Raw genomic sequence first — 144,179 nt, forward strand, 5'->3', positions numbered from 1 at the left:
TTATTGTTTTTTCATCTTCATAATTTTTGCTTTTTGTTTTTAGATTTCCAATCTCTTTGGTGAAGTACTCCTTCTGTTCATTAATTTTATTCCTGCACTCATTGAATTGAGTTCCTTCATGACAGCTGTTTTGAATTCACTGTCAGACTGTAATTGTCTGTGACATTGTTTGATTTCTGGAGAGTCTTCATTTTCACTTTGTGCTACCATGCTACCAAGTTACTGTAGCTCTTCATAATGCTTGATGAGTTGTTCCTCTTCCAGTACATTTATAGTATCAAACACCTTTCTTATTTTGGCACAGCTTAGTTTACTTTGATTTTGAGCTGCTTCTGATTGTAACTGAGAGCCTGTGCTTTCTGTCCTCCACTACCTCTGCCAGAGGTGTCATCAGTGCCCTCCTTGTGTTGCTTGTGCCATTGAGACTGTTGGCTCCTTGCTGCTTACCATGTTGCTGCAGTCACAGGTTTTGCCACTGGGGTCACCGGGGTGTGAGCATCTCTCCTGCTTCTGGGGTCACCTAGGTTGCATGTTCCCCTCCTGGCTCTCCACAGGCTCTCCATGGGTTGGGGCATTGCTGCCATCATATGCTACCTGTGCTGCTGCTCCCAGGTTATCTTGGGATTCAGGCAACTCCACTGCTGGGGGGCATTGGTTTTACAGGCGTCACTGCCACTGCCACTGTATGCAGCCCTTGGTGCTGGTAAGACCTGTGTTGAGGGTGTCACCACTTGAGGCTGGGTTTCAGTCCCTGCTGTGGCTCTTGAAAACTTAAGTAGCAGGCAGGTACCACCTTCCACTGGTCAAGGAGGGTTAGAGGCTGAGCTTTGAGTTGTACTGTGACTTCTACAGTCTCTGGTCTCACATGCTCACCCACTTCCTGGAATTTCAGATCACAGGCACCACTGCTATCAGCGGATTGGGGTCTTGAATGCAGCTCCCACTGCTTGAAGGGCCAGTGTTGAAGGTGCTGCTGCCAGGAGAGGGAAGGGGGCTGGTTCATGGGCACCACTGCCTTTCCTGAAGCCTCAGGTTACAGGCCCCACCTGCCACTGCTTGGGGAGGGATGGGGTCTGAGCTACAGGAACTGTTGCTGCTCTTGAGGCCTCTGGTCTCCAGCACTGGTGTGCTTTTGAAACCTCAGGTCATTGGCACCACCACTGCTGCCAAGGGGTATCTACACCTTGGATGCAGCCCCTCCTGATAGAAGGGCTGTTGTTTGGGGCACCACTGCTAGGGAAGGGTAAAAGGGGTGGTTCACAGGTATCTTGTGGTTCCAAGAGTCTCCCATCACTGGCCTGCAGTGATTTATGGCACCTCCTGGAGCATGGACTACTTGGATTCCTGGGGCCTGTGTTCACAGATGTTACCTCAGTTCCTGGGGCCTCTAGTCTTAGGCCCTGCAGATCCTGGAACCTTCAGTCTCAGATCCTGGAACCTTCAGTCTCAGGAGCTGCTGCCTTTGGTCGCCTAGTTACACAGCCTCCAGGAGGTCCAGTCCACTTACCTTCAGATGTATAGATCTCACAGGTGTGCTATGCAGAAAGTTCTTTGTTGGTCAATAGATTTCCTATTGGTTGTAACTTAGAGGGGAGAGACAAAGGAATAACTCACTCTGCTGTGGTGCTGACATCAATTCTCATTGATACATTTAGTGTGAGGAATATAAAACCAATCAATAGCTTTCTTACTTGAAGATATTTTATCATTTGTAATACAACATATATTTCTTTAAGTCAAATCATTTCAGTCCTACTCAAACCTGTGCTGCACAAAAGCAATGAAATTGTCTAAAGCTATAATTCAACTTCATTATACTGCCCTTATATTGTCCATTTGTCCTTAATCATCTGCAGAAAAATAGATTCTAGGAAGGTATTTGAAAAAGAATTGTCTTTCACAGATAATTTTAAAAATCTTCTAAATACTGTTCTTTACTTCAGAAGATATTTGTGTAAACGTAATTCATCTATCTCAATGATTTTTAGAGAACTTTGAAATAAAAGGTATTAAAATAATTAACACCTAGGAAATTTTAAAAAGGTTTAAACCTGGAGGATTTCAAGTAAGTTTTAGTGAAAGCAAAATGTTATAAAAATATAACCACATATTAATTAATTTTCCTAGTGACATTTAATAAGAGAAGCTTTCTATCCCCTATACCCTCTAGCCAGTGTGCTTCTAAAAGAATTAGGTTGAAAGATTGTTGAGAATTCCAACTTTGCTCTCTTCTAGCTATAGTCATAATGTAGAATGTTGAAAACCAGTTATTTTCTGGTTGAGTAGAAAAAGAAATTCAATTCAGCAGTAGCTTATTCTTACCAAAATTTTGACTTCTGAACCCAATGCCAGTCCAAATAACGGGAACAGAGTTTTGAGTGGGCAAGGAAAGGCTTTATTTTCTTTGCTGGGTAAAGAGAGCAAAGCAAGGGCTTGTGCCTGAAACATTACTGGCTCCCCATTAAGAAACGGGTCAGGGTTTTTATGTGGGGTTTTCAGCAGAGGAGGGGGGCTGTGGCCTTCTTGGTCAGCATTTTCCCATTGGCCTGTGTCTGGGGCTGCTTCCAGTGGAGGGGACAAAGGATTTCTCAGATGAGTGCCCTCGGCTGTTTATGTCCATGGTGGAAGGTAGACTGTGACATCAGGAAGCTGAGGAGTTGGGCCTGGGAAACTTCATTTTCTTGATATTCTCTGGACTTCAAGTTTCTGTGATCAGCCACAACTTTAGTGGGAGCCCATCTTGAGGCTATCTGGGCTTTAACAATTTGTAACTTCTATTTTGTTGTAAAGCTCAGTAAGTCAGAGGTTAAGGAAACAAACATTAACTAAAGAAGAAGGGATCTGGGAATGCGTGCTTTTGTTTTTAACCCCGTATATGCTGGGTTCACTATAAGTGAACCAATATCAGGGCTGATATTAACTAAGAGCTGGTAACATTATTGCTACTAGTTGTCTCTCAACAAATAAATATTATATAACATTCAAAAAGTGTAATGTTCACTTGTGATGCTGCTAAGGGATGAAATAGTTGTAGCAGACAAGTGACTAAGGAAACTGGAGAATATAAAATTAAAGATATGAGTCATATTGCTGATAAAATATCACAATGAAACTTTGCTCTCTTTGATTCTTCTGTTGAGTGATCAAGGGGATAATAATTTGAGAGCAGTCACAGATGAATGAAAAGAGTATGTGGGGAGATTACCTGTTAAACCTCAGGTGGTTGCAGTTTTCATGAACTGCCCCTTTGGAATAGATAAAGGTGTGGGTAGGGGCAGGGAGCGGAGTGTGAGTACACTGGGAATGGCACAGCTGTGACTCTCTCACCTTCAGAAAATAGAATAGTCACACCAAAATGAAGCAACGTAGACCGTAGGATGATCATAAATCAGCTATGCCAAATGATATGCCTTTGATTCCAAACACATAGATGTCTTAATACAAGGAGTGTGGCTACTTCATTTAACTTTCCAAATATTTGGAGGATAAAAGGCCATAGAGGAAACTGTAACCTACTTGCTTTTGCGGCTGCCATATATAAATTTTAATGATGAACAAAATCTCTGAGCCATTCAACCAAAAGGAGAAAATCCAATAGCATATGGAATGACTGCTGAGTAAAACGGGTCAGGTAGCAAGTAAAAATGGGGTAAAAAAGAAGATGGGATTGCTTCAAAGACCTGGTAGCACAATACTGCATGCTGGAAAGAAGGGAATATAGCCTGACTCAAGTGACTGCTTCATAAAGGGTTTTGTCAAATCCTCTGCATTTATCCCAGCTTGGATAAATTAAAATGCAACGATGCTGAAGGAGATTAACAAAAGAGGCATAGGAGCAGGATGCTGAATTAACTCCATCTTTGAAGGTGGTGAAAATTTGAAAATGTAGAGCTTAGTGTGACGAATGACACTTGGCAATGCTTTATTCATTGTTGTTAGTAGCGCCAATACAATTTATAGATATATCTGCTGCATTTACATGGCAAACTTATTGCATGGTGAATTCATCATTAAAGTTAGAAACATATCAATTGATTTTTCTAGAAATCCCTTACAAAAATGAAAATAAACTAAATCATTCTCTAATTTGCTCTGAAATAGCCAACATACTTCTGTGCTGATCATTAAATCTCATTGTGTAAAGTGCTAATCTTTTATCTGAAATTCATGAATATAGTCATAAATACCAGATGTGTATAGGGTTTCAAATTATCCTACAGCTAAGTCTATCTATCACTCTCTAGCTATCTAGCTAGCTATAGTTAGTGTCCCAAATTTAGGTTTTTCCTAGTTTCAGGTAATATACTTAAAAATAAATTCTAATTAACCTATTACTCAAACTTACTAGGCTATGAAATATTCATTTTAATTTTCAGCTTATGTTGTCATATCTATTTTTAATAAAAGTTTAAAACATTTAAAGAGATGAAAGGTAACAAAATGCAGAGCATCATTATTGCTATGTTTTTCATTTAAAATGATAACTATTTGTTTAACCAATATTAATCTTTAGAATTTGTCTTATAGCTTCCTGTTCAAAAAAAAAGATTCTAAAGATGCATGCTCCATTTCTAAACCCCTGATACAGGGAGAAAGGAACACAATCTAATTATTATATGACTTTATTTTAGTATCTCTGTATTTTATTAAAGTAATAATACTTTTTAATTATTATTTTAATTACATGAATCCGTGCTCCTCTGCAGAGTTTATGTGCTATAGGTTTTCCTATAGGTCAGGGAAAAATGTCCATATTAATAATGATATTTCCTTTTAATAGTTTCCTTTTTTAACTACAATTAAGAAGGTTTGTCATCAATATGATCATTCTAAAAACACCTATGAGAGGTAGAGAAAAATATTTATTCATTATTAAATATAGGATTTACTGTTTTGTCCATAAATAAGCACATACTTAATAAAGAATTGTCAAAATGTCAACTTGATTATTGACCAAGTTTTTGGAGATATTGTCTTTGGTGTACAATAACAAAAAATTTAGCCACTCAGTCAGTGACATTGCTGAGAACTATATTCCTTAGCCCTGATGCCAATTGGGCGCCTCATACAGAAAGCTAGCTCCTTAAAAAGAAACAAAGCAACAAGGACTGAGTGAATGTGCTCAATCGCTTCACTCAAACTCATCTTCCAAAAAGGTCACTTCTTATATCCAATGGAGTGAGTGAGAGCCCGGAATTGTTACTCTAGTGGAAGATTCTTCCACATGAAAAGAAGCATCAAGAATATGAAATACACGTTCTGCTCCTGTAGTTTAAGGTCTAAAATAATTAATGAACACAAATTTAATGTGATGTTTCTTCACGAAACATCAATTTTATTACTGGAATTAAAGTCTTCATTTTCCCTGATTTTTGTCCATTTCATAGGATCTTACTTGCTTTTAGAGAGAATTTTGGGCATGTAAAAATTGTGATATCTCATATGGAATTTCTTTTTGCCAGAACAAATGAATGACATTTTTCAGTGCAATTGTATTTTAGGAACTTAAAAAAAAAACAAAGAATTTATTAGTCTTTTTTGTAAAAGCGTAAGGTTCTAAAAGTAGGTTATTTACTATTTTTGAAGGAAGTTCTTAAAGCATCATGTTTTTGTATTTTTAAGTGCTTTGTGAAGAATTCATGATTATGGTCGTAAAAAGCTAATAACATCTGATTTAACCATTTCCAGATTCCTGATAGACAACTGGTGAAAGTAAATAACAAACTAAAATAATGCAAAGTTTCACCAGGCCTGGAAACTTAAAGAATATTTCTGGGTTATAGTACATGATAATAGTTCCTAGGATGTGTTTGAAGCAAGTTATAAAGCACTAGATGTATAGTTCTTTAGTCCTTTACTTGTCATGGAAATAAACGTGGACCTAAAGAAGCTATATGAAAAGTTAAGTTGAGATCCTTGACTTTATGAACTATTTCCTGAAATGCAATTCAGATGAAAGATATTCGCATACTCTGAGCTTACAAAAGTTAAAAATAAGCATTTTTTCTAAAATATGTTATGTTTATCTTTTTAAATAAGTATAGTTCACATTTAATTATTTATGATTCCTCCTAGTATGTTAAAATGCTCGCTGCATTATTTCCATATGCATCTTTGAAAGAGTTTGTATGTACAGTTTTACCAGTAAAAAAATAGCTGTGGCCACAGTGATGTAAAACATCTGTGCTTAGTGGTATCTTGATTACTGTTTTTAATCAAAGATTCTCTGCCAGTATCATCAAGAGACATAAACAAAGATACTGAATATAATCTTGCCACTCTTTTCTTTATGGTATGCATTAAAAACCAGTGAGACATCAACTAATATAAAATAATTTGAAACATTTCTCTGAATTGTCCTAGAAATATCACAACACTCATTCTCATTGGTTTCTTTTTTAATTTGCAAATTATTCATAAATTCCATGTGGGGGTGGTGTACAGCCTTATTTTTGCAAGTTAGCCAGTAATGATTAGTCCTCATTCTGCTTGTCTTTTTCCTTCTCCATGGTGCTTAATGATTGCGGTCTGTTTCATCATATTGTAGCCTGGCATTTTACTACCTTATGTTGTCATTTTTGAAAAGTGTGAATTCTCACATTTATTTTACTTCCTTTTTAAAATAATTCAAGCAATGTGGTTAGAAATCTATTAAATATTTATACAAAATATTAATTATTAATTCATATGAAGCAAAGCCAATTTAATAGTTCCTTTCTCCTCTTGCCTGAAATGTTGGTTTTGCTACAGAAAGCTCTTCCCACTCTATCCTCTCTCAACTGGGCATGCTCTTCCCAATGATGCTTCTAGCTAAACTAGTTACTATGCATCATGAACTCTACGTCAAACCTATCAGGAGAACTTCACAATCATATTTAAAACTGCCCAACATGCATCCCTCCGCATATCTCACAGGGACCTCAAACTCAGCATATCTACAAATAAACTCATCATTTTCCTATCTCCTCAAACTTGCACTCCCTGCAATCTTTTTAGTCTTATCTGTATTTCTCATATCCATACTCAAAAATCTAGGAATCTCAGAATCATTTTAATAACTTCCTCTCAACCCACATCCAATTGGTCATTAAGCCCTATTAATTCTACCTCGTTAGCCTATTTATATTGCCAATACCATAATTATATTTCAGAACCTCTTATTTCTCACTGTGATGGCAAAAATAGCCTCCTATATTGACAGCTTCTCTATATCTGCATGATGGTACTTTGCAGGCCTCTTTGTGATGACGTTTTTATAGGTGAAAGATCACTTGCTTTCTAATAAAAGATAGAAACATGGATGCTAGATGGGTTTGTTGTGATCTGAGGACATTTCTGGAGATTGTGTTTCTGTGGAAATTATGGAGGTGTCAGCCCAGGTACAGTGGTTGGTACCGCACTAAAGGGCTCATTCTTTCAGCGCCTTCCAGTTCTCGTTCCCCAGCAGGGACAGATCTGAAAGAAGGGAAGAAGTCACACTGATGTGTGGTCCTTTCACTTCACCCCTACAAAGAAGCAGTATATCCTGCTGGTTTCAGAAGGAGATGGTTTTTAAGGAAAATAAAGCTTCAAAAAAAATCCAGAACATTTTAGGTGATTTTGTTGTTTTCTAGCCTTCTGATTTTCTGCCGTCTAGTATTTCCTGGAGAGAGAGATCATGATAGGCATCTGGTTCCAATGAAGCCCACGTGGTTAGTTAGGCTTTGCTACATGGAAGGAATAAAAAGGGACCTATTAGGAAGAGGAGTCCACAGGGAGATAGAGCTTGGAAAGCATTTGCATAATAAAACTACCTTATCCATTTCTTCTACCCTCTGGATGGCAGGGTGGGGGATAGTAATCCTCATTTCCTCTGAAGCTTGTGTTGTCTGCAAGAAGCAAAGTCTAGCATCATTATTTGCTGACTGCCAATATCTATAGACCCACGTGGAAGCCAGCAGTGCAAGGGAAAAGAGCACTGAAACATTGAGAGATTATGGTGAGTAGGAAAGGAAAATAGTGTTCTCTTTGGTTACTCCTAGGCAGGTGAGGCAGCCATTTATAGACTGGACTCTGGAAAAATAGATGTAGGTAAGAGTCAGATGGTCACTCCAAGATAGCTCTAGTCTGAGCAAGGTGTCAGTATTAGTGACACTGATTAAGGATATGGGGGACAAAACTGTACTTCCCTCAGTAAGGCCTCTGAAGGGGAACCAGCTGAATACCTGAAGTCTACATCTAATGTGCTGTATGAAAGCACCACCGTGTTTACAGTACACTGACTCAGAAACCACCTGGTGTTCGGGAGAGTAGAAGCACAGCAAAGGAGTCACAAGCTGCCCACTGATGTATGGCACCTGGACGACTGTGGGCATATGTAAAGGGGAAGATGGGAAAATAGAGGGAGCACACCACACTCCTCTCAAAACTCTACTAGTGCTTTCGAGGAGAGGGCTACTCAACATTTCACTCATTAGCCCTTACCTGACTTATGATTTAGGGTGTTTCTCAGAATACTTGATTTCTAAAACAGAAAGCCCATGGATTTTGGTAAATCAGGCATTCTGTGAGCTTGAGAGAAGATCTCATAGAGGTTACTGACAGGGATGACTTCTCCAGAAAATCATTAGACCTCACTCTGTGGAAGAAATTGTATTGTGTAAAATTGAATTTTCCAAGAAGTGTGGCAGGTGAGGGAGCAAAAGAGACATTGTGGCTGTATTTCAACCAACGATTTTAAATTATCCTCTTTACGCTCTACTTAACAACAGGATTCTTCACCTCCTCTTTCAGACAAGTTCAGTCATACTTTTTTTGCTCTTTTAGGGTGGCTACAGCTAGCTTCCTTTTTGAATCACGGTAACTAAGAAGTTGACTGAAGGTCGCCATCATTATCCCCCTTGTGGCAGTGTTTTTAAACTGTGAGGTATTAACCAAACAATTCAGGAATGCACTGCAGGGAGATATGTAAGGATAGAGAGGGCCTACTTATTTTCTGATTATGACCTTTGTATCATCTCTTTCTAGAGAGAAGCAAGATAGAACTTTGGGAAATGAAAGGTCCCCAAATCTAAGTGGATCCAATTCTGCACTCCTAGGTGATATTGATGGGACTAATGACTTTATTTTTTGAGTTTATTATTTAGAGAAACTGTACTAAGGGAGGTATCTGTCCCCTTGTAGGAATGAATTACACTATCAAAATTTAATTTTCATAAAACTCATTCCTTATTTGGATATAATATTTCCTCTTGTCCTATGTGGAATGAAAGAGTAAACATGTCAGCCACTTTGTCTCCTTCTACCACCTCTCTTATCACATGATTATGCTTGAAACCCTCCACTGTCAAACCTTGAGAACACACTACATTGCCCCTAGGCTCTGTTCCTCTCCCTTTATCCTCCTGGAGAAAGATCAGCTGAATCTAGTTGCAAATTCTCCATTTACGTCTGTCTTATGGACTATGCTGTTGGCCTCCAAGTAACTTAGACATCAAATGGTTGCATGCCTTTGTTAGGTGTGTAGATTATTATATATAGTAAGGATTTATGGTTATAGTCCTAACTCTGCATGCTGACCTTGTTTGTTTTTTACATTAATCACACTTTTAACTTACACTATCCATCATAACTTACATACTTTTGTATTCTGTCTGAAATCTCTGGAATAATAAGCAGAATAAATCAAAATAAATGAAAGTGCATTTTTTCCCCAAAAGAGGTTCATTATTTTTCCTGCCTTTGAATTAAACTAATTGTTTGACTAAATTGACCAGTTTTGTGAATGATGAAAAGAGCTGTTTCATTATTCCCACACCAAAGTCCAACTAGTAATAACCAAAGGTGTAATCATAAGATATCAACAGATCCTGTCTTCAGAGCTTGTCTTTGAGTGTAACCAATATTAACATTAAGGCATTTAAATTTAAATTTTAGATATTGGGTCTCCTAAGGGCGGGGAATGCCTACCAGCTTAAACATACCAATATGATTCCTGCTTTTAAGCAACCTTGAATGCTGGAATTATTTCTGAGATTTAAAGAGGTAGCTATTCTGAGTTCTGTTGCTTTTAAAGAGAGTTTAAAAAAACTGCACTTTTAAAAATATGCAAAATATGGTGTCTATGAAAAAGCCAGTGATTAACTGAAATAAACTTAATTGGTTTCTTTAGTTCTTTTGATAAAAATAAGTGATGCTTTTAAGTCAGTTATGTGCATTGATTATGAGAGATAATAACAAAATCATTCCTTACTTTGAACATTTTGCTATCATTGTTATTGTTTTTATTTGCTGTCTCTGAAGCGTCTGAAAATAATTAGTTCTGCCAGAAGAAATTCCTCTTTATATTTTTCCATCCCACATCTGATGTATAAAGGCAGATAGGGGTTAAAGGAGAGAACCAGCTCTGATCTCTCTTTCTCACATATTTTTGCTTCATTTCTTCTCCGAGGTAGTCATCTGGGTCCGCCTGTAGGTAGTCAACCCCCAAAAGAACGTACTTTATGCCTGTGATAACAGCAGGACAAAATCACTCACTTTTACTTCTTTTTTGTTTTAACTTATTTTGGGATTTTCCTACACCCTCCACACATATGGATAATATATTTCATTGGGCATATGTAATTTACTGTGCTTTGTTATTCCTATGAAACCCAATTATGGTGGAAAAGAAAGATTGCTCCCATAACTACTCTTGTGTTAATCTTGTTTCAACTAGCATTACAGGTATGATGCCAGGCATAAGGTGTGCTTGGTAGGTGCAAGGAAGGAGAGAATGTTGTCTGATGTCAGAGAGATGTTTATAGAACCAAGGAAATGTGAGAAGCAGATTGTGGCAATTTTTATTGTTTGCTGTTTGTTTAAATTTGTCTTGTTAATGACAGAGTAGTGAATACATAATGAAAAGTTCACAGTAATGTGAATAGCTGCATATTTATTAAATAAGAAGAACAGGTGTGGTGGTTTAGAAAAAGTATTTTAAATATTAGTTTTCTGAATCCAATAATTTGAAAAGCTATTCAACTAAGAAGAGTTGAAGTTTAAAGTTAGATTCATAAACAGAGATTGAAATATGTTTATATTTAGAAGTATCTTAATCAAAATTTCTAAATGTGCTCTATAAATTCTTTATTTTTTTGCCTATTTTGTTACCAAAAAGGATGGCTGTATAGAATATTGTATCTTCCTTGAAATTTTCAAATGACTTGCTTTTTTAGTCTTACTTGCAGCAATTTAAGTGTGTATTTTTATGTATAGCTGTTATCTAATGATATATATTAATTGCAGCAATCTAAGAGTAAATATCTCTGTAGGATTTAGAATATACCAAATAGATATGTTTGAATACACGAAGGAAACTTAGAATCTTATATTTCTTCCTGCTTCTTGTAAAGTAAAACTTCAATTGAAGCAGTACCCATTGCACTGAGGTTATCCCTCTGAAATTTCTTCCAATAGCTAGTTTTTTTTAAGATAAAGTATTCTGAGTATATGATGAAATTTATTCCATTATACATTTTTTACTGTATTCCTCCCCACTATCTCAAAGCAGATAGATTATGCTCTAAGTACCTTATATTTGTGGATATATGTATGTCTTACGACTTCTGCAATTTTTCTAGGAAAACAGGTGGACATTTCTTCTAACACCACTCAAGCAGAGTTGGAAGCAAGTGATACCAATTTAAAGAAAGAACTAAGAATGGAATTTTATCTCTTCCCAATAAAAGAGAGAGAGGGAAGTGGGGGAAAACTATAAGATTTCTGAGAGTAGAAACCATATATCTATCTACTCAACTACTTACCAATTTGTTCAGAATAATATACGGAGAGTTAGACTCATTCCATGTTGTAGAATAATCCTAAATAATGAGAGGTGGTTTTGTAGACCTCTATTGTCAAATTATCAACCATGGCTTTGAGGCTGGAACATTCTTCATTCCAAAGGCCGTATTAGGCAGATTTTGTCTTAGAAATAATGATATATTTTTGTTAGAGGGAGAAAAGGGGCTAGTTAACCTCCACACTAAGGTAGCATATGGGTATAATTAGCCCAAAATGAAAATTTGCTTTTAAAAAAAAAAAAAGGTGACTTTTTTCTCTGAGAGTGGTAGGCCCATTATTATTTGGTTTGCAAGAATAAAGCTTGAACTGTTAAGAATCCTTGGTCTTAGCAGCCACAGCTCCAGGAGCCATGCCTGAGGAAACCCATGAGAGCCTACATTTAGCTGGACCACACTGGGCAGGACATGGGTGTCTAGTACAGAGATCATGATGTGCTTAAGACTAGAAGTGGTTCCTCCAACTTCTGGGCTGCATTGTTTTCCTTCCCAAAATTTAGAGTGTATTTAATACTCATACATGATTGAGACTGCATTTTTCACTAAAGTGGGACCTTGCAACTAGAATTACTTTGACTTAGAAAGGAAATTCATGTACTATTTTTAGCTCCTTAATATTTGGCAGGGTAAAATAAACATTAATTATAAACTCTCTTAGGGTTTGATCAGGGGTGTCTTATTCTATGAATGATATAAAATAAGCTGTTTATTATAAGGATTAGACCTTATGCAATTGTGGGCTGACTTTCACATCTATGCAAAGCTGTTGACTTTGCATCTGATGTAGGGCCTGAAGTTGATGTAAGTAAGCCAAGTTGGCAGTGAGCACATGCAGTGGGGCTGAAAAAATGTAAATTAGAGCTTATAATGATGAATTGGAACCTATAAGGACAAATTGGAACCTACATTTTTCTTTCCGTCTCTAACCTAGATGGTGTGGGTGACCTGCAGAAGAAACTGATTAAATGAAGCTGATTAAAAGAGATTAAATGATTCTTTTATCCATCTTGGGTTATGATCATTCCTCTACCAGCTGACTCACACTCCCATTCTGATATCTTGTATCTTAAATGTTGAGATATAAGTTTAAATATTATTAGAAAATTTAGAATTTCAAAGTAGGGAATAAGATAGAGGAAGAAAATAATTGGTTAATCTATTGATCAATAATTGGTCAATCTATGAAAATATTTCTATCAAAGTAAGGATGAAGTATTCATAACTATTATAGTCCTCATTTCTACATCTCATTATGTATGTAGTCCTAACTTGTATTTATAACTATCTTTTTACACACCCATTCAATTTACCTTTGCCCTAAGCAAGCACCTCAATGATTTGTGGTTCTTTATCTGGTGGGGTAACCCAAACCTTCATAGCTGAGGAATCTGGGTCATTCTCAGTCTTACCTATATTGGGATTTTATAGCTTTACATTGACTTTTATTATAGGACATGAGTATATTAAGAGTTACCTGAAGATGTTTCTTGCCTTTTAGATATACTCCTCATTGTTTAGTTGCAACCAAATTTCCCTTTGAAGATCAGGATCAATAACTCCAGAAAACGGAGTACTCTTTCCTTTGCCTGCTGACTCATTGATATGAGGATCTCAGGTGTCAGTCCAGACTTCCAGTTTAATTGAGCTATTGCTGTGTTTCCTGGTGAAAGTATTCCTCCTTTGGAAACAAAGACTGCTTGGCCAACAGATCCCTGATCAAAATTTTTGCTAACAGACCACTAGAAGTGATAGAGGAAAGGAACGCTTGCTGTTTCTACCCCATTGATTCCTAGATCCATGAATCTTGGCTATGAAAGAAATAGCATCATATATTTCTTGCTGATTTAGAGCATATGCCACATCTTAAAGGACGTTATTCCTGGATCACAAAGTGTTGCCTCTAGCAGGCATGATAAGCAAATCTTTAGAAGTCCATTACATGTCAACTGCTTTGGGGTGACTTGATTGGAAACATGATAAGACCAATGAATTAGATGAGGAAAAGCCCATTATTTAACTTCATTTTCTGTAAAGTTAGTTCCTTTGTCAGAAGCAATGCTGTGTGGAATACCATGGTAGAAACATTCTACAATTCCATGGATGTTGGTTTTGGCAGGAACATGGTTGACAGAGTTGCCAAATCCACATCCAGGGAAAGTGTCTATGCTAGTGAGAGCAAAGATCTGTCCCTTTCATGATCAAAATGTTCCAATATAATCAACTTGCTACCATGAGCTGGCAGACCTCCAAGGAAATGTTGCATGTTGGGGCTCAGTGTTGATCTCTCTTGTTGGCAAGTTAGGCTCTCAACAGTGACAGTAACTAGACTGGCTGATGAGGTGGGGCCGGTGAGCCAAGGAGTCGAAAGAAAGATTTCTTGGACTCTCAAGGTCTGGCAGTAGTGCTCTTTTATTTAGAGAATAGTGTGGAATAGCATGGGGACAGGACCTATGGGCAGTAAAGAGCTGCTGCAAACATGGGTTGAGGGTAGGGCTGAATTTAAGGCATAGGAATGTGAGTTATCTCTTTACAAGACAAAGGAAAGAATATGTAAAAAAAGTTGTTAAAATGGTATCAGTGCAGGTGGGGTCTGGTTATTGGGTGGTCCTATAACTTTTAGGTAAGAATCAAACCAGATTAAGTAAATGGCAGAAGCCACCTCTTAAATATTATCTTCAGCTAAAGACAAAGGAGGATGTTGGGGCGGGGGCGGGGGGGGGGGGGGGTAGTCAGTTACATGAGGTTGCCAGACAGTAAACAACTTAAATTCTTGCCTTTGGCATTGATTAAGAGTTTCTAGAGATAAGCTCGTCCCCCTTCTTCCTGGCACAGAGAGGAGGCATCTTTACAGATGGAGGTTTCCCTTACAAATGTAAATGTTTCCCAACAAAGGGCAAGCAAACCCTGCTCCTCAGAGTTTCTTTTATTAAAGGTAACCAGCCCCCTTCTCATTTGCAGTGTTAAAAGTAACCAGCCTAAAATAATCCTCATCAGCTGAGTTAGTGGAAGTCCATGTTGCTGAGTCCATGCATAACTTCTATACCTATTGCAATTGCCACTTTTCCCATGGCCACATTGGGCAAAGATGGGAGTGACTAGGAAAAAAAAAGTATGAAAAGAATGGATCATCTGGTCCACCTGATTATTATTGTGCTTCTCTGCTAAGATTTCTCTTTTGTGAGTATTTGCATGGGGCACATATGTATTCACATTCTCTTTCAATTCAGAGAGTTCTATTCCCATCCCTCTTCTGTGGGCTTTCTTGTCACCAATTTTCTAATAATGATTCTTGAATTCCCTTTCCATCCACTACCAAACTATTAGCCATTGCACAAAAATACATCTAGATTGTTACTCTGGCTATACCTTCCTCCAGGCAAAGTAAGGAACCAGATGCACTGCTCAAAGCTGTGTCCATTGGGAAATGTTTTATTTACCCTTGTTTTGAGCGCTGCCTGGAGAGGGGTTGTAGCGCTCCTGCACTCCACTTCCAGGTACTGTCAGCACATCATGCAGAATTTTCTGTAAAATGGGCTCATATGTTTTTCTTCTTCTGTAAACTGTTCATATAGTTTTAACTTATAGATTTTATCAGGAGTCAGAAGCATGGGATTTCAGCCATTTACTCATGCAACTTACTTGTGCCTTTAGCACTTGCTAGAGTTGGATCTGGCATATTTTACTTCCATTTGATAGAGATATGGGGTCTTTCTGCAGGTAACTGCAACACACCCAGCCAACACTCAGAATTTGAGTGGTGAGATAAAGTGAGTATTGGAGCTATGGCTCTGGGTGCTGCCCATTCCAACAAGGTGAGCTAGCAGATCAGTGACAATGGCATGAGCCACCACAGTGCCTGGTACCCTATGTAGACTTTCACAGCATAAAAATTTAGTTTCTATGTTTATTATGTTTTATTCCTTTGACAAATGACCTCTAAGTTCCTCCTTTAATAGTTTCTTTCAAAAGATACTCTCCATGTTCTCCATAAAACTGTTCCACTATCCAAGAGGCCAATAATATAGGTAATATAGACCCCAGCTTCCATTCTCAGTTATACTGATAGATTCCAGGCCCAGAATGCTATAGAATGTTATAACAGCAAAACACCACACAATATCTCCCAAAATATCAATGCTAGTCTTCTTCTAGCTTAAAGCAAAGAGGAGGGGTTAGATCGCCAGAAATAACATCCCGAGTCTTGAACAGAATAAATTTCTCCAAGGCAATAAATATTGTAATACATTTCAACCATGCTGAATACCAAAATGTGTTATCTTCCAGGGACCGTAAAGTATGTGAAACTGCCCGTCAGATTGTTGTCAACAACAAATAGGTCCTCACTACACTTTCATACATATTCAATATGACAAGATGGTCAGCCAAACTCCTGCTTGCTATCCCCAAAGAATTTCAGCGCTGGAAAGAATGGTAGGAATTTTCAACCTCAAACCTCTCATTTTACAGTTGGAAAAGGGAGGCTCATCAAAGTGAAGTATTTGCTCAACATTTGCTAGGGAAAGAACTAAGCCAAGAAATGAGATGCTCTGGCTCCTAGCCCAAGTTCAACATCAGTACTTCTTTATGTTTCACCAAGTGAGTCTTGCCCTGTTACATCAACTATATTGGCACATTTAGAAACAAGGTAGAAAACAATCTTTTATTGGGAGGATAGAAATTACTAGTAATCATTTTCCTGTCTTTTCTCAGGGCAGAAAATTGTGCTCTCTCGATCCTTTGAAGTTAGGCAGGGTCACAGGGTTGGTTCTGGCTGATGGATTGTGAAGGAAGTGACATGTGTTACCTTCAGATGGAACAGTAAAGGTCTTCTCCAGCTTTTCTCTCCCCTTGTCACAGTGAACGGGGAAGCATCCTGTTGAGGTTATGTAATTATAATGATTAAATCCATATGGATCACTGAGCTTTCATCTGGAAAAGTCACCCAATCTACAGGAGACATTGTGTGAGTGAGAAATGAATTTTGCTGTTTTTTGTTAAACCACAGAGATTTGAGGGTTTGGTCATTTATTATAGCACTATAGCCTATCCTACCTTGACTAACATATTTGGAAGTATACTTATTTAGAAGTAATTTAAGTAATATGTAGAGATTTGGAAGAATAACTAATGCAGAGTTACCAGTTGTTCCAATTTGTTGAATGATCACCTTTTTTTGATGCATTAAGTACTCTGGACATAAAGAATATATGACCAATTACAGCATATGAAGGAAGTAACATATTTATGTATTGAATATTTATTTAGAATATGCTGGGGGTTTTATTGAAAAATGAATATGAATGATGGTAATTTAGATTTTATAAATGCTGAATAGTGTAACTTTTTTTTTTAAAGATTGGCACCTGGGCTAACAACTGTTGCCAATCTTCCTTTTTTTCTTTAAGGATTGGCACCTGGGCTAACAACTGTTTCCAATCTTTTTTTTTTTTTTTTTCTGCTTTATCTTCCCAAACACCCCCCTGTACACAGTTGTATATCTTAGTTGCATGTCTTTCTAGTTGTGGGATGTAGGACGCCGCCTCAATGTGGCCTGACGAGCGGTGCCATGTCCACGCCAAGGATCCAGACCCTGGGCCGCCACAGAGGAGCGTGCGAACTTAACCACTCGGCCATGGAGCCGGCCCCTGAATAGTGTAACTTTAATTCTAGTTATCACACTTAGCACTCCCACAAGTGGGATTAGATTGCATATCTTCTGCTGCTCCTAGACAGCACTCAGCCCAAGGATCCCATTTCCTTTTCCAGACTGCGGCATAAAATAACTCTGCTACCATGGAATCTTAAATTTTGAGATGGGCCTGCTGCTAGTCTCATAGATAAATTCTCTAATAAAATAATGGTGACAAACTACAGGGAATAATCTACTTGATTGACAATCACTAAAGCCTATCGATATGCAATTATTATTTTCAGTCATTAAGGGAAACAACTCAATAAATATAAACTTTGTAGTTGACATAGTATAAATCTGAAAAAGTTTTTCGTCTATTTTAATACTAAGTTAGGCAGAGTATTTTATTTTCAAAGATATATTTTAGTCTGAATTGTGAATTCTGAATCAGAATGAGGTGAAACATGTGGCTCATAAAATATCTCAAACCTCAAACCACTTTATGTGTCTGAAAATCATCTTCTTTACACATTTCTCATAAAACATACAGAAACCCAAGGAATGCCTCTCTATTTTAAAGATCACAAGTGTCGTTGACATCAAATTTCTGGATTTCTTTTGTGTACTTGTATAACTGTAGTGGGCTAGTATATGGTTTATAATGTTTTTGGTCATTTTCTAAATTTGAAATTTGACAGTTCAGCCTATAATAATTTCCCATAAATTCCCAAGTCTAAAGGTGGTCAGTCACCATCCTTTTGTCTTTCTGCACAGCCATGGTTAGCAGGTCTCCAAGTGTCACACTATGGTGCTCCAGTGCCAGCATCTCAGTTGTGTTCTAGGCAGGAAGAATGACAACGGCAGAAACGCAGTCAGCAGAGCATGCTTACTTTTAAAGGGCTCCCCCAAAGCCTACCCAGGGCTTTGTTACGCATCTTTTTAACGGTAGATCACATTTGTATGGGTTTCCCTAGTCGCAGCACAAGCTACCATCTTCTCTCTATCGTTCTCTGTATACATATATGATATATACATATAGTATATATATAGTATTGATGACCTCAATGATATCTATTGATAAGAAAGCAGGAGAGTGTAGAGTGTGGACATCTATAGGCAGCGAGTCAACCTTATCAGCTGAGTCTGGAATGCCTAAAAGTTATCAGTACAATTTTTATTCCAAGAGAGTAGGCCCCATGTCTTTGTTACTATATCTCAAAACACCTAGGAGAATATCTGGCTTATAGCAGGTTGATGGCTAGAAGCATGAAAAAAAAAAAAAAGTTTTTTTTTCGTTTTACCTGGAATATTTTGTTTATTGCTTTTGAAGTAGCTTGATTATTCATATGTAAAGAGTCCTGTTGGCATGGCGTAATGTGCTCACTCTACTCAAAAAGGGCCTGCCAGTATTTACAGAATCGTGCAGAAATGCAAGGATAATTTGGGTCTTCCAAAAGTTGGTCTAGCGTTCCTCCCTCTCTAGGGTATTAACTCTATAAAGTGAGTGCTTCTTAAAATGACTACGAACGAAATTCACATTGGGAATTTGTTTAAAATTCCAGGTTTTTGGAGCACACTTCCCTGAGAATCTGACTCAGTGTTGGAAGGGGCTCAGGATATGGCATTTTTAACAAGACTTCTGAATGATTCTGATGCAGGTGGTACACAATCACAAAATGAAAAACACTAAAATAAATGAAATGAGACTTACATTTTACAGCTCCTAAAAGAGCTCATGAAATTCTTAGCAAGTAGAAACCTAGAAAAAACATTACTACATGAAGCTACAGACAAGTGTTTTCCTGGTTAAAAAACTCAAAAACATGGTGTTTAAATATGAATAATCCCACCAATCGTCACTATGATAGTGCATATGCCTGACGTGCTTCATTAAAACATGCATTTTGTAAACTCTGTACCACTTGCATAGATAATTTATGTAATCTAATTGCACTGGAACTGGAGTTTTCACTGCAGCATAGCAGCTGTGGCTGCTGTCCACAGGAGAACTCTGCTCTAAGAGCTCAACCTTTGCTGCCTTATTTCATGTAGCATTTAATTGGCTGCTCAAGAATATATTGCATGACACATTAATCAGCCTTTAAATGTTTGCCTTAAATTATAATTCATTCTGAATTTTTACTTTGATGCAAAAGATAAAATGGAAGAAATAGTTGAAAAATAGAGAAATTTTGATTTATTTAAAAGTAACAAAAATATGCTGTCACGAGTCATGCTAGTTGCTTTAGGTGTATTTTCTTTAATTTTTAGGCTAACCTCATGGGAGATATTATCTTCATTTCGTAGGACAGAAAATTGAGACTCAGGGAGATAAAATAATAAATCTGTGTCTCATTGAAAGTAAGAATTGAAAACTAAGACTACCTATTCCAAAATGTGATCTTCTTAACATATTGTAGTCTCTCTTAATCTCTCTGTCTCTCTCTCTAACCTATTACTCCCTCCACCCATCCTGTTTGTTTGTTTGTTTTTTGAATCTCTATCTACCTCTTTAATTCTCTACTTTTCTACTACTCACCTAACTAGCATCATCTTTTAATGGAAAATAGAGTTGTTAGTAGGTGTCTTGAAATTTTACTTATAAGTTCTATCCTAACTAGAAGTCCTATCCTACAGAGTCATAGATTTTTTAATTGGGATTGTTATTTTGATGAACCATCAAAATCTCTCCTGTTATACATGAAGGAGCTCAGGCACAGGGAAATTAAGCAACTTCTTTACACTGACGTAAGTTATTGGCAGAGCTTGAATATAATTAAGTCTTTGACTCATTATGCACTTTTCATCTGAAACTATACGTTAAAGATTACTACATATTGAATGAGCTCAATATAACACTTCCAGGTAACTAAAAGAAGGGGAAAAATCTATTCACAGAGTTCGTTTGTTTCATATTAAGTGGAAAGACTAATTTTACAAATCATGTACACTTGCAAATTCCAGAATTAATTTGGTGCTTTCTAAAAATTGACGCTGTTATATAGTACAAACAGGGTGCATTTCTGAATGAAAATGGCCCAGTTATAGGGTATGTCTCCAACAGATTCTGCTAAGACTGTGTTTTCTCCAGTGTTAGATTTGACTGAACCAATTCAAATTACGTTTAGCAGTTTTGAAGAGGTGTAAAAATAGCTTAACCATTTCTAGGGTGTATTATGGGCCAGTCTAAAATTTTCAAATGTCAGTACTAAATGGTATGGAATAGAAATAATATTTATTTCTATTTTCAGTGTACATACTATTGCCAGTTAACATGAAAGATGCTTTACATATGATATTAATGTCAATCCTAAAATTAAATATATATTTTAGTAATTATCAACACATTTTGTTGCTTATTTGATACTAGTGTCTTCATTTTACCAATTTCTAAACTAAGATTGAGAAGGAGTAACTTCCTCAAGAACATGTAGAGAGGATCACACGAAATATGTTGCCTGAATAACCAAAATATATTTCATTCTAGTATGCATCACAATACAGTGGAATACTCTATTCCACTATAGTGGAATAAGAAACACATATTTGTCACAAAAACACAGTATCAAAAAACAATAAATTTAATGGTTCAAGTTTCAGTTAATAATTGACTTAGACTAGTTTTATCATTATTAAAATGGTTACATTAACCATTTGAAAATGGTGGATATGTGATGGTTTCTTCCAGAAAATACTACTTACCTTTTGTTAAAATATTAAACTTTACACAAAATTCAAATATTTACTAAATCTATAAAAGATCCCATTGTTTTTAGCAGTATAACAACTGATGTGGATTTTAAAAAAAAGATCATAAAGCCCAGATGTTTAGATCAAGAAGTTTGCAAAATCATTGGGATCATCTCTCCTAATCTTTTGAAAACTTTTATGAAAATGATTTTATATTGCTATATTTAAAACACCGTCTGTATTAGTTATGGTTCTCCACAGTAACAGAACCAGTAATATTTTATATATATATACATATACACACACATATTTTGGGGACTTCTTTCTGTATGGAAGGGGAAGATTTGAGGGAGATTTGAGTAAAAATGGTAAGGACACTTTCCCTTTTATTCTTGTGACAATGTATAATCTTTTCCTAATTAAAATGAAAGTTTATCACACTCACTTGACACACTTGCAGTAATAAACGAGGGCTGAGTGATGTAGGAAAGTTAACTTGCTTCTGGTAATATTCTCAACCCGGAAATGTGTACAACACTGGAGGCTAGAGAGCCCTAGAGACCATCTCCCCACCTTGGTACAGGCCTCACCTAAACCTAAAAGGGTCTGCGACAGGGCTTACCATTCTAGGTGCGGGGATTCCATCACCTCCTCTAGTAACTTACTCCGGCATTGAATCTTTCTCACTGTGGGAGTCAAAAATTCAATTTAGAAACAGAAATTTAATTTAACTTTATGAAAAAGAAATACACATTTCTGCCTGAAACTCTTAGCAATAATGAGATAAATGTTTTATAAATGGAGGATCTTAATTTATACTTCCAACAAGTAAGGTTAAAGTAGGATGGTATTATCAATATTTGATGTATTGTTTCATTTTACTACATTCACTCCTTTAATATAGAAAATATTTAGTAAATATCTACTATTTGTCAAGAATCGTAGTGCCCTTTCCACACCTTGTCATTCACCTGAGGCCACAACTTTTGTCATTTCTTTTTTAACCTCTTCTGATGATAAGTTCTATAAATATTAATATGTTTATAGCACTATATGTTAAATACTAACTTAAGATAGCGTATATTGATTTGCCGTCATGAAATATAAGAATTTAACTCAATTAACTGAGAAAAGGAGATGGTTCTTTCTTGTCAGATGATTAGCGCTTTGGGCATTATTTGACATTAGAATTTACATTTTAATTTAGATATAAAATATTATGCAGTCTTTTAATGATTAAAATAATCTAGTCTGTGTATTCCTGTGCTATGGAAATAAATGACATACTGTTGAATCAAAAGCGATATTCAAATATTTGAACAAATTTGCCTCCTGTCTCAACTCCCTTGCAATTTTGTGGGAACATATTTGTGCTATTCACTTTCCTTCTGATTTCCTCATTGCATTTTAGTCTACTTGTTCTCACAAAGTTCTTCTGATTGAAACCAAGTTTTCCTGCTACTTTTGGGGGGAGGGTGAAGAGAGATTGCAAATCAGTAGCTTGATTTACCTGATATAAAAATGTAGTAAGCATCTCACTATAAGAGTTATATTATTGGTCCTTGCTGCTTTATTTTTTGTTTTGATGCTATAGGTGGATATTATATTTTTCTCTTCCACTTTTGAGCAATTGTTCTTAACAATGCAACAAATGTTTGTCAAACCCCCACCATTCACTTGTGCTTTAGGTCAGTGGCTGAGAAATACTGGCCTCTAGATTAGTGCTATCCTGGGCTTGCAGGACCATGGGGTACTGTAGTAAAAGTACAGATTAGATTTTCAATCACCACAACCACTACTGGTATTCAATATGTCTGGGGTGGGACCATGATAGGGTATTGCTGAGTTAGGTTTAAAAACAATAAACACAATTGATAAAAGTAAATAAAAGTCAAGAAGACTTTCTGGTGGAAAGCAACTATCCCCTGGCATCAGCTCTATGCATGCTTTGCCTTATTTACCAGACACCACCAATTATTGTCATTTTGGCTTTTTACTTCTCCTAGTGATTAACTCCACAATTATTAAAACTATATCTATATCACTATTTGTTACATTGTTAACGTAAGATATTACCCGTTGATTTGATATCATGAAATATCTGTGAGATAGTATTTGATACAAGAATGATTTTACTCCCTGATAACTGTACCCTTCATTTCTTTTGGAAATCCATCTCCAACCAGTTTTTACACGTGGTTGGAATGGTATTTCCTCCAATCCAAACTCCAGGGAACTACTACAACTATTTTTTTGTGGCATGGTTAGATACTCCAGCCTGAGAATGAAGACAATTCTGTGGAAAGCAGAGTTGAGGTACAGAAAGAAAATAACCTGTTGTGGTATAATTTGAGCCAAATAATCATATCTCACTTAATCTGAAGCTCTACTTTCAGACTTATTTTTACAAGACAGTAAATCATATTTATTTTTCGATTTGAATTGGCTTTCTGTAATTGGCAGCTAGTTATGAATCGATTGAATTGGCTCATTCAATATTGAAGATAATACTTATTTCCAAAGGAGTTTATGAATTTAATCAGATAAAAATAAAACAGTTCTTTTTGAGAAAGCCTTATTAAACAGAATTACATTTGAAAATAAATATATTGGAATATTTAGGAAATTTTTTAAAAGGAGGAGGATCAAAATGTACAAGATATTAAGCATTTTTAAAAGATAAAATAATCCAATATGACTGATGTCTTTAAAAGAAGAAAAGAGAGGGGCCAGCTTCATGGCCAAGTGGTTAAAAAGTTCCATTCCTAAAAAAAAAGAAAAAAAATTCCATTCTGCTTCAGTGGCTGGGTTTGCAGGTTCGGATCCCAGGCGCGGACATACTCTACTCATCAGCCATGCTGTGGAGGCATCCCACATCCAAAACAGAGGAAGATTGACACAGATGCTAGCTCGAGACAAATCTTCCTCAATGAAAAAAAAAGGAGGGAGATTGACAACAGATATTAGCTCGTGTAGAAACTTCCACACACACACACACAAAAAAAGAAGGAAGAGAGAAGCCAGAAACACAGGCACGGAGAGATTTCTTAAAGAAGTCATCAAAACCACAATCTAAAGAAGAAATTTTGTTAAATTGAACTTCTTGAAACTTGAAACTGTCTTCCTTCCGAAAGACTCTGTTAACATATTGATAAGATGAGCAGAAAAACTGATACGATTTTAAATTGCCATCTCACACATCAAGGTATTTGGCATTCCACACTCACATCAAACGTGATGTAATGAAAGATGATTGTATACAGTCTCACACTGTAAACAGCATTTGGACGAGTGGTGAATAATCCAAACTATGTGAATTTTATTTCTGTCCTTCGTATTACTCCAATGTATTGAGTTTGTTGAAATTTTAAGAAGAAAGAATGAACTTTTATTAAGGGGACTTGGTCATCCACGTGGCCTCCATACTTAAAGCAAACACTGATGTGATCCTTTCCCCTGAGTGTCATTTTTTAGAATTTTTGTTACTCTTACAGAAATAATGTTGAATAAATAGGCTACACATTGACATTAATGTGACTGGCACACTCACGACTCAATCCTTAATTTTTCTTTTTATGCCTCTAGTTCTATTGCTTAAGACCAATAGAAGATATAAATCCTGCCCTCAGCCACTCTTACTGTGTTAGTTCTCTTGTCTCCTTAAAAGGTAACATGTATTCCATTTTTTCTGATATATTTGTTCTTTGTAACTCATGTTAATTATTCTGGTTCCACATCAAGATGGCTTGTATTCGTAAACTTGAATTTTTCCCCTCACTGATTCAAACACTAAGAGCAAGTTGTCATCATAAAGACATCGTTTTTCTTTTTTTTCTGGGTTAATTTTTTTGTCTGTTGAAACTTATGCGTCTTTTATTTCTCTGAGTCCCTGGTTTTATTGTTGGCCCATCTCATTCGATACCGTCACTTTACAATGCCTCTTTATTTTCACAGTATGATCTGCAAAACATAAACACATGACAGATGTTGTAAATTTGCCTGATTTGATTTGAGAAAAGATATTGAGTCATTCATCATACTGAATTCAAAATATGGTTTCAGTTAAATTTGTTTTTTTTCTGTAAACATTAAAAATTGAGACAAGCTCTGGTGGCCTAGCTGTCTAAAATGTCCCACATGCCTCTACTATCGCATCATTAGGGAGGCTGTCTGCAGTCAACATTGCCGTTCATATTATCAGTATGGATTTAAATTGATTATTAAGGCTTTGTGATATCTCACAATCACAGAAACGGGGAAGTTATAAGGCCAATAAAGTGCACTGATATTCTTTTACAAGTTTTGCATTGTTTCAACGCCTTTCTAAAGTGCTAGTCGCTTAAAATCCATTGTAGCTCAATATTTATTATTTTCCATAAATATGTATTGATTTGAATGGGGAGGATGTCAGAGATGTGGCATTAAGCAAGAAGCTGTGTCTAAATTTCCCAAAAGATAATCAGTACCTAGAAAAGCTGTTTGGAATTGAATCCCTCACCAAAATCTTCTTACAGTCTTCAGATATTTTTATGAATTATACAGAAAGTAACCACAATCAGTAACGAAGGCCAAGAATACAAGGCACAAAGCATTAGAAGATGCTGGTCTAAGTTTAGGCCTTTGTAATTTGTCATCACCTTGCCAGATGTAGGATAATGCCAGGGAGACATTATAGTTTTGGTGAGAATGCTCCCTTTGACCAAAATCAATTCCCCAGGAGATGGCAGAGGTGTAAGAGGTCAGAGCCAATGCTCCTGGCTAACCAGGAATGAGGTTTTGAGTTCTGAACAGGGAATCAGCTAGTGCACCGGATCATGTACCAGAATTATCACACCAGCATGGGCTCTCTCGTCCCTAGGCCTGACCTAGAATCTTTTGTCTGGGTCTTCACTGAACACTTAGCTGCAGGACTTAAAATTATCTTCAGTGTAATTCTTCCAGCTCTGGGGCAGTGGAAAAAATTCTTAGAACCTCATGTATTTCCTCTATTAGAATTTTTAATAGACAGTTAAATTAAATGTGGAAGAAGAAAGAACAATCAAGATCATTACCTCAAGCCTTTATTAAAGCATTGCAACATGAGAAGAGTTCAGGATGACTGTTTCTTGTGGAGCAAGCAGATTAAATGTTTCATAAAATAGGATTGCGGAAGATTAGTCATGGCTTAGTTTTGTTTCAAGAATCACTCACTGTTCAAATTCTTGGTAACTATGAAGAAACAGAGGTTGTGATATTCATGGGATAAGATGCAGAGACAGCAGGATCTGGGCCCTAGTTAAGCAGCTGTTGGTTGGTCAATTTGGATTTAGCAAAAGAGGTGAAATGGAACAGCTGAAGCTAAGATCTTGCAAAGGTCAGTGCAGTGTTTTAAGTCCTTCAGGTCTTCCTTTAGGCCAAGCATTGGCTTAAGGGATACCATGCTTAGGGCAGTTGTCGAAGTCCAGATTGTTACCTCTATCTGAGATTTCCATTGGTCCCATCCCTCACTTTTGGATATCGTTGAGTCTTGAGTGCATTCACCAGCTCCTCATATGACTTTTGGATTTCTTTGGCCATTGTAATCATCTGTCTAGGGGTGGCTATGAAGGAGCATTTAAGGCTCTGAGTAGGATACAATGTAGGACCATGAAGCCTTGGAACACAAGAAGTAGAATCATTAATTGACTGTGAAAGGATGCCATTGGTCCCACTATTTTACCTGGTTCTAATCATAAAACCACATTCCATCCTCCATCTGGATTCCCTGATTCAGATGACCCAGAAAGTGGTAGAAGAGCCAGAGTGTCAAGATTTCTTTCTATTTTGTCTCATTCTATCTATATCTATCAGTGAGGTATTTTCAAAATAGCCCTTAGAAATGAAAGCATTAAAATTAAAGGGAAAAATTGTGAAAGCTTTAATCCTTACTAATTAATAATCTGAAATTTCATCCTAAAGAAGGGAATAAGAGAGCTAGAAATAGAACAGAGAATGAGACAAAGAGGGTGCAGAAGCCAGAGTCTTAGACCAGGAATCTTGGATGGAAGATTTCCACATGTTGCTTCAATGTTCTTTGGAAAACTGTCCCTTTTATGATTTGTCTGCTTCTAAAGAATCCTGAGAGACTCTGTTTTATATCTCCCATTAGTATGGAAGTACAGGAAATGGATGTATAATGACTTTAAACTGAGACATGACTTGAAGTTCAATTCCTTGGAGTTTTCATGATTGCAGTAATCATGATTAAGAGTGCCTGATAAAGTCTCTTTTGATGAGATCCAAGAGCACTCTTCTATTGGTGTCATTTGCAGCCAAACAGTTATCTAGGAGGAAGCTATCTACAGCTGTTGATTATAGACTTGTGTATACTGCATAAAATCTCTACAATAATTATTCAGCTAACTTTGCAAACTTTAATTTTGGGGTGAGGATGATAAGGACAACTGAGTTTCTAGATGCTGAGCAGTGTATTCCATAATTCTTTGATTACAGTCTCCAAAAAATGGGCACCTCTGTAACTAGATAAGTAAGTTGGTGAGTCCAAAGTTGGAAATACATAGTCTAAGAAACCCCAGATTAAGCTGGTGATAAGGCAATTGTTTTTCAACAAGGAAAAGCTACTAGCCATCCAGAAAATAGACACACAGTAGTGAGAGGATATTTATTTCCATTTGAATGTAACCACTGTATAAAACTCATCCACAAATATTCAAATGTACATCGAGGGCTTTATCCCTGTCTTTACAGTTTTGCTGGAGTTAGTAGTTTGGCAGGTATAATATGTGCTGGAAACATTCTCAACAATTTTAGATAGAATTGCTGATGTTGATTTAAGCTTGCAGCCAATTTTTCTCTGAACATTCTGGCCAATGAACTACATTAGCCAACATTAGCAAAATGGAAGAGTGGAATCCTTTCTTAAGGGCTGTCACACACAGTTGATTTATAAGATTGTTGTTCATGATTACTCAGAATAAAAACACCTTGTGAACAGTGAGGCCACTGATGAATCTCCATGGCCGTTTGATTTTTATCATGAAGCACTCTGTAATTGCCACTGATTGCCCTTGATTGAGATGTGCATTAAATTCGAGAAACAAATCTTAATAGGTAGAATTATTCACCAGACTTCAGCTTGAACATGAGTATTCTTCTTTAACTTCAGAGGTATGCAATCACTGAAGTTATTTACGCAAATTTTATTGATAGGAAATAAAATTTTATTTATGTGAAAACTGAACTTCTCCTGATTTGTCAGGTCACTTTTTCCCATTGTGAGTTAAGTTGGGCATATAGAGTTCTCACAATAGTTATGAGCTAATTAAAAATTAGAGAATGCCAGCAAACTATTTTGATTATCCTTCCATTTTTAAGGTAAAGGAACAAATCATTATGTAATCTGATGGAAATCTAAAGATAATTTTAGACATAAATGATAAATTTACAGTTTTGTTTTTCTGAATTTGGAAAAGGTAAAATCAAGGATTGATAGAGGGTTACAGATATGAGCATAAATATATATCAGTGTAAATAATATTTTTTAAGGTAAGAAATAATTATTGGAAAACCAAAGTGATATGTAAGTGATTATTCAGAACATAGCTTTTCAAAAAACAGGAACATTTTTTGCCATCTGAGGCAACAATAATTTGGTCTTTTCATAGTAAAAATTTTACGTGCTTTTTTGAATATTAACCAGCAATATTTTGAAGTAAAAGGGGCATAAGGTTTTCTTTTCATGTATATAATGAACGATTATCATTGAACCAACATTTTGGCCCATTTTAATAATTTTATTCCACTTTTATATTTGTTTTCATTATTTATATGTTTATAATCTCAATATACCATTATATGTATGCGTATAAAGGTATACATATGTATAATTATGTAAATAGTTCATAAAATCAAACTTTTAAATTAATCTTAAAATACAATTAGCTTCATGAGCATATTAAATATATCAGTGAATATTTTATATAAAATTTCCTATCTTATTAAATTGTAACATATATTTATGTTATATATGTTTTACAGTATGGATAACATATACATATATGAATATATGTAAGGATAACATTAGGGATCAAAATTTATATATTTTTTTTTCTATTTTGGTATTGTCCACATGTCTAAAGATTTTTGAATTTGTTAAAATTAATTATTTATTTAGTTATTTTTTGCTGAGGAAGATTCATCCTGAGCTAACATCTGTTCTCAATCTACCTCTTTTTGCTTGGGGGGATTCGCCCTGAGCTAACATCTGTGCCAGTCTTCCCCTACTTTTTATGTGGGTTGCCACCACAGCATTGCTGACACATGGTGTGGGTCCACACCTGGGATCCAAATCCCCGAACCCAGGACACCAAAGGAGAGCACACCAAACTCAACCAGCAGGCCACAGGGCCAGCCTCCAGCAAAGCTTTTTTAATTAAGTCAATATTAACGTAAGGTGTTAAATTTAATTAAGGATCGGGAAATATAATTTCACTGAATATATTAAGTCCTTTTTTAAGCATTATGATGATTCATGATATTAAGCCCTTTAGGAAAACAACTTTTATATAAATTGCATTTAGTTAAATATAGTTTTATGCATTTGTGTGGTGAAGGATTAATATTATCCAAAGAGAGGTTCGGTTTTCATCAGTGGCTCCTCATAAGTAACCTCTAAGCCCTTGCAATGTTCTGTCTGACAAAAGTGTCTTTGATTACCTGGGGCTCTGGCTCAAGGCCGATAGTCAATGCTAACAAGGTGATTTATGGTGGGGGCTTTGGGCCACATGATATCAGCTTCACCTCTGGAGGGGCTGGAGGCCGTTAGCCATGTGGGCAGTCATTCATGGAAATTTATATAACCAAAACCCAACAAAACCTCTGGACAGTAAGGCTTGAGTCAGCTTCCTTGGTGGAGAATACTCCATGTTTTATCACATGTTATTTCTGGGAGAAGTTGGCACTGTCCACGTGATTTCAGTGGGAATGAACAACTGGAAACTTGTGCCTGGTGACTCCTAGACCATTCCCTATGGGCGTCTTCCTGTGGTTAATTTTAATCTGTATCCTTTTGCTGTGATAATACATAACCCTGAAAATAATGACTTCTGTGAGTCCTTCTAGTGAATTACCAAGCCTGAGAATGATCTTGGGGACCCTCAAACTTGAAATTGGTATCAGAAGTGAGGATAGTTTTGGGGACTTGTGAATTTTGCAATATTTAAAATCTAAAACGTTTGTGAAACCATTGGCAACATATTTGAGTCTTATAACCAATGTAGGGCATTTGGAAAGTTTAAAGCATGAGAAGTTTAACCCTGTTATTATGTAAACTAGAATGCTGTGTTGACATTAACTTTGTATGATAAAATGTGGAAGAAGATAGAAAGTATTCTCTAAGTCTTTATTATTTTCTCATTCTTGTTAGTCCAAGGAGTCATGTATTTTTTCAGGAATATTACATAAACCCGCACAATTTTCTAATATGATTTATAAACCTATGAATTCATAAACTAAATTTTAAAGACTTTAAAATTCGTCTTTATAAGTTCTTCCCTTTTTATTTGAACCTGGGAACTTATAAGTCGTGAGTGAAATTGTAACTTGATTGCATTTCTCAGTTGCAGTTTGGTTTATGGTTCTTTGTTACTTTGTTTTTACATAGCTCATATTTTTTTAAGCAAAAGAAGTGCAGTTTACTATTTTTTACTCCTTTTTCGAAACTCTGATTGTTTATCTGAAGCAGATATTCTTAGAGTACAAACATAATGACAGAAAACAAAACTTTTATTAGCAAGTCTCCAAAATTTCTCAAGAGAGGGGAAAAGAGTAAGAGATGGAGAGAAACGATACGTAACAGGAGAAGTAGTTGATTTCAAATAATAAATGATCATTGGAAAACCTAATTATGTTCCCTTTGCGAGGAGGAGAGAATGATTACATGCAGGAAACCAATCTTCAGACACACACAATTGCACACACAATCACACAACCATGCACTCATACACACACATACACACAACTGAGATTTATTGCAGCTGGTTGGAATAAGGTGATCTCTCTTTTACAGAAACCCTCTCTTTTAGAAAGGCAAGAAAAATCTCACGAGGAATTTTCCCTTGTATGCTCTGAATGAACAATCTTTTTTTATGTCAAAAATTCTTTAAAATGATCATTGTAATTCTAAATTGTCCTTGAGGAGCGTTGCAGACTAAATGTTTGTGTCCTCCCCAAATTCTTATGTTGAAGCTCTAATCCCAATGTAACTTTATTTGGACATGGGGCCACGAAGGAAATAATTAAGGTTAAATAAGTTCCTATGGATGGGGTCTGGATCCCATAGAGTTAGTGTCCTTATAAGAAGACACACCAGAGAGCTTCCTAGCTCTCTCCCCACACATGCACAAAAAAGAAGTCACATGAGCACAGAGTGAGATAGTGGCCACCTATATGCCAAGAGAAGAGGCTTTGGAATAAAACCTAGCCTGCTGGCATCTTGATCTTGGATTTTCTAGCCTCCAGAACTGTGAGAAATACATTACTGTTGTTTAAGCCATTCAGTCTGTGGAATTTTGTTATGGCAGCCCTAGAAGACTAATACAGTGAGATTCATCCAGTATTCAATGTTTGGTGTTGTTATCACCAATACAAATACTAGATTGTAAGAGGGCCATTGGCTTTGTTGTCTACAACCATTCTAGTGGTGAAAATAAACAATCAAGAGCCACCCCTCCCCAATTACAACCCATGATGCATCTTTATCTCACACATAAAAGTCACCATTAGTAATGATAATAATAATAATAATAAAGGCATGGAAGGCATTCTAACACAAATGTTGAGATTTCCAAACAGAATCAGAGCTTGCCTGGTTGTCTAGCCATGCATATCTCTAAGAGGAGAAACAGCAGTGTTGTTTCCAGGCTCTGCCAAACAGAAGCATCAAAGTCAGGGGAATGGGGAGTTTGGTCCTGATCCAAATCACTCAGGAAGGAGAAAGAACAGCCAAAAGCCATTAGCTCAAGCTTTTAACAAACACATTGCAATACTAAAATAGCTCAAGGTGCAGGGGCAAGTGGCTTACAGGTCTTATAGCGTAAAGTGAGAAAGAGCAGTCAAAGTTCAGTTTTATTCTGAGAACAGTTCTCTGAGTTCTTGGAAGGTATGGGAAATTGGATTTATTAGTTATGGGATAGGAAACAGGGGCAGCAAGACTAGGGGACATCACTTAGCAGCCATTGTTGGTGAATTTCGGTTTAGCAAAAGCAGCGGCAGATATGGTTGAAGAAAATATCTTGCAAGGGTTAGTAAAATTTTTTCTTTTAATCCATCTATAATCATCTTTCACAGAAACATATCCCTAAGTGAACTCTTGATTTCCCACTTGAAAATATGGTCCCTACATTTCCCCACCTCAGCTAATGGGAATCCCATATTTCAATTGTACATGACAGTGATCTTAACGTGATATTTAATTTTGTTGGTCCTCTTGACTCCTAAATCCAATACATGAGAAACTTTTGTCATCTCTACTTTCAAATTCATTTATAATCTGATCTGACTGGTACTCAGCATATCCACCTTTATCTTCAAATCCGCTTCTCCATCATTTCTTATTTGGATTATTTCAAGAGCTTCCTAACTGGCCAACCTCAGAATTGAATTTCCATAGGGTACCCAAAGAAGTCCTGTTAAAATGCAGGTTAGTACCTGTCATTTCTTTGTTCGAAATTCCCTAGTGGTTTGCTGTCTCATTAAATTCTGTACCTGACCTTTACTTCCAAGTTGTCTCTTGGATACTTCTCTAACGTCATCAGTTACTGATTTTAGCTTTTACACGTTGTGATCTAGCATATTGTTCTTCAAATAGCCCCCCAAATTCCTGCTTTTATTAATTGTTTTCTGAATTAATAATTGAACGTCTAGCGTGCAACAATAGTAGATAAACTCCTGAAATTACGTCACTAACAAATAGTCACCTAGTATAATAATAATGATTGAGAATATGATATACTCCAGGCACTTAAATATAAATGCTAATTCACATTGAAGAAACATACAAAAACAAAAAATATGTGGGTATTTTTATTCACCATTTTACAGAGGAAAAAACTGATGTTCAGAGGATTTAAGTAATGTGTGCGAGAGTATAATCCTGAATAACTAAGTATTCAGGGTGCCACAAAATCTCATTTTTGCCTAAATCATGTTGCAAGATGACTAAATAGCCTCTTATAGTACAATTGAGCAAACTGCAAAGGCCATTTGCAACTATCAGGAATTTAGAGCCTTTTTAGAAAAGTGCACAGTGAATCATTTCTGTGACTTATGTGTTCTGAGCACCTGCTTTGTCAAGTTTTCTAAGCATTGTCAGTCTTTATGTGGCTTCATTGACACGAGAAAGTTATCTTTAATTATATTCATGTAACTATAGTATTAGGTTCAGAAAATGAGCGCATTATTACATTTTCCAACTTATATTCATTAGCATGGCATGGTTACATAAATACTACACTGTTCGAGCTGAATTTCCACTCATACTTTTTCTTGTTGAAGTTTGTCTTTTTTAAATATTACCACATTTTTCCAAGCCTTTTCTAAAACCAGCAGGGGTGTATGCTGTGGCAGTGGACAGGAAGATGAAATGCACTTTCACGTAATCTCTTCCTCCAGCTGCCCTGGGTAACCTGCTGATGCCTTGACCTTCCTTTCCTTGGGTCTTCCATTTTGGAGGAGCAGGTCATCTCATAAGCACATGAGTATTCTCTGTTTTTTCTTACATTTCCTGTTTCCTAAGTTTGCTTTGTGGTGAAAGGTATATTTTGCAACTCTCAGAAGATAGACTTCCTCCCTGTCAAACATTCTGGATGATACAAAAAAACCTGCCACAAAATCATTCAGAGGCAACTAGACTAACTGATTAACTTATTCGCTTGAAATGTTTTACAAGTGTCCCTACCCTGGCACCTGGCACTGAACTCTTCAAGCGATCTCCATGAATTGGGGTATTTTAGGTACCTGAACACCCCTCTAACAGAGGTACTCAGTCCAGATCCTTGATACCAAAAGAGGAGCAGGAGGAAATTCAGGGCAGTTTGGAGGACAAACCAATATAACATGTTAATTTTTCATTCTGCAGCAATTAGCACCTGCCTTTTGGCCAAGTAAATACATGATATTATTCTAGTATAAACTTTCATATTTGATAAAGAAGGGGCAGTTATTTGTTTAACCCAGGGAGGCTTTTGTATTAAAACTTTGCATTTAGCCACATCCATAGAGTTTTTCTTCTATTTATGTTGCTTTCAAAATAAATGGAAATTTCCTTCCACAAAGCTGTCCTTATTTCTTCAAGTTACAGTTATGAGAAGTTTTTCAAAAAGTGTTTTTTTTTTAATGCAACAAGGGCCATTCTTCTGTGAAAATAAATTTAATCTCAAATAGTGAAAGTTATAAAGCTTACATTATGGAATATTCTCTAGCAGGATATTTACTATTTGGTAACAAAATTTTCTATGACAATGGCCTATAAGCCAATACAGGGCTTAGAAAAAAAGTTTCATACTGATGGACAAGAGATTCTTAGCGAAGTTTCAGTGATTGAAACTTCAGCTGGAAGGGTAGCAGATATTAACTGAAACTTTAGATGGTCCAGGGAGCTGACTAGAAAAGGCCAATATACAGGAAAATAAATATACTCTCCTTTGGAAAAGCTTCGTATAGCAAGAGCTAACTGCTTAAATGACTTATTTTGCCAAGCAAAGCACTGATAAATTTCTTAAGTCTTTATGACTCTTGTTGATTTAGTGAAAAGGAGAGCATCCTCAAAATTTTCTCCCATTTTTTGTCCGTTTTTGCACTGAGTTTTTTTAAGTACTGCCAACTATCACTCTAAGTGACCATTAACATTCCACTAGTAATGTTCCGAACTATATTTCATCTCACCAGAGCTTTTTATTCTTTACCAATCTGTTTAATGAAAAACGCTATCGCTTTTTATTCAACTTAAAATTTTCTGATTATTAGTGCAGTTGAGAAATTTCCGTATGTTATTGATCTTGGGGATTTCTCATCCATGATTTACTTGTTCAAATCCTTTGTACATTTTTTCCTAATGAGCTGTCATTATCTTACTTATTTTTTATATGGTTAGATACTAATTCATCTTTCTCTATATATACATATATTTATCTTCTCCCTAGGTGGTTCTTGTCTTAATAGTATCATGTATTCTTTCTTAAGTTTATTTCTTTTAATGTTGATATGTCGATGTCATAAATCTTCTTTTTTCTATTTTGTACTTTGTATTTGGTTTTAAAAGTTGACACTCGCTAAAGAGGGTGCACTTTATTACATATTGGTGCATATTATTTATTGTACATCCACATATTAACTTATAGTTATCTTTCCCTTCACGCACAATTGTTTTTCCTCTTGGAATTATTAGTTTCATTTTCCCCCATCTCTTTATATTCACATTTCTGAGATAATGTTGCAATTTCATTTATCTAACTCTTAAATTTAATTATTTATTTAGAAACCATATTTTCAGTTTCCAAGAACTCTTTCTTCTTAATTTATTATCACAATTATATTTTTAATATCCAAGAGCTTCTTCTTTCCACAGCCTCTTTTCTCATGATATAATATGTTAAGTCCCTCTGAGAGACTAATTAGAGATTTTTGTTTGTTTGCTTTAGTTTGTTATTAAACTTTTTTTCTTTGAATCATTAGTGTTTCCTTTGAGTTTTTAATCTCCTTTTTTGGGGAGGAAGGGGGATATATTTCTTTCATGTTACGAGCTTTGCTCAAATGGCTCAAGATCCTTCATTGCCCATTCATAATTAAGAACAAGGCAATGTAAGGTTGACTGTGGTTAAGCGTATACAGGTCAGGCTTATTGATGTACGGGGCTTTCTTTTTGGGTGAAGATTTGGAGAAATGCCTTTTGCTGGAGTTCAGTTATATAGAAAAGGTTAGCATATTTCTCCCTAAGAATTATTTCTTGAAAGAAAAATTTTCCAGTTCTTGCTCAGGGTGGCAGATGTCCAGTTGCTAAGTCTTTTGTGAAGAAGTGGGGTATACTATTTCTTAGACAGATTTTTGATTTCTCCCCTGAATATACACACTTGGTACTCGGTGTTTTCTGATTCTTCAGCCTCTCAGAGCAGCCGTCCTACCTGTGGATTCTCGGGGATATCCTCCTCGAGCTAGTTTCATCAGCCATCCTCCTCCTTTTGCTTTTCAAATTCCAAATGTGTGTTAAACTATCTTATAACGTGATGGTCTCTGACTTCTCTGTAGTATTATGAGTTTATAATAAAAAATAACTAATAATTTCACATAATTTCTGTGGTATCTTGGAGGTAATAAGAGATATTCACATGTGATCAATTTGGCATCTTAAACTGGAACTTTGTTCTTTTAATTATCATTTGAGGGTTAATTAAATCTTTAGTTATTTAATATTCCTAAATATTAGATATATATGTAATTAACTTTATTACCCTGTTATGAATTGAGTTTTGCTTTAGAAATGTACTATATTTCTTATATTCATCCAGAGAATATAATAAGCTTGATGGCCTTTGGTTTAATACTAAAATAACTATTTCTACAAATTTCAGATTAGATGTACTTGGAACAGCTCAGATATCTCTATATTGTGAATTTCCACCGACTCCCCAACATAGAGATTAAAGCATTATAGAAATGTCTCAAGTTAAACAATATAAATACAAATTCATTTCTGAAGTTTATATGTAAATTAATAGAAGTGCATTTGGTATATTCACATATTTAGTTCCAACATACATGAGAATTATATATAATTTTAGACCATATTGAAAATTTGGGACATCAGTAGTCACATTTTATAAGTTTAGAATTAAATCACTCTAAGTGGGCACCTTCTTAACTCAACCTATGTTATCTTTTCTAAGCATTGTCAGGAGATGAGAAAGATTATTGAGTTCCTCTAGTCATTAGTGCTTTTTTAATCTCATGGATAAAAAAATTTAGTTTTAAATTATACAAAATTGAAAGTTCTTTAAGAGCAATGAATAAATCTATAAATCCCTATTATTTTCTGTCTTGTCTTAATATCACTTACTAGAAGGAAATAAAACACATATATGAATGTGTATTTATATACATATATGTACATATAAAATATTAGAAATGTTTTTTTCTAGAACTTTGGTTTTGATAAAGGCAGTATAATTCATGTCCTCCATAATAGCCATATCATATAGGAAGACATTTTTCTAAGCTTAAAAATGGTGAGGGGCCGGCCTGGTGGCTCAGCAATTAAGTTCACATGTTCTGCTTCAGTGGCCCGGGGTTCGCCAGCTTGGATCCGGGGTGCGGACATGGCACCGATTGGCAAACCATGCTGTGGTAGTCATCCCACATATAAAGTAGAGGAAGATGGGCACAGATGTTAGCTCAGAGCCAGTCTTCCTTGGTAAAAAGAGGAGAATTGGCAGCAGTTAGCTCAGGGCTAGTCTTCCTCAAAAAAAAAAAGTGGTGACATCTTTGACAATTATGTTTTCACAAACTTTGATGCAGTGTATATTATATCATTTTTAAATACTTGTTTTTATCCTTTTTCTTATATGATATTTCAAAAAATGTTTCTCATTAAAATACACTAGAATTGTTAATTCATATCTACCTCTATATTTCCATCTATCTATACATTAAATGGTATATGAAATATACTTACATTATTTAAGGTAATACATTCAATTCGTAGTTTCATGCTCTCAACACTATAGTGCCTTACATAGGGTCCATCCACACTCAAAAGACAATTTAAAATTAAATTAGACAGGATTCAAGTTATTTCCCATGTCTGATATTAAGATTTCCTTCTCTATATGTCTTTCTCTTTCTCTATACCTTAGATTTTCAAAACTTATTTTTTGCACATACAATTGTTTTCTGTAAAATTTTCAAAACAAAGTAATATTTGAGATGCAGTTCATGGCAGGGTATTCAGACAGAGCTGAGCTGTATTTAAGCTTTAGAGGACCTGCACTAGGTTTTTTTTTTTTTTTTTGAGGAAGATTAGCCCTGAGCTAACTGCTGCCAATCCTCCTCTTTTCACTGAGGAAGACGGGCCCTGAACTAACATCCGAGCCCATCTTCCTCTACTTTATATGTGGGACGCCTACCACAGAATGGTTTGACAAGTGGTGCCATGTCTGCACCCCGGATCCGAGCTGGCGAACCCTGGGCCACCGAAGCAGAACATGTGAACTTAACTGCTGGGTCACCGGGCCGGCCCCAGACCTGTACTAGTTTTAAAGTGAGTTTTTTCACTCACAAGTCTTGATTGCTCCTTCGCTAATGCTCCAATCTCTAGATATCACTTGTGATGTCATACTATGGTTATCTATTTATATGTTTATCTCCTTCTCTAGATTTATAGTTTATTGGGAAAAAATATAACAAAAACATAAATGTGCCTGGAAGAGCACCTGGCAGTGCTCCACACCTGTAGGATGAATGACCCAGTCATTTCTATATGTTACTGAGGTCACCCTGAGTAGGAAATAGAGTTCAACGCCTTTCCATGCCTCAAAGGTTATATAGGATCCAACTCCAGTACAGTTATGAAGCATAACATGTGAGGTCAGACTGCTACATCAATTCCCCGTTACTTCCTGATAGCTGTGTTACCTGTGAACACGTTTTCACACCTATCTTGTACGGTTGTCATAAAGATTTAATAAGATAATTTTTGCCACATGACTTTAAATTGCTTTTTCAAAGTAATGTCAAATACGACACCATTTTGGCATCCAGGTGATTCAATTATTGAAACAAACTAAGTTCTGTGCAACAAAACAAGACACCAGATTGTGCAAAACAGAATTAAAAAAATAAACAGCTATCCAAGAACTGTATGAGAATAAAATTTTCCGTGAATTATCATTTATGTTTAAAAAGTAGTCAAATTACATATATATGAGGAAAGATAAAAACAAAATGAAGGCCCTCTTAAGGTAAATAGAAGGATAGAAATACTCAATTTTTGCCCATAAAAGTCAAATTCGGAGGAGGGAAGCTTTTACCTGAAGGTCCAGGAAAATCATTGTTAAATGCTTAGAATGAGCCTTTAAGACAGAGGCAGAGACAGGGACAGATATATATCTGAGATATCTCTCTGTCTTTCTCTCTATTATATATGTTATATAATAGATATGTTATAAATATGTATATTAGATGTTATATATTACATATTAATATATACATTATATGTACTAGAGAGAGTCTAATCTAATCTAACAGAATTTCTGATGTATATTATGCTATTCCTTTCAGAATTTTGTGCTACAACATTATTCACTTTTTAGAAAGAATTATATACATTTTTCTAATTCCTATTTATAACGTTTCCAAATGCTTAGAAAAATGAGTTCCAGAGATAAGTATTTTAGCAAACGACGATAAACCACTCTTTGAACAGTTGGATCTTGCAATATTTATTTTGCAACCAACTCTAGAGGGTCTCAATATTTCCAAAGGTAAACTAAGGTAGGGGGCCATTTGAAAATAATACACAACAACTGGGAAAACAAGACATAAATCTTGAAGAATTGGTGGCAGGTAGTAAATGATGAATTGGCCAAAGATGGGCTGACAAACAACAATAGCAATAACATATAAACCTAAATATAAGATTCTGATATATTTGTGAATGTGGTTATTCCGAAAGTATTAGGAATAACTGCGACTATTATTACCATCTCTCTATAAAAAATGAGAAAATCAATTAAGAAAGGAAGAAGTCCAATGCAAGTCATAATATGAATATAAAATTTAAATGTTCTATAGCTCTACTAGCCTTAGTGGTCTAGTGGTTAAGATTTGGCCCTCTCAGGGTTCTCGTCAAGATGGCGCTGTGAGCAGACGTTGACCTCACCTCCTCCCATGAACACAACCAGGTTACAACAATTTTGGGAAGAATCACCCTGGATTTAAAACTGAAAACTGGGTAAAAAGAACCCCCACGACAAGGGATGGTCCTGACGAAAGCAGAAAAGGCAGTAACTCCGGCCGGAGAAGAAAAAAGCCAGCTTTGGGAGCAGCGGAGCTTCTCAGCTGGCCAGGTGGGAGCCACCATAAGGTACGAGCCCTCCCGGGAGGAGTGAGGTCTGGAGCAGGGCAATACTGCTATAACCATCCTTCAGACTCAGCCCAACTGAGAGGGGGGTCTTACTGTCTGGCTTTGCTGGCTGTTAACTGCAGCGAGGACACCCCAGAAAAGCTATCGGCCAAAAGCCGAAAAGATCCGGGTCTTAAAGGGCCCACGCACAAACTCATTGCAGCAACCTAAAATCACCAGAGAGAGGGCTGACTGTCCTTTGGTGACACAAGACTCACCTGGTGGGCTCTGGGGGCATCTTGGTGAGAGGAGGATCCTCTCCGGAGACTGAGACATTGGTGGGGGCCGTTGTTCTGAGCTGGTCCAGGCGTGCTGATATGGACACCAGGGGGGGCCATTGAGGTGCATCCCTTGGGCTGTTAGCCCAGGGGTCTGCCACACCCACTAGAGCACAGATTTAATCCAGTTCAGCCAGGGCCGGCAATCCACCCTAGGGACTGGCCCCACCTAACAGCAAGCCCTCAGGCTACTATTCAGCCTGCATTGACTGAGTGCCTTGATCCTTCCTCTACAGGCATGCAAGGGTGTCTGCTTCTGTGGGGCAGGGCTTGTGTGAGGACCAGCTGAACTGTGGGGGGCATTGGGGCAGAGGTGGAGGCCTCTGCAGTGTGGCGGTGGGGTACACTCCAGGGGGTTGAGAAGTGTGCATGGACCAGGACTGTGTTGACAGTGTATGTGGTCCAGTGGGGGGTGAGGCTTCTCAGTGGCAGAGGACTTGTGCTTCACAAATAGCCATAAAAAGGATCAGCCCCACCTTCCAAAGCCTGAAACAACTGAGTGCCTCCATGCCAAGGGCTAGCCCCACTCAGCTGCACTCCTAAGAGAACTGACAACAGCCTTGTTGGCCTCAGGCCTATCACAATTGTACACCCCTGAGCCTAGCAACCAGTTACACTGGGTACCAACCCAATTAGGAGGACAATTGCAATAAGAGTGTGCTAATAGACTTTGTAGCCGACAGTGCTGAGGTCCCTCCAAACCGGATTTACAAACAGCTGACCAGGGAAGGAAAGATCACACTCCCTGGGTACCTGCAGTGGGAGCAGCCCTGCCACAGCAGAAGAACACAAGTAGCCCACAAAGGGGTTGCTCCTGGTTCTTATGGTCTGGTGATGAGAGGGAAGCACGCTGTTGGGCCTCATAAGGCCACTTCTCCAAGATCAGGAGACTAGCCGACTCACCTAGTACAAAGAAAATAGCACAGAGAAAGAGGCACAATGAGGAGGCAAAGGAATACTTTCCAAGCAAGGGAACAGGATAAAACACCAGAAAAAGAATTAAGTGAAACAGAAACTAGCGACCTCCTTGACAAAGAATTCAAACAAAATATAATGAGGATGCTCACAGATATGCAGAGAAGAATGGATGAACACAGTGAGCACATCAGCAAAGAATTGGAAGATATAAAAAAGAACCAATCAGAAATGAAGAATACAATACTTGAAATGAGAAATTCACTAGAAGGACTCAATAGCAGAGTAGAGGAAGCAGAAGAACAGATCAGCGAGCTAGATGAAAGATTAGAGGAAATCACCCAAGCAGAACAGAAAAGAGAAAAAAGAATTAGACAGAATGAGAACAGTGTAAGGGAACTCTGGGACAATATTAAGCGTGGTAACATTCAGATTATAGGGGTCCCAGAGGGAGACGAGAGAGACAAAGGGGCAGAAAATTTATTTGTCAAAATAATAGAGGAAAATTTTCCTCACCTGAGGAAGGAAACAGACATCCAAGTTGAGGAAGCACAGAGAGCTCCAAACAAAAGAAGCCCAAAGAGGCCCACACCAAGACATACTATAATCAAATGTTTAAAATTAAAGACAAAGAGAGAATCCTAAAAGCAGCAAGAGAAAGGCCACAAGTGACATATAAAGGGAAGCCCATCAGGCTGTCAGTGGACTTCTCAGCCAAGACCCTATAGGCGATAAGAGAATGGCACAACATATTTGAAGTGCTAAAAGGAAAAAGCCTACAACCAAGAATACTCCATCCATCAAGACTGTCATTCAGAATGGAAGGAGAGATAAAGAGCTTCCCAGATAAGCAAAAATTAAAGGAGTTTATCACCAAGAAACCAGTTCTACAAGAAATGCTGAAGGGACTTATTTAAGTGGGAAAGTAATGACCACAAATAGAGATAAAAGAAAAAATATTATCAAAAAAACCCAAAACAACAAGAAAAAACAGGCAATAAAATCAGTTGTAACGTAAAAGTACAGTAAAGGCAGCAGATCAACTACCTGTGAAGGTAATATGAAGGTTAAAAGACAAATGTACTAAAATTACCTATTTCAATGATAAGAGGGTAATGGATAGACGCACACTAAAGAAAAGACTATATATGATGTGAAAAACATATAATGTGGGAGGAGAGTAGTGAAAAAGCAGAGCTTTTAGAAAGAGTTCAAGCTAAAGAGTCTATCTACCCAATATAGACTGTTATATGCATAGTATATTAAATAGGATCCTCTTGGTAACCACAAACCAGAAACCTATAACAAGCAGGAAAAAAAGTAAGACAAAAGAAATCAAACATATTACTAAAGATAGCCATCAAACCACAAGTGAGGAGAGCAAGAGAAAAAGAAAGGAACTGAGAAGAACTACTAAAACACCCAAACAAAGGAAAAAGTGACAAAATGGCAATAAATACATATTTATCAATAGCTACTTTAAATGTCAATGGACTAAATGCTCCAATCAAATGCCATAGGGTGGCCAACTGGGTAAAAAACCAAAATCCATGTGTATGCTGCATACGTCAGACCTACAGACACTCGTAAACTGAAAGTGAAAGGATGGAAAAAGATATTCCATGCAAAGGGCGAAGAAAAGAAACCGGGGGTAGCAATACTTATATCAGACAAAATAGACTTTAAATCAAAAACTGTAATAAGAGACAAAGATGGGCACTACATAATGATAAAGGGAACAATCCAACAAGAAAATATAACACTTGTAAATATCTACGCAGCTAACATAGGAGCACCTAAATATATAAAGCAGTTATTAACAGACATAAGAGGAGAAATAGACAGTAACACAATAATGGTAGGGGACTTTAACACTCCACTTACAACAATGGATAGATCATCTAAACAGAAGATCAATAAGGAAACACTCACCTTAAAGGACACATTAGACCAGATGGACTTAGTAGATATATATAGAACATTCCATCCAAAAACCACAGAATACACATTCTCTTCAAATGCCCATGGAACATTCTCCAGGACTGATCACATATTAGGCCACAAAACAAGTCTCAATAAATTTAAGAAGATCAAAATAATCCCATGCATCTTTTCTGACCACAAAGGTATGAAACTGGAAATCAACTACAGAAAGAAACCCAGAAAAGCCACAAAAATGTGGAGATTGAAGAAAATGCTACTGAACAATGATTGGGTCAATGAAGAAATCAAAGAAGAAATCAAAAAATTCCTGGAGACAAATGAAAATGAAAACACGACATGCCAAAATCTGTGGGATACAGCAAAAGCGGTTCCACGAGGGAAGTTTATAGCAATTCAGGCCTACCTCAACAAAGAAGAAAATCCCAAATAGACAATCTAAAAGTGCACCTAAAGGTACTGGAAAAAGAACAACAAACAAAGCCCAAAATCAGCAGAAGGAAGGAAATAATAAAACTCAGAGCAGAAGTAAATGAAATAGAGACTAAAAAAACAATAGAAAAAATTAATGAAACCAAGAGCTGGTTCTTTGAAAAGATAAACAAAATTGACAAACCCTTAGCTAGACTCACCAAGAAAGAAAGAGAGAAGGCTCAAATAAATAAAATCAGAAACGAAAGAGGAGAGATTACAACGGACACCTCAAAAATACAAAAGATAATAAGAGAATACTATGAAAAGCTATACGCCAACAAATTGGATAATCTAGACGAAATGGATAAATTCCTAGAAACATACAACCTTCCAAAACTGGACCAAGAAGATGTAGAAAATTTGAATAAACCGATCACCAGTAAGGAGATTGAAACAGCAATTAAAAACCTCCCAAAAAATAAAAGTCCAGGACCAGATGGCTTCCCTGGTGAATTCTACCAAACATTCAAAGAAGACTTAATACCTCTCCTTCTCAAACTCTTCCAAAAAATTGAAGAGGAGAGGAGGCTTCCTAACTCCTTCTATGAAGCAAACATTATCCTGATACCAAAACCAGACAAGGACAACACAAAAAAAGAAAGGTACAGGCCAATATCACTGATGAACATCGATGCAAAAATCCTCAACAAAATACTAGCAAATCGAATACAACAATATATTAAAAAGATCATACATCATGATCAAGTGGGTTTCATTCCAGGGATGCAGAGATGGTTCAACATCTGCAGCTCTATCAATATAATACACCACATTAACAAAATGAAGAATAAAAATCACGTGATCATCTCAATAGATGCAGAGAAAGCATTTGACGAGATACAGCATCCATTTATGATAAAAACTCTAAATAAAATGGGTAGAGAAGGAAAATACGCCTATATAGTAAAAGCCATATATGACAAACCCACAGCAAATATTATTCTCAATGGAGAAAAAGTGAAAGCTATCCCTGTAAGAACAGGAACCAGACAAGGATGCCCACTGTCACCACTCTTATTTAACATAGTATTGGAAGTCCTAGCCAGAGCAATCAGGCAAGGAAAAGAAATAAAAGGGATCCACATGGGAAAAGAAGTGAAATTGTCACTCTTTTCAGACGACATGGTTTTATATGTAGAAAACCATAAAGAGTCCACTAAAAAACTTTTAGAAATAATAAAAGAATACAGTCAAGTTGCAGGATACAAAATCAATGTTCAAAAATCTGTTGCGTTTCTATACACTAACAACGAAGTAGCAGAAAGAGAAATTAAGAATACAATCCCATTTACAATTGCAACAAAAAGAATAAAATACCTAGGAGTAAACTTAACAAAAGAGGTGAAAGACCTATACCCTGAAAACTGTAAGGCATTGTTGAAAGAAATCAAAGAAGACACAAAGAAATGGAAAGCTATTCCGTGCTCTTGGATTGGAAGAATTAACATTGTTAAAATGTCCATACTTCCTAAAGCAATCTATAGATTCAACGCAATCCCTATCAAAGTTCCAACAACATTTTTTACAGAAATAGAACAAAGAATCCTAAAATTTATATGGAACAACAAAAGACTCCGAATAGCCAAAGGATTCCCGAGAAAAAAGAACAAAGCTGGAGGTATCACCCTCCCAGATTTCAAATTATACTACTAAGCCATAGTAACCAAAACAGCATGGTACTGGCACAAAAACAGACACACAGATCAATGGAACAAAATTGAGAGCTCAGAAGTAAACCCACACGTTTATGGACAGCTAATATTCGACAAGGGAGCCAAGAGCATACGATGGAGAAAGGAGAGTCTCTTCAATAAATAGTGTTGGGAAAACTGGACAGCCACATGCAAAAGAATGAAAGTAGACCATTCCCTTACACCATGCACAAAAATCAACTCAAAATGGATTAAAGACTTGAATGTAAGACCTGAAACCATGAGACTTCTAGAAGTAAACATAGGCAGTATGCTCTATGACATTGGTCTGAGCAGCATATTTTCAAGCCTCATCTCTGACCGGGCAAGGGAAACAAAAGGAAAAATGAACAAATGGGATTACATCAAACTAAAAAGCTTCTGCACAGCAAAGGAAACCATCAACAAAACGAAAAGACAACCTAACAATTGGGAGAAGATATTTGCAAACCACATATCAGATTATCCAAAATATACAAAGAACTCATACAGCTCAACAACAAAAAAAACCAACAATCCAATTAGAAAATGGGCAAAAGATCTGAACAGAGATTTCTCCAAAGAAGATATACAGATGGCCAACAGGCATATGAAAAGATGCTCAACATCATTAGCTATCAAGGAAATGCAAATCAAAACTACAATGAGGTATCACCTCACTCCAGGCAGAATGGCTATAATTAACAAGACAGGAAACAACAAATGTTGGAGAGGGTGTGGAGAGAAGGGAACCCTTGTTCACTGCTGGTGGCAGTGCAAACTGGTGCAGCCACTAGGGAAAGCAGTTTGGAGTATCCTCAGAAAATTAAGGATAGATCTACCATATGATCCAGCTATTCCACTGCTGGGTATTTATCCAAAGAACTTGAAAACACAAAGGCATAAAGATACTTGCACCCCTATTTTCATTGCCACATTATACACAATAGCCAAGACTTGGAAGCAACCTAGGTGCCCATCAAGGGACGAATGGATAAAGAAGATGTGGTGTTTATACACGAGGGACTACTACTCAGTCATAAGAAATGACGAAATCCAGCCATTTGTGACAACATGGGTGGACCTTGAGGGTATTATGCTGAGTGAAATAAGTCAGAGGGAGAAAGTCAAATGCCATATGATCTCACTCATAAGTAGAAGATAAAAACGACAAAAAAAAAAAAAAACACACATAGCGTTGAGATTGGACTGGTGGTTACCACTGGGGAAGTGGGGAAGGGGGAGGGCAAAAGGGGTGATTAGGGTCACATGTGAGGGGATGCACTATAATTAGTGTTTGGGTCGTGAACATGATGTAATGTATCCAGAATTTGAAATGTGATGTACATCTGAAAAAAATAAAAATTAAACAACAACAACAAAAGATTTGGTCCTCTCACTACCACCACCTGGGTTTGTTTTCAGGTCAGGGAACCACACCACCTGGCTGGGGTTGTCATCCTGCTTGTTACTGTTCTGCTGAAAGCTGTGCCACCCATATTTCAGACACCAGCAGAGTCCCCTAGTGGACAGGTTCCAGCAGAGCTTCCAGACTCAGACTAGGAAGTAGGACCCGGCCACCAACTTCCAAAAAGATTGGCCATGAACACTCTATGAACAGCAGTAGAGCAGTGCCTAATAGAGCGCTGGAAGGTGAGAGGATGGCTCAAAAAGACCCAGGCAGGGTTTTGCTCTGCTGTTGGAAGGTCACCTGGGCGTCAGATTAGACTCAGCAGCACTAACAAAACCTTGCACTACTGGATTTTGAAAATGTAATGATGGCCATTTTCCTTTTTGTCATAAACATTTTAGCATGTTCTCTAAATCTTCAAAGTCCACATCTTGTGTATTAATTCTTTTTCAAATGTCTGCAAAGTAAGAAATTAAACAGGCGGAGCAATGTGCATGTCCATTTCCTGGTTCCATTTTTTTCCTTCACTTATGCTCAAGTCGAAATGCTGTAAATAATATTCTTTGCATGGCCTCTTTAATATCATCCTTTTTAAAAATACTTAGCAATATAACGAAGTAATTCAGCATTTGAGAAAAATTTAATACATAATTAATAACAATGTTTAAAAATACAGTATCCCCCAATGAAAAGATCCAAGTTAGAACAGTAGCCCTTGGAAAAGATCTGCTTTTCTGTGACAGTATGTATGACAATCCTTCAAATAACATCAAGGTAAACACACACGCTGTGTTAGAGAAAGGGTCAATTCTGGTGTATGCATTGTGTTCCTCATTCAGATCAGGTGCTTTTGTTTTTGATAAACTTTGGAACTGTTCAGAAAAGGTAAACAAAAGGAGAAATGCATTCTACTCTTCTATACCATGCACTCTCTGAGAGCAAACTAGCATTTCAAAGCAATGTATTTATGTTGTCGTTCACCATTGTTTGCCCTGCATCTGGTTTGACGCCTTGATCATCATTTTATAGAATAAAAATACTAAGTAAAATCCTAAGAACATATATTTCTTTCTAACAATGTCCATTTACTTTAGGATAATGTATTTTAAAGCTTTGTTAGGAGTCATAGTGTTTTTAAATGGAACATATATTAAATATTGGAATTATATGTGAACGCATTTAAAACAATAGAATATGTATGTGTGAATATATACGAAACATATATATAGGATGTGTAAAAATAGCATATATATGTATGCATGTATGAAAATATATGTATATATAGAGAGAATATTGGTAAAATTTTTATTCATGGATACTAAAACTAAGATTTTGTCTTCCTTTTTCATTCTTTTAAATCTTTCTTTCCCAAGTGAATATTAACTGGATAATAAAACAATGTCAAAAAAATCATCATTATCATTTAAGAACTTTAGTCGGAAAAGTATCTTGTAAAAGACGCAAGACTTTTGTAAAGTCATGGACATGTCACAGTTACTGGCATACATGGCATGGTACCTTTTCCCTCTATGTTCTTAGTATTCTTTGGCTTAAGGTATGTAAGGTATAAATGAATAATTCATGATGGTTGAAAATCTTTCCATTCCATGGCATTTTTACTCCAAAATGACATTGTAGTGATATTTTTATTTGTAATTCAGTTTGTTACTTAAAAGAAAGTACCAGCCAAGAAAAGTCATAAAATAGGACTATATTTTTGTTTTACATATGTATTTACACATTTATGTAAATATTTTAGTTTAGCATACTATTGTATGAGCTATGGGTAGAGAGAGGTGTGACTATAATAATTTGAATCTAAAGTTTACGTAGCTGTTAATAAAAATGTTTTCATGTAACGTTTTTTACTAATATATGTACTTCTCATGTAGACAATCTAGACATCTATGTAGACATTTACATTTTACCTATCATTGTGGTATAATGTCAGTTATTTGTATTTATAAAATGCTTTCTCCTTTCGATGAAATATTCAATATATTTTTAAAACATATATTTAATTTTCCTTTTACTTTCTAGATGCAAATGTAGTCTTTCTTAGTACAAATCTGTAATATCTTGCTAAATTGTTTTTTTTTCCCTACATTCAAGAACCTGATGCTATACTAACGCAACAGAGCATCATTCTGGAATGACCCTTATTTTATTCAGTAATAAAAATAACTTTACTTTCATCTCCAGATGTTTATGAGCATTTCTACTTCACATTATCTTAAACAGAGAGCTTCGCTTTTCTTATTGGTCATGACAAAAGCTAAACAGTCAACTAACTTTCATGGACTTGATTTGGTGTTACTGGCAACATCAGAGATAGTATCAGGAAACACTTTGGCCATTTCCTTCACTTTTTACTTCAGCCCAAGGCAGTTTCTCCTATGTAAGCCATAGTACCAGAGAGGTCCTCTGTAATTCCTTGCAGTAGAAGTAATTTGGTGTGTTAGAAGATGAATTTCCTGTAGCTTCTTCAGTCACTTTTCTTTATATCAGAGAACAATTCAAGGAAGTCTATAGTAGACGGAGCGAATAGATTTCTAGAGCATTCAGGAGAGGTGAAACAATATCAGTCTGCATTTTACTAATAATTCTTTGAAATCTAAATATTATATATGCATGTGGGTGTTTTTTCCTGTTATAAAATGAATATATTTTTATTATAAATTATGATATAATATGTATAAGCCAAAAGAGAAAAATGAAAGAAAGGAAAGGAAAGGAAAAGGGGAAAAATAGTGAAAAATACAGAGAAAAAGAAATCAAAAATTCAAAAAGGAAAGGTTCTTCCTTTCAGAAATACAGATAACTGGACAGAGAATGAGGGACGGAAGGGAGACGGGAGTTTGGCAAGCAAGAAAAAGGCATGGAATGGGGAAGAAAAATGAAGGGAAGAGTGAAAAGAGGAAGGAAGGAAAGAAGCAAGGAAGGAAAAGACAGTGCATGTTGTACATTTAATAAATCAATGACCTGTGTGTCTGCTCCAAGAGTTTGATTTTTTCCACTCCACCATTCATTTTGTTACTCTTGAATGCTGAGTCCTGAATGTGTTGTGTTTCCACTAATCTCCAAATTCCTGCTTCTCAACCCCAATCATTTTTCTTCAGTTTCATTTTTTTTAATAGTGCTTGTCTTTGTACAGAAAGATGGCAGTCGTTAGTGGGGAAGGTGTGGATGAAGAGGCAGAAACCTGAGTTTGGGGAACATTGTTGTCTGTGTTTAAGTGCAGCATCCATGGGCTTCAAAGGACAAATGACTCAATTACATGATTGATTCAGACCCCTGGTATTCGAGCCAGGAAAATAAAGAGAAGGGATATAATGATTGACTGTGATTCTGTCTTTGTTTTTTTCTTAATTCATTAGTCCCCTTCTGGAGGTGAAACCAGGGTACGCCATTCCCTGAAGAATCGGTGGGTAAGTTCCACTGTAGCTGTCAAGCAGAAATGTCATTTTGAACACTCTTAGAACTTTCCTTGTGAGCGTACTTTATAATAATTCTGACTTGCACTTCTGGCAATAGAAATTTCTAGGTTTAACATAAATATTCAATACCCCTTCCACCTCCTTCAACTGTCAGCTTCAACTCATCTCATATCTTTAAAAGTTTAATAGCTTAGATTTGTATAGCATTTAAGTGTTTTCAAGTCGATTTCAGAAATAAAATTTCATTTCATTCTCAAACAATCCCTCAGATGTCAAAATTAATATCCCAATTTTAGAGACAAAGGAACTGAAGCCCAAAGAGATTAACTGCGCTTTCCTGGGTTACCTGGACAGAAACTGGCAGAAATAAGATTACAACTCAACTTTTCTGATGCCTGTGTTAGTGAAAAAAAAGTCTATTTCTGTTTTGTTTTGCTTTGGTTTTCATTTTATAAGACAAGCATCTGTAGGGGGAAAAGCATGATCTCTCTAACCTCTCCTTTTTTCATGTAAATGCACCAGGCCCCCTAGGTTTATCAGTCCCACTACAATGATGCTTGTAAGTGCCTAAGGAGAAATTATGATTTCTCTATCTTTCCACACGGAAGAGTTCAACTTATAATAGCAACTTCTGTTGGAAAAGGACTCTAGCCATGGAAGGAATCTGGTAACAATTCCATGCATAAATGGCATTATCTGAGATCTCCTCTGAGTGGTCAGAGAAACAGAGAGTCCTGACTCACTGAAACCAATATCCATTTTATTTAACACCTCTTCATTTTTCACCTACACATGTATTCACTTACTCATTCAAATATATTTGTTGAGGTACTTCTTGCTGAGGACAAACCAACATTCCCAATAGCTAACACAGAGTGATATGTAACACTCTAGATTTTAAGAAGATTTGCCACCAAATGACAAGATTTATTTTTCTGAACTAAAACTAAGACCAAAGGGAAAAGTGTTTAAAAACTAAAAGACAAGGAAAAAATTCATTATGTAACCTTCAACAATACTTGGACTGTGGGAGACTCAGCTTGCAGGAAACGGTTGCGTTCTCAGTGCAATTTGTAAGACATCCCTGCATTATCCCTGTGGTCAAGGCTTTCTGGTGATGAATGAATCTGACTTTTACATGCCTGGGTAGTTAGGCTGTTTTTGTTAAATGATTCATTAAACTCAGTAAATCCAGAGAGAAGAGCTAGTTAGAGGAGGTACCGTATTTCATGCATGCTTGTTAAGTTCTTTCTTCATATAATGAGCAGAGTTTCAAAACTTTTGACTATACTGCCACTAGCAATAAAATACTTTCCTAAGATATGTAGGGTACGACTTTCTGTTTCTGGAATATATTTGCTGTAGATGGAGAAAACTGGGGAGGGCCAAGTTATCACATATGCTCCGTTATCTCAAGTGAGAATGTTTTGAGCATCAAAATTTAGTCCTCATTCTATCTTACAACTTTACAACTTTTTTACTCATATAGTTGTTTGTAATCCATTGTGACAAAATTCTCAGCTCTTTAAAAAACAAAATTTTACAAGGAAGGTTAATAAAGAATGATTTCTACTTATTGAAAAGAGAAATTAAATCCACAGTTCTTATGTGTGCATATGTATTTGTGTGTGCTCTGCTTTGTATTAATCCATATCCCTGTGAAACATAGGATCAACTTTAGTGTAGAAGTTACATTTTGGAAATTGCTTTTGCATTGTCATTAAACATATATTTAGAAAATACTGAGAATAAAATGCAGCAACTAACGAATCATGACATTACAAAATATAATTGAGTTTGACTGGCTCTTGGTAGGTTGGAATTTCTTTTTTTTTTCTGCTTTTTTCTCCCTAAATCCCCCCAGCATATAGTTGTATATCTTTGTAGTTGTGGATCCTTCTAGTTGTGGCATGTGGGATGCCGCCTCACCGCGGCCTGATGAGCTGTGCCATGTCTGCACCCAGGATCTGAACCAGCAAAACTCTGGGCCGCGGAAGTGGAGCTCGCGAACCCAACCACTCGGCCACAGGGCCAGCCCCAGGTTGGAATTTCTTATATGGCTCTACTGCATTTAATCTAGGATCTTAGCAAAGTTAAGTACAATTACAACCTTGAGTTTTCCTATTGACAAAAGAGGTAAATTGTCTACTAACATACCATAGAGTTAGGCTCACAGGTAATTTATTTCTTTTTATTAATGTATTATAATCTTTATCATGTATTCAATAAAATTACATCTGCAAATATGTTTTCATACAATAAGTCCACTCTATTCTCTAAAGAGATGTATATTATGTTCTATTGTAGCCTACGCAGTTAAAAATTTCAGAGAATGGAAATATCTTCTTTCTTTGAAAGATTTTCTGTTAGATGTACTGTTGGGAGCTTCATCCTCTTACTATATGAAATTTTGAGCTTTGTGTATTTGGTCTTAGATATAACCTAAAATATGTTTTTATATACAATCATTTAATTTACATTATTCATCTTGTGAATTGAGTATTTCTGTACCGAACCAGGAACTTGTGGCTAATATTAGCAAACTCTACTGATTTTTTCACAATGTAGACTTTTTTCTTATTTTTCAATTTTTTGCCTTAATATTAATGCTTTATTCATTCTATTTTTCTTTGTTCTCCATTTATATAATATATTTTTAAATTATCTGAGGTTGCAATTCTTCATCAAGTTTAGGTCTATTCTCTAATGTAAGCAACCCAGAAGTATTTCTGTTTTATTTTATATTAATCATTTTGAATTTTATTTATTTACCAAGTATTTTGCAATTGGCCTCTCTCTCTCTCTCTTTCTTTCTCTCTGTCTCTCATCCACCCCAACCCTCAGCCTTTGCTCTGCAGTATGTTATGTTTTACTTTATAATGTTAGGGGAAGGAGTGGAAATTCTCTCCATCTTTTTGCTAATGATTAGATAAAGATGTCAACATAACTTTTATTTACCATGTGTAAGGCCTTTTTCAAGGGATGTGGGCACTACAGGCGATTGTCTGATTGCCAGCAGGCGCTGGTCTGATGCCCAAAGCATTAGATTAAGGGTCAGGACACCTGACTCTCATTACCAAGCACCTGTGTCTAGGACCAAGTTGTGCTTATTTATCTCATCTGTAAAGGAAAGCGTTTGGAAACAATTTATTATATCCCTTCCACTCAAAATTACAGAGTTTCTTCTGAGAAATACTATCAGTTTACCATGGCTACTGCTTCTGCCAAGAGAAAATTTAGAGAGATTTACTGGATATGAATATTTTATTTAGGGATAAACAAACTGGTCACGAACAGGGAGTTCTCAACCAAACATGGTTAGAAGTTCAACTTTCAGTAGTGACAGCTCAGTTTATAAAGCACCATCTCCTGAGAGATGATGAGTTTCTCCTGGCCAAGCCCTGTCTTCTATGATACTGGATAGTCCTCTCACCGGATGTGGATGTTCTGTGTTCCAGCCCTCTCACAGTAGAAAGAATGTAGACAATGTTGGAAGGATGAAGCTGATGTTCTGAAAAGTTTTCAGTTGGCTCATTTCTAGTTCTCTGTCCCCAGCAAAGTAACCACAGAAAAATTGCACCATTTTCAGGAGGGCAGCCACATAGAGGTGGGTTCAGCTTGCTTCACGGAGGTCAACAACAAAACATAACGCACATATATGCAGGCAAGGCGATGGTGTGTGTGTGTGTGATGAACATTTTACGAATTATCTTACTGAAATCTATCTCTTACAGGTTAACATCAGAATGTGTTTTGGAACTTCATTTGTAATACTCAGATTAGTTATAACTGCACCAGTGATCATGGCAGTCAAACACTGTGTTTGCCATTGTTAAAAATAGGGATTACGAGCTTGTGATTTGTACTATTTTAAACAAATTAAGTTGTCCAAGCTCACAAAAAAGAAGCGTTTCACAGTCTATTATTCATGTCTGTCTCTGTGCTTCAAAGAAAGTACATTGTTTTCTATTGTGATTGGTAACTAGAAACATTCCTTTTCATTGCATAAGCTTGCTTGTTTGTAGCTGATTGGTTAGGAAGTTGTAAATTCATGCTGACATGAGGAGAGCTTAAGTTTTGTTGAAAGTCAGTCAGCACTTTGGGGAAATCAGGAAAGTTTTGGTTATGTGACTAGGAGTGTTTGATCTAAGAGTATATTCAAACCACAGCCACCATTTTGTTTTTTCTTTCATACTTCCTATATAGGAGCTCTATGAGAAAAAAAGCAATTTGGAGAAGAATATGTCACCTGGCAGGTGCACATGACTAGATGACTTGCCACAGATTACATATGTTGAGGCAACTCAAAGTCTCAAGTTCTCAAACTGATTTATAGACAGGCACAAAAAATAACATAGAACCCTATCACATAAAAAGTCAAATACCTAAAATTTTAGCTCATGAACAATAAGGAAGATGAACATTAGCAAAGCCGATTTCTAGTCTTTGTAATTGTAAAATCAGTTACCATGTAAAAAATGGAAATTTCAAGTAAATCGGTACGCAGATAAATCATATCCATGCACAAATGGTTTCAAGACAGGATTTTCTGGCACCAGAGAATAATCTGGTTATTTTAATCACTTTCTAATCTTTAATCTCTTTGTAATTTGTTACTTTTGTATGCTTATTTTTTCTTTATGCCTGGTTTTATCTCAGTAGTAAAATTAGGATGTGATCCCTTATATTTTCTTATTTACATACTGAAAATGAGTCAAAAGTATATTTCCATTAGTAGAAATATAAGTCATATAGTATAAAGGGTGTTTCCACGTTCCAAATTTACAGGATGAGGATGATACTATATTATGCAATATTTGAAAACTACATAGTCTTTATATTTTAGAAAAGTTTAAACAGAAGTAGTTGAACAAAATTAAAAGACTCAATTTGAGGATAATTTGATTCTGCCTTTACAATTATCATTATATCTGTGGGGGATTTCAGGCTTGTTAAGAACCTGGGATTGTGGAGATAAAGTGGCTAGGGTAAGACAAAAGTGTTGTTTCTACAACGCAATTTGCGAGCAATAAAGAGGCCAATGTTATAGGAACTTGAGACCATGTTTTTGAGAGGTGGCAAAGGAAAGTGAGATGATGAGGTCAATTTGCCTTGCCAACTTTGTCTGGGCTTTCAAGATAGAGCCTGAGTTGATTACAACCCTGTGTTTGGGGAGACTCATGTAAGAAGACTTTTGATATACATGGTGTCTGTTATGGACCAAATGTTTAAGTCCCCCCAAAATCCATATGTTGAAACTCTATGACCCAGTGTGATCATATTAGGAGAGGAGGCCTTTGGAAGGTAGTTCCGATTGAATAAGAGCATGAGGGTGGAACATGTATGAATGGGATTAGTCATGAGAGAATTTGCATCCTCTCTCTGTTCTCTGCCATGTGAGGACACAACTGAAAAGTCAGCAGTGTGCAACCTGGGAGAGGGCTCCCATCAGAACTTGACCATGCTGGCAATCTGGTCTTAGGTCTCTAGCCTCCAGAGCTGGGAGAAATAAATTTCTGTTGTTCTATAAGCCACCCAGTCGGTGGGACTTTGTTTTAGCAAACTCAAATGGTCTAAGACATATGAAAGTTTAAGAAAATTGTTATCAGGATTAACAAGCAATACCACTCACTCCACAGAGTCCATTTATTACTCTGAAGAGGAATTCTCACTAAAGCCGAGTAATTTGGACATTTAAGTGTACGTTTCATTCCTCCTAAAAAATATTAATTTTTAATAATTGGGAAAACATATTAATCTCAAGTCAATTAAGAAACAAAAAATATAAAAAAGAATACAAAAAGTGGGATAATCTATTAGGGAAATTCAAATTAAAACCACAATGAGGTATCAATATGTACCCATCAATATGGCTAAAATAAAAATAGTGACAACACCAAAGGCTGGAGAGGATGTGGAGAAACTGTATCACTCACGTATTGCTGGTAGGAATGCAAAATGATGGAGCCACTTGGGAAAACAGTTCCACAATTTCTTGTAAAACTAAATGTATACTTACCATATAACCCAACTATTGCACTCAGGTGCTTATCCCAAAGAAACGAAAATTTATATTCACAGAAAACCCTATACAAAAATGCTCATGCAGCTTCATTCATAAGAGCCAAAAACTAGAAACAACCCAGATGCCTTTTAGTAGAAGAATGTTTTAACAAACTGTGGTACATAAATATCATGGAATGGTACTCAGTAATAAAAAGGAATGGACTATCGGATTCACACAACTGGGATGAATCTCCAGGAAATTATTCTGAGCGAAAAACATCTCAATAGTTTATGATTCTGTTTATATGGCATTCTTTAAATGACAACATTATGGAAATGGAGAACAGATTCGTTGTCAAGGGTTTGGGACCAGGCTGAGGCTGAGGCAGAGGAGAGGGGGGTAGATGTGGCTATAAAAGAACACCAGGGATTTTTATGGTGATGGAACTGTTCTATATCTTGACTATATCAGTGGTAATATCCTGGTTGTGATATTGCACTATAGTTTTACAAGATAATGCTATTGAGGAAAACTCGGTAAAGCATACAGCGAATCTCTGGATTGTTTCTTACAAATGCATGTGAATCTATAATTATATCAAAAAACTCTTCATTTTAAAATTATAAATGTGACAAGAGAAGCAATGATTAGATTTCTGTGCAAACATTCTGATTTTAAAATATCATCAACTACTTTAGTTTTTTATAAAAACTCTCTGAGCCAAGGCTATGTAGGTCAAATCAAACATGTAAAAAGACTGATGCTATTGCTCCTCTTCTCTTACCCTCCCCCTAAGAAAACACCCATCTAATTTTTAGCAAATTTCATATGCAGTATATGGATATGCAAATCAGCAGGCTTGAGAGTCTTGGGTACTGGCTGACTGTTCAGTGGATCCACGCTCATGCTCTAAACGCTATCGCTGAAACTCTAATTCCTGCAAGCCACACGTTAAGTCTCATGCGTCTCCATTGGAGGCTGGCGTTTTGCCATCTCTCTTACAATACTGATGCCTTTACTATCACATCATTTTTTTCTTTTTTGTGGCCATTTGCCGCCATTTGTCTGTAAAGCCTGCTTCCATCTCTACTTCTCAAGGAATAGTCAAGTTGGGTGAGTTTTTTTTCTTTTTAAGGAAGATTAGCCCTGAGCTAACAGCTGCTGCCAATCCTCCTCCTTTTGCTGAGGAAGACTGGCCCTGAGCTAACATCTGTGCCCATCTTCCTCCACTTTATATGTGAGATGCCTACCACAGCATGGCTTGCCAAGCAGTGCCATGTCCGCACCCGGGATCCGAACCAGTGAACCCCGGGCCAGCAAAGCAGAACGTGCACACTTAACCACTGCATCACCAGGCCAGCCCCAACTTGGGTGAGTTTTGCACTGTGTGTACCAATGGCTAATTCTTTGAGTGGACTGAGCTCATGGAGTTACTGCATAATGTCACCAAAGCTCACTTTGTACATTTGGTTTTCAGGGGATTGAAAATAAGCTTCAGGTGTTTCTGTGATGCAGGGATAGGATCTCTGAGCTTTAGCTTTATTTTTGGAATTTTTTAAAAACCTGTTTCTCTAATGAACATAGCTTGTGAAACAGTGCCCTTCTGCTTACCTTGACTATCCTGGACCTCCACAAGTGGCATATTTCTCTTGAAACTCTTCTGCTTCAGGATAAATTCTCTGACCCTGTGGCACAAGACAATCGAGTAAATTCTGCAAAGACAAGGCTGTGTCTCTTGTTTAGCGTTACTGGAAATGTGACAGGTGCTTATTAAATATATGACTGACTACATCTGCATATGTATCCTCTATCATCTCTCTCCACAGCTCTATGCTCTAATCTGATTTCTAAAGCAGGAGCTTTCTAGCTCCAGGCTTTCCTTAGTAAATTTGCGACCTATGAGATTTAATGCCATGCTTTTGCTTCAAGAGGAACTTATAAAGTCCATATGTAATAAAAACTTCTATCCACCTGCATCTGATTACTGATGAAGTATGATACTGACTACCTATAAACCATTATCTGTGATTGAAACTACACATCAGGTCACTAAAATTTACCATCATTAACAAAGCTTATTTAGTAAAGCAGAGCTAAGGGCAAATCACAAATTGTCACTGGATAATCCTGCCTAGGTAGTGTTCCCTGTCTTTTCCACAGATCTTTTGGTATATTTTGCATATGCATATATTATACTGAATCCTCTTTTTCAAATCTCCCCAAAAATCATGGCTCTAATTTTCAAGGAAGGATATGATCACCAGTACTTCTCATTTTATATATGAACATTCTGAACTTGTTCAGGAAGTTTTTCTTAAAAAGCAATCACAAGGATAAAGGTCATCAGGGCTGCTTTCTTTTTGTGACATGATGAATCCTGCCCATCACCCACAGATACACACACATATACTTGCAAACAGAAATACGCATACTTCTCACATCTTGACATACCACCCAATGGAAGACAGCCTTGGGAAATTTTTATTTAAATGATATGAAGCTGGGTGGGATCTGAACAGAGGTGAAAAACAGTTTCAAATTCTGGATTCTACTACTCAGTCTAGCATTACTTCTTTTTTCTGAGTCTTCCCTTAACAGAAAATGATGAACCTCTTTAGAATGTTATGAAGAATGCTATTCATCTGCCTTTCCAGGATGGAAGATCCTTCAAATACAAGCAAAGTAAATTTAGAAAGGTGTGGTCAATTTTTCTCTTCTCTATCTTTTGGATAAAATTGTCAAAGCCTTGAGATCTAGCATGGTGGTGAGCCGAGTTATGTAGGAATGGTCTACGCACAGCTAACTGATGACATCTGTTGCTCTCTTACTCGGTGCTGGGTGTTCTTTTAACAATGCTTTTAGGTAAGTATATTATATGACTTTTGTAGTTGAGGACACTCAGATGCAATGAGTTTAAGTAACTAGACCAATGGGAAGTGGTGAGCTCATTTTAAACCCAGTCAGTCTTAAGCTAAGCCTGAGCTCAAGAGCAGCAGTCTTGATTGGTGATTGCATTATAGGCATGGTACGAAAGATGTAAAGCCAGCCCCCATACATTCGTCTTGATGAAGAACAGATGGAATACTTTATTTAGCTTAGATGTGGATGTAACTGTCAGCAGCAGCGTTGGCTTCAAGTTCAGAAAGCAGCTGGTGGGAGTGCAGGCTCCTGGAAGGTTACCTCTCACAGAAACTTCTGATCTGAGAGTAATTACAGTCTGCCTCTTGGTACATAAAGTCTTTCTCTTGGTACACAGACTGCCCTGGCAAGGCACTGAACTTTTTTGGATTCCAGAATCAGGCAGAGAAAGTGACATTGGTACTTGTGTGAATTCTAGAGTTTTGGTGGAAAAATTCAAAGGTAAAGTGCAAAAATAAGTATTAGTTTTCTCAGCAATAGTATGAATATTCAACATCATAGATTTGGACCCAAAGAGAACAACATAAAGAATATTACTAATTTCTTGGAGTTGCTGTGTATAGCCCAATGTTGGTGGATTCTTGAGTACCAGAAGGAAGTGTGGTTAACTGTGTGAGCACTTACGTGGGGCTGTGTCTGGGTCCAGTGGTCCCCTGGGCACTATATCTGAACCAGGCTTATGAAGATGCTTATTCTCCATCTCTGGTAACATGAGATGAAAGGAACATACCTGCTTCTCTTAAAGTGATGAGGTTTTGAAATAACTATTCCCCAGTGATCATGATTTCACGCTAAAATTTGGAGGATAGAAGCAGTTCTTGAAGGAGGATCTGGAGAGCACTGGGGGCCTTGAGATCATTTTAAGGTATCGCAAGAGTCAAACTATTTTCCAAATAATAATAATAAAATATTGTTTGGCTCTTCACTCTCTCTTCCTTGTGAGTTTATAATTGTTTTCCAGAAACATGACAAGTGATATTGCAGCAAATCAAATGCAGAAACAGATGTGAAAATCTAGCTGACATTAAAGGGATTTACCAAACTGTGAAATAATGACACAATCTTCAATATATATTTTTGGAAACTATGGCTATGTTTTCATTAAAATATTACTTATGTTCGAGTGGTTAAGTTCGCGCGCTCCGCTGCAGGCGGCCCAGTGTTTCGTTAGTTCGAATCCTGGGCGCGGACATGGCACTGCTCATCAGACCACGCTGAGGCAGCGTCCCACATGCCACAACTAGAAGAACCCACAACGAAGAATACACAACTATGTACCGGGGGGCTTTGGGGAGAAAAAGGAAAAAATAAAATCTTTAAAAAAATTAAAAAAAATAAAAAAATAAAAAAAAATATTACTTATGTTAACAAATTTGTTTACTATTTTAGATTAAATAGCAAATTAGTATTTTAATTGCTTTAATTTCTAATTCAGTAAGTATTGATAAATATAACCCACATAAGAAAAAACCCCTTAGGATCCTCAATAATTTTTCAGAGTATAAAAACAGCCTCATATCTAAAAGCTTGAGAACCGCTGAAACTCAAGACAAGACTTGACCAAGTTTACTGATAATAGTCACTTGCTGTTTTTGCTTTGTTTGGGGCATCATTGCTATGTGATTACTTCAGTGTGTTGAACCAACTTAAAAGTTGAGTGACAGAAAGGACAATAGTAAATAACAAGAGAAAATCTTTATGAGTATTTTTTTTGATCATTAACAAAAGACACCTTTGACTGTGATGGCAATGGGAGTAAAGTGATCATTGAACTCACCAATAGATTGTTCCTTCTAGAGAAAAGAAAGAGTATATAATTTATAAAATATGCATATATTTATATATAAAGGTAGATACATCTATACATAATATATACACATATATAATTTATATAGAATATTTATATATTTTAATATATTTTATACATTATATATTTTTATATATAAATATATGATACATATGTTTTAGGAATTTCCTTTCTATAATTGTTAGAAGACATATTTGAATAAAATAATGACCTATAAAACACATGTAACTTTCAAGGTAATATCATATGTTGTTTTTCAAGATTCCAGAATATGATTCTAGTAAGGTGAGGCATATTTTGTCTAGATGGCCATTAATTAGATCATTGACTTGCCAAATTTGGAATACAAGCCAGACTATATACATATTGACTGAAGCTGATACTGAGTAAGAAAAAACTTTGACGAGATTTACAACAATATATTTTTTAAATAAACACACTTAAAATGACTATTTCAAGAGCTAATTTTTCTGAAAGAATTAAAGAAATGAGAACTAGTTTTGATGGATTATGTGAGTATAGGTAAATATAAAACTTTGTGTTTAGTTCAGTATCATACAAATTTGAATTTTTCCTATTCTGGTATGTCTATGTTGTTTGAGTTTTGGAAATAGTATTTGTATCTTATTTGATATATGTAAAACTTAACCTAAAGTGCTCTTTGTGGAATTTTTAACACATTTTTCATTTAATTTCTGAAAATATAGTGCCTTAGTTAACTTGATAAAATCTCTCTTTTCTTTTTGTTAATTACACAGCAGGAGCACTTCACTCTCTTGAACTCTCCTCTCACCTCAATATCCAGAGTGTTAAGTTGATTATATCATTAGTAACAATTTAATATGTAAATGTTTGACACAAGAAGCATTACCTATATCATTTCCTAAACATATTTAAGTGGCTATCTCATTATCCAAATCATGGTGAATCGTAAAATGATATGAAAAAAAAAAAGATCACTACAGTTTGCATGATGTGGGGCCAATGTCACCCAATCACTGTGAAAACCTATACATCCTTGGTAGTTTAAATGTTTGGTATGAATGATAAGCTTTCCTGAAATTCTGTTTCGCTGTGTTTAAACTTACATTAGATTAATTTTGAAAGAAATAACATAATTAACTAGGAAAAATTATTAACTATTAATGTTACTATTAATATAACTATTAATTAGGAAAAATATTTCCTAGAAAAACATATCCATATTTATTTGCAAAGATTATATTTATGCCTAAAAGAAACAAAACAGTAGTCTTTGTTGATAACTTACAGCAATAAAAATGATAATTTGTAAAATGTATCAGGCATTTTAGATAGAAAACTCCTTTTATGTTGGCATCTTGAAATAGCACAAAAGACCAGACTGTCAAATCGGGATCACGAGAATCAGATATCTTACTTAGAATTAAGCTTCACTGGTGATTTCTTATACGAGTAATCAGGGCTTTTGCATCTGCAGCCTCCAAGTATTGTGTGCAGTCACTCCACTTACACAGAAAAGAAATATTTTATCGTAAATCATAAATCATTTAAAACTTACATAATTACATAGCTTACGTGTTATTTTTCAGGGAGTCATCTGCTATAAATCCATAGTTTCCAGGTTTCTTTACTATAACAGCCAAGACAGACCAGGTATGTTCTGCTAAAAGTGTCCCATCAATGAGGACTCTCCCACAAGTGAATACCATTGACTCATTGCCAGGTGGTCTGTCATTAGTGTGTTTATACAGAGATTAGGCTGGGTTACTTTACTGCTCTCTTTTTCAGGGTTGCTGTTATGATAAAAGAAGAGAATGCTAATCATCTCCTTCCTATTTCTATTCATTCTTAAAGTGCTTATATTTTGGCCAGCTAATATTTAATTACTGCTAATAGCGTTACTATGACTGTTAAAAATCTTACCCCAGATGTTTCCAAGTTTCTCAGGTAGGATACACATTTTGAACTGAGTAATAAATGTTTGACTTAGAAAATTCCCTTATTTACATGATTGTGACCCAGACTATAGAATTTTAGATTTAAAGGTAAGAAATTTAAAGCCCAGAGACCTTAGACATTTCCCAAGGTTTTACATACGCTTAGCAGGAGTGCTTATTTCACATAGAAGTCACAAGTCAGTGTTTTGTGCACTGCATTATCATAGGTCTTCAATTTGTTCAATCTTATTTATAAAGTTAATTATTATTTTTTGAATGAGATAGATCTCTTTATTTGTGAAAAGTTAATTATTTTGACCTTAATTTCCGTTATTGTTTCCATTGAGTTGTAACATTACTAGGTATTTTATATTTTAGCTAAGAATTATGTGTTATTTATTAGAAAAATAAATTAATTTGGACAGAAAATTAGCAAGAAAGCTGGACCAAAAATAGCACATACAAGCACCATATGAAAAAAGTAATGCTATAAAATAACTTTTTCATAATTGTCCTTGATTTAAGTTTAACCTAAGATAACCGTAAAATCTAGTCTGAATATTTCAAATATCTTTAGTATGATTTCTCATAAAGTATTGAATGTTATTTTATAGAAGAATATTATTGCTCTTTATAGATGAATAAGAATTGTATGGAAGTATATAAATGTTGAATTACCTTTACTGACATGACTGATGATGGGACTTCTCAGGAATATTTGCCAATCCTCTTCCTTTTCACCAGAGAATGGGCTTTATATTTAAAAAAATGTCTCACCGAGGACTTTCATATAAATACCACTTAGTCAACACTTTAATAGACATACAATCGTGTGTCGCTTAATGATAAGGGATACGTTCTGAGAAAGGCATTGTTAGGCAATCTCATCCTTGTGTGAACATCCTAGAGTGTACTTACACAAACCTAGATGGTATAGCCTACTACACATCTAGGCTACATGGTACTAATCTTCGGGGACCACTGCCGTATATGACGAAATAAGATCAAAACATCATTATGTGGCACATGACTGTAATTTGAAATGTTTATAAATAGATTAGGACGTTGACAAAATGATATGAACATGTCATTGATAAGAATAAACAAACAGAAGATAAAAGAGATAAAACTTTATATTTACAATTAAAATTTTTATGTTGATGTCTATCATGCCATTCCTTTCAAAACTGACTGCCAGTTATACCAGAGAGAGAAAATGAATTTTATGTCTGAAAGAGTGCTTATTAAGATTTTGAGCAAAACATTTTGTAAAGACATAAGGAGCAATTGTCAAAATAGATAACTGACGTTTTGTTACTGCACTGTGCCACTCACAGATGCCGATCATTTGTTACTGTTTATAGAGGGATGTAATGTTTTTAGAGTGAGAATAAAGATAGAATGTTTTATTCATTCAACATGTAGCATTTTTGATTGCTATAATAAAATTCACTGTTTGTAGTTTAACAAGGATAAGATTAAAACACACTCAAATACTTTTCCCATTCTCAAAACCACTCTTTTACACTATTTTAAGCATCCAGAGGGGATTGGGTACAGTGAGACAAGATCTGAGAGCTCACCAAGAAGGCGCTTTATTCGCACGGCATCCTTGCTTTTGTTACAATATGATGATAACGTTTTAAGGAAAAGTTCTAGGGCAATGGTTTAGCTGCCTGCCTTTCTATTTTGCCTCTCCAAAACAGAAACAGAATAGAAGCATCTAGGGAGGGATAACAGTTGTGTGCATAAGTCTGTAGGCCGTGTTTATTGTGATAGCATCGCATCATTGTTCCATGAAGACTGCAGAGTTTATATCTAAAACTATACATGAAAATGTTGCATGGCATACCCACTGGACAGGCTGATCTCAGTTTTCTGTTATTCCTGTTTTCGTGTCCTTTAATTATATAAATTAAGCAATAGTCTGGCTGGGTGTCCATCTGTATTGCCCTTAAGAGCATCATAGTCTAATAGCCATTACTATATATCCCATGAGGCCCTGATCTTTCCAAACCTGCTGCCATTCCAAATTTGCCATGTATATGGTAATTGCTGCCACCTGGCCTCTGCTTTTCTGGGACATATTAATCCTATTGCTAATAGACCAATGAATCCTACTCATACTATTGATGATAGACAATTTTTGTAAAATTTATTACCATAAACTCTAACCTAAAGAAAATGACAACCTGTTGAGTCAATCAACAGTGCCAACTGCCTTGTACAAGCATACTTCTTAGACAAGCTCAGAATGTCCAGAGGAAACAAGACATTTAGAATTCTATCTAGGTATCTCTGTTTCAAGTCTCAGGACTATTACGTCTCTATCACGCCCTGACTTTGGCATGGAAGATTTGCTGAGCCGGAAAATGCAGACTTCTATGAAACTTGGCCACTCATTCCATTGAGTCCTGTGCATGCTTTCTGCTCTATCAGTTCTCCAGCTGTAGGTGATGAAAGTCTCTTAAAATGCAGGCATGGACCCTTCTGCCTTGCATAGCTTGCTTTACGGTGATAGTAAGCTGACCTGAAACTCTCATCTATTCCTTATAATGCATAAATTGCAACTCAGAGACAAACACCACCCAGTTCCATAGTCCTTATAATTACTAGGTTACTCATACCTCTAAACTGCCAAAGGTATGGCACAATCCAGTGGCTCCCTTTCTACCCTATCAGGCCCCAGTTCAGCACAGTGTAGATCTTCTTCAGGACAGAGCCAGGCGAGATATGCCACAAATGCCAATATTCCCCCTGGCTGTCAAATCCACCTGGACTAGCTCTACCACACTCCAGGGAGCCTGTTGAGGTGGAGGGGAACCGCTCCTGGGCTGCTGAGCCTGCTGAAATCGCCCTTCAGCTTGGAGTCATCAGGGGCGAGTGCAGCACCTATCTTCAGTGCTACGGCTTCCCACACTTCTTACTGAGTTCTGTAGATTTTCTTGAGAAAATGCCTCTCAGTTTGTTTTAAGCAAGCCCTTTGATCAATCTCCAGAGACTTTGAATGATTGTCTTTGTTAATTTTGACCAGTTAAATAGATTCTCTCTGGGGGAAAGGTTTCCCAGAGCCCCTCATACCACCACTCCACAAGCCCCGCCTCATCAGGTTAGCTTTGATCCTTTTTACAGCTTTGTGTGCCATCATCCCCCACCAATCCCCTGTGTGTTTTTCTAAGTACTTGCACCTGCAGCCTTCTTTGGGGAATAATTTTGGATCAGTAGGGCTGGCCCCAAGGTCTAGTAGTTAAGTTTCGTGCACGCCACTTCATCAGTCTGGTTGGGTTCCTGGATGCAGAGCTACACCACTCCTTGGTGGCCATGTTATAGCAGTGACCCACATACAAAATAGAGAAAGATTGTCACAGATGGCAGCTCAGGGAGAATCTTCCTTGAGCAAAAAGAGGAAAATTGGCAACAGCTGTTAGCTTAGGCCCACTCTTCCTAGAGCCCCCTAACCTGTAATGGAGGGTCAGAAGTGCCTAGGATTTTATGTCATCTCCCTGCTCCTGCAGAAGCCTGTAGCTCATGGTTACTGGATTTGGAGTACAGACAACCTGCTCATTTGTCTCAAAGCAGAACAAACTCCTGAGCATCATTTACAGGCCAGCACTCTGCACAGCGTCAGGAAGATTTGGCTGCTCCTGCCTCCCTGTCCTGCTGTTCATTCACTCACTAGTTCCTCCTGGGACCACTTCTTAATAATCACTTGCGCTTGAATTCTTGGCTCAGTATCTGCCTCCGAGAGAACCTGAAATAAGTAAAATATTCTTATAACATGCTTATGACTTTGCAAGAGCAGCACCTGACAGAAACCAGAGAGTCCATAAAAGAAACGGACTGTGAAAATAGAAGGAATGGAACCCAGTATTAAGATCTTAGTAAGGAATTTCACTTCCAGAGGTAATAAACAGGTAACGGGAATCATTAAATGATTCAACTATGTGCCAAGTTTTGCTCTACAAGAAGTCTATTTTGTTGTACAACAATGAAATGGCAATTTGCCATTGTACGAGATTTAAAGAGAGAGTGGAGATGGGGGGGCCCTACACAGAGCCGAACTCTGATCATTCTGGTTTGCGTGTTCCCACTTCAACAAGTGCCACCGATGCAATTCAGGCACGTCTACATTATGAACCTTCCCTAGAAGTTTACAGAGTAAAGTCTTTGATAAAGAGGTTATATGCCAATTCTAGGAAGAGGATAGCAGATATTCCAGGTACTAGAGTCTCTGGACATTTAACTAGCAATTGAAAAGGAAGAAAAATTCCCTTTAACTTCTATAACTGCTTATTTATTTATTTTGTTAATGTACTAATTTAGGAGATTTTTATCCATTAAAATTTGATCCATATTGTGTTTGTGTACGTGAATAATTCAAATGAAGAGTCCTGTAAAAAATCTATACCACAGACTTTAAAACAAAAAGCTTCTGTTATGAAAAGGGGCTTGAAAGGAATGCTAAAATATTTTCAGGGTGTAAGGAGGGGAGAAGGTTGGGCAGGACAAGAGCCTGTGGATCTGATACAAATAAACTGCATAACGCAGACCTTTCAGCCATGGGCATAGGTGGGGGAGGCCAGTGAGAATAGAACAACACAGGAAATAATCAAAGATTATAGGGCTTTTGCGTTCTGTTGATTTTTTTTAAAGTAATAAACTTGATAGCAGATATCCTTTGTCAGCAAAAGCCTAGGGAGTATATACAACAGCTTCCACCGTAACACAGAGTAGAAATAATAAGCCAGTTCAGAATATTCATGAGCAGTTGCAATGAGAATATTTTTCAGGTTGGATAGTAGAGAATAAGTGTCTCATTGCCTTGTTTTCAACAATGTTCACATATAGGACGGCAACTATTTTTGATGAAGAAACTAAGAGTCTAAATTTTGAGTAATTGTATGTGGAGCAATATGTGTCTCTGCTGTTAGAGTATCATGTCAAATTCGAGTGATAATGGTGCATTCTTGCATGACTTTCCCCAGGTATTGATTTCCCTAGAAGACACTGCGAGATTATATTAATAAGTTTAATTAACATAATTCATCATTAACTCCCTAGCTAGTATGAGAATTTGGCATATTTCTTCCATTATTACAAAGTTCCTGACTCTGTGTGGGTTTGACCTAGTTTACAGTGGCTCGGTCTTGGAGCATCATGCCATTTTTGCTTCCACTGTGCCCTTCTCACTTTCCTGACGCTCATGTTACAATCTCCTGGGGCTTTCTCACTTATCCCTAGACCATAACACCAGGCATTGGCTGTCTCAGCAATTAGTTGGCCTGACTTGCTTTCTCAGAAGCCAATGGTTCACCCACAGATCAGTACCTTAGGAAAGAAAATATATTTCTTATCACTTGCAGTCACGCCCTTCTTCATCCTGTTTTCTTGAAGTCTTTTCTTTTTTCCTGATGTCTCATGCACTCTCCTTTCAATCCGGGCAAAGTATTTTTCCAGCCTCCTATGGAAACATTTTCTCTTCAACCATTCCCTAGCATTGTCTCCTTTTGCATCTTCCAGAATATATCATCAGCTGTTCCTTCTTTACTCTGAGATTATATAAGAAATTGACAACTTGACATTAATTGCCATGCCTCATGAGTGAGTTGGAACATCACTGAGGGAGCAATAAATGATACCAGCTTTGCCAATGGAAAAAGAGAAGGCTCTGTATGCAACTGAGGTAAAGGCTTTCCCAAGCTGACTTTATGTAGTGTTACATTAATTTTTAATAAGCATAGTTTGTCATTAACACACCACAGCACTAGAACTGTGAATTGTAATTGTGGTATTTTATTTTCAGCATGTATATGTGCATATGTGTATGTGGATTTATTTAAAGTAAGTATTTTTGTGAACTGTATACATTTCAATCAGAAATTTAATATCAGTAACTCCTCATTTTTTTATGTCTTTATAAGGTACTGAGTGAGTAATCTCATCATGTCTTGATAAAAGTAGGTACATAACTTGATAGGCCCAAGAAGCAGTTGTAGTAAAGCTGCCATCTGGCTTCCACACCTGAAATTAAGTTGACACATTTGGACATTGGTTTCTCTATTGCCGTATATAAAACTTTTTCATCAAGTCTCATTATGCTTGAGCGGATGACACTGCTGACCATTTCTTTGTAAAAATTTTTCTCTGTTGGATTTTGTAAAATCACTCCATCTCGGTTCTTCTATGCTACTGTCCATTTATGGTTCTTTCGCTCTCTCTATCCTATTATTCTGATTCTTCTTTAGATTTTGATATTCCCCAGTATTCTCTATTCATGGCTCTTTTGAGATATTTTCTTTCAGTTGAATATGGCTTTCCAACTGGCATGTACAAAAGGAAAATTTATTGGCTCAAGTAACAGAAGAGTCTGAGGTAAGCTGAGCTTCACTTTGGTATTCAAAATATGTCACCAAGATCCAGCTGTGCTCTGTCTCAAGGATAAACTCCATTCTCCTTCTCCATGTGTCTGATTCATTTTTATGAAAATATGCTAGAAATAAGGCAGGGCAGAGACAAACTGCAGGCTTCCAAATGCAAACTGAAGGGAAAACTCACTGGTCACCATGAAGCCCCAGTGTAAATCTTCAGTAACATGTTGACTTTGATGGTCCAAATCCCTAGCCAGAGGCCCATGACAATGAGTGGAGTATGCTGACTAGCATAGGTCAGTGTTTGGCAGTGGACACTTTGAGCGAGACAATTCTTTGTGCAGAAATGTCTGGGCATTGAATGGTGTTTAGCATCCCTTACCCTAGGGAAATAAATACCAGTAGGTATTAAATCCATCCCACTGCCTGCTTTGTTAAAGTTTTTGTAAGCTTTGGTAAGTTTACTGGGACACAGTCTCCCACTTTCATTTACACATTGTCTGTGGCTGCTTTCATGCTACAAGGGCAGAGTTGAGTAGTTGCCTTTTAACAGAAAGTGTGTTGTTAACATGCCATGTAAGAACCTGTAACATTTCCATCACCACATTCTCAGCTATACGTATCTTGAAAGCCATCTCATTCTTCTCTTTAATACCGGGTTCCACAAGTTTATTGAATACAGTATGATATTTCACAGGCTCTTTAAAGAGCTCATGCTGTCTGCTCAATTTGACCCAAAGCACACTCTTCCAGTCTTGTCCAGCTGTCATTCTACTTTATTCCTAAAAATTCATCTCAAACATAATGACTTTCAGGAAGTCTTCTGCGATCCCAGGTAGATAGATTTAATAATTTAACTCCTGTTTCACTTCTCTACCCTAGACTTTATTCTATTATTATATTTTCTGTTTATAAATCCATGTTTTTCATGTTATGAAACTTTGTAAGACTGTACCATATTAATATCATTATCCTAACCCTCAAAAATATTCTTCTTCAGGTGTAGACTCATAATAAATATTTGGTGAATAAATAACTAAATGATTTTTTAATTCCAAATTGAGAATACCAGATAAATGTCATCTCTTATGCAATGATGACTTAACATAGCCTAACGCTGTTTGCACACATCTCGTTATACCCTGAAAGTTACCTATGGAGTTCCATATGGTACACGATGCTAATAAAAATGAATGCAGCTCTAATATTGGTCATGTTAGCTTCCACTTACTGTGAAGAATTGAGTTTGTGTGGAAGAAGGGTAAGGTGGTGTTGGTGCCGAGGAGTTACTCTCATAGGTAGTTATTCATTCTCTTAGGAAGCTGACACTATTCTAGATTTGTACAGTTGAGATGCAGTTAGGACTTCTACAGAAGTTTTCTTAGCAATGCAAATCCTCTTTATTGTAATTTAATAAAATAGCTGCTAATGCTCATTGTTTGTCATTATAATATTGATAATAACACTCTCCAATGTAGTAAAAATAGTTTTTGAAAGCAATATAATTTCTGCAGTTGCTTAATTATGAAGTACTAATCCCATAGCCAGCTAGTAACTCTGCTCTGCCTCCCAGGATTGTCCTCCGGCACTCAGGGATGTGTATGGTTCAGTGTCACTCACTTCACTGAGCCTTCCCTGACACAGGCAAGAACAGTTTTTCAACTTCGCCCCGCCATCTTGGGCAAATTAACATCAATTTAATCACCTAGATAACAGGAAATTTTGTACTCTTGGAGAGTCTCCTAGGTGTAGATTTGACCCCAGAGGAATGAAATCCTGGGTGTTTACATTGTCTTTATATAAAGGCAACTCTTCCTCATCTACCCACTCTGTTGACCCAATTAATAAAAATGACTTTCTGACTTGTTCCCCATTTCGTACTGATGACCGTTCTCTGTAGTTTAGTTTGAAAACTGGAGAGCTGCTTCAACTCCAATCCTGTCTACTAGGGGCCCTGTTTTATGTTTCATCATCTTTTGGGCAAGAACATTCCTCTATATCCAATTCCTGTTTGGCATACTGACTATTATATACAAATATCTGTAGAAGAGTCTCCATATCTTTGGACATCAATATTAAATTCCCCAAATCTATGCATTGTCCTGTTACTAGACTTTCATTTGCCAAATGGTGCTTAAATTATTATTGGGATTGTTAGGCCAGTTGACTCAGTGTTAAACATATTTACATCATGTACCTCTCTAGTTCCAACATTGTAACCTGATCAGTTCCTGAGATTTAGTTTGTGGATTTCAAGCTGGTTTATAACATCTTCTGATATAGAAAAAAGTCTTTTGGAGTATCTCATAATATCTGTAAACCTAAGTCTAATATTTGTCAAAAAAATATGTGAAGGTACTACAAGGCAAAAGGGGAAATCAAACAAATGTGAGTGATACTAAGTTTTTGTCCAGAAAATATTTTCATCCTGGTAGTAAAGGTAGTCAAGGAAATGATTATATGTGTTGTAAAGTGTGTATAATTGAGTGCTGAGCAGAACTATTTGTGAAATATAGCAAGTGTTTATATAAAACTGTAATTATTTTTTAAACAGCATCTGGGGTATGTTTATCAGAAGATTTGAGTTATAACTTAGGGAGTAAAAATGATTATATATGTATGTATAATATTATATATTGACAATTAATGGAAGAAACTATATTCTGAAGAATCATCTTGTAGAGAAGTGTACAGATATGAAAATAGTGGCATATGAAGACATAGGTGTGATAGAAATGGACCAATTCAGGATGGATTAAATGAGGAAAACAGATCTAGTGAAATGGTATTAATGTGAAGGCAGTATATTGTAATAGAAGCTTTAGGTTGAAGAAGGATATATTTTTTGCTAGAGTAGATTTTTATTTCATAGCAGAAAATAGGCCAATAACAGCTGTAACATTTCTGGTTTTTGAACTTGGTATAAAAGTCAGATTTTGTGTATTATGAACATTCTTCTTTGGTGATCTTAGAAAAAGTAGTCCTATGAAAGGTCTGAGACAAAAAGAGTTTAGGAAAATACTTGAGCAAAGTTATTTTCCTTTTAATTTTAAAAATATACTATATAGTATATGTATCAAGTAATAAGAATTTATATAGTGTGTTGAAATTTAGAATAAATGGAAGCATATATGTCACTTTTTCAAAATTAGGCTTATGTTCTGCTGGACACTGAAACTGGGTCCCATCTCCAGACATGTATGGCAAATTTTCTTTGTTACTTTTCTAACTTTTTTCCAGTTCCACTGAATATGTTAATGCAGTCCCTTCAAGAACCAGATGGACACTATTCCAGAGAGGTGTTTATTGAGTAGGCGTATTTTATTAGGAAACCCACTATTGGCAAATATTCATGCAAGTATGAGGCCACCTCAGATATGTGCAAGTGGAACTTTGAGCATTCCTCTCTGAAGCTGATGATTTCCATCTTTTTAATAATTCTGTGGACCCATGGAAAGCAAAAAAGAGAAAATGTCTGTGATGTGCGTTAGGAGGTTGCGGAGTGAGGTAGAGTGGGAGTTCCAGATGTGTTAATTTGGGCTCCAATGGAGGACACGGTGAATTCTGCCCTCGTTGTCCTTAGTTACACTGGCTAGACTCTTCAAGGCTCTATTCTCTTTAAGCACCACTCTGTAATCTGATGACATAAATAGCGTTCTACCTTATTCGAAGAGCCTGTCCTGTCCAAACTCTGTCCCTTCACTTGTACTTTACTCTCAGAGTAAGGAGATATTTGCCTCAAGTTTAATGCGTGGAACTACTTGGACTGAATTATATTAACATATAAAAAACAGTCAAACATATCAAATGAGCAGACTTTAATTTTACCTAGGCATATTTTTAGAAAACAAGTGTTTTCATTTAAAATGGAATCTATAATAATTGATTCTACCATCGTGTGGGAGTGCTACAGCTCTAAATAGTCCACTAGGTTTTAATCTGCTGTGTGGCCCTTTGGGGCTACCACTTGTTTCCTTGAAAATAACTTTGCTGCTGTGTTTCCTAGAAAATAACTCAGTGTCACAGATATTCTAGATTTTAAGTGTGTTTTTTTTAATATTAGTTAATTTGTGTATGCTGGAATACATCAAGGCTTTATTTCCCACTAGTTGTGTCATCCCTTAGGGAAGCTAATGAAAATGTTTGGGGATTGGCATTGTTTGGATGGAATGCTGATGGAGTAGATTCTACTTAGCAGAACACTGATCTCTTTCCTTGGAGCATTAAGAATTCCCTTCTGACAATGGTTTGCTCATGACTCATGATTTGTAAAAATCTATAGAGATGTACAACATCTATGGCTAGTATGAGAATACTGCAACTTCAGAGTAAACAGGAGATTATTAGACTAAATCTTTTGAAGATAGAATTAAAAGTAGCCTCTCTGGAAACATTTCCATCACTAATTGTTTGATGCCGTCTTTCATTTTCAATCATTCAGAAAATTTATTGAGCACCTACCATGTACCAGGCATTGTTCTGGAATCTAGGGTAACAGTGGAAAATGTGCAAAAACCCCTTTTCCCATGCAGTTTGTAGAACTCAGACACTCAGAGCCTGGTTATAATTTTAGAGAGAAACACAGATTTTCCCTGTAGTTTTCGCCTCCAATTTTCCAAACATTTAAAATGCAGTATCAGAATAAAGCCATATATATCTGCCAAAGTAATGCTGCTGGTATTCCTAAAACAGAACTAAATGGTACCTAATCAAAACAAGAAGACACATGATTAGTGATGGTGGCAACTAGCAATATAAAATTGAATAAATCTATTTTATTAGGTTGTGAGTTCAAAATTAAAAGCACAGTTTAGAAAATTATTACAGTTATAAATATATTTTAGAAGTATTCAACTACAAACTAGCAATTTGTTTTTAAAAAACTTTCTTACTCAATATAAATATGGACATAGGAGATGAATAATCGAGTGAATTCAAATGAGTATTTCTGAAATTCAAAAATAAACTCAGTATAGTGAAAATTAAGGGACATATTTGAATAGTTGATGCTATCTGAAAAGAACTGAGGATAAAGTTCTACTTTCAGTTAGGAATAATATTGATGCTAGGTAGACAGTTTAATTCATGTAATAACTAATGAGCCTATTGCATTGCAAAATATATTTTTGCATTCTGTGGAAGCTGAATTAAGCAGCACAGTGAATATTGGTCCCTATTGGAATAAGCAGTTTCTATTCTGGATCTTTCATGAAAAGGCTATTCTCTGGAAAAACATAAAAGATTTATGGTGATTATTTAACACATTAAAAAAAAGATTCTACACAATGCATTAAAGTTGGAAAGAAAAATAGGGCAGGTAATTAAATAAGTTAGTTCTATTTTTTGCTTTACTTTTGCATGTGTTGGTAAACAAATCACTTAATCTTTTTGCACCTCAATGGGTTAGAAGTTTGGATAAAAGGAAAAAAAGAATAGGGAATTTTTCCGGAGTGGGGTTGAGGCACAGTCAGCTGAACTAAAGAGTATGACCAGAGTAACCTCAACAAGAAGCTGGATTGGAAGAAAGACCTGATATGGGTAAGAGTGAATATCAACAGTGTTTTAAAAAAATACTAAAGCAGAAATAAGCGATCAGAGTCAACATTTAGTCAAGGTAGGAGAGAATGTGAAAAAGAAACTTGGAAAAATGGGAGATAAAATATAGAGAGTAATGAGTGACTAGATGATATGGAACAAGCTCTAAAACCAACGATTGTTGCAGGGCTGATCACACCTGTGGGTTATGATCTAGGAAGTGCTCATCATAATCTTCTATCAAGAACATTTTTGTGCCTAAGCATCACAACATTTGAAATTCCGCCGTTCAACATTTACTATTTTAGTTTCTGAGGTATTTAGTTCTTCAAATCTCACTTAATAAGATGTAAGTAAACCAGAGAGAACAAGCTCCTGTTGTAGTGAGATTCAAAAGGAAACACAGGGAGATATCATAGAATTTTTTAAAAATCTTTAATTTGATTCCCAGCCTAACTACGCAACTGTTTCCTCATTTGTGCTATCTTATGAGACATTTAACAGTATGCATCCATTTGTGGCCCCAAGAGTAGAAATCTTTGGCAGCACATAGCTCCCTCTTTGACTTTGATGAAGTTGCTCATGGTCCATGTTTCTCCGTTTAACCTGCACTCTCTCTCCTCCATAAAGAGGTTCACATTTCCTCTTTATGTGTTCACTGAAAGTAACAATCCTCACCAAACATCAACCAAAGTAAGGGCCATCAACTGCCCAGCCTCCTCCACTTTGAGCCCTCTACATTCCCATGGCTGATCATGATCAAGAGTCTGGTCTGTAATTCCTGGTAAACAAAACTGACTAAGAGACTAGTCTTCTGCTGGTGGGGTACCAAACAGAACAATATACTCTGATTATGCCAGCTCAAAATATGTTATTCTCATTTTACCATTTCTGTTGAACAGTTTCACCATTTCTGGAGAACTAAGAATCTGCCAATCAAAATGTCAGATAATTAATTGACTCTCCCTAGAATTTGTTCAAAGGCAGATCCAGGTTTTGTGAGGCCTCAAGCTTACACAATCTGGGCAATAATCTTTTAAAAATGCTCACGACATTACTAAAACTAAATTAGACACAAGGTCCTGGAAGGGGGCCATGCAACGGGAAGGCCCTGAAGCTTCATCTTCATTAGCTTCACAGTAAATCTGCCTCTGTATATAATATAATTGCTCCTCACTTATTAGCAAGCATGGAAAGAATGGTGAAATCAGCAACAGACTGGCTTTGGAGCAGCAAGGTAAGTCAAGGATTGGCTATTGCCATCGGCTCCCTGATTGCTTTCACATACTGAGGATGAGGACATTATCACTAAAATACCATCTAAAAAGCAGAAGAGATCTAGGGAGCAACAAATCTCAACTCTTTACTTTTAATTGGATACTCCCCACTGTCACTGCATTGTGTGTCTTTTATTTTTAAAGGTCTCCTCTTACTGGCAGAGAGCACAAGCTAGAGCTGCCTTTTAGTAGTACAAAATGGAGATGGCGAGCTTTTTGTGTCTGCATGTATTGTTATACTAAATATTTTAAACAGGCCCTTACATACTACTGCATCATTTATCCAACTATTAATTATTTAAGCATCTGTTATGGGTTTAATTGCATCTTCCCAAAAGATATGTTGAAGTCCAAACCCCCAGAACCTCATAATGTGACCTTATTTGGAAATAGAGTCATTGCAGATGTAATTAGTTAAATTAAGATGAGGTCATGCTTGACTAGAATAATCCCTTAATTTGATATTATTGGCGTCCTTGTAAGAAGAGGAAGGACATAGACTCACGAAGGGAGACGGCCATGTGACAACAGAGGCAGAGATTGGAGAGCTGTAGGTGCAGGTCAAGGAATTCCAAAGATTGCTACAAACCAGCTGGAGCTGAGACGAAGCAAAGAAGGATTCTCACCTGCAGGTTCCAGAGGGAGCATGACTCTGATGGCAACTTGATTTCAGACTTCTAGCCTCCAGAACTGTGGGAGAATGAATTTCGGTTGTTTTAAGCCACGCAGTTTATAGTACTTTGTTATGGCAGCCGTACAAAACTAATATGATATGTAATACACATTATAAGGACTAGAGAGGAATAAGATAGCATCTCCCTGTCCTCATTCAGCTCATCTGCTGAGGAATCTTGACTCTCAACAATATCTATCTATCTATCTATCTATCTATCTATCTAATATATGTAACAAATATAACGAAAGGAGGAATCATTTCTTCAGATTTCAATTATTTGTCTCTAACGTGGAGAAAACATCCCAAATGCTGGTGTTTCTCTGATTATTTAGTAAAGTAATGTTTATGTAAATCCTCTTGTAAACTAGAAATCACACTAAATGATCACCGGAAGGTGATGCAGTAGAGTTGAAGTACTGACTCAATGCTTTTGGCTGTAAAAGACAGAAACTCAGCCAATGTTCACTAGGCTAAAAGAAAAAAAAAAAGGGAAATTTGGTGGAAGGCTTGAGTGGCTCCATGAAGGACAACTGGTTCAGGAAAATGCTTTGTGGCCTGTTGGTAAACAATCACATAAGACCATGTGACACACAGTAGAATTATATGGCAAGAGGAATAGAAGAGTATTTTACAAGATGGGCAAGAAATGTTGGGCAGAAAAAACAATATTCATTAAAAGAGATATAACTTTGGACTCTCCACTTGCATTTGAGTCATGGCTCTCCTACTTACTACTAGATCTTAGGCAGGTGAACGTTATCAACTCACTCCTCTAATGTTGGCTTTAAAGGTAGAGGAGGGGGCCACAGACCAAGAAATGAGGGAAGCTGGAAAGGCAAGAAAACAGATTCTTCCCTGGAGCCTCCATAAAGACACATATCGTGGCTGACACATCGATTTCACTTAATGAGACAGATTTTGGTCTCTAAGCCACTAAGTCTGTAGAAATTTGTTCCAGCAGAAATTGGAAACTAATACAGTTATTATAATCTCATTGAGAACTATAGGACACTCACTAGGCCGAGCAAAGTAATGAGGTATAATAAAAGGAATTACACGATGCTTACTTCATGAAACTTAAACAAAAACTAAGGGAAATGTGTCCATGTCTTAGGTGATTGCAATACACTGTGATTTAGTGCTTGATAGAGATGAAAAGTTTCCTTAACTGGAACATTAAAGTTAGATTGAGGAAAAGCTCCTGGAAGAGTAGAGGTGTTGGGGAGTGTATTTCATGCATCTGGAATTGCCTGATTCACGACTTTGGGCAAGAAAAATTATGAGAAATTAGGAAAACTGGAGAAACTGAAAGAAGTTCAGGTTGAATAGAGTTTAGATTCAAGGAGCAAGGCAGTGATAAGAGATTAAGCCAGATGCTTGAGCCCTATACCATGAGCATCCTGTACTGTGCACTCTCTTTGATCCCATCCTATCCTTTCCTGTTTTATGATATCTTATCTTACACTATATTGTCTGCTACAGTATACCAATTTATACCATACCATACCACACCATAGTAGCAGCCATAGAATCATGTAGAAAACAAATTTAAATTTTGTCAGTATTGAATCTGATTATGTTGGTTAGTTACATCCAGTAACTAACCATTTGGATTATCTTGGGTAAGTGAAATAATTTCTGAACATCTATTTTTCTTTAACTGATAAAAGAGGGATTAAAAACAAGTCTTTATCCAAGGTAAGATAAACATAGGATGTTTTGAAGATTAAATGAGATAATATAGTAACTGGCATGTGGTGATACAAAAATGCTAATATAATAATACAAATAGTTATTAATAATGGTTATAATTATTAATGATATAATATATTATTAATAGTTATTATTATTGTACTGCAATTATTATACTGCATAACTATTTTGAGTTTCAACTCATGAAGTACGTTGAAAGCCATGTTAAAGACTGCGTGCTTTATCTTCAGAGCAGTAGGGAAGGAAGGAGGATTTTCCGTAGCAGGGAAGCGACCCCATCTGCATTCTACAAGAATCACTTAGCAAATAACATGGAGGAAACATGCACCATACCTCGCCTCGCTCCTGGTATTGACTTAAATGACAGTGATTGAATAAAAAGCCCCACAAACAAAGAACATAGGAGAGAACACCAGAGGAGAGACTTCAATAAAATTTTGGAAAATGGTAATACCAATGGACAAGTAGGAACTGATTTAGCAAGGCAAAGAAAGTTGACATTTAAATATCTGTCATGGAGGAAACAAATAAGAAGCAAGCCTATTTGTAGCAGAAGCTTTGAAAGGGTCAGAAAATTGAGGAGTCATGTTCCTATAAAACCAGCTGTTCAGGCAGGAGCTGAAATGAAGATAGAGAAACCTCTGCTCTTTAAACTACGAGTGACCTTCCCAATATCACTGTAACAAAAGAAGAGAGATTGAGTCTTCAGAAAGGCTGAGCCTGAGGGATTCTGGAAAAATGGAAACCAGATACAGCTGGGATAGGAGTGAAGCGCTGTATCACAAGAGGGAGGTTTGAATAAAAAGTATGCATGTGGAAAGGTGAGACCCCTTTTCCCTTCTGGACCTCCAAAATTCCAGCAACCAAGCCGATTCTCATTTGGCGTGTGATAGAGTATTCCTCTCTGCGGAATATGTCCGATTAAATTTTAAAGAATCTCTAATCAATGTATATCTGCGTCCTGCAAAGAACCTGCTGAGTCTCCACCCACTTCTTCATGGGGCCAGCACACGGATGCCTTATAACTACTTACTCCTGTTGCCTCCATTTGCTTCTTTTTTTATTAGAATTTCCCACCCCTTACAATATTGTTTATATGGATGTATGGTCTCTGCATTGTTTTGTTCACTACTGTGTCCCCAATGCCTAGCCTATTGCTTGACTTAAATATATATACATATATTTGCTAAGTAAATATTGAACAATTGGCTTTTTTATCTTCACAAGCTTTATTTCCTTCACAGTCAAGGAAAGAGATCAAACCAAACAAATAGAAATTGGAGCTCTGAAGAAGCATAGGCAATGCAATGAGCAGAGGAAAACCTGAAAAGAAAACTACAAAATCAGGGAAAAGAGAAGATACTGCATGCACATCACAAGAACAGACGCTGTGAAAACAAACAAACCAGGAAGCACTTCAACAAGACGGAACTCTTGAAAATGAGAACTACAAAAGCAAAATTTTGTTTACTGAAAACTGTTTAATGACAGTGTTGAAAATATGGCTTGGATATTAGAAATGATCACCAGGTAATAGGAAATAGTAAATAAAATGACTGAATCAGCTATGGAAGCCCAGGATCTGATTAATAGAAATTCCAGAAAAAGATCCAGTAAATTTAGAGGACAAATTAATAAAGAAAGAAATCCAGAACTTAGTGGTGTATCCAGATTGAATGGTGCACACAGATTGCTCAGCAAAATGAATGAAAAGGGTCTTCAAGTAGACTTTACAATCATTCATTTTGTTGCTAAGGAAAAGTAGATAAATAGCATCCTAAAGGCATGTTATTGTGTTAAATAAATGTATCTTTTATCGTTCTGTTGTGTATCTGCCCGCTTACTTGTTGATGTTCTGTTTTCTTTTCATGATAGAAGAGAATTGAGCATGTATTCTAATGTCAAATCGATGGCCAACAGAGAGGGAGGACTGGAATGTACAAGGTATTGAAGACTAAGTAATTATGTCAACAGCAGCAGAAAGCCTGCTTATTGTGTTCTTTTATTACAATTATATAGAGCATCTCATTTCTCTGTAATCTGAAAAGAGAATAAGGTTTTAAGACTCTGAATTCACATATTTATTTAGATCATTTTGCTTTTCCTTGTTTACCTGTATGAGATCATCAACAAAACAAATTTTAAATCATTTGCCAATGTTAAAATGCAAATCAAAGTAAAAATGAATACCTAGAAATTCCTATAGACTTCACTATTTTACTTGAAGAATTATGCATACAATATAAATATTCTATGCCATTAGATAGTATCTAGTGATTAATATTTAGTAGAGATTATTGTAAATTTAATAAAATCGATGCTGCACATTGTAATAAACTAAATCATTAACTTATTTATCTGGCAGAATAGTTAAAAAATTAATCTGTTGAACTTGACCATGGGAATCCTGATCTATTTTCTTACTTCTGGTAATAACCCAGATGCGATGCTTTATTTTGTTTCATTGAGTAGGGTTAAAAGTGGCAAGTGTTTCCCTTCTTGACCTTAAATCAATGACAGTGCATTTTCACTCATGCAACTTGATTAACACTCTTGAAAAAGAGATCCCACTTGGTTATTTAATTACAAAATAACTCATTTTGAAAGATACATAACTAATTTTAATGCACTCATTTTCATTTTAAACAAACTTCAATGCTTAATTAGAAACCAAGCACCTACACCACCAGCATATATTTTACCTTATCTCTCCATTAGCCAATAAAACTACACTTAATTTAAGAAGGGAATAATGGACTATAACTCAAGATTAATGTGAAAATTAGACAATCACATAGTTGTCTTATTTAACTTTTGTGTTTAATTCACAATCCTGGGTCTTACCAGAAACTGGGAGGGCCGCTTACTTGCTTCCCACTTCATCAATGGGCGGTCTATTAAAGTTAATGTCTTTGCAAAGGAAAACCTGTAAAAACACCCACCAAATCTACTGGATATAATAATGAAAGCAACTCTGGAAATAATGCTTTTACGAGAAAGCCGCTGTGAAATAGTTCAACACTGGATCAATTAAGCTGGAGAAAAGAATTCAGTTAGGATAATTGTGCTTTACTGAATGTTCAAATATTTATTAAATCTAATCATTCTGATTTGTCCAACATCAAGTGATATAGTTGATATTAGCCCACTTTGTGAATCAATGAGAATATTTACTCTGAAAGACTCTGGTTACCAGGTTAATATACTAAATGTAGGTAATGCATGATCTAAGTTTCTCTCCCCATTACTTCATACAAATTAGGCCCAGATGTACTCTAACTGACTCTCTTCAGTGTAATATCTCATCATAGCCTTTTGTCCATTCCAATTAAAACTGAGTTCTGAGGACTTCTCTTCCAGACATTATGGTTTAACCAAAATGGATTTATCTTAAGCAATGAGAAAAATTGAGCAGTCATATGAAACAACACAATTTACTTATTGGACACCAGGCAGTACATGACTGAAATCCTCGAGAGACAGGACAACAAATGAGATGAGCCTTTCCATCATTCAGGATTTCTTCAAAGGCACTCGTTCTGGATCATGGATCAAGGAGCAGAATCTAAAGCAAGAGGCAGTTATCTTGAAGCGTTGAAGTGACAGATACAGAACTTAGAGAATCTCAAGAGGCTGGAAATTGCAGAACAGAGTTTTGAAGGGGAGAAAACTACTCAGAAAATAGTTTCAGAATCTGCCTAGGGAACACCTTGATTCTTTGCTAATCATTGAGAGCCAGTTGCATAAAGTGAATATCCAAGAGGTTGGGCAAAGAGTGACCAGGGAGCCCTGGGCTGCAGACCTCCCAGAGCTCACAGAGAAGGGGAATCCTTCCAGTTTCCACCAACCAGAGTGGAGAGCCCACAAAGATCCTCCAGGGCATTCAGTAGATGCCACAGAGGAGATGGTCTTTGGTATACAGACAAAGTTTATCTAGTTTAGAGTAAATCTAGGAATGCATAAATCAAGTTTTAAAACAAAATTTGAAGAGTTCAAACTGAACCACAAATAACGACAGCAACAAAATCCATATACTAAACAATGTAAAGTATACAGTTCTCGGGATATAATAAAAATTCCTGGACGCAACAGCAAAAGATGTGACACACAAACAGCATAAAAACAGTTCACTAGAAACAGACACAGCAATGATAGAGATGATGAATTAATAGAGAAGGACATTGAAAAAGCTATTAAACTACGAAAAACTGTAAAACAAATGGGGAAGAGAAAAATGAGATATAATAAAAAGAACCAAAAGAAAATTACAGAGATGAAAAATATATCTAAAATCTTGTAAAAGTCCACTAAATGGGATTAACAGTTTAGACGTTACTGGAAAAATGTTAAGTAAATAGGAAGACAAACCCATCAAAAATTTCTAAAATAAAGGCCAGAGGGAAATGTTCGAAAAAATTTCACAGTCTCAATGACCTGTGGGACAATATCAAGAAGTGAAGTATATGTGTATGATTAAAATCGCATAAAGAGAAGAAAGAGAGGTAGAAAATATTTGAATAATGGCTAAATAATTTCTAAATATGATGGAAACTTATAAACCAACAGATTAAAGAAGCCCCATAGACCCAGTCAGGTCTAATACAGCATTGCGAAAAACCAGTAAAAAGGAGGAATGTCAAAAGTAGGCAGGGGAAATAAAAAGAGACATTATGTGCAGACACAGGGTTAGACAAATTATCAGTAAATCCCAGCCCTAGATGACCGAGACATTGAAATTATCACACATTTTAAAGAAGCTATTGTAACTATGCTCAGTGAGGTGAGGGAAATAGTTCCATAATGAATGAAGAGGTAATATGTATTAGCAGAGAAAAAAAAAAAAAATAGAAGAAAAACAACCAGATGGAAATTTTAGAGCTAAAAGATATTTGAAATAAAAATTACTAAATAGGCCTAATATCAGAATGGAGATAAAGAGGGAAGAGAATAGTTCCATAAGAAACATTTAATCAGAAGTGAGAGAAAATAGATTGAAAAATACGGAAAATCCCCACCAGGTCCTATGAAAAAAATTTAAAGATCTAATATAGAAGCAATTTGTGAAGAATTGATTAGAAAGATATGACATGGCAGAAAAGTATTTTACGGAAGAATAACCAAAACCTTCTAAAATTTAGTGAAATACTATAATTTACAAAATTAAGCTGCTCATTTAACCATAAACAGGATGCATTTGGATAATTTCACGTCAGGGTGCATCATGGTCAGACTGCTGAAAACCAAAGATGAGGAGAAAGTCTTCAAAGCAGGCAGGAACCTGACACATGGCACACAGGAGACTAACAGTATGAATGACTGTGGATTTCACATAAGAAACCACAAAGGCCTAGAGCAAGTGAAACGGTATTATTAAAGTACTGATTGAAATAACCCGGAATCCATTGAAAAGGCCATGCAAGAAAGTGAAGAATACTAATTATCTCCAATTACTTCACATATGACTGTTTAAAATGGAAAGTATAACGTTGTTTTATCGGATTTATAGAGCATATAATTGTAACACATTATGATAACTACAACACAAAGGAAGAAGGGGAAGCCTTATACAGCTACAAGATTTCTATATTTTATGTGAATTAGCACAATATTCACTGTAATAGACTATGTAAAGATAAGGATTTTAATTTCTAATACAATTATATTAAAAAAATAAAAAGGGATATAGACCAAAAAGGCAATACATAACTTAAAATGGAATTCTAAAAATGTGTTTCAATTAATGAAAAAGCTATTGAAAATAAAAGACCAAACAATTCAATAAATATTAAAATGCTACACCTAAATGCAAGTATATCAAAAATCACATTAAATTTCAAGGGTAACTTTCATCTCCTTTCTCCATGGCCAATTCTCTACATATAGTAGACTTCCACAAAGCAGTAAATATTTGCACAGTATGTAAGGATAAAAACATTCATAAAGTAGACTAACCTACATGTAAATAATAGTTTTTTGCTTGCTTCTTTCTTTTTAAAATTTTTGTTTATTTTATTAAAATAATAAAGAAGAGAAGACATGACAACAAAATACCTTCCTGAAGATAATGGCTGAGTATGTTTCTAAAAATGATGAAAATTTCGAATCCCTAGATAAAGAAGCACAAAAACATTCCAGCCAGAATAGTTAAAAAAGAAATAACTTATCCACAAAATTACAGTGAAAATATAGAATTCCAAAGTAAAAGAAAAGCATTGTAAAACAGCAAGAAAAAAAGGATATACTACTTATAATGAACAATTGTTAGATATACAACTAATCTCTAACAAGCCATAATGAAAGTCATAAGACAATGGGATAATATTTTCAAAACATTACAGAAAAATAAATGTATACTTTGGCTTAAGATTCTATAGAGAAGAGAATTATATTTTTAATACGGAGGGATAACAATAGATATTTTCAGTCAAACATGAACTAATGACATTGTTTGTATGTGATTGATGTTTTTACTTGGACACAATAATTCCCTACTCAAAACTCACATGTAGCAGGGGCCAGCCCAATGATACACACAAACATGCACACTCATGCCCACACATGCACGTGCATGCCCACATGCACATGCACACTCACACCGACACATGCATGCACACATACACCCACAGGTACATGCATGCTCACACCCATACATACATGCATGCCCACACCTGCACGTACATGCACATGCGCCCACACGCCCACACATGCTGAAGCCAGCTTTCAGTGTCTCAAAGGAGGCCGAAGCATGGGGGTGGGGAGAGGAGCCCCCCCCCGATGGTCCGCACAGGTTCCTCCAGGGCCCTTGGTTCTGGCCCTCTCAGGGGCGTAGGGCCCTAAGGAGCGTCTGGACTCCCACCCTCGCCCAGCGCCTCCCCTGGGTGCAGACCCCGTGGGCCTCTCCCTAAAGCCCCTTCTGCAAGCCTTCTCCTGTCCAGCACCGTAGCACATCGCAAGCCCTCCTGCTGGCTTGGACTTTGGGAAACTTGTGCTGCAGTCTGGCTACTTCTACTGCAACATTCTTGCCACACTCCTTTCAATAAGAAAAGAAAAGGAAATTAAGCATTTAATTTCCTTTTAATTAAAAGGAAATCAATCAACGTACTATCCACCCCCGTCAAGAACTCCCTGCCAGAACGTACAGACACTGGAGAAAGTGGTTAAGTTCACATGCTCTGCTTCAGCAGCCCTGGGTTCACAGCTTCAGATCCCAGATGTGGACTTACACACCACTCATCAAGCCATGCTGTAGCAGTGTCCCACATACAAAAGAGAGGAAGATTGGCACAGATGTTAGCTCAAAGCCAATTTTCCTCACCAAAATACCCAACAAAAACCCAAAATACTCCCATATATCACATCTACTATCACAACTATTATCAAAGCAAATCATAGGGGTTAACTTCCAACGTTCCACTCAGGCGGCCTGGGGATCACCTGTTCAGATCTTGGGTGCGGACCTATGCACCGCTTGTCAAGCCATACTGTGTCAGGCATCCCACATATAAAGTAGAGGAAGATGGGCATGGATGTTAGCTCAGGGCCAGTCTTCTTCAGCAAAGAGAGGAAGATTGGCAGCAGACGTTAGCTCTGGGTTAATCTTCCTCAAAAAAAATAAAGCAAATAATAACTTTCAAAATTTTATTTACAACACTGGACACTGAGCTTCTTGACGTAAGGTACCATTCAACGGTATCTTTTTCTATCATTTTCTATTTTAATTTATTTATTACTAGTATCAGGATATAAGAAGGAGCCTTCTTTATATCTCTCATATTAGAAGTAAAGAATGTTTGATGCTGTCTTTCTCCTGATAGATCCCCAGAACTGCAGGTAACAACACTGATTTGAACTCATTTGAAACACACAGTCACTTAGCCTGAAGTGCTAAAGCAGATAAGCAGCACTAGAGGTTAATTGGTCATGGAGTCAGCCATTTGTCCAAGCAAAATATCAAGGTAAGAAGCAAGAATGGTTCAGAAAAACAACTGTAACCAAGCCTCTCCCTTACTTTCAGAACCATGCAGTCTGTATCCACTGGATGTTTAGTCAGGAGTCTATATTTACTAGATGCTTAGTTGGCAAAAAGTAATATTATCAGATACTACAGATACAAAATTAAGGTTATAGTTCAACTGAAGAACGAGGGGCCTGAAATATCTGAAAGCAGCTATGAGAGTCTGAAAATGGTAGGTTTTATTGCAGCCAATTGGAGCCTTATGCTATTGGATCTGGGGTTCTTTCATGTCATAACATACTGAAAAATCAGATGCAGACACCATTGCTTCCTATCCTTTAGATCACACCAGAGTCAACATGTCTTCATATTTTGTATCTTAGGGAAATGAAAATTATAATCAATACAGAGAGTAAAACAGTTAGCTGTAAATTCTCCAAGCCATGCAAATCTTTTGCAAAGAGCCAACACCCTTTTTTTCTAGCTATTACCTGAAGCCGGAGGTACCTGTACTCATAGATTAATTCAGCAGTGGTTGAAAATACTATATTTCCAAATTTCTAAAACTAGAAAGTAAGCTAATGACTTATATTCAGACTATAACTAACTCATAATTTGTCATTTATCTTGATGATTGAATTAGGAGTCTGGAATCAAGACAGAAGGATGTTTAATTTCGAAATTCAATCTGAGACTAAGAATAACGCTCTCCAAAAACACACTCATAGAAAAAATTGTACATTTGGAACATGCTTGTGTTAGATTATCTTTTTAGGTTAAAGGACGTTTGATTGGGCTGTTTGTGTGTGTGAGTGTGTGTGTGTGTTTGTAGGTTATATACTTTGAGTACTATCCTCAAATCCTTATTGGTTTCTTGGTTATTTATTTTTTAATTAAAGGAGTAACTTAATCAAATTACATTTCCTGAAGAAGTGCAGAAGTAGGCAGGGTGACCAAATTCTCCTGGAGTGCCATTTGGTGATTTGCAGAACATTTTGTCTCAGAACAGTAAATTGTTCTGCTTTCTTGACATATTGCAAATGAACCTTGCTTTAAATGCATTATTCTTGGTAACTCTGGTGTCCCCACTGAAATATTCAGTTCTTTACATACAATAGGCCTGCAAAGTACTATAACTACGGCTATGGTATATAAACACACGAACTTATGAAATATATCAACCCAGATGTCATATGTAAATGATAGTTATCTTTCTTGTTTGCATATTCTTTATTTTTTAAATTTTTACTTTTTCATTTATAGTTACTTTGTACTGCAGTTATAATAAGTGTTTGGCTTCATCCTGCTTAAATTGAACTTAGCACTTTCCACACGTGTGTAATTGAAAATGTATATCTCCTTCTTTTAAAGATGGAAGCTGAGGGGGTTTGTCAACCTGAGGAACCAAAGGAAGTGCATTTTGTCACATGATGTTTGACCTTCAAAATCTCAAAAAACAAAACTAGTATTTCCTAAGCCTAACAAAGCTAGTATTTGTTAAGCCTACGGTTAAATCCATATTTCCTCTTAATTCTACTATGTTTACTTGTACTAATATTTACATATTAAATATGCTCCGAGTATAAAGTTTTAAAGTCCAGTATCTTTTCCATTTAGTGTGAATTACAAAAACAGGTATGCTTTTAGCTTTGTGAAGTTTTGTCACACCTTCGCTTCTATTATTCACTTGTGTCTGGAACTACTTAGACTCCTTTCAAACTGTGTTTATCTTTATGATAATGAGTTAGCAAGAACCAGAGCTTGTATTGGAATAGAAAATTCAAGAGCAAATTATCATCTAGAATATCATTATTAGTAGTATTTCATTTATATCGTAAAAGTGGGCATTTTGTATATACTACAACTTTCCTATTTGGATAAGGAGATAAGTTTTTAAGCTTATCTATCAAAATGTGACTTTCACAGCAATTCTTTTCTATGCTATGGTTATATAATGAATTTTTCTCCTCTTTACAACATTACGTTGGGCTGAGGGATAAGCCATCAAGATTGAAATGACAAATTGATTGATGATGATCAAGGCAGAATAGAATCACACTCGGTTTTTTTATGGCTATGTGGCCACTTCTTTACTAATATCAGCCAAATTTAGTTGTGTCAGAAAAATCAGCAAATAAGATTTGAAGCAAAAGCAATGTGAGGAGAAATGGATAAAAATGTGCCACATTTGCTCTGGCACCTGTGGGACACTCGCTACTATGGCAAGTCTATCCAGGCTCAACCACTATGGCATAGACTAAGGAGGGACTCTGCACCACGTGCTAACTCAGATTCAGGTTCTGGAAGACATGACACTGACAAGCAATATGACGTGTGAAATCTACCATTTAGCAAGTGATATTCAGACAGTCAGATATAACGTGTAATAGATGAGAATAGCTTGTCAATCCTGGAAACTAGGGGGAAGTTACAGAAAAAAACAGAGAGTATTTGCTATCAGATTAATTTTGCTAATGTTCCACTTGAGCACCCCTTGCCAAATATATTTTAATAAAAATTACTCTACTTTGTGTGAATTGACTCTCTCCTAAGACTAAACATTTATTTAATTGTTCAGAATGTCAGTAAATTATTTTCAAATAAATGATATCAGGCAGTCTTCACAAACAAGGTGGAAAACACATTTACTGTGATGCCAAGAATGTACAAAGATTTCTGAAGTAGGAGTTTTACTATGTTTTCTTTAATTACCTTAACAACTTTTTGGAATGAAAATTTATAAAATTTTTTATGTTAAACTAGAATCTTTTTACAAATAAATTTATGAGTAACTAATTAAAAAAGCATTTTTCAGAAAATAATATTAAAATAATATTGAAACCTTTATTTAGTAATTCAGCTACTGATCCTATAGCTCCATTCAAAAATGATTTTATTTAATAATTGGTAGTTAATAATTGGCCTATTTATTGGTACAGGATTTTTATTGAGTCCCCAAATACGTAGACAAGTATGAATTACAAAATTTAGTTTACCTGTGAAATAGTGTTTTTTAACAAAAATTTAATCTTGTCAATATAATCCCTGCCTTAAATTTAACAAACTGATTAAACCAGAATTCTATACCAATTAAAGAACTTGAAATACAACCTATAACTTAATCCTAAACACACAGACACACACACACAAAGTAACACCAATCTGTAATTCCTCTACATAAAGATTAGCAGTATTAACACACTGATTTAAATTCTACAGTCAGATGATTAAGTAGGTAACCGTAAACATTAGGCTTTTATTTTTTTTAATTAATAATGTATTGTATATGTTGTTTGAAACCAGGTATTTTTCTAATATTTTGAATGATTTCATAGGTTGTTAAAGTACACTAAAATGTGTGCATACTTTTATATTCTTATGTTAGATTGCCAACCTGCATTTTAAACATGGAAGCATACTTTGTTTTATCGTGCTTCACAGATATTGTGCTTTTTACAAATTGAAGATTTGCATCGAGCAAATTGGCACCATTTTTCCAACAGCATTTGCTCACTTCATGCCACTGTGTCACATTTTGGTAATTCTCAAAATATTTCAAACTTTTTCACTATTATTATATTTGTTTTGGTGATCTGTGATCAGTGATCTTTGACGTTACTATTGTAATTGTTTTGGGGCGCCACAAACTGTGCTCATATAAGAAGGCAAACAAGTCACAAATGTGTGTGTTCTGACTGCTCTACTGACCAGCTGTTTCCCTGTCTCTCTCTCTCCTCTGTGTCCCAATTCCCTGAGGCATATTGAAATCAGGCCAATTACTAGCCCTACAATGGCCTCTAAGTGTTCAAGTGAAAGGAAGAGCCACACATGTCTCACTTTAAATCAAAAGCTAGAAATGATTAAGTTAAGTGAGGAAGGCAAGTCAAAAGCAGAGACAGACAAAAGGCTAGGTCTCTTCTGCCAAACAGTTAGCCAAGTTGTGAATATAAACGAAAAGTTCTTGAAAATAATCGAAAGTGCTACTCCAGTGAACACAGGTATGACAAGAAAGCGACACAGCCTCATTGCTGATATAGAGAAAGCTTTAGTGGTCTGGATAGAAGATGAAACGAGCCACAACATTCCCTTAAACCAAACCCTAATCCAGAGCAAGACCCTAACTCTCCTCAATTCTATGAAGGCTGAGAGAGGTGAGGAAGCTGCAGAAGAAAATGTTGAAGCTAGCAGAGGTTGGTTCATGAAGTCTAAAGAAAGAAGCCGTCTCCATAACATAAAAGTGCGAGGGGAAGTGGCAGGTGCTGATGTAGCAGCTGCAGCAAGTTATCCAGAAGATCTAGCTGAGATCATTAATGGAGGTGGCTGCACTACCCAACAGATTTCCAATGTAGACGAAATAGCCTTATATTGGAAATAATTGCCACCTAGGACTTTCATAGCCAGGGAGGAGAAGTCCTAGCTTCAAAGGCCGGGGCGATGCTCTTATTAGGGGTTAATGCAGCTGGTGATTTTCAGTTGAAGCCACTGCTCATTTACCACTCTAAAAATTCTAGGAGGCTTAAGAATTGTGGTAAATCTACTCTGACTGTACCCTATAAATGGAACAACAGAGCCTGGATGACAGCACATCTGTTTACAACATGGTTTGCTGAAAATTTTAAGCCCACTATTGAGACCTCCTGCTCAGAAAAAAAGATTCCTTTCCAAATATGACTGCTCATTGTCAATGCACCTGGTAACCCAAGAGCTCTGATGGAGATGTACAACGAGATTAATGCTTTTCATGCCTGCTAACACAACATGAATTTTGCAGCTCATGAATCCAGGAGGAATTTCAACTTTTAAGTCTTATTACTTAAGAAATACATTTATAAGGCTATAGTTGCTATTGTTATTCCTCTTATGGATCCAGGCAAAGTAAATTCAAAACATTCTGGAAAAGATTCACTATTCTAAATGCCATTAAGAACATTTGTGTTTCATGAGAAGAGGTCCAAAATATCAACATTAACAGGAGTTTGGAAGAAATTGATTGCAACCCTCATGGATGACTTTGAGGGGTTCAAGACTTCAGGGGTGGAAGGAACTGCAGATGTGGTGGAAATAGCAAGAGAAGTAGAATTAGAAGTGGAGCCTGAAGACGTGACTGAATTCCTGCAATCCCATGATAACTTTAACGGATGAAGAGTTACTTCTTTTGGATGAGCAAAAAGTGGTTTCTTGAGATGGAATCTGCTCCTGGAGAAGATACTGTGAAGATTTCTGAAATAACAAGAAAGGATATTAAATGACAATGAAAGAACATGGCATACACTTAGTTGCTAAAGCAGCAACAGGGTTTGAGAGGACTGAGTCCAATTTTGAAAGAAGTTCTACTGTGGTTAAAATGCTATTAAACAGCATGGCAAGCTACAGAGAAATCACTTGTGAAAGGAAGAGTCGATGGAAGTGTCAAACTTCATTGGTGTCTTATTTTAAGAAATTACCGCAGCCATCCCATTCTTCAGTAACCACCACCCTGATCGGTCAGCAGCCATCAACATGGAGGCAGGACCCTCCACCAGTGAAAAGATTCCAACTCTCTGAAAGATCAGAAGATGGTTAGCATTTTTCAGGAATAAAGTATTTTTTAATTAAGACACGTACATGTTTTTAGACATAATGCTATTACACACTTAATAGACTACAGTATAATGTAAATGTAAGTTTTATATGCACTGGGAAACCAAAAAATTTTTATTGTGACATTTGCCTTATTATGGTGGTCAGGAACCAACCCCACAATATTGGTGAGGTATGCCTGTAATATGGTTTTAAACATATTGATTTCATCAATACGTTTTCAACATATCAAAAAATAAATAGCTTGATTCTTATTATTAAAAATTTGTGTTCATTAAAAATTAGGTTTACAGAAAAGGTTTCCTTCTGGGAGAAAGAAATTTCCTTCAGGGAGAAAGAAGTAGAATTGTAGAAACATGAATAGTCCAGTAACTGAAAAAGTATCTTTGTAATTTAACTATATTCTCTAAAAATCATAAACATTACTTAGTTTAAATAATAAAGGTTAAAAAATTACCTCTGGAAAACCACAACAATAAAGATAGGGTAGTGTATAATAGCTAAAACAGTGCTCAGGTATTTTTCACTTAAGGAAAGTATAGAGATGTTAAATAACTTTGGCTTATAGAAAAATATTGTAATAGCTTCATCTCAGGAAAAAAGGTAGAGATGGAAATTAAGCTTTCATATTGTTTAATTTAATCTATGCATACATACAAAGAAGATACAATCCTTCAAATCTGGGTAATGGGCAAATTTCCATTTAATTATCTGTATTTTTTCTGTAAATTGATAAAATGCAATTACGAAACATTTTAAAAATAACAAAGTGTCAAAAACAGTAAATAACTGTTTTATTTTGATACTGCTTTTCTTATTGCAAGTTTGTATTGTTTTCCAAGCAAAGATTATCTGGCAAGCTAAACTGAAAGGATGGAGCAAAAGCTGTGAAGTCAGACGACAGGGCAGATTGCAGACCAAGCAGGATGTTCTTTGTATGTTGAAACCTGGTCACAGCAGCTTCTTCACTAACAAAGGGATTTTCCGGAAGTCTTCTTGAGTAGGTCAGTAGCTTCTTTTTCACTGCTGTTCGATTAATCCCAATTTCACCACTGGAAGTACAAACCTATAGAGAAAATTTTATGATGAAGACTTATAAATCTTCAAGGACTTAGGAGGAGAGAAAACTGCACTTACCTTAAATTTTAATTGAAACGTAACCTGTGGCTAAAAATTATTTTTCATTTTTATGTATAATTGTGCCCTCAGATATATAGAAAGTTACCTGACATTTTGCTATTCATATCTTAGCTGTTGCAACCTCCTACATGTGAAATTCATAGCAATCTTTTGAAACGCATATCATTGAAGAGTAAGACATGTTTATGTAAGGGTGTGGGGAATATTAGAACCATATCAGGGAAATAAATGTGAGACCATAAACTTAATTTTTGATTTTACATTCTCTTACCTTCCCAAAGATTTTGTGCGTTATGCTGTCTTTGTAGTCATTTTGAAAAGATCGCTTTCTGGGTTGGTTATGGAAAGGTGCCTTCATTGCTGCAAAATCTGTGGGTTAAGTAATTAAGCAACAGCTGCATTTGGGACAGGATGGGCAAGAAATAACAGTGCATATTTTCCAAATTAGTTGTCTCAGGAAGAAGTCTGTTGAGAACAATGCAGGAGATAAAATATATGCTTTGTACTACCACACCTATATCCTATTTTCATAAACTCTTAAAAGTGATTTATCTGTTTTCTTGCTAAGGTGTATTAAATTATAGTTTAAACCTAATTAGATGTGCTAGACAGGCATTTCGAGGAAAAGTTCTACTCCCACCGGCATTTTATTTTATATATTCCTAATATGAATTTTGCTATTTAATGATATTACAAAAGTAAAAGGTACACGGGAAGACACAGTGCTTTCACTTTTGCCCTTTTTGATTTAGAAAGTTTGTGTATTTTACCCATGTGTGCTTTATTATCTTCAGAAACTTAACTGTGCCAGAAAATGAGCCTGCAGGGGTCAGAAACTTTAAAGGCGCAGAAATTTTCTCAGTATTCCTCCTGGTTCTAAAGTAATGATTGTGAGGCCTTTGGGATACGTATATTTACACCAAACAATCAAAATGCCAATGTTACTTTGTAAACTGTTCATCATGATATAAAATAGCCATAGTTCATCACTACCTTTCAAGAAATAATGTCCTTCTCTTCCTAGTCCTCCATCAGAAAATCTGGGGAACCTAGAAGGAATTGAGATCCAGAGTCCCTTTGGCAGAAAAGATGAAGAAACGATAAATTATCATTTGGGTTCAGAGTTTACCGTCTAACCCTTGGAGCAGAAGTAGACTCAGTAAAATGAAAGAAAAGTTCAGTACATCCTTTGGTCGTGCAAGCATCACTTGAGATCAAGGATGCATCTTGCAGACTCCCTTCAAAGGCATTCAGGAAGGACACTATGCTTTGCCTCTCAAAATATGTCATGCAAGTAGAATGTTTCGATGCCTTTTTAGTAAAACGGCATTTGATTTCTCTTGAGAATTTGAATGCCACTGGAGAAGCCGCTTTTAATTAAGAATATAAATAATGACATCTCTCAGGAGGGCAGAGAAAATAATCACCATTGTCACAAGATTAACATTTTACTATTTTTTTTCTTTTCCAGTCTGTTACATCTTATTTCTACATTGTAAGCCAAATTACTAATGAAATTTTCCATGCTTTCTGGATCTGGTAATGTTCAAAAGTAAACCAAACATTTACTTCCCTGCATCATGGACACCTGACTCCTTTGAAGTACGGAGAACCTTTCATCTTACTTTTGTAAAACTCCCAGTTTTAATTCATCATGGAGGATACCTTTAAAAACTGTTTTTTCTTGCATATTGAGTGAGATTGGCCAGTCATAAGACGGGGCTTGAGCTGCGGCTGTTGTTCTCGTGATTTATATTGCGTCATCTCTCTTCTCCAGTCTACATCCTGAAGTAAACAGATGAAAAATGAGACAGCTGGCTGGGACAAGGAGATCTCGGCCCACCTTTGACAGAGGTCCTGTGAGCAGCCAAGGGGTAGCCTGTGGCTACAGTTCTTGTGTCTGATTAACTGACTGAGACAATGTCAGTCATCAGTCAATGGCTTTGTGGTTCGAGTTGTGATAAGATACAACTTTGATAATAAGCAATGTGTCTATGTGTATTAGTTTGCTAGGGCTGCCATAACAAAGTACCATGGACTGGGTGGTTGAAACAAAGAAATTTATTTTCTCACAGTTTTGGAGGTTGGAAAGTTCAAGATTGAGGTGTTCGCAGGGCTTTTCTCCTTGGCTTCTAGATAGCGATCTTCTCCCTGTGTCTTCACACGGTTTTCCTTTTGTACACGTCTGCATCCTAATTTCCTTGTCTTCTAAGGACACCCGTAATACTGGATTACAGCCCATTATAATGACCTCATGGTAACTTAATTACCTCTTTAAAGATACTATCTCTGAATACGGTCACATTCTGAGGTGCTAGCATATGAATTTTCAGGGTCACAATTCAGCCCATGACTCTATGACTAAAGAATTCCATTCCAATTACCCTTATTGCCCAAGACATATTTGGAATGGACTCTGCCATACTCCAAACCACTCTTGTTCCTGTTAATTAAGTGCTAAATAAAACAGAAAACAAACAAAAAATGTAAGAAGGAATCAGTACAAAGGAAATATCCCAGAAAACTTTAGAATATGTGAACCCTGATTCCGAGAAGTAGAAGATGATACCAGGGATGGAAGGCTGAAGTGGAACTCAATATTGTGTGCTTTCAGAGTATGTGAGTGCCGTTCCTGCAGGGTATTGCAAAATATGCAAAAGGAATGTAAATTGAAAAGAAAGAAAAATGCACTCCCCCTTTCTGAACATTTTCTTTGAAATACTGCAGACCTCTTCCACTAATAAATGCACTAAAATGCCCACAAATAGATGTTTATTTATCATTTATTATTATTGAACAAATAAAGTTTAACCATAACAGTGAATATGTCTGAGTGTGAGTTTTTTAAGGAGGTAAAAGTAAATATGTTCATCTATAACTTAATAAAAATGTTTGTGAAATTTAGAATGAAAGTTTTAATATAGGATTTTGTTATTTTCAGGTGTGGCAGACACAGGTTAAGGTGACCCCTCCCCCCAATGAGTCACTCCTTCTGTAATCCCCTTTGCTTGAGTATAGGGGTAACCAATAACTGCTTTTAGCTGATAGAACATGGCAAAAGTGACAGGAAAGTCATTCCTGTGATTTTGTTGTGTTATATAAGACTCCATCACAGCAGACTGGACCAAGAAACTCTTCTAGTAGCCTTGAAGAAGTAAAGAGCCACATGGTAAATGGCTTATGGAAGGACCACAAGGCAAAGAACTGAAGGTGGCTGCCAGGAAGGGAGAGTGGTCCCAGCCAACTGTCAGCAGGTGAGCAGGGTCTTCTGTCAGACAGCCTCTAGGAAAGGAATCCTGCCAACATCTGAAGTGAATTCGTGGGTGGACCTTTCCCCACTTGAGTCTCAAGATGAGGATGCAGCCCAGCTGACACATTGGTTGCAGTCTTGTGAGACCCTGAGCACAGACACAAGTTAAGCTTTGCTAGGACTCATTACCTGTGGAAACTATGAGATAATAAATGCGTATTGTTATAAGCTTCTAAATTTTGTGGTAATTTTTTACTCAGAAATATAGAAAACTAGCATAGCCAAAATGTAAAATATTTGTCAGTCTATATATATATCCCAGAAAAAGGAAAATCCAAAATAAGTGTGTGTTTGCCTTTGTAATACAGTTTTTCCTTGTTTCTTTGAAAATGATTAAGTTTTCTGATCTCAGAATTAATGGCATTTCAGAAACTATTATCTTTCACTGCAAAAGCCCAGTTACCAACTTAAATCTTTGTTTATCCCCCTCCTGCCTACCTGTTTTACTAAATTTGTATTTATTTCATTATTTTCAAAGCACCAGACCTTGACATGTTATAAGCGTGGACTCCCATTGTCCTATTCTTCCATCTCTCTTCACTATTCTTCTCCTTTCCTCTCTCCACCTCACTCTTCTCTCTGACTCCTGTGTGTGCTGCTCTTTCCCTCATGCTCTCTCTCTCTTCCTCCTCCTCATTCTCCTCTCTGTTGCTATCTCATTATCTGGCTGTCCAACTTGGTAAAGCCTGGCAAGGAAGAAACAGAAAGAAACGGTTATTTGCGCTAAAATAGTTTATAACTAATGGCCAGAGAGCACTATGAAATGGTGAAATATATACAATGCACAATTACATCAACCAAGAGCGTAATAAAACAATTGGTTTATAGGCACATTTTGCAAGTATTTTTCCTCTGTTAATTTACAGAATAAATAATAACTTTATTGACAAGAATAATTAGAAATGTAATAATTGAGATTAAATATCCCTAAGGTAGATACTGAGTGTTGAACCAATCTTTTACCTAAAGCTATGATGTATAAGTAGTCTTTTGCAAATAAAATAAATAATACTCAGCCTTATGTGTATGTTTTTATGTATGTGAATATAAATGTACTTATGTGTATATTTCTCTATTATTTGCCATTATTTTTTTTCCTTTTTTACATTTACTCAAGTAAAGATTTAGCAGGATACATTTAGATTTATAAAATTTAGAGTGGGGCAAGGTCACTCTCATGGTCTGCTTCTAGTCAGAACTATGTGGCTGGCACTCCAACATAAACTCAAGGCTGCCTGTCAGGGATTGTGAGCAAGGTGATAAGATTGAGATGATTAATCTGGATAAGATAAACTTGTTTTATAGCTTTGAATTGAATGATTTATGAGGGAGTGGTGACTTTAAGAAAATGCAGAGAGAGTTTGTTTAAAGCAGGACAAGAGGAAGAAAAACAAACCCAAACACTCTTGAAGAAAGAAAACAGATAATATTAGAATAAAATATAAATATAGTAGGATTTATGAAGAAGAGAAGTCATGATATTTTAAAATAATAAATATTGCCTGAAGACAAGGTTAATATTGTCTTTAATTGGTAGGGTATATTTTCTTAAACAAAATATTTAGCCATCACACTTCCATCTATACAGACAGGAACATACATAGAAAGTCTATAATCTATATCAAGAAATCCCAGGTTATCTTATCTCTGAAACTTCTGAGACATAAGGAAAACATTGTTTAAAATTCTTAACCAATGAAATTCTTTTAGAGTTGGTAAGTGACATCTACATGCAAAAACTCCCATATGTAATTTGTCACCTGCATTAAAATAAAATGTTTGCATATGTCAAAAACCTAGTCTTAAAAAAAAATCTTTATTTCAAAATAACGTTAGATTTACAGAAGAGTTGTAAAGATAGCACAGAGAGTTCCTGTATATCCATCTCCAGCTTCTACTGATGATATGTTAAATAACCATTATAAACATATCAAAATGAAGATTTAATACTATAAACAACATTATTAACTAAACCACAGACTTTCTTTGTATTCCACTAGGTTTTTACTAATGCCCTTCCAATTTAAGATGCAACATAGGATACAAAATTGCACTTTTTTCATCACATGTCCTTAGTTTTCTCCAAAATATGTTAGTTTCTTGGTCTTTCCTTACATTTCTTGGCCTTGATACCTTTGAGGAGTGTTGATCGAATACTTAGTATGGATTTGTCTGATGTTTTCTCATGTTTAGGCTGGGTTTTAAAAATTCTTTTTGGGAAAATCCCACAGAAGTGGGTGCTCTTCTTACAACCTTCTATCTGGCAGTACAAGCTACCATTACTTGTTATGGTAGACTAATCATGATCACTATGTTAAGGTGGTGTCTACCAGCTTTCTCCATGTTCAAGTTACTATGTCTCCTTTCCATACTCTGCTAAAAGTCAGTTGCTAAATTCAGGACATTCTAAAGAAGAGAGGAATTATGAATTACCTTCTAGAGAGATGAGTATCAAGAAATTTGTGAATATATGTACCAGAGTAATTAATAAATATTTGGGAGAAGATATCTTGAGGATATGCAAACATGATCTTTTTTCTTAAAGCGATGCTACTAACTTAAAGTTTTTTTCTACTAATCCATGGAACTTGCCTGTGGTAATTCGCACTGCAATGGTCTAACGGTGATTTTCTGTTTCCCTTATTCCTTTTCCATTTATTATCTAGAAGTCTTCTGTAGTGAAGATTCGTCTCTTATCTCCCACTGATTTACGTATCCACTATTTGTCTGTATCAATATGGACTCAGGGACATTTATTTTATTCCTCAGGTTGTAATCCTATGTTGTCATTGTTTATTTTGATTCTGAAGTTATTCCAGCTTTGACCATTGGGAGTTCTTTAAGCTTCAACCTTGGGAAAGAATTGGTTGTAATTTAACAAATTTTGATACAAAACTAAGTTGATAGAGAATGAAATAGACGTAGACTCAATGGATTCAATAAATAAGTTCACCTTCCTAGACATGGATAGTGATTGCACCTATTAAATTATGCTCCATGGGCTCCAACTGAGGTGCTGACCTTAACTTTGAACAGCATGAAAGCATATTTTTACTCATGAAGTTTTTTGCAAAAAAAACCCATGATTAACCATGTATTGGTTTATCTTAGTTTTATTGATGAAATCTCTCAAGATAGAATAAAAAGAGATAAAGTCCTATCCCCAAGGTTACTTGAATAGCCATGATTTATACATGGGCTTTTAAGTGACAATTGTGGCTACAATAACAGCGATAATTAAGGAAATTTAGTAAAAACAGGATGTACCTACTGAAATGTATCTATGAAAAGCTTCATGTATGGAATGATAGCAAGTTTCACTTTTTTATTCATGCACTGCACCATATTTTTGAAAACAATTTAAACATATACAATCGAGAGGCTGTCCCCACTGCAGTAGTGGTTAACTTTGGTGTGCTCCACTTTGACGGTCGGGGTTCACAGTTTGGATCCTGATGCAGACCTACAGCACTCATCGGCCATGTTATGATGGCAGCCCACATATAAAACAGAGGAAGATTGGCAACAGATGTTCGCTCAGGGCGAATCCTTCTCAGAAGAAAAAACAAAAACACACACTCTAGTGATAAATTTATTCTTGATATTTTTCTTATAATCATTCAGTAACTGAATGCTATAAGCCCTATGCTTAAATAAGTCAAAATAACTTAGTGGATTGGTGATTTAACGCATAGCATATATTTGACCCTCTTTTGAAAACAACCAGAGGGGTCAGCCCAGTGATGCAGTGGTTAAGTTTGCACATTCCACTTCCGTGGCCCAGGGTTCACCAGTTCAGATCCAGGGTCCGGACCTATGCACCATTTGTCAAGCCATGCTGTGGCAGGCGTCCCACATATAAAGTGGAGGAGGATGGGCACGGATCTTAGCTCAGGGCCAGTCTTCCTCAGCAAAAATAGGAGGATTAGCAGCAGATGCGAGCTCAAGGCGAATCTTCCTCAAAACCAAAAAAAAAAAAGAAAACAACCAGAGAACATAATAGGTGACTTTTTTGAGTTAACATTCAGGTGAATTTGCAAAGTTAACTGCCAGCAATTGAGAGGCTGCCTTTCTTATCATATATTGTCTAGTCTTTCAATTTTAGAGCACTACTTAGCTTTCCGTTTTTAATTTAATCTTTAAAAACTTGCTCAGGCACAGAAGATACGGATTTAAGTATTTGGTTATATTGTTAATTAAAAAATACTATTCGTAATCCCAGAAAATGGACATATAATATTCTACTTCTCTTAATTGCAGGAAATTTAATGTTGAAAAAATTCTAACACCAAGTGTAGGTTTTTGATTACATGTGTATCATTTCAAAAGCATAAAATACATATTTTTAAACCCAAATAAAGATAAAAACAATTACGTCAACTTATAGGTATAAATCGCATATCAGCATCTATAGGATTTAATACATTCAAGAAGTCTTTAGGAGTATGTCTTACTTTGTCTTTACTTGTGTTCTAGGACCAGTGTTAACAATGTTCTACATTTTAGTTGAGGTATATTTGGAACTTTAAGTTTATATTAGGAATAATTAATGGCAATTATGATAAAAAGTAAACTGGAGGTTTTTTTATTAGGAGTTTTTATAAAGTGTGATCTTGGTGACAGTGAACAAACTTCACACTATTTTGGAGTGTTGGTTGTTGGAGTATGATGTTGAAGACACTGACCAGGCCCCATTTGTTCTTGTTTTCTCAGTACTTGCGAAGTGTCTAATACAGCTGGTGGCTGCCAGCCTCTTTCCTCTTTTCCCTAGGGGAGTGCCCTGGAATGCTGGCAGCTGGGTGCAAGCTCCACTTCTCTTCCTCCCACCTGAAGGTCAAGTCTCAAGGTTCTCCCATTCCTGCAGAGCTGTGAGGCTACTGAGAGCCCACGCCCCTTTGTGCTTAGCTTCCCCCAGCATTCTAACTTGTCCCGATGCCTCAGTGTTTTGAGAGAGGTGAGAAAGAAGTAAGCCTTTTGGGCAGCACCCTAAAGGCTGGGGATGTCTGATGGATGCTTCCCTCACTCTCGAAATCTTGGTCTGAGTGGATGTCTCTGGGGACTGAGCTGTGGCAGCTTGGGGCAGGGGCTGAAGCAGACAAAGTTGTACAGCTCTTCTTACCCTTTTCAAAGCATTTTTCCTCAATTTTGTGTTGCGTTGGTGTATTGCAAATTCTTAACCAGATTCTGGAGTTTGGAGCTCTCATAAGCATGTTTTAGCCCCAATATTGTTTTTATCAGTATTTCTGTGGAGAGAAGAGGGCGTAGGACTTCCTGTCCCACTATCTGGCTGAAGTCACTCCTGGGATTTATTTAAAAACTCTGGCATTAGAGGACTTATGACAAAGGGAGGCTACTGGCCAATAGAATGCTCTATTCGAATTGTAAAAGGTCTTTTTATTTTCTTAAGTGAGTTGAGGCTTTAGGATCATTTTTTTAAGTTGACTGAGATAGTTTTTATGACGTGAGAATATACACAGGTCTTAGGTCATATCTGTGTTTGTCAGGATATGCTGGATTATGCTACAGCAAACAAACGAACAAAGCCTCAGAGGTTGAAAGCACTACATGTCTGTTTTTTAACACAAATAGAACCCCAGTGACTTCCGGGGCAATGCTGGTTCAGGTTCCCAGAGGCACCAGCATTCTGGAGCACTGCGCTCCCCTGGTTGAAGCCTTAGGAGAAAAAGAAAGACGAGAACTACTGAAAAAAAATCTCTGTGTCCTGAAAGTGATTCTCCTCACTTCTCACAATCCACTGGCCAACACTCATCAGATGCTCCTAATGAGTCACAAGCTGATTATAATCCTCCTGACTGCTCAGAGGAGTTGAGAAGGGGGTACAGGAGGTTTGAGGTGTCTCTACCACAACGTGAGAATGTTAAAAAGATAGTAAAAAATTTTAAAAAGAAATAGAATACATTAAACAGAAAAAAACCACAAATATTTTACATGACCATGCAAAATAAAAAGTAAATGACCTCTTGGGCTGGCCCTGTCACCAAGTGGTTAAGCTCGAGTGCTCTGCTTTGGTGGCCCAGGGTTTTGCTGGAGAGAGTAAATCTTAAAAGTTCTCACCACCAAAAAAAAAATTGTAACTATGCGAGGTGATGGAAGTGTTAACTAACCTTATTGTGGTAATTATTTCACAATATATACAAATACCAAATCATTACATTGTACACTTAAATGTGTACAAAAACATATGACAATTATACTTCAATAAATCTGGGGGGGAAGACAAAAAAAAAAAGATTATACTTTCCCTCCACTTTGAGGGTATGGATATGGCCATGTGACTTGCCTTAGCAAATGAAATTTCAGTGAAACAGTAAATGTGCCACTTTCAGGTGGAGGTATTTTAGAGCCTTTAAGCATGTAAGCAGAGTTTTCTACATGTTCCCTTCGAGTATGGTGGTGAAACCTAATATTTTCTTTTGAGATGGTAGCATTATAAACTAAAGGAGTCTTTGCTATCCTGGATATCTGAGTAACAGCAACGAGCAGAGTCCCTCGGGTGATCTATATTCGACATGTATTTTCAGCGTGTTTTAAAACTTATTTGAAGCTTCTGATATATTAGAGATGTTTGTCCTCACAGCATAACCTAGCCTAAACTGATTAGCACTGTGATCTTTTAACTGCTTGACTGCTATTAAATATTTTTACTTTTAGACCTTAGGTATAAACGTCTCTTGCCTGAGAAGTCATTCTTTTATTTTTTATTTACTTACTTTTAAAGATTGGCACCTGAGCTAACATCTGTTGGCAATCGTTTTTTTTTTATTCTTCTCCCCAAAGCCCCCGGGTACATAGTTACATATTCTAGTTGTAGGTCCTTCTGGCTCTGCTATGTGGGATGCTGCCTCAGCATGGCTTGATGAGCACTGCCATGTCCATGCCACAAGGAAAGGAGGACTGGAAAATTCTCTGAATACTAATATTTACCATGGAACCCCTAAAATAATGTTAAATATTTAATCTAATTCAGACCTTAATACATGTAAATAATTATGTCAAACATTGACAAACCGTCAGCATCTTGCTCTATACTTATAAAAGATATACCATAAGACCAATGAAATTATTGTCATAAATATGATTTTAAGCCTTGATGAAATTCAAGAAACTTGAGGTCATTTATTTTGCTGGGAAATATTTATTTGTTTGTTCTTTATTTGAATTGTTCATACTAATTATTATTAGGAAGAAGAAACCATGAAAATAACAAGCGTGGATCTGGTATTGTGCAAGAGCAGAGCATTATTTATATTTGATTTTCATTTAATTTAATGTGCTGGTCATTACGGAAGGCTGCAGCTAGTTTTACTTACTTCTATTTTATTTGTCTCAAACCAAGCAAGGCATCATGTGATTGGTAATATGTATAAAACCCAACATGTACAAATAAGAAAACCATTCTTCAAATAGCGTAAATCTTTAATAATTGTACCTAATTAATCTACTGAAAACCTCTGTGTATATGGTAGAATTTATAAATAAAGACAATTTCACTTTCTTAAGAAGTAAAATAAATTACAACTGGGTAAATAAACTTGAAAGCCTCTGCTCTTATTTAAATGCTGGAAGGAGTAGGACAGAATAAGTAAGGCATTTTGGGAAAAAGGATATGTACATTGTACTTTCTTGTAAGTTAGAGTATTTTTCCCATGTCTATTAAATAAGATATATTCTCCTTGTAAAGAAAAAAATCCCTTAACTGTTTCAGTTTTATTTGATTTAAATAATTAATTCTAAGAAAACAGGTAGATTCTAGCCCAAAATCCTTTTGACAGCATTCATATAAAACTCAGTTATCTACATTATTTACATGAGATTAAGTATTTCAAAATGGAGATGTTATTTCTACCAATAAACTATCCACAATCACTTGGTAGTCACTTCACTTCTGTCTTTATGTTTTGGAATTTCAGTGTATTCTCTCAAGGAAATAAGTATGTTTTTGAAGTAAAAGATTCTGTATGTTTTCTACTACTTGGCACTTTTTGTTTTTGAGGAAGATCAGCCCTGAGCTAACTACTGCCAGTCCTCCTTTTTTTTTGCTGAGGAAGACTGGCCCTGAGCTAACATCCATGCCCATCTTCCTCTACTTTATATGTGGGACGCCTACCACAGCCTGGCTTTTGCCAAGCGGTGCCACGTCCACACCTGGGATGTGAACCAGAGAATCCCGGGCTACTGAGAAGCAGAACGTGCGCACTTAACCCCTGTGCCACCAGGCCGGCCCCTACTTGGCACTTTTAAGTACAGGGCTCAGTTATATTCTGAGCCCTCTGTGATGTGACTACCAAGCCCTGGAGGTTGGAAGATGAATAATTCACACAAGTCCTGCCGGCAAGGCACCTGCATATAGTGTATTTAATGTGGTGAGAGAGAGAAACTGACAAGAGAATAGTAGTCGATTATCATGAGCATTAAGAGTTAGCCAGAAAGATGTGGGGGCATTTTACTTGCATTTCTGAACCACTAGTTTCTCATTTATATATAAGAAGGAATATACAATCATGCCTTTGAAATTTACTAATTTTGAAAAAAACAATCTTAATTGGCAGAAGGATATTTATTTTACAATTCATAAAGACATGCCGCTGTTACTTATACTTGTGTGCATTCTTTCAGGCTTGATTAATAACAAGGAGACTCATGTATGTTATTAGTTTTTGTTAATTAACATACATTTATCTATAAATTTAGATGCATTTGTGGATAATGGTATAAAGCACTTTTTTGGCAAGAAACAATAACAGCTTTCATAACAGTAACTGCCAACCGTGTAGATCAACTAGGAATGAAGACTGGTCTAGCCGGCATGGATTATGTGGAAACGGATTTATAAAAATATTGAGGCTTTTAATTTAGAAAACCTTAATAATTACATTAAAACTAAAATTAACTTCTCCTAGTGGTTAAATCAACTTAAGATAATAGAAAAATAGAATGAGTAGATTGTAAATAAAAAGATTGCAGACTGAGTGGATTTTATACACTATGTGAAGTTATCTGAAAATACCAGAGCAAAATAGCTGAATATCGAGTTTATATAAAATTGTTTATAAAATGAGTTTGATGACTCCACTCCCTGAGTTCATTCTGAGTCCAAGATTGTGCTAGCTGCATAGCCTTGAGAAAATTGTCCTCTCACATCCTAAACTTTATCATCTGGAATGTGGCAATAATAAGAAGAGGAACACTATCTACTGACTAGGGTGGTTTGAAGAACGGAAAGAGATCCAATATTTAAACTCTTTAATATATTGTCCAACTCACAGAAATACTTTAATAAATGTGAACTGTTCTTATGGGTAGTGATGACAATAATGCTAACCTGGAGAGGCTAATCACATCCCATGAGGATGAAGATGAGTTTGCAAAATTTCAGTCAACCAATAAGATTAAGAAAACTGGAAACCACTATACAATTCTGATAAGATTATCTCACTTCTCAGCCCTAAAGTTCATTACTATTCCACAAGGATCTTACAAAACAGGATTTGCTAAAATTTATTACTAAAGACCCGCATTCTAAGATCAAACTTTGCCAGGTAGCTATCTGCCTCACTTCAATTGATGGAGACAGTAGAGAGCATGCAATAATATGGAATCAAGCTTCCTGAGCGGTTTTCAAACACTCCCAGAGAAGGCAGGATCTTGGGAGCATTTTATAATTTACACCAGGAATGAAACCAATGATGTATCTTTCTTCCTTTTCTTCTTTCCTTCTTTCTTTCTTTCCTCCCTCTTTGCTTGCTTCCTTCCTTCCTCTCTTTTCTCGCTTTCCTAAGTCTGGAGCTGTCCTATCTCAATAGTAAATGCAAAATATGAACTGCCTATTTAGGAGTATGTGTGTGTGTATGTGTTTGCCCCTCTGGACCAATGTTTCACAATAGCCAATGATACATTGTCTTAAACCTTTCTGTATAAAATATCTTATTCTTAATATTTGAATTTCATTAATGTTATTCCTGTTAATTAAGCCTTTAAAATGGATTCTTAAATATGCTTTATACCCTTACATTATAGCATTTGTGAATTAAAGGCAAGCTTCATAGGGGTGAGTTTTATTACAGTTCCTATATGAATCAACATAAATTATCAGAATTAATAAAACTTACTGCAAATTATATTAGTTCCATTTTGAAATTGATAGAATTTGTTAATGTTCCCATTTAATGATTGTTCACTTAATTAACACAAAGAATTTGAATACAGCTTAAAAGTTTACATAAAATCCCTAAGGATAAAATTAATCAAAAAAATCAGATCAATAAAACTACGTATACAGAAATAATCAGAGATAATATTAACACCAATAAACACAAACAGTATGATGCTATGTGATAATAAAGGAAAACACAATATTTGTCTCTAAAATTCTAGTGGCTACATCGAAGAAAGAACATAAGCCTTTCCGAGTCACTGCAGCCATAAGATAAAGACAACAGATACAGAATTCTTGGGGTTTCAGGATGGATATCATGCAAGGAGATATTCTCGGTTTTCTTTAGTAACTAAAATTTTCTCTTCTGTTATTATTTTAAATTTGATCATTAGCTAGAATTTAAAAGAACAAATTAAATGGTTTAAGGTTATTAGTTGTTAGAGGAAAAGGTCCTACAGTAATAAGCGCTGTATTTCTTTTAAAATACAATTTTAGGTAAAATAAACTAATATAAACTGATTACAAAATTAATTAGGTTTAATGAAAATAAAAAATTTTAAGTGTTTTTATAATTTATGAGGGGATTTAAGACACACTTTTATGCCTTTACTGATCTGTGTGGCAAATAATACTAACAAATATGTACATTATAATTCCTTGTAGTGTTTACCAAATAAACACTTCATTTAATTTCTGGAAAACTTCTAAATATTTTGCTTCCAATTATTTTTCATTTCAAATAAAGAATAAATGCTTATGGAAGTTCATGTAGCACTTATACCATTTGCTATATATGTCTTTAACCCTTGGTTTATACCGTCGCCTATTGTTTTCTCAATTATTAAAAATGTTCCAGGAATATACAGTGTTTACAGTTTACAAAATGCACTCTTTGATGTTGACTAATTGTTTAGAACATCACTGCATATCCATTAGTCCCTCTAATTGCATTGCAGACTTCCTAGGGTCAAGAATCATATCTCATAATCTTTGCCATCCATTTATTTGTAGGCAACCACCACACTCTCATGACATTTTATTTTGCAGTCTACATCATGGACCGATAACTAGTGAAAATTATTGAAATGTTAAACATTTTCCAAGATAATTAGTGGTCATCTTCTGTGTTTACTTCAGATCGCACTATCAAAGATGCACTCTGCTGACTTTTGCTGACATCAAGAAAATGAGAATTGTTTTCTCTCCAAAGAAAGATGCTCTTTCTCCCACCTGACATTTCAGGCACCTCAAAATGGCACAGACTATTTCCAGTGAAAGACTAAACTGATCTTTGAAAACAGTAGTGGCATGCTGGCTGAGGCAGTGACTCAGGTCATCTCTATTAAACCTCACATTTTATTACCCTGAAGTTAATCTGGAGCCGAAGTAACAATCTTTCCTGTCTGAATGTTTGAATAGCTGGAGACAAGAGTACCAGCCAACAACTTAATTATGGATTTAAAAAATTGGCATTAATCTTTTCTCTTTCCTGTATATATTCTTTTCTAATGCCACAAGTCACAGTAAATTGCTCATTAAACTTCAAGCAATGCTATGGAATGCTTGCTACCATTTATAGGCAATGCTCTCCAAAGTACAATTAGAGGGAGTATTATGACACAGAACAATGGAGACAATTATTTCTGAAGTTTATTAATGCTAATTAGCATATGGCATCTAAGACAGCTGCTGATACTTCATTGCTAAATACTGAGGGACTAATTAGTGTTTGATGTTAATTAGCTTCTTCTGCATGTGCTTTGCCCTTAGATGCATATGCACTGTCACCATCGGGCTATTAAAAGTCTGGCCCTGCACTCTGCAAGAACATGATGTGGCATTTAGGAGTTCTTTTAGAGTATGTGCCATTCCTCTCTAATATATATGCCCTTAATAGATTCCACAGAAGCTTTAATAATTAGATAGTTATTCCACTCTTCACTTAAAACATGCTAATAAATCACAGATTTTTAAGTGCTAAAATGAAAAATATCCTTTAATTTCTTATAATTTTTCATGTCCATGTCTGATAAAGGGATGACTTCAAATACCAGAGATCACTGGTATAAAAAGTATTTGGCTTTTAATTTATTTAATAATCAAACTGATTTTGCTTGTGCCTATCAATTTACACTAATGTTTTATTCATGTTTAAAATTCATTATTAAATAAATATATCAAATATGCACACGTTTCCCATTAACCAATTCAGTAACTCTTTTGGTTTCAGATTCTTTTTCTCCTTGAACTGACACAAAATAAATTTTCTTTCTTTTAAAACCTGCGATAAGAATTTATCCAATAAGCTCATCTTTTGAAGATATCAAAATTCAAGTTAAGCTAGTGATCTATAAGGACTCTTCATGTTTGTCTTCAAAAATATATCATGGTTTAAAAATTCTAATGATAATCTCTGGTTTTAATTTCACATAGGGGTAACTAATTGTTTTCATGACACTACAGGTGTGCATTTTGAATAATTATCAACAAGATTTAGAGTTAGTAATAAGTACCCAATCATTTTTACCCTTTATTTTATATGTTTTAGGTGTTTTGGTGCTTTCATAATTGGTATGAATCTATTATGGTTCACAGCATTAAAAATAAAGGAATGAAACAAAGTTATCTACAGTGAAAATTGTACAATCACTTGTCAAAGTTACAAACTACAATATATCAACATCTAATTGGCAAGAAAACAGGCAAAAGAAGGGCTAAGAAGGAAGAACAAACAGAGAAGAAAAAACAACGTATAAATGATGAGGGGTTGGTGAGCCGATGAGTTGAAGGAAAGGTTTCTTGGACTCTCAAGGTCTGGCAGTAGTGCTTTTATTTAGAGAATAGTGTGGAATAGCATGGGGACAGGACCCATGGGCAGTAAAAAGCTGCTACAAACATGGGTTGAAGATAGGGCTAAATTTAAGGCATAGGTATGTGAGTTATCTCTTTACAAGACAAAGGAAAGAATATATAAAAAGAGTTGTTAAAATGGTATCAGTGCAGGTGGGGTCTTGTTATTGGATGGTCCTATAACTTTTAGATAAGAATCAAACCAGAGTAAGTAAATGGCTGAAGCCACCACCTTAAATATTATCTTCAGCTAAAGACAAAGGAGGATGTTGGTTGTGGGGGAGGGGTCAGTTACATGAGGTTACCAGACGAGTACAATAAACAAGACTTAAGTCCTTGCCTTCCCCATTAAGAGTTTCTAGAGATAAAGTCCTTCTCCCTTCCTCCTGGTGCAGAGAGGGAGACACCCCCACAGATGGAGACTTCCTTCACAAATGCAAATGTCTCTCATCAAAGGACAAGCAAATTCCACTCCTCAGAGCCTCCTTCCTGTCTTCATCCAGCACAGATTTTCTAGGTTGATTTCTCATTAGATGTTTGAGCTTTGGAAAACAAGGAATATATCTATAAAAGCAGCTGTTTTTTTATTCTCTTTCTCCTCCTCCTTTTCCTCCTCTTCCAAGTCATTCTTCTTCATCATCTTCATAGTTTTTACATTCATGAATGAAGGTAAGAGAAGTTTCAAGAAAGTTAGATTTTAGGATATGAAAATGAAAGATCTAAAACTTAATAAGTAATTGGCTATTGAGGACTCTGAGTACTGAAATACCAAATCCATATGTATAGTATAGTGAAAAAAATACCAAACTTGACTCTTAGTATATTTGTGGCATTGGGCCTCAAAGTCTCAGATTCCTTATCTATAAAAAGAGAATTATTCTTGAAAGCCATAAACAGCCATTAATGATTATGTTACTGCACAAAATTGAGAGTCTCTTGCCTGATTCACATAAACAAGCCAATTAATTACAGTATCATCCTTTGGGAAAAGAGGTCAACTTTATTCTGCAAGATTTGTCTGCAGGGAGACAGGGGGTGTGTGCCCTCAGATCTTTCTCTCCGATTCAGGATTCAGGGTGAAATTTAAGAGGTTAGAAGGAACAGGCTGGCATGTGGAAATGCTGGCAGGACAGATTTTGATTGGTGGGCTTCAAGCATTTATGGTAAGGTTCTAAACATTTAGGACAAGGTTCTAAACATTTATGGTAAGGTAGGGAAGGAATTTGAATACTGGATCTTCCAGAATGATGGACACCTGGCCTCTGATAAGAATCCAACTTTCGACTTCTGGTCATGTACCTTTGGTTCCATAGGGAGGAGAATCTCTGGTTCTGTGGTCTTTTCAGGTCAAGATTTCTTCTTCTGTGCATGCTTTGGCTATGTGACTTTGCACATTTTCTGAAAGACAATTCTTAATCACTCTTTTGATAAGACAGGGTCAGTTGAACTGGTCCTTGAGGGCCTGCAGTTACAATTAGGTAGCTAGTACCTAATTTTTTTTTTTTTGCAATTACTAATTATAGCTTTCAGTTGTTCATCCATCCCTCATTGTTAACTGTGCTACTTAGGCAATATATTATCTGGCTCCCAGTGGGTTCCTACACATAACATCTCCCTGGCACCCGGGTCACCATAGTAATGGGTGTTTGAGCCATTTTTCAGGAATTAGGACCCCCTTGTCCAGTTCAGGCTGGATGAGACCACCAACTCATCGACTGGACCTACGCAGCCACCTGGTAAGTGATCTTTCTGACATTAAGAAGCTAAAAACACCACCCTCAGATAGTGGAAACACCACCATTTTGTGAACCTGCATCCTTGAAGAGGCATGAAGCTTGACTACACTTGCACGGATCATCAATTACCTCACTTTTCTTTACCTCCAATCATCTATTCCCATCCTTCAGACCTTCTTGTCCCTGTACCCCATAAATACTCCTGAGTCTCTATTTTCAAGGAGGTGGATTTGAAACTTGTTCTCCTGTCTCCTCACTTGGCTGCCTTGTGATTAAAACCCTCTCTATCTGCTGCAACCTCATCATTTTGGTGATTGGCTTTCTGGACAATGGGCAAAACTGAACCTGGTTCAGTAACATTCTGTTCACACAGCAGAATATTTAAGAGTATGTTCTGTGACTGCCCTGCTTCAAGGGGTTGTATCAGCTTTTCCATCTGGAAAATTGTAGTGATAATTTTGCCTGTCTATCTCACATCAGAGATTCGAGGGAACAAAGGCTGGAGGCAAGTATTAAAATGCAAATAACTTTATTTGGGATGTGCAATATCAATAATTTACCCATAACTCTGGTAATGTCTCTCCCTCTATTGAGAGAGTCTTTTATCTCTTTCAACATTCTAGTAAGTCAATGACCTCAAAGTAAATTTCATAAAAGATGCAAGTCGGTAGTCTCACATCTGAGTTCTGGGATATTTGCAAGACCTAACACTCTTAAATTAGTCATTAGTCTTAAATTAACTGTTTCTCTGTCATCATTTAAATGGAGATGGAGAAAACTTCTCTGAAAATATTATACCTTTATAGGTGAAATAGGAAAATATTTATACCTTTAAAGGTGAAAGACCTTTAGTCAAGAAATTCTTGTCTAGCTCATATTCACATATAAACAGTCATAGGAAATAACTGTGCTTGACCCAACTGACTGATTTTTTAACAATTCACTTATAAGTTCTTTTGTCTTTGTCAAGATGGTATTAATGTTGTCTTCAGTGTAACTAAAGCTTAGAGCCTTTACTTTAGAAAATGCTTGAATAGGGGCTGGCCCCGTGGCCGAGCGGTTAAGTTCGCGCGCTCCGCTGCAGGCGGCCCAGTGTTTCGTTGGTTCGAATCCTGGGCGCGGACATGACACTGCTCATCAAACCACGCTGAGGCAGCGTCCCACATGCCACAACTAGAAGGACCCACATCGAAGAATATACAACTATGTACCGGGGGGCTTTGGGGAGAAAAAGGAAAAAATAAAATCTTTAAAAAAAAAAAAAAAAAAAAAAAAGGAAAGAAAATGCTTGAATATAAATTCTCTGTCTCTTTGAGATATAAATCTTCTCTCAGCCTCTGTTAGTTTTATAGCCCAGGTGTGTCTTTCTCATACCTGGAAACCATCCTTTGAAATGCAACCTAGAAAGATAGTGGCCCCATCTCCCAGTCTCCCTGGAGGGTAGGAGCCCAACCAACTATTACAATTATTAACAATTAGCAAACAATCACATTGACAACCTCCCCCTGACTCCACTTTCCTCCAGCACTTTTCTATTAGTCCTCTCCAGTGCTTAAATCTCTCCAGCATTTGGTTTCAGTGGAGCTGAGCTCAATCTCTCTCCCCTATTGCATGCCTTGAATAAAGGCTTCCTTGACTGTTTAACTCTGTTCAATGCAAATTTTCCTTGACACCTTCAAGAATTCATCTTATATTAATAATCTTGGAATTTTGGTGAATAACAGTATTGGAAAGATCTGTAGGGTATTTTGTCTTTGAAGAATTTTTACTAATACTTCAAAAATGTATAAAGTAGGTCTATACATCAAATATCTTTAACTTTGTGAAAAAATAAAACTAGAAACACAAGATTCCACATTGATTTGAGTGTAAGGACCTACTATGCTCTGCCCCAAAAGACTTTAATAAAAATGGATTTCTAAGACTTTGCTGTCTTCAATGATACAGTTTTGGCACTTAGTATTAAAGGAGTATGCCTTTAAGAGTAATTACAAATTTAAATCCAAATTTTGATTTTTCTTTTCTTACCTGTCCTTGTTGGAAAAAAATAAGTGATTTATTTGCTTTAGATTGTTTCTTTGGTACATCATCACGTTCAGTTAAACAGCTTCTCCCCAAAATCCGCTCTAACCTTTGTACGGCACTATTATCCTTCTGAAGATCCCCAAAGGTTACAGCAATTAGAACATAGTACGTCTTTGCAACTAAAACTCAAAAGGTCTACTTTAATCATTATGCTTTACCACAGATCAATAGCCTCCATTAAAACGATTCTTTTTTTCTTTCTACTGACCCTGCTTTGACTGTGCTTGCAATGAGTTGCAAATCAGATACTGCTAAAACTTATCTAATTATTTTCTTCCACTAAAACATCTAATTTAGCTGGGGGAAAAATAAAGAACCTCACATTTTTTTAAGAGATGAATTTGGCCTCTGCCTGAATATAAGTGGATTAATGGCTTTAATGAGGCCACATGCCTAGGATTGGTGTGCATAGAAGCAATGGCAAGTAGTGACTGTCAGGATGTTATCGCACGCAACCATAGGCAGAGAGGTAGTAACCTGTGCTTTTCAATGACCAAAACAGCCTTTTGCTCTTGACTGCTTCGTTGCTATTGAGGCTATTATTTTGCGTCCTTTCTCCACACAGAAATATACCTTTATAGCTATATAGACAAGGCAGATAAAATCCGCACGTGAAATTGGAGAGGAAGTCATTATACCAGTGTGAGACCTGTTAAGGCTATTTAAATAACTACTGAGAGGCGAATGGTTTCATCTGGCATGGACAATCATTGGGTATTAATTTGAAACTGGTTCAGGTTTTTAAAACATTAAATAATATATAATTTTTCTCATTGCAACTCCTTAAGGCAAATCAGTTCTAAGAAAACTACAAATAAAACAAGGAGAGGCAAAAGCAGGTGGATGTAAATAGATCCACTAATATATTTGCAATAGAAACTATCTGATACATTTTTATACTATTTCTATATGAACAATCATATTCCAAGATGATTCAGACTCAAGATGAAATTAGTGATTAATTCTATCTTCCTGAACTTTGAACTTATTTTGAAGCACCAAACGATTAACTTAAGGTACATAATTATTTTGGTTATTTATACAAAGCCCTCCAAATATGAAAGCATTTGATCATTATAAACAGCAGGAGCAAAGATGCCATGTATATCTATGTTCATCTTCCATCTTCGGAGTCAGAGGAGTCTGGCACGTACTTTGTTCATTGTAAATATTTGTTGAATAAAGAACCAACCAACCAATCACTCAAGAGATTTTATTTTAGTAAAAGGATATCCTAATCAACAATAGATGAATACATTTAAATATACCTGGGCATTATGTACATATGCTCATATAAAATATATGTGTTCATGCAGTAGAGTTGTGTATGTGTATGTAGTACAGTTATGCACCACATAATGACATTTCGGGCAATGATGGACCAAATATACGACACTGGTCCCATAAGATTAGTACGTATAGCCCGGGTGTGTAGTAGGCTATACCGTCTAGGTTTGTCTAAGTACCCTCTACAGGGTTTGCACAATGACAAAATCACCTACCAATGCATTTCTCAGAATGTATTCCCATCATTGAGCAATGCATGACTATAATATGTAAACCCTAGCCTGGCTTCAATCTGGGAGTTACCTGGTATCAGGTGATTCCTGATACTCATTAGCCTGAATAAAGTCCTTAACAACTTCTGTTTGAATCACTTAAATACTTTCCTTTGACAAATGTGAGCCCAACTTTAATAGAAAGGGAGAAAAACTCATATGCTAATCTTAATAGAGAACATTTAGTAAAATTCAACACCTATTCTTGACAAGAACTTTTGGCAAATTACAAACATAAATGGGACTCAATTTGGTAAAGCATACTTACTGAAACCCTGTGGTAAATGTCATTATTACTGATGAATTACTGAAATCATGCAGTGTTCTACCCTAGTGCAAGAATGAGATTTTTAAATATTTCAAGAGTGTCCTAGTTAATGCAATAAGGATTTCCAAAGAAAGAAAAGGCATAAAGAGCAAAGACATGAAGTAAAAGGCACCCTGTTTGCAATGATATTATTCTGTACATAGAAAACCAAAAAATAATCAATAGAAAAATTCTTTAAGTGAATTTATCAAATGCGTTAAATACACAGGAAATGAACAAAAGAATTATACTTTTATAATGCATTTAAAATAGTATCCTAAAACATCAAAAAGCTGGAAATAAATGTAATGAAATATGGGCAAGAAATCAAGACATGACTACAAATAGTATTGAGAAAATTGTGAAAAGACAGGATCTAAAGGGATGAAACTTGCTCATGAATTGGAAAAGTCAATATGTAAAGAAATATTTCTTTCCCAAAATGATTAAGAGACCTAAATTCAACCCAAGAACAATCCCAGGAGGCAAATTTAGTGGAAAAGTACAAGTTGATTTCAAAAATTAAAGTAGATGTGCAAAGAGTCAAGACAATGTAACAAACAAATGTACGACCTTTAAACTGTGACCTGTTAGGACCTATTTTAAAGCCATCATGATTGAGAGAGTGTAGTATTGTCTCAATGTACAAGCTCAGAAGCAGGAAGATGTTTGTATGATTATCTAATTTACAACACCATAGCGCTCCATCACAATATGGAAAGAACTGTCACTTCAATAAATGATTCTGAGTCTGTTAGATATCTGAAAAAATAATAATCTTAGTTTATGCCTCACACTGTGTGCAAAAATAAATTCTAAATTGATTTAGATGTAAACAGAAAAGTAAAACAAAAAAGCTTTTGGTAGAAAATGTACGAGAACATATTCATGGTCTTGGAATAGGCAATGATTTCTTACATAGGATAGAAAATAATCCCACATAGGTAGACATGCTATATTAGACCTCATTAAACATAAGAATTTCTATTAATCAAAAGACTAATCAAAATTGTAAAGAAAGCCACAGATTGGGAGAAAATATCTGCAAATATACCTTCTAGACTTGAATCTAGAATATATAAAAGACTTCTAAAAGATAAGAAAGGAAAAGGCAGAAATCATTTGTACAGGCACTGCTTAACAAAAAATAATATCCAAGCATTCAATGATTATCTAAACTATTGCTTAACATCCTTATCCAGTAGGGATATGCAAATTAAAAGGACATACTTGGATAATATCCACCAGAAGACTAAATGAAATAGAAAGAAGTGTTGGTGAGGGTTTGGAGCAATTGGAACTCTGTTTCAATACTGGTAGGAATGAACACAGGTATAGCCACCTAGGAAACCATTATGTGAGTCTATTATAGTTGATATTATGCATGTTCTATTACCCAGAAATTCAACTTCTGGTGATCTATCTAATGTAATAGATAATAGTGTAATAGATAATGTGTAATAGTACACATACCTCACCAGAAGATTTCACCAGAATATTTTCAGCAGCATTATTTGTGAAAGCAAAATGTAAAAGAAATTTGCAAATATGTATAAAGTGGAGGGTGAGTAAAACTCATTATTCCAGATTTATGCAATGGGATGTTATGCAACCATACAGCAATATGAATGCATCTCACAATCAAAATACCGACTGAGAGGCGTTGGACCTAGGAGAGTACATACTGTATAGGCTGATTTCCATCAAGTTTAAAAAGCAGACAAACACATTCTCTGGTGCCAGAAGTTGGGAGACTGGTTACCTTTGTGGGGTGGTGACTGGAATAGGGCCTAGGAAAGCATCAAAATACTAATATATTTTTATTTTTGCCTGAAGTACAGATTACATGGGTATGTTCCCTTTGTGACAACTCATCAAGTCAACACTTGTTATTTGTGTCCTTTTCTGTGTGTATGTGTACTTAAAAGAAAAATTGTGTTCCTGTAAAAATCTTAGTGTAAAATACAAAGAAAAACATAAATAAGGTAGTTCTAGTGAGTAAATTGAAAACTTGATTTGCAGGTAAATCGTAACTCAATATTTTACCGCTCTGGAATACATCAGCGAGGGTAAAACAGTCCATATTGATAAATACAATTTATTTCAAGACTGGACACAGCAGAATCAAACCCTCTCAGCAACCATAATAAATAAGTTTGCATAAGGAGCCTCAGCTCCTAGGGAAAGACCAGAGGACTGATAGGTTTAGGTAAGACGTTTGAATGGTGGAGAAAATCTTGGAAAATGCTAAAGAATCATAAATGAAAATATTTCATTTTTAACTATAAAAAATAAATAAAATACTCTCAGTTGGATTTCCTGTTGACTTTCCATTAGCTGATCTTACTTCTGTCATTTTGTGACATATGATATTAAATTTCTTAATGGGTATGAAAAAAATTTACAGAAAATTTCATATCCCAATATCAGAATTATCTTTGAAAGTAATTATCAATACAATAAATGTACTAAATAAATATAAGTATACCATATTATATCAGGTAAAGGTATTATATAAGAAAATTTACAAAAAAAATCATGTTTCTTGATATTTAACAATAAGCAACAGAATTACTCTTATATATGTCCTAATCTAGTATCAACAAATGATAAAATTTAAACTTGGGTGATAAAGGTTATTTTATAATTCAATGGTGATATATATATAGAATCTCAGACAAAAAAGATAAGATTTTATTTAATAGAATACAACTGTTTAAAATACTCTGTTGACAGTGTGTGCGAATTTGAGAAAGAGATTGAGAACAGACTCGCACACGTTTGTGACTGTATATGTCTGATTTCAGGAAAACAATACAGAGCCGCAATAACCAGTGAGGTCTCCCAAAAGACGGGCTGTGCATTCAGATTGTTCCTGGGAAAGCATTATAAATAACTAGTGTTCAGAAATATAAAAAGACTTACAAATTCTCTGGGCTCTCATGACCAAAGCGAAGCCAATTTTTGATTCTGAATTATACAAGAATGATTGGAAAGTTTTCTTGCTTAAACCTAATAACCCATATCTGACATTCCTGAGTAAGTAAAGCATTGTGTGTTTCGCAGCAGCTAAATCACACAGAATGACCTAGACTTCCCACCCCACTTCATTCAGAATTACTTGATTTTATCTGTTTTATGTTAGTATTCTACCCAAAACATTTCAAATAGCTCATTATTGAAACCAAACCAAACTAAGCCAAAAATCTAATGTATGCATTTCTTTTTTGATAACATGCTCATTAATATATAATTTCCACACAGTATAATACATCCATTTTTTTTGTCTTACTGTTCTATGTGTTTGAGTAAATATACACAGTTACACAACCACCACCACAATCAAGATATAGAATATTTCTATCTCCCTCAAAAGTCCCCTGGTGTCCCTCTTTACTCCATCTCATTCCCCCACCCATCACCTCTCCAACACTTGGCAAAATCAGGTCTGATTTCTCTTTCTGTAGTTCTGTCTTCCCAGGTTGCTATATAATGGGGATCATTCACTGAGTAGCCTGTTATGTCTGGTTGCTTTCACTTAGAGTAATGCTTTTTAAAATACGTCTATGTTTCTGTATTTTTCAGTAACTCATTTCTCTTGATTACTGAGTAGCATTTCACTTTATGGATGGATGTACCATGATATATTTTCCACTCACTAATTAACAGCACATGAGTTGTTTTCAGTATTTGGCTATTACCAGTAATGGTGCTATAAATATTCACATATAGGTCTTGGTGTAAATGCACATTAACATTTCTCTCAGATAAACACCTAGGTGTGGGACTGCTGGATCATATGGCATTTTTCTTTTTACCTATAAAAGAAATTGCCAAACTGTTTTCCAAACTGGGTGTAACGTTTTTCATTCCCCAAAACAAGTTATTAGAGTTTGAGTTGCTAGTACTTGGTGTTGTCAGATTTTACTAAAGTAGCCATTCTAATAAATGTGTAGTGGTAGCTCAGTTTTAATTTTTGTTTCCTTAATGACTAATAATTTTGAGCATTTTTTCATGTGTTTATTTGCTACTCATATCTCTTCTTTGCTGAATGTATTATTAATTTTTTTACTTGGTTTTCTTATTGAGTTGTGAGGGTGCTTTATACATTATGAATACAAATCTTTAATCAGATATATACCTTGCAAATGTTTTTTTTCAGTCTTTGGCTTTTCATTTTCATCACATCGTGTTTTGAATGGCAGAAGTTTAGATTTTGATGAAGTACAATTTATCAATAGTTTCCTTTATGTTGTGAGCTTTTTATGTCCTTTCTAAGCAATCTTTGCTTAACTCTTTGCTTAAATCAGTATAGTCTCCATTACATTTGTTTTATATTAGCATGTGTTCAGGGCAGATCAAATTTTGATATCAATGCTTAAAATATATGTACTATGCTGTTATATGTCTGTTTGCTTTTACAAGAATGAAGGAATCATATTTATGCAGTACTAAAATATGTCATTCATTTTGACAGTTCTCACTATTATTAAGCTGAAATATATTGTTATAATAAATCTTAAAAGCAGCATTTGGAATAACATGAAATAAGGATGTCACATAATATTTAAATAAAATTACGTTATCATTTTTAGTTTTAAAATGTAAGTGAATGTATGGGATATAAATGAGGCTCTGTGGACTTTAAGTGTCATAAATTATTTGACTTCAAAGGTTTTTCCCTTGAAACATATACCATAGAGTATTATATTAACATTTTTATTTTGCCCAGCTCTGGTGTCCTAGTGGTTATTTCAGTGAACTCTGCTTTGGCAGCCCGGGTCTGATTCCTGGGCACAGGCCTACACTGCTCTGTAATTTAATTTTATTATGTTTCTTTTTATCCTCAGCTCTGTGATAGGCAGAAAAACTTTGTGTGATTTTGTAATTTATCCATCTTATCTTATCCATCTTATTCTTGTTCTTAGGGTGGGCAGGGTGACCTCTTGTGATTTCTGTATTTTAACTGAAAGCAGAGGGCTGTATGCTGTTTTCTTTTTAAAATCAAAATCTGAAAGATGCAGAGTTACCACATCTAGAAATTTTTTTCCTAAATTGTGTCACATAATTTTAATTAGACACACTGCAGAATTGGAAGACATTTCCCATTTGTCACTGTCATGCCATTCTTAAAAATCTCTGCATTGAATGAATTGAATGACACTTTTAGTCACTGTTATTTTATGCAAGTGTCAATTACTGTGGTCTGGTTCATCACCGATGCCTGCCAGGATGTTTCTGAAACGGTGCAATAATAGGCCCTGCGACGTGGAATGTTTGAGATAGCTGTGGGTGTTCACTATTGTTCCACGAGTCTTCATTTGAAACTAAAATTCTCAGTATTCTCTTCTTTAAATTCCTGCTTGTGTGCCCTCAAACTACTGAAATTATAGTTAAAAAACCAAAGTAGGTGCTTTTAAGTAGTTCCAATCTAACCTGTTCTCTAGATAAACACTTATTTTCTTTCAATAAATGACCAGTAAACTGAAAATAATTAGACAGAATCTACATCTCCCACCTCCTTAGAAGAAGGGATTTTCATTTTCTGTTTTGTTTTCATGAAAACCTTAAATGGAACTTTTTTGACAGCTTATCCCCTGATATGTTTCTGCATGATTGTTTAAAGAGTGGTCATTGCAATTAGTGTCTTCTTTGAGTACTTTGCAATTTGTGGGTAAGTCTCTTTGCTTCACGGAATCTGGTATTTTGGATTTTTAGCCAAACAAACGTCAACACATTTATATTTTAAGGGTTTTTATTTTGGCTTTGAAAAAGTCAACTTATTCAAATAATACCTTCATTAAAATTACACTTTTCACAGTTGCCCTTTCATTACTTGACCTTGGTTGCTTTATGGTTATAACTTTTATTTCCACCCTTATAACAGTTACAATTAACTATAGAGTTTCTTGAATTTCAGCATATAAGAATATAACTATATTTTCCAGTGAAGAATCTCAATTATAAGTATCAAAATGGAATGAGTTACTTTTGCCTATGCAATCCATCTCGTGTTAAGTCTGCATGAATAAACTGCCTATATACTATACTGGCTAGAGTACTTAACACTCATTTTTCTAACAATAAAAACAAAATCTCAGTGACATAGCAAAACGAAGACTTACTCATTACTCACATTGCAGTCAATGTAGGATGTGAGTCTCTGCTCTAAGCTGCATCTCAGGGACAGACGTTGCTTAGTCTTGTGGATTCTTTAGTTCACAGCATAAACGTTAGCCAGGGATGAACAAAATGGATTTGAAGCTATTGGCTGCTTCTTTAGAGAAGAGCCAAAGATTTCTCCTCCATACTCTATTGAACACATCTAGTTACATAATGATCCTACGTGCAAAATAAGTTTAGGAATTGAAGAGGAAGACTTGGATATTGATGAGTTTCTATACTTCCTGAGACCAATTGGTAGCCGAGGGCAAAGTGAAGTCTGAGAAGTCACAAGGTGTAGGGGCCAATGTAGAACATACCTTTATTGTGTTTCCTAAGAATCCATGTGAAAATAGCACACATTTTGTTAAATCCATGTTGTAAGAAGCTTTATTTCATTTTATCATTTAATATCACAAGAACTCCCAATTTGGTACTGTTATTGTATTTTATAGATTGTGACACTGAATGTCAAGATATGAAAAGTGGCTTATAAGCCATAACGTGGATAAGTACTAAACGATATAGAAAAACCCATGTTCTCTTTTGAATATGGGCTGCTTCTTTGATGACTTTATGTTGCCTCTAAACGGTGTTCATAGTGGATCCTTGTCAGAGAATCCCATATTATTTTTTTCCTTTTTTATTATAGTTGTACCCAAATTTAAAATAAAACATACACCTTGACTTTTAGCACATTCATATATGATAGAGACCTATTGTCATGATTCATTCTGTTGTAACATTATCTATGTGTAAGAAAAAAGTTGTGCAATGCTGGAAACTTTAAAAATTGATATAAACTTTTATTCAGATTGGAGATTTTCCTTTTGTTTTCTAAAATACTAAACAGAGCACAATAGCTAGCTGTTAAAATATTTACCAGCAATATAAATTTGCTGCTAATATTAGACAGAGTGTATATAGTATTGTGAATAAATTTGTTAGCAAGATCATGTTAATTGTTGTTGATGACGGTTTTTATTTGTTTTAAAATCAGGTTGTGATTAACAGTTCAGAGGTTCTATAAGTGAAAGATGGAACACGTTTACATTTCATGTATAATCATAATTTAAATTATAAAAATAGATGAGATAGCACAAAGGAGAAAATTTACCACCTCCTTCTCTGTGCCATGAAATAAAGAAAATTATTTATTGCTGTACATGTCAGTTTGCATCAATAGACTTGTCCTTGAGAGAGAGTTATATAATATTTGTCTTTTCTATATTATGCATTCATCATTGATATAGATTATTTCCTAACTTATACAAGTGCCTGAGTATGTGCTTTTGAATCAAGGCACGTACATTAAAGTGTATAACACTATTTTACAGCAAATACATTGTCCCAAATAGTCACTTTAGGAAGGGTAGGAAAAGAGATTAAAAGGGGATTATGCTATGCAAATACACTAAAATGCTGCAGATAATGCTGAAAATTGTAAAAGTTAAAAAAGTAGTTAAGTTTAGTTGAAGAAATCAGTGAAGTATTTCTGACACAGATAAAACCTAAATCTAGAAAGAAATCTATCAATTAGAAATAAGGCAAAGGGGAGGAGGGTTCAGTATGTCTTTTAGGCAAAAATTAGAAGCAAAATCCTCTGCTATTCAGCCAATAATAATATTAAAACAGGCTGGAATTTCAACTGCATCTAGAAGAACCATATGAGAGCAACGTGGGGAGCCAGATTAGAATTATGTCATAGAAATCCTGAAATGAAATATTTATTTGTCAAATATTTATTGAATGCCTTACATTCTTCTAAGCACCAGCAATATAATAGTTAACTCAAGAGATAAAATTCCCTTTCTGCAGGAGGCATATGCTAGAGGTGAGGGGAAATGAGGAAGAAAGATTGAAAGACAATAACTGAAAGAGTAAAATATATGCTTCTCAATAAAATGCTATGGTAATAATACCTCAGGAAATAGAAATGGGGAAGTTTGAGTCTAATGGTGAGAGGCTTGTAATTTAAAAGTAGGTTAGGAATTAGGAAAAGTCTTACTGCAAATGTTAGATTTCAGCAGAGACCAAAAGGAAATGAGGGAGTGAGCCATGCAACCGTGTGAGCATTCAAAGCCAAGAGTCTTTGAAACCAAGATTGCAAGTGGAAAGGTCTTGAGATGGGAGAATGCCCCATATGGTCAAGTGACAAAAAAGCACCAGCATGTCTCGGGCAGAGTGAGTGAGGAGGGAAAGGCAGAAGAGATTTGAGGAGCCTTGGAAGAACATTGTAAGAAGTCGATCTTTTACTTTATGTGAAGTGAGGAGATATTGAAGTGTTTATAAAAAGAAGTGTTGTGATCAACTTTACATTTTTAAAAAATCCCTCTGGCTGGTATGTGTAGAAAAACTTGGAAGAGGAAGGAGGGAGAGCAGAAGCAAGGAGACTAGGAGGCAACTGAAACAATCAAGGTGAAAAATATCAATTGTGTAGAGATGGTGCAAAATGGTGAATTTCTGCATGTATTATGAAAATAGAATCTTATACGGATTGATGTGGATTGTAATGGATGGAAAGGATTCCAAAACCTATATAGTTTTTTTTTCACCTGAACAATTAGAAAGGTAGAGTTGCCCTTGACTGAGTTGGAGAAACTTGAAAAAGAAAACAAAAATATTGACCCAGTACATGGAGAATTTGTTAAGTTTGAAATATCTGTTATGTACCCAGAAAGTAATGTTGAGGAGAGATTAAGTATAAAATATGGAGTTCTGGTAGGCCCAAGTTGGAGTTATAATTTGAAAACTTTTAGCATCTTTAGACTGATAATAATAGATGAGCTTACCAAAGGAATGAGTGTATAGAAATTAAAGAAGATGAGCATGAACTGACCTGGTTATCTAACTCTAACAGCTTGCAGAGAAGAGGTAGAGGAATGCCAAGGGAAGCTGAGGGAAAAAACCACAAAGAGAACAGAATTGGGAAAATCTGGTAAGTTGGAAGCTAAGTGAGGAAATTATTTCTAGAAAAAAATTAATTTGTTCAAATTCAGCTAGGGATGTAATGAAATAAAGTCCTAGGACTGACCAGTATATTCAACAGTCTAGGTAATTGGTGACCCTGAGGGGACCAAATCTTGTAAAATGATGAGGATGGAAACCTAATGAACAGGATTCAAGAGAGAATAGGAGGAAAGGGAATGTACGCAAGGAGACCAGACAACTCTTGAGTACTACTGCTGTTTTCTATTTGGGTGGAGAGGGGGCAATTCATGCTGTTGGGGATAGTGGGGACAGTTCTTAGAAACTCCTTTGCTGAGGTAAGATGGGATGGAGTGTAGTGCACAAGTCGGGGTTTATCATTATGTAAGAGCCAGGACTACATTTCCAGATTAGAAGAAGGGAAAGCAGAGGGACAGTTGGATGAGTATGTGTGATGGTAGACGTGTGGCTACGCGTATTCTGAGGGTTTTTACTTTCTATATGAAATAGAAAGCTGAGAATGGCAAGAACAGAGGTTTTGAATTCCTGAGTAGAGAAAGGATATGAAATGCTCTTATATGAAAGGAGAGTGAATGGACTAGAGAAATAGAGTAAGATTGGTTGGTAGCACTTAGAGCCCACTACAAAATGTTACAGCTCATGGATTTAATGTGAACTACCTGTACGTTTTTGTGTATTTTCTCTAGACACATTCAGCTGTTCAGTTTTAGTGATAGGGTTGGAGAATAATTAGTCTTTACTAGGATTATTGTTTTGCTAGGCAAACAGGATGACAAAATTGGCAAGTAAGAGTGTAAAGAATGTATGCACCTCAGTGATCTAACTGGTGGACTTTGAATCTATACAGAGAAAGTGTGGTCACAAGACTGGTGGAGAACTGTGAAAAATGGTAGAACAAATAGATTGTAGGTCTTATGTGAATTGAAATATTGTTGAGGTGAAGGTAGGAGGTGGTCACTGGGAAAAACTGGAAGTGGTGGTCACAGAGTGGGACAAAATAAATGGTATTTATGGAGGGGATGTGGCCTTTAGAAGTGTCAGAGGTCTAGGGCATGCCAGTGGAGACAATGGTGAAGTAGAGTGGATGACAAATTAACCATCTGAGAGACTGTGGTATTGGAATATTGACTGTTAAATATTGAAATAACCAAAAGTTGAGAAGGAGTATAACGCTAGAGAAAAAGAAATGGAGCCAGAACATAGAACCTTCCAAGAGAGTGTGGAGGGGTTGAGTATATGCCTTCAACAGGGAATAACAGGTGATGCGATCTTACAGCAAAAAGTAGAAGGTGGATGGATTGAAAGAAGAGAGAAAGAACATGATTTGAAATCAGCAAAGTAGAGTGAGGACTACACATACCACACTCCCAAGGGAGTGACTTCTGGGCCTGAAAACACATGCTTTGTAAGAGAGGGGCAGGGGTCACAGAGTCCTTACGTGATAGCCAAGGGTCAGAGGAAGATGGCAAAGGGAATATTGGAAGAAGAATTGAAGACATGGGAGATTTTTCTGATGAAGAACCACGCGTTCCAGAGGGCACATAGAACGTTTCAGAAATTGGTCAAGATGCGGTACAGTCATATGCAATGAGATGTTGGAGCTTGAGAAATGATTGTCAGTCCTGAGCTTCTTGTGGTGACTGAAAAGAAGGAGAAAGCCCTAAGGGGGATTAATTCTGATGGTCTAAATGCCTGTGATGGTAAGGAGTGAGTGCTTGAGTTTGGGACAGGATGATGAGAGGCGGCACTAGAATTAAAGAAAGAAAGTGAAACTATCGCTTCATGTTTTCTTATACAATAGACTCTGATTCCAAGAGATAAAAATATAAAACTGTTGGTGATTTGCCTCATTCCCCATTCCCTTTCTTCTTCACGGAGGGAATTGCAAGGATTAATGAAGAGAACTTTAAGTTTCATTTGAGGAGACATACTAAAATAAAAAATAGCAGTCTAAATTGCCTAGTATTTATAAGATTTAAAGATTCCTTTGATGAGGGGACACAACACACTGACTCAGATAGACAGCCCCGGTGGAGAGAAGGCTTCCAGGCAGGGCCCATGGGGGGTTGTACTGGGGACAAGATCCCGGCAAGCTGGAGCTGGAGGGGCATCTTATGTATGGCAAGCAGAGTGGCATTTGCTAGGTTTTGCAAGCTTCCTGTGGATTCAATAATTTGGATAATTTTGAGGACTCCAAGAGCCTAAGTGTTGTCCTTACTTGTCTCTTAGCTGGTCCCAAAGTGACTAGGGCTGGTGCATAGGAGACCCTGAAGGTAAAAGCCCCACAGGGAGGTTGTTGGACTGTAGGCTTAATCAACTGCTCACAAAGAGGAACTGACCAGCCTTTAGCCAGGGCCTCAGAAACTAGGTCAATATAGCATTTACAAACAAATCATGTTACATCCAGTAAAGGCAATTTCTAATCAAGGGATTTAAGACACTTTCATCCTTACCTTCAAAAACCGACCTAGTTAAAAGTGAGTTTGATACTAAAAGTAGACAGCACTATATATCTACTTTTATTATACAGTCATACAATTCCATTTAGGTAAGAATTTATGAAACAAATATGATTTTGCTAGTTTTTCTCAAGCTACATTTTCCCCCTTATAAGTGTCATGGCACATTATTGGTAGTAGATCAAAATGCCCTGCTCTCTTCTAAGATTTCAGATTAAACACTAAAATGTTCTAATATTAAAGTTAAATTTTATTTTTAAAAGATTATTTCTTTTCAAATTCTCATGCATCAAGTTTCTGTAGCAGAAACGCAACATGAGGGATTTACTCAGGGGATATTTTAAGACCAATCCAATGTTATCAGCAACCATCATGAGTCACTCTTTCTGCAAAGTAAATGTCAAAAACTGACATGTCTTTAGCTTACTATGAAAAGTTGCTATGTGTAATTGTTGTGAATTATAATACATCAAAAATCATACTTACAAGTTAAAATGTTCAAATAGTATTTCATTTCAAATACAGTATCTAACAGGTGTTCTTCAAAGTGACATTTGAGTACTGCTTTTTACGAGGCTCCTTAGATTGTAGCATCTGGCAATATATTATTCCTAATTTCAGTTTCTCAGTGGCACACTTGGAAACTACCTGAGTGGCTGTCTTCAGATGAACACGGCCCTTGTGTCAAAATAAAAGTTCAGGCTGTAGAGAATTACAAAATTATGAAGCTCTTTATGCAAAACTGTGATCTGCCTGTTTTTTGCAATGCAAATAAAGAAGGCATTCTTGATGTAATTCATCTGTGTTTGAAATCCCCTTGCATTGCAGTAAAGTGTTCTTTAATTGACTGGTAAATCATTCTATGATCAGTTTAGCAAATTGTTTTTCTCTCCTTTTTTGTGCTGACTCTGGGGAGCACTGGGCTGTTTTATGGTAACTGTTCTTTCATTCTTTTCAACTGAACTGCCGTAACCTCTACATCAGACAAACACGTTGAAAAGGAGAAACAACAAGTCTATGTGTGAGAATTCAGATGTTCCTGGAATTAAGCAAATACAACATCCTTCCTGCAGTATTATTGAATTTGAGACTTCTTGTCAACAACTGAAAAGCTCAAGTTTTGGAAACACCTGATTCCCTCTAAAGAAATTTGAAAATAGTATATTTGCAAATAACTTGGTCTAGATTTACAGGATTTTCTCAGACCAGACCAGGGGCTACATGGTCCCAACACAATCATAAGGCCAGTTAATTGCATAAAAAATCAGTTACAATACACTGATAAAACCACTTAAGAAGAGAATATACCTTGAGCTTTTCAAAATGCTATTGTGTCATTTGGTAGTTATAGCTATCGCTGATAGTGCTGTAGACAGCCAGATCCAGGTGTAGCCATGATGTTGATTTTTGTCTAACTTCTCTCTCCATTTTCATCCTCTTCTCCTTTTGTTGATCCTTCCGCCAGTTATCCTTTCAGGCATTTCCTATAGGTGCCACTCTAGAGTGACTTTGCTTTCAAGTCCTTGTTAATTGATTCTTCTAATTGTGTTATCAATTATAGTTTAGTCCCTTTTTGAGATCATGGAAATTCCCTGAAGCCTTCAAGCTCAAAGGAATTCATCTTAGTGTACACCCGTCAGAGGTTTACGTTTGGGCAGAGAAGCTTTCAAATCTACTATTTAAACCACTTCTATTTGTTCTATCTGAACGAGCAACTCAAATCTTTTGTTTGCACTGTTCATCATCTTTTCTCTTTCCTCTTTGTCGCCATGCTCATAGCTGTTTCCAAATCATTGAAAATTCATTTTCTCAAAGCTACATTTAATACACTAGTACTATAATTTTGCCAAAGGAATAAGATCTGACACACCTTATTGCTTAATATTTCCAGCCCTTCATGTCTTTTATATGCCACTTCCACAGATTCATTCTCTTTATTAATTTTATACTCACTACTTGGAGAACTACTCTGCTATGGGAGCTATTGGTGCGAATGAAGCATTATAAAATTTTATTGTATTTTATTATTGCATAACTGTTATACCAATAAACATATTGAAAGAAAACTATTGGTGTCTAACATGTAACAAATTCCCAGCATAATGTTATTTGAAACCTTCATTTAATGCATGACTAAACCTTGTTTCATAGACATGGTAGATTTGAATGAGAATCAGCTCAATTTTACTTCTAATAACAAAGATTCTCTAATAAAAGAAAGACGTTCAATTTACTACTTGGACTCATATCTGCCACTGAAATGAAAATAATAGATTTGTGCATAAAAACAGAAGAAGGGAAAGCATAGCAGGGCTATATAAATTCAATTGCATTAAAATTCATTTTATTTTGGTATTCTTAAATAGATCATGTTATGTTTCTCTTTTCTCTACCTGACATAATTCACTGAAATGAGAAAGCTAGTATTCCTATGGTTCAGAGGCCAGGCTTAATTATCTCATATTTTCACTTTCACTGATCTCAGATCACTTTGATTGTTGCACTTTTGTGGTGGAAATGAATGTGGTGCAATTCAGTGATACATGTCCGAGATTAAAAAATCTTTGCATTTCATTGGGGTAAGTATTGAGAGAAGCATAGAGAGATTTAATCCTGTTGATCTCAATAATATTAATGACAAAGAGAAAGTCAAACCCAAAGTAATACAGCAAACAATTCCTCACTAAAGTGCACATAATTGACATCTACTTCCCTTTTATAAAATACTACCTTGGCTGCTCTTAGTTTGTATACTCAGTTAAAAAGTAATGTGTTTTGAAATCTGCGAACACCAATTAATTACAAGAACATTATGGGTGCATTTTGAGAGGTTGTTTTAACTCTGGAGATATTTTTTTAGCAGAGAAGAAAAACAATTTCAATATATATCTGCATGTTTTTCTTCCTAGTTTATTTAGTCAGGCACTTTTCAGGAAGGTGGGCATTTGCCTATAGGTATAAGTAATGATCAAATATTCCAGATTTTCGCTTCCTGAGGAATGTATGTGATTTCAGTGTGATATCTTAATTCTTTATGAGAACTGTGAGTATAATATACTTTAACTTGGTTTGAGGTATAGAAATTTTCCAGAGGAAAAATAGAAATTCTGCAAATCAAAGTCTCGTTCAGGAATACTCACAGGAGCACCTCAAAGAAAAGGGAGTTCTTTGCATTCATGTCTGATTCAGTCTTTGGAAACGTCTATCTATTAATAAGTGTGGACGTCTAAAAGGGCAGTGAATAACATCATTTTCCTTTCTCTTCCCATCTGAGCTCTGAGCCAATTGGGATACAAGATATGAGTTGGACAAACTCAAAATATTATCTATCTTGAAGATAAAGCTAGATTGAAGGATGTAGCTTGAATTCAATGAGGTCACACAGAGGTTCTAATAATTCTCCCACTGAATTAAACTCATTCACCTAGTCACAGGAGAGCTACACAGAGTGTCCCCACTGCATTGCCTGTCCTGGTGAGTTTCCCTCATGAGCTAGTGGAGAATTCATCCATAGGGCACATTTACCATGAGGCACCAGGAGTGGTTTGTTCAACCCTGCTCCATTCCTTCTCCTAAATTCACCTACCAGAGAAGCGACAGCTCTTCCCTAAGAGAAGGGTAGTTGAAAGGTGAGAAATGGAAATGTAAATCAACTTTTTCCACATAGAAATGTGAGGAAAATCTTCCCTCAAAACAAAGTTTTCTTAGACTGTATTTCTGGAGCATCTTGTCGTAGTCCACAGGGTCAGCCAATTATTAAGCTGTTCTCCCAGCTTTGAAGTCACCCTTCTAAATTTGGCTCTGTGATGCCAGACTTCTGCATTGCCAATTGGAGTAGAATCTGTCCATAGAGTTTGATAAGGGGAGTGTGCAAACTGAAAGAGAAAAAGAAATTGCTTCCAGCTGTTTACTGCTGCTGGCTTTTTCTTCTCGTCAGTGTCACCGACCAATGCTCTTCCACTGGGGCAGCAGAAGTTCCTGGAGAAGCAGCTGAATCTGTTGTATAATTTATCCAACACTGTCAGATCCAGTCTTTTTACTCCTGAAGAGACACTGGCACCAGCTGGCTAGTCACTGGTGCTGCCTCCTCAGCCCCACCAGCCTCACCTCCTGCTCAGAGCCACAGCATCAGTGAGCTGCACCCTTCTTAGGAGTCAGAGAGTTAGCTCCTTGACACCCCTCATCTGGGCTGCCAAGTTTCACCAAGTTCAACATTACTCTAGGAGTTGTAGCTGTTTTCCACTTTGCTCCTACCATGTTACCTTAATGTTCTCTTTTTGCCCTCTCAGTCAACTAGTTAATTTTTTTTTTTTTGAGGAAGATTAGCCCTGAGCTAACATCTGCTGCCAATCCTCCTCTTTTTGCTGAGGAAGACTGGCCCTGAGCTAACATCCGTGCCCATCTCCCCCTACTTTATATGTGGGACGCCTACCACAGCATGGCTTGCCAAGTGGTGCCATGTCTGCACCCCGAATCCGAACCAGCGAACCCCGGGCGCCTAAGCGGAATGTGCGCACTTAACCGCTGTGCCACCGGGCCAGCCCCCTAGTTAACAATTTTTTATACATTATTGATAATTATGTGAGTGAAATTTTTTCTATTAACATAATTGATAAGGTTTCTATCTCCTGGCTACACCCTGGCTGTTACCTTTGTCCATATAATAATCTTTCCAATATTGAGGACCACTATCTTGGCTTCCTTTTCTCTAGGATTCATGTCTTGGCTTAACAACATGATAATTTTTGTGGTAAATGCATTCTTATTTATTAATATTCTTCTTTATATGAGACATTAACAATAGCAGACACACACCAGGTTGGAATAACCATTGCAGAGAATTTTGGAATTGCCACATCCGCTATGTCAAGCATATACTGCCACTGGTTGGGTTCCCTTGAATCAGACTGAAACACAGTTATAGTGTGCAAGACACATATTAGAGAGGACCCTTGGGATCAACACCTGTACAAGGGAGGGAAAGTCGGCAAGAATGGGCAAGAGGAGAAGATAAGATGTGATGTAGGTTCTATTGACATCTTGGCCAACTATATGAGGATCTCTAGGGATAAAATGACCCATTGGAATTGTCACAAAATTGGCTGAAATGGCCTTTTTATCTAATAAATTTAGGATATCCTAGGAAGGATGTGACTTTGTGAGTTGTCTCTTTGCATCTGAGGCAATCTCTGGGGGAATGACAACTGAAGTTAATTTGGGGCTAGTTGAAGGAGGGGAGAATAGACCAGGAGGTGAAAATATTTTTAGCAGGGAACTGAAGTTCACTCCTATGATGCTTAAAGGGTAGACTAGGTTGAGCATGAGGGATGATGAAGGCAGGGACACTAGGAGTCCCTGAGAGTTTAAATTAAGGTGAGATGAAGAGAAAGGGTGGGTTTAAAAGAGGCTGTCTAGCATTAGTGATGGATGGAATGCCAGGGAAGGGTAATTGGGAATATAAAGGTGATTGAGTTTGCAGCATGTACAATAAGCTGATGCTGTAACCAGGATGGAAATTGAAAAGGGACAGATGTAGAGGGACACTATTTGGAGAGGTACTTTATATTTGAAATGCCTGAAATAAATCCCACTGTAATTATTCCTTAGACATTTGTATGTGGAGGTCTGGAAATCAAATACAATTTCATTCTATATATATGTCGAAGTTAATGTACAGATAAAAGTTGAAGCCATAGGACTAGATGAGAACAGGTAAAAATATGTGCAAAAGAACGTTAAAGATGGATTGTGATATATTAATTTATTGACTCATTTGACCATGCTGTCAGCAAAAACTTCTAATATTATTTCTCAAAAAAATTCATCAATTCCACTTGACATACACATTTTTTCCCCTTTTTGGGGACAGTGGGGTGGGGTGGGAGTAGGGATGAGATAGTTGTAAAGACTAGACATTAATTCTAGTTAATTTTCTTCTCATTAGATTCAACATATCTATCTATCCTGTCAAAATATTTTTGAATTTGGATTTTTGTCTTCTAGAAGTTTTGCAACCTCTCTGAGTTTGTAAAACCTAAATTTGATGGGAATGTTATTCATATCTCATTGAAATATCTGATAAAATATCAAAAAAGTTAAGGTCAGAAACCTTCAGATTGATATTTATTTATTTTTATTATTAATGATAAACTGTTGGAATTGGAGATAATCACCTGTTACTAATCAAATTTTTCTCCTCCATCTAATATATACATGTCCGTTTATCCCACAATCTATTATAGAAGGCTTTGCTACGTGAATTATTGAAATATAGAATTATTTAATAGACAAAATCAAATTCTGATCCAGGAAAGTTACGTTGATTGGCACTCGCCTAATTAGAATCTGAGAATCACAGTCTCATTCCACATGTGGAAGCAATTAGGCAGGAAGGTATAGCAATTAAAAGCAAGGGCACCGAAGTTAGGCTTCCTGCATTTTTATAGTATTTGTTCATTTGGTAACATTAGGAAAGTTGCTTAAGCATTGTCTACCTTGATTTTGATTATATATCAAACGGGAATAATAGTGCTTACCTTTGATACTGGCTATGAGATTCAAATGAGTTAAGAAATGTAAGTCTTTAGAATGATACCTTACACTGATAAAGCACTCAGTAAGTATTATCAATTATTAGTAACATTAACCTATTTACAATGTAGGATTCTACTGTCTGAATATAGCAAAATCTGTTTATCCATTTTTAGTTTTGATGAACATTTGAATAGTTACCAGTTTGGGGCCTTTATACCTCATACTGCTGTGAAGATTATACCCTGATGATTCTGTACACAAATTTCTCTAAAGTATATACCTATAAGCAAAATAGCTTGGTTATAGTTATGAATATCTTCAATTTTATTTAAAATTACTTTCTGAAGATGTATGATTTTCACACCATCAGCAATGTATGAGAAATCTTATATTGCACCTCCTCAAATGTACCTCCTTTTTAGTCAGACTTTCAAATTTCTTTTTAACTTTTTAATGAGATTATGATAGTTTACAACCTTGTGAAATTTCAGTTGTCAGACTTTTAAATTTTGCCAATCTGGTGAGTGTGCAGAAATACCTCTTTGGAGGACTTCATCCCTCTGGTTTCTCAGAAAACTGAGCACCTGTTCATTACATTTGGATTTCTTCTTTTGTGAAGTACATGGTTGAATATTTGCCTGTGTTTCCCTGAGGCTGTCATTTTGTGATTGATTAGTAGGAGTTCTTTATTTTGGATGCAAGCCTTTTTGGTTGTATATGTAGCAAATATCATCTCTTGATCTGTGGTTTGTGTTGGGAAGTTGTCTTTTGAGAACAGATTTGCTTATTTTAATGCCTAATAAATTTTATTTTTTCTTTATGTTTACTATTTTTCATGTCTTGTTAAGAAATCTTTACCTAGGGGCTGGCCCCGTGGCCGAGCGGTTAAGTTCGCGCGCTCCACTGCAGGCGGCCCAGTGTTTCGTTGGTTCGAATCCTGGGCGCGGACACGACACTGCTCATCAAACCACGCTGAGGCAGCGTCCCACATGCCACAACTAGAAGGACCCACAACAAAGAATATACAACTATGTACTGGGGGGCTTTGGGGAGAAAAAGGAAAAAATAAAATCTTTAAAAAAAAAAAAAAAAAAAAAAAAAAGAAATCTTTACCTATCCTAAGGTCAAGAAAATATTCTTCAATAGTATTCTTTACATCTTTACTGTTTGTATTTTCATAATTAACTTTACATTATCCCAGGACTGGTGTTTATATGTGGCTTAAAATACAGGTCTAATATTTTTATTCATATAGCCAATTGTTCCAGGATCATTTATTGGAAAGATCAAAGAAAATAAGCAAACTGCAGCTTCATGCAATAATTTGGATGAAGTTTAAATGTGTACTGTCAAGTGAAGCAAATACATACATAAAACTTACAAAGTATAGCATAAACTTGTCTGCTTAAATATATATTATTATTAAATACATATATTCATTAAATTATTAAACACATAATTATTAAATATATATTAAATTTTATTTCAAAATTTAAGGTTTTAAATTTCAAGTTTTGAAATTTAAATCTTGTTTTTGTTAAGGAACAAAATGATGAGGTAAAACTGGCAATTAAAATCTTTAGTGTTTTGAGATTCAAACGCATTTTAGAGATGAATAGATTTCCCAATCTATTGTAATTTTAAGGGGAATTTTTTCTTATTCTCTTTAAAACTATATTTTATTTCACAATGCAGAGGAAAATACATTTTATATTTGTCTTATATCTTTACACTTTACAGCCCCCATAGTTCTAAAAGCATATTGCTTTCCTCGGCTGTTCTAGGTGGGTTATCTGCAGATAATGACACGTTATTTCTCCTTGCCTCCCCCTTGACTTGCTGCATACTAACCTTTACGCATTCACTGGTCAACTGCCTTCTTTGAGTACCTATCTTGAGATTCTTGTATGTACCTTTGAATTTGAAAAGTAGAAGAATAAAGATTAATTTTTAAAAGGCACCTTGTATATTTTGGTTGACAATTGTTGATTAGAATTAACATATTTTTCAAGAAATTAAAAAATGTTAGGTTAGTTTCACATTCAATTTTGTATTCCTTTATATACTAATATATACGTTATTTAGCTACATTTAAATATTTATGCAATATTTATAATATTTATTTTATATTATATTTTATGTATGGTTATATAAGCTCTTACTATTTTTCACTGTGAAAGTTCTAAAATCCTCTATCAAAAGATAAAAAATACAAATAATAATATTTATCTTTTAGCTACAAATATAATCAATTATTGTATAGTCTAATTTCCATGAAACTACAAAAAATAAAAATATATATTGACTTTATAACATTGTTTAATGTTTATTGATACATAAATGAATAGAATAAAAACCAGACGTTTACAAATTAGAAAAATATAGTATTTCAATGAATTCTTTTAGAAACTGAATCTTTATCTTATCGTACATTTGGGACCATAATTCCTATTTATAGAGCTACTGTGAGTCATGAGCCTTGAAAACTGTCAAACTTTTCCTAACTGTGCTGTCACACATACTAGTCTCTTTAATTGAAAAGTTACTCTCAGAAATCTTCACATAACTTAAACCTCTTCTTATTTCAGATATCACATAAATGCTATCTTTTCAGAAAAGTCATTCAATGAGTGTACATAGGACTTTTTCTCCCCACCCTGTTATTATCTATCATGCATTTATAAAAAGAGGCTTCTTATTAGATTTCCTAAGGTCTTACTTTGTTTGTTACCCAGGGTGTTTGTTTGTTACATGAATTTTCCTCATATCTTGTTGCTCAAGCTTTTCTTTCCCAGTTGTTTTCAAGATAAGAAAAATGTCCCCATCTCAAAAGTTATTATAATGGTGACTAAACTTTATCAAGCATGGCTTTATACCAGATCCTTAGATCGTTTAATCTCCATCTCCTGGGAGTTAATTACTAGGTACATAAGGGGTAAGTGAAAGGGGCAGTATTTAAATGGGTATTGATTTCCAGGTTCAGCTGGTTCTGGAACCTAGCTTCTTATACCTTGTTATCTGCTAACTGCAAAGTAAACACATCTGCAAAATTCTCCCTCAAACTTTTGATTTTTACTTTTTAACTTAAAAGAGCAGATATTAAGAAGCATTTCCCCTATGTTTTCTCTAGGACTTTTGCAAATTCAGATCTGTTTAAGTATTTAATCTATTTTGAGTTGATTTTTTGTGTATGGTGTGAGGTAGGGGTCTAATCTCATTTTTTTGTATGTGGATATCCAGTTTCCCCAACACCATTTGTTACAGAAACTGTCATTTTCCTATTGTGTGTTCTTGACTCCCTTGTGAAAGATCTGCTGGCCATGTGTGTTTGGTTTGTTTCTGGGCTATCAATTCAGTTCCATTGCTCCATATGTCTGTCATTAGTACTGTACTATTTAATTACTGAAGCTTTGTGATATATTTTGAAATCAAGAAGTATGGTGCTCCTAGCTTTATTCTTTTTCGAGATTGCTTTAGCTATTTGGGGTCTTTTGTGGTGCCATATGAATTTTAGGATTGTTATTCCTATTTATGTAAAAGATTTCATTGGAAATTTGATCATGACAGCATTGAATTTGTAGATCGCTTTGGGTAGTATAGATACTTTAACAATGTTAATTATTCCAATCTATGAAGACAGAATGTCTTTCCCTTGAGTTGCATCTTCTTTAATTTCTTTCAACAATGTTTTGTAGTTTTCAGTGTACAAGTCTTTCATTTCCTTGACTAAGTTTATTCCTAAGTATTTTATTCTTTTTGATCCTATTGAAAATGAGATTGTTTTCTTAATTTCCTTTTCAGATGATTTATTCTTACTTATAGGAATGCAATTTGTTTTTGTATGTTGATTTTGTATTCTGCAGCTTTACCAAATTTACTTACTAGTTCTTACAGTTTCTTTGTGAAATCTTTAGGGTTTTGTACGTATAGGATCATGTAATCTGCAAACAGAGAGAATTTTATTTCCTCTTTTTTGATTTGTATTCCATTTACCTTTTCTGGTGGTCTAATTGCTCTGAAACTGTAAAACTCAGAATAAAACATAGAAGAAAAGCCTCTTGACATTGGTCTTGGCAACAATTTTATGGATATGACACCAAAAGCAAAAATAGACAGGTGGAACTTCATCAGACTAAACTCTAAAATCAAATGAAACAGCAAAAGAAATAATCAACAGAATGAAAAGAACCTAGAGAATTGGAGAAAATATTTACAAACCATATATCTGATAACGTGTTAATTTCCAATATATATAAGGAACTCTTATAACTCAACAGCAAAAATATCCAAGTAAACTAATTAAAAATGAGCAAAGGACTTGAACAGACATTTTTCCAAGGAAACATACAAATGGCCAGCCTGTCTATGAAAAGATGCTCAGCATCATTTATTATCAGCTAAATGCAAAACAAACAACCGTCAAATACCATCTCACACCTTGAGATGGCTATTATCTAAAAAACAGAAGGTAACAAGTATTGATAAGGATGAGGAGAAATGGGAATACTTGTACACTATTGGAAGTAATGAAATATTTTGCAGCAGTTAGGGAAAACAGTATGGATGTTTCCCCCAAAATTAAAAATAGAACTACCCTATGATCTAGCTGTCCCAGTTCTGGGTATATATTTCTGAAAGAATTGAAATCAGGGTCTCAAAGAGATATCTGCATTCCCATGTTCATTGCAGTATTACTCAAAATAGACAAAATATGGAAATAACCCAATAGTCCACCAACGAATGAATACATAAAAAAAATGTGGTATATTCACTTAATGGAGTGTTACTCAGCCTTAAAAACATAAGGAAATTATGCCATTTGCAACAACAAACAACATTTGCAACCTGGAGGACATTATGCTAAATGAAATAAGCCAGTCACAGAAGGACAAATACTGCATGATTCCTCCTATATGAGGTGTCTAAAATAGTCAAACTCATAGAAACAGAGAATACAATAGTGTTTGCCAGAAGCTGGGGAGTAGGAGAAATGGGGAGTTGTTTTTCAATGAGTATCAAGTTTCTGTTATGCTAGATGAATAAGTTCTAGAAATCTGCTGTACAACACAGTGCCCATAGTGAACAATACTGGATTGTACCCTTAAATTGGTTGAGTAGATCTCATGTTAGTATTCTCACCACAAAAGAAACAAACAGAAAACAAAAATGACCCCAGTAAAGTGAGAGGTATCGAATATCTCTATTACCTTGATTTTGATGATAGTATCATGGATGTTTGCATATGTCCAAACTTAACAAATTATACACATTAAATATGTGCAGTTCCTAGTATATCAATCATATTTCAATAAAGACTTTAAAAAAGAATATATAGCTTTCATATATCCAAATGATTCAGCAATATTTCTTCTACTTGTTTAATATTTTGTAAGTGGCCCGATTAATGAAGTCATTTTTAAATGCTCTTATTACAAAGAAAATGTTATATTGCCTTTGATATTCCCACTTTTATTTATACTATTAATATGACAAATTACTCAACTTAGTAAACAATTTTGAAAATAATGATTAAATTTAACTTTTGAATATTGATGTAAAAATTCTCTAAGCAATCTTTTGTAAGTGTATGATTTCCTCCTATTGAATGAACTTGTTTAATAGTGCTAAATCTTCACTTTATATGAAATTCTTAGAAGATAATTTTATGCTTGATGTCTACATAATTTAAATATTCACTTATTTCTTGACCCATGGCTTCATTTTTACCACTCTAGTGAGAAGAGAGACAGAGAGAGAGAAAGTGTCACATCTCTGCCTTGAAGTCTTCATAGGTTTTGCATTTCACTCACAATAAACATCAAGAATCCAGGCTTACGCTGTACAACACAGTCCAAATTGCAAGATGTTGAAAAATTAGTAAAAAAACCCCCAAAGTATCCCATTAATAATTTTTTGAATTGATTACATGTTCAAATGACTTTATTTTTGCAACAGCATGCTTAGTAAGATGTATTGTTAAAATTAATTTCATTGGGGCCAGCCCCAGTGGCTCATTGTGCTCCACTTTGGCAGCCCGTGTTCAGTCCCTGACCGCAGACCTACACTGCTCTGTTAGCAGCCATGCTGTGCTGGCTGCACACATACTAAAAAGTAGGGGAGATTGACATGAATGTTAGCACAGGGCAAATCCTCCTCAGGAAAAATAAATAGTTTCATCTTTTTTTTTTTTTTTTGCTTATTTAATGTGGCGGCTAGAAATTTTAGAATGATGCATACGGTCAACTTCTATTTCTACTGGACATCACTGCTCTGCACAATCACTTCCCATTCATACGTATCTAGCCTCTTCTGTTACCACCCTCCTCTCTGCTTACTCTGTTCTGGCCACGTGGACCTCCTTGCTGCTCCTCAAATATTCCAGCTGTGCTATTCAGGGTCATTGAACTTTGTGGATCTGTCTCTAAGTGTCATCCAAATCTTCATTGGACAGACTGTGGTATAGATATTGCAGAATTAAATTCATAATCTAGGATTAATAGTAATGAATAAATCAAAAGAATTTCAGCATCTTTTAGAACAGAAAGTATTTTAAGTTGTTTTTAATTCATGAAATATATTGCTGAGATTTCAGTACACTCAGTTTTAGAAGTTATGACGCATTTTGCTCAAATATTATTTTGAAATTAATATCTGTTAGATGTATGAACAACAAAATATACATGAACAATTTATCAACTGAAATGGGTTCAAGGCCATTGTATAATTATAGACCTTTGAGCATGTTTTGTAATTAGGTCAAAATGAAATCAAAAGAAAACACAGCTAAGCAAGTATTCTAGGGCTCTGTTGCTTTGTCTCAAATAAATTCCTCTAAGTACACTTTTAAGCCTATGATCAGAAAAATGTTGATTATATTCCATACTGAAGAGATGAACTGAAGCCTTTCATTGATATACACTAATTTAGGAAAAAAAGAAGAGACTTCCAAAAAGAATTTGATATACACAAAATCTAGACTATCAAATTCCTTATTTGTAAAATAAAGATTAAAAGAGCACTTCTAGTACTTTTCTCAATTAATGAGTTATTAAAATTGTTTTATTATTATTAATACTATTATCAACAATATTATCCCCATTAATTTGGACTTTTCTTACAATAAAAGCAGATGCAGAAGTTATGCTAATTTGCAATGAAAATGTAAGTAGGACAATAAACCATTTAAAAATATGAGAGATTCTTGGACTGTTTGGACTTGGATTTGAAGACAGTAGAACCATTTTGCAAGAGTAGGTTTATTTTAAGTTAATTCCTCAAAGGTTTTATGGATGGTGCCTCAATATTTCTGCAAATTTGAACAATGGCATTATTTTATTGGGTTCATAATAATTTACATCAATGTGAGATTTCACTTGTACATTATTTCTTGACTGTCACCATGTAAATGCTCCCCTTCACTCCCTGTGCCCCCGCCCACATCCTTCCCTTGGTAATCACTGAACAGTTTTCTTTGTCCTTGTGTTTGTTTATATTCTGCATATGAGTGAAATCATCTGGTGTTTGTCTTTCTCAGCCTGGCTTATTTCTCTTAGCATAATTCCCTCCAGGTCCTTCCATGTTGTCGCAAATGGGATGAATTTGTCTTTTTTTCTGGCTGAGTAGTATTCCATTGTATATATATCCCACATCTTCTTTATGCAATCATCAGTCAATGGGCACTTGGATTGTTTCCATGTCTTGGCCATTGTGAATAGTGCTGCGAGGAACATAGGGGTGCATACGTTACTTTGGATTATTGATTTCAAATTTTTCAGGTAGATACCCAGTAGTGGGATAGCTGGGTCATATGGTAGTTCTATTTTTAGTTTTTTGAGGAATCTCCATACTGTTTTCCATAGTCGCTGCACCAGTTTGCCTTTCCGCCAGCAGTGTATGACGGTTCCGTTTTCTCCACACCCTCTCCAACATTTGTTACTTTTAGTCTTAGCGATTATAGCCATTTTAACAGGCGTAAGGTGGTATCTTAGTGTAGTTTCAGTTTGCATTTCCCTGATGATTAGTGAGGTTGAACATCTTTTCATGTGTTTATTGGCCATCTGTATATCTTCTTTGGAAAAATGTATGTTCATATCCTCTGCTCATTTTTTGATCAGGCTGTTTGTTTTCTATTGTTCAATTGTGTGAGTTCCTTATATATTATGGAGATTAAACCCGTGTCAGATATATGATTTGCAAATATTTTCTCCCAATTGGTGAGTTGTCTCTTTGTTTTGATTCTAGTTTCTTTTGCCTTGCAGAAGCTCTTTAGTCTGATGAAGTCCTACTTGTTAGTTTTTCTTTCATTTCCCATGTCTGAGAAGACATGATATTTGAAAAGATCCTTTTTAGTTCGATGTCAGAGTGTACTACCTATATTATCTTCCAGGAGTTTTATGGTTTCAGGACTAATCTTCAAGTCTTTGATCCATTTCGAGTTTATTTTTGTTTACAGCATGAGGTAATGTTCTACTTTCATTCTTTTGCATGTGGCTGTCCAGTTTTTCCCAACACCATTCATTGAAGAGACTATCTTTTATCCATTGTATGTTCTTGGCACCTTTGTTAAAGATTAGCTGTCCGTAGATGTGCGGTTTTATTTCTGGGCTTTCAGTTCTGTTCTATTGATCTGTGTACCTGTTTTTGTACCAGTACCATGCCGTTTTGATCACGTTGGCTTTGTAGTACATTTTGAAGTCAGGGATTGTGATAACTCCAGCTTTGTTCTTTTTTTCTCTGGATTGCCTTAGCAATTGGGGGTCTTTGGTTGCTTCATATGAATTTTAGGATTCTTTGTTCTATCTCCATGAAGAATGTCATTGGGATTCTGATTGAGATTGCATTGAATCTTTAGATTGCTTTGGATAGTTTGGACGTTTTAACTATGTTTATTCTTCCAATCCATGTGCATGGAATCTCTTTCCACCCCTTTATGTTATTATCCATTTCTTTCAGTAATGTCTTATAGTTTTCATTGTATAAGTCCTTCACCTCCTTGGTTAAATTTATTCCTATGTACTTTATTCCTTTAGTTGCGATTGTAAATGGAATTGTATTCTTGAATGCTCTTTCTGTAAATTTGTTATTGGAGTATAGAAATGAAACTGATTTTTGTAAGTTGATTTTGTAGCCTGCAACTTTACTGTAGTTGTTAATCATTTCTATTAGTTTTGCGATGGATTCTTTGGGGTTTTTTATATATAAGATCATGTCATCTGCAAACATCAAGAGTTTCACTTCTTCACTCCCTATTTGGATTCCTTTTATTGCTTTCTCTTGCCTAATTGCTCTGGCCAAAACCTCCAGTGCTATGTTGAATAATAGTGGTGATAGTGGGCATCCTTGACATGTTCCTGTTCTCAGAGGGATGACGTTCAGTTTTTGCCCATTGAGTGTGATGTTGCCTGTGGGTTTGTGATATATGGCCTTTATTATGTTGAGGTAATTTCCTTCTATCCCCATTTTGTTAAGAGTTTTTGTCATAAATGGCTGTTGGATATTGTCAAATGTTATCTCTGAATCTATTGAGATGATCATGTGGTTGTTATTCCTAAATTTGTTGATGTGGTGTATCATCTTGATTGATTCATGAATGTTGAATCATCCCTGTCTCCCTAGTATAAATCCCACTTGATCATGATGTATGATCCTTTTGATCTATTGCTGAATTTGACTTACCAAAATTTTATTGAGGATTTTGCATCTATATTCATCATCAATGATATTGGCCTGTAGTTTTCCTTTTTGGGGTTGTCCTTGTCATGCTTTCATATCAGAACGATGTTGGCCTCATAGAATGTGTTAGGAAGTATTCTATCTTCCTTAATTTTTTGGAATAGCTTGAGAATGATAGGTATTAAATCTTCTCTGAAAGTTTGGTAGAATTCCCCAGGGAAGCCATCTGGTCCTGGGGTTTTATTCTTTGGGATGCTTTTGATTACTGTTTAAATCTCTTTCCTTGTGATTGGTCTATTCAGTTTGTCTGTTATTCTTGATTCATCTTTGGGAGGTTGTAAGAGTCTAAGAATTTAGCCATTTCCTCTAGATTATCCATTTTGTTGGCATATGGTTTTTTGTAGTATTATCTTATAATCCATTGTATTTCTGTGGACTCTGTTGTTATTTCTCCTTTTTCATTTCTAATTTTGTTTATCTGAGCTTTCTCTCTTTTTTCCTTTGTAAGACTGGCTAGGAGTTTGTCAATTTTATTTATCTTCTCAAAGAACCAGCTCTTTGTTTCTTTCTACTGTCTTTTTTGGTTCAATAGCGTTTATTTCTGCTCTGATTTTTATTATTTCTCTCCTGCTGGCTTTGAGCTTTGTTTGTTCTTCTTTTTCTAATTCAGTTAGGTGTAATTTGAGATTGCTTATTTGGGATTTTTCTTGTTTGTTAAGGTGTGCCTGTATTGAGATGAGTTTCCCTCTTAATATAGTTTGTGCTGCATCCCATATGAGTTGGTATGGTATGTTATCATTTTCATTTGTCTCCAGATATTTTTTGATTTCCCCTTTAATTTCTTCAACTATCCATTGCTGCTTCAATAGCATGTTGTTTAGTTTCCACATATTTGTACCTTTCTCAGTTTTTTTCTTGTAATTAATTTCTAGCTTTATAGCATTGTGAGTGGAAAAGATGCTTGTTATTATTTCAATTTTCTTAAATTTATTGAGGCTTGCCTTGTTTCCCAACATATGGTCTATCCTTGAGAATGTTCTGCATGTACTTGAGAAGAATGTGTATTC

The 144,179-nt window shown here is 35.9% G+C and overlaps 1 long non-coding RNA gene across 1 annotated transcript; it reads left to right on the forward strand.

The window, feature by feature from the left end:
* Positions 1-40,004: 40,004 nt before the first annotated feature.
* Positions 40,005-96,136, forward strand: LOC111774570 (uncharacterized). Its single transcript, XR_002809567.2, has 4 exons — positions 40,005-40,252; positions 50,358-50,408; positions 93,015-93,176; positions 94,784-96,136. It is a non-coding gene; the product is annotated as an uncharacterized lncRNA (long non-coding RNA).
* The last annotated feature ends 48,043 nt before the right edge of the window (positions 96,137-144,179 follow it).

The sequence above is a fragment of the Equus caballus genome, chromosome 8, assembly GCF_041296265.1.
Source record: "Equus caballus isolate H_3958 breed thoroughbred chromosome 8, TB-T2T, whole genome shotgun sequence".
Classification (NCBI taxonomy): Eukaryota; Metazoa; Chordata; class Mammalia; order Perissodactyla; family Equidae; genus Equus; species Equus caballus.